At 48.3% G+C, this 131068-nt stretch overlaps 4 protein-coding genes across 8 annotated transcripts; 1 reads left to right on the top strand and 3 right to left on the bottom strand.

Annotated features, from left to right (window-relative positions):
* Positions 1-12511: 12511 nt before the first annotated feature.
* On the bottom strand, positions 12512-30778 carry NSFL1C (NSFL1 cofactor). Of its 2 annotated transcripts, none has more exons than XM_081196560.1 (9): positions 30620-30778; positions 27112-27209; positions 23310-23384; positions 20096-20261; positions 19183-19302; positions 17789-17898; positions 17476-17613; positions 14681-14845; positions 12512-14155 (listed from the first exon to the last, which is right to left on the bottom strand). In XM_081196560.1, exons 1-9 carry the CDS (start codon positions 30719-30721, stop codon positions 13993-13995), a joined length of 1137 nt encoding a protein of 378 aa, XP_081052686.1. In that variant the 5' UTR covers positions 30722-30778; the 3' UTR covers positions 12512-13992. The 2 variants fall into 2 exon arrangements, with proteins under 2 accessions (XP_081052686.1, XP_081052687.1); XM_081196561.1 differs by having other exon boundaries at positions 19183-19275.
* A 1385-nt stretch (positions 30779-32163) lies between these two features.
* Positions 32164-51398, top strand: TBC1D20 (TBC1 domain family member 20). Of its 2 annotated transcripts, none has more exons than XM_081196530.1 (8): positions 32164-32367; positions 36237-36422; positions 37024-37104; positions 39508-39694; positions 42597-42698; positions 43173-43314; positions 45869-45978; positions 47279-51398. In XM_081196530.1, exons 1-8 carry the CDS (start codon positions 32313-32315, stop codon positions 47535-47537), a joined length of 1122 nt encoding a protein of 373 aa, XP_081052656.1. In that variant the 5' UTR covers positions 32164-32312; the 3' UTR covers positions 47538-51398. The 2 variants fall into 2 exon arrangements, with proteins under 2 accessions (XP_081052656.1, XP_081052655.1); XM_081196529.1 differs by having other exon boundaries at positions 32169-32367; positions 45794-45978.
* A 1351-nt stretch (positions 51399-52749) lies between these two features.
* RBCK1 (RANBP2-type and C3HC4-type zinc finger containing 1) lies at positions 52750-84899 on the bottom strand. 3 transcript variants are annotated; one of them, XM_081196354.1, is made up of 13 exons: positions 84819-84899; positions 77234-77309; positions 75078-75222; positions 74185-74278; positions 71986-72184; positions 69478-69620; positions 69197-69370; positions 67990-68150; positions 66456-66567; positions 62729-62908; positions 59711-59809; positions 57460-57603; positions 52750-53396 (listed from the first exon to the last, which is right to left on the bottom strand). In XM_081196354.1, exons 2-13 carry the CDS (start codon positions 77253-77255, stop codon positions 53316-53318), a joined length of 1554 nt encoding a protein of 517 aa, XP_081052480.1. In that variant the 5' UTR covers positions 77256-77309; positions 84819-84899; the 3' UTR covers positions 52750-53315. The 3 variants fall into 3 exon arrangements, with proteins under 3 accessions (XP_081052480.1, XP_081052482.1, XP_081052481.1); XM_081196356.1 differs by lacking the exon at positions 84819-84899 and adding an exon at positions 84764-84797 and having other exon boundaries at positions 77234-77311; XM_081196355.1 differs by lacking the exon at positions 84819-84899 and adding an exon at positions 83595-83687.
* A 5389-nt stretch (positions 84900-90288) lies between these two features.
* Positions 90289-109199, bottom strand: TRIB3 (tribbles pseudokinase 3). Its single transcript, XM_081196598.1, has 5 exons — positions 109062-109199; positions 99064-99354; positions 96659-96951; positions 93264-94819; positions 90289-92881 (listed from the first exon to the last, which is right to left on the bottom strand). Exons 2-4 carry the CDS (start codon positions 99352-99354, stop codon positions 94324-94326), a joined length of 1080 nt encoding a protein of 359 aa, XP_081052724.1. The 5' UTR covers positions 109062-109199; the 3' UTR covers positions 90289-92881; positions 93264-94323.
* Positions 109200-131068: the final 21869 nt, after the last annotated feature.

The raw sequence follows: 131068 nt of genomic DNA, 5'->3' as shown, positions 1-131068 counted from the left end.
GGTGGATGAGGCCTTCATTGTTTTAGAAACCTTGATCTTCTTATAAACAGAGCACATGAAGGAACACGACAAGCGAGAGATATGAGATGTGCTTATTCCATTTCTATCCAACTCTGTTTCCAAGAAATTCAAGGAAGCATTCAGATCTCTGCCTGCAAACCAGTTTTGCCTCCCAATACCCTTGTGAAATAGTAAGAAAGCGATTGGCCAAACTCAGCCTTTCCCCCAAAGCAGGCTGTTTCCAGATGTTCCCATCTGCCCCTGCTGTAGCCAAGCACATCTGGAAACCACCCGCTTTGGGGAACGGCTGACCAAAAGTCACCCACTGTGCGCAGGGTGGCTGAAGCCCAAACTACATGTTATGTGGTTGAATGTTGGCACATTCCCTTTAAACTTTTCTCAATGAACTGTGGGGAATGACCTTGCCTAACTGGTTTTTATTGGCAGCCGGTTAGTCTCTCCAGCATCAACTGGACCTTCTGAGAGTTGATAAAGGATGCCAAGCAAATCTTTGCTTTGCAATGGTCTTTTGAAAACCACATCAGTGGCGCAGAGGGAGTTTCACGAAGCAGCCCAGATGGGCAGTTGCCCACGTCAGCTCTGAATCCTTCCTCCTGCCCCCTACCCTATTAAAAAAAGCATAATTTGCAAGACACACCACTGGCATCCATCTGTCTTAGGAGACAACGGAGGAGTGCACCTTTGGGAGTGAAGTTAAACTGTTGGAAGTTGCAGCACCTGCTGTGGCTGCAGAGACCGATAAAGGAGAGACATGTTTTGTTGCAGCTGGGGCAGATGAAGGCATCGATTGTGCTGCCGCAGATGCACCAGGGCGTTTCTTCTCTCTGCGCTCCTCCAAGCGGTCATTTCTCCTCTGGTCACTACTATGGATACACAACCAGACTGGCTCCAAGCACTGCAAGGGGTTCCCACACGGCAGAGTTGATGTTGCCAGCATCCATGGCACATTGGCAGACACCCTTGTTATTAAGAGTTGGGCATACCAGAAGAGAGCCTGCCGGATGAGGCCAACAGCCCATCTAGCCCAGCATCCTGTACTTACACTGGCTAGCCAGATATCCATTATGGGAAATGCACAAGCAGGATCTTAGCCCAAGAGCGACTTTCCCCTGCTGTGGTTTCTGTTAGAATTCCTGCTCCGTGATTGCAGTCATGGGATTTTTGTCTTTCACATGACGGTGTATGTTTTGACTCCACCGAGTGGGAAGTGACGGAGACAGGATGTTTGTGTTACTGTGTTCCATGAAGTGGGACTATTGTCCTTTGTTCTTTTTCTCTTTGCTGTCTGACGCTAGAGAGAGAGGGAGCTATGTTGCAGTGCTCCGTGTGTGTTTATATGTCAATAAAGTAGATTAGCCAAAATGCTGAGTTGCTGAGGTCTGTTATGCGAGTTGCACAAACTCTGCGGATCCCTGAGTGTGCCGGTGTTGGTTGGCATCAGTCGCTGATGTTCGGGCTGAAGAAAGCTTTTGAAGCTCCTGAACGAAAGACCAGGAGGGAGAGAACATGCCAGTGGGGCATGTGTCTCTGCCAGGGTCCTACTCGAGTGTAGGCTGATCTCCTGTGTGCTGGTCCCGGGGGGGGGGGGGTTACCATGCGGCGTGGTCTGAGTCCGGTCCTAGGTCAAGGGTATGGAGGCTATCCGTCAAGGGCGAAGCGGGTTCCAAGGCAAGGAGCCGGGCGTGGTCAGGAACTCTGGAAGAGCAGGACAGGGTGTTGGCAGGAACAGGTTACCAACGATGTTGCTCCCGCAACCTGGGACTGGGCTGACTGGCCTTTATCTCCTCTGAGGCATAGGGCGGCCCCGGTCCACAGGTGACTCGCCTCTCCTGGCCTTAAAGCGAGCACTCCTCCTGAGAGAACCCAGTTCCCTCCGCCTCTCTGCCCTGAGCCTCTGCAGCTCTGGAAAGGCTGGAGGGTTACTGGACCCAGAGGCAACCTCACCTTCCCCTGATAGGGCTGGGAGAGGAGCACCTGCAGGCAATGGGTCCTCCATCACCTCCGGAGCAAGAGCGGATTCAGCTGGTGTCTGCTCCTGAGGATCCGGTCAGCCAGTACTGGAGGTGGGGACTTCTGTGCAGGCTGGGATTCCTCAGGTTCAGCCTCTGAATCAGATTCCCAGGCCATCACATCCTGACAGTTTCCAGCAACTGGTATTCAGAAGCATACCAGAACCAGCCTGCCTAGTAGCCATTGAGAGTCCTCCTCTATGAATTTGTCTAATCCTCTTTTAAAGCCATCCAAGTTGGTAACCATCACTGCCTCTTCTGAGGGGGGGAGAGCTCCATAGTTTACGTTTTGCACGAAACCGCCAATTTGGGGACTGTGTCTCCCCCCCCCCCATTTTCCTGCCCTGACAGCCTCATTGCTTCAGAGATTCAGCCGCTACATTGGAGAAAAAGGCCTCCCTCCTTCCTCCACTCTATCAGGGGTTAATCCGATGATTGTTTTTCAAATCCCCATCTTGCAAGGTGAGTCATAACAGTTCCCTGATTATAGTGCCAGAGGCTGAGTCAGCAAGCCTTTGTCTTCCTGGCTCAGTTTTGTTCTGCATGACTAACAGGGACGCCCACCAGCTTCATCTCTGCATCCCAGATGACTCCCACCCATCCTGCAGAGAGAGGATGGTCTGGTCTGCCATGCCTTCTCCAACGTGGTGCCCAGCAGATGCTCTGGACTATGATTCCCAGGGGTCACAACCATTGTGGTTGAATCCTGACGAGAAAGAAGTGCTGTTCTTGGGGGACGGGGTGGGCAGGTGTGGAGGACTCCCTGATCCTGAATGGGGTAACTGTGCCCCTGAAGGACCAGGTGTGCAGCCTGGGAGTCATTTTGGACGCACAGCTGTCCATGGAGGCGCAGGTCAATTCTGTGTCCAGGGCAGCTGTCTACCAGCTCAGTCTGGTACACAGGATGAGACCCCTCCTGCCCGCAGACTGTCTTGCCAGAGTGGTGCATGCTCTGGTTATCTCTCGCTTGGACTACTGCAATGCACTCTATGTGGGGCTACCTTTGAAGGTGACTCAGAAACTACAACTAATCCAGAATGCAGCAGCTAGACTGGTGACTGGGAGCAGCTGTTGAGACCATATAGCTCCGGTCTTGAAAGACCTACATTGACTTCCAGTACATTTCTGAGCAGAATTCAAAGTGTTGGTGTTGACCTTGAAAGCCCTAAATGGCCTTGGCCCAGTAGACCTGAAGGAGTGTCTCCACCTCCATCGTTCTGCCCAGACACTGAGGTCCAGCGCCGAGAGCCTTCTGGTGGTTCCCTCACTGCAAGAAGCCAAGTTACAGGGAACCAAGCAGAGGGCCTTCTCGGTAGTGGCACCCACCCTGTGGAACGCCCTCCCACCAGATGTCAAAGAGATAAACAACTACCTGACATTTAGAAGGTATCTGAATGCAGCCCTGTTCAGGGAAGTTTTTAATGTGTGACATTTTGATGTATTTTTAATATTTGTTGGAAGCTGCCCAGAGTGGCTGGGGAAACCCATCCAGATGGGCAGGGTACAAATAATAAATTGTTGTTGCTGTTGTTGTTGTTATCTTAGGGGCTCTACTCTGGATTTGTGAAGGGTTTACTCCTTTTCCCTTTCTTCTCTGAAAGATGCCCCCACAAGTCAGTGGCAGTAGACTGGCAGCAGTGCTCCAGGGTTCCAGGACCATCAAGTGCCTGGGCATGCAGGAATGTTTTCCCATTCTGGAGGAGACAGACGCATCTCACCAGTGAAGGGAACCATCACTGAGAAGGCCCTGTCATGGGTCAGGACCAGCCGAGGAGCACCCAACAACAACAGGGCCTCCGTTGAGTAAGGTAGAGCCCAAGATTGTTCAGAGAACAGGAGCCACAAGCCCTGCTTCTTCAACTGCTTTGCCCCTTCACTCTGTCATGGGCGAAGGAAAATGCCTTTAAACATCCCGAGATATTTTGCCAACACCAGAGGATCAGCGGCAGGGGAATCATAAGTGACTTTGCAACTTATAAAGCAGCACGGTATGCGTTGGCAGCTAAGAAGATCAGGAGAAAAGAACTAGATAAAATAGCGGTCAATTGAAAAGGTGATTCGGACATTTAAGCTGGCACATTTTACCTGAGAACCCCCTGCTATTCTATGGTATGCAACAAATATGGGGCCTAGGACCCATGTACCTATGGGATCGCCTCTCCTGGTATGCCCCGTGGAGGACCTTAAGGTCCACAAATGACAACATTTGGGAGGTCCCAGGTCTTAACTAGGGCCAGGGCCTTTTCAGCACTGGCCCCGACTTGGTGGAACGCTCTGTCCCAAGAGACTAGGGCCCTGCAGAACTTGACATCTTTCCGCAGGGCCTGCAAGGCAGAGCTGTTCCACCTGGCCTTTGGTTTGGAATCAGTCAGACCCTTATGTTGCCCTCCCCTTATGGTTTTGATCTATGGGCTACTTTTAAAATGAAACTGCATTTTAAATTGCATTTTAACCTGTATTTAAAATTGGTGTGTCCCCCCCCCCCCGCTTATGTTTTCGCTGTACAGTGGTGCCTCGCAAGACGAAATTAATCCATTCCGAGAGTCTCTTCGTCTAGCGGTTTTTTCATATTGCGAAGCAACCCTATTAGCGTCTTAGCGGATTAGCGCTATTAGCGGATTAGCGGCTATTAAAGGCTTAGCGGCTTAGCGGCTATTAGCGGCTTAGCAGCTTAGAAAAAGGGGGGGAAGCGGGGGGAAATCGGAACACTCGCAAGACGTTTTCGTCTTGCAAAGCAAGCCCATAGGGAAAATCGTCTTGCGAAGCAGCTCAAAAACGGAAAACCCTTTCGTCTGGCGGGTTTTCTGTCTTGCGAGGCATTCGTCTTGCGGGGCACCACTGTAATTTTACTGGTGTTAGCCGCCTTGAGCCCGGCTCTGGCCGGGGAGGGCGGGGTATAAATAAAATTTATTATTATTAAATAATTTTTAGGAGACGTGATCGTGGTTTATTGTATCTGCAGTGCCTGGTGTTTTCGTGGTTATTGTTGCTTTTCTCTTTGTTCCCTTTGTGAATGATGCCATGGCCTTCGGCTGGTGCAATAAAGTTGATGATGATGATGATGAAGTGAGTTTTTGGGTTATGAGATCTGCAGAGGAGGGTCTTCTCTCTATCCCACCACCCACACATTCCCACTCGCTGGGGACACAAGAGAAGGCCTTCTCGGTGGTAGCTACTCCCAGACAACTTTGGTATTCCCTCCCTAGAGAAGACAGACTGGCTCCCTCCCTGTTGCCCTTTTAATGAAAAGGCCGGCGCCGTGCTGTTTTTAATTATACTTACGATACGATACGATATCTTTATTGTCATTGTCCCTTGCGGAACAATGAAATTGAAAACTACATAAAACTACATAAAACTACCACAAAACTACATAAAACTACAACAAAATGACATAAAACATTCAAAAACCCCTAAAAACTCTAAAACCCAATTTTAAAATACACTATACTACAGAGACCCCTTATGCTGCGTTTAGAACCAGAATTGCATTAACGTAGAAACTGTTTTTCAGGCGGCTAGTCCTGGCCTTTATAACCCTATACCTTCTTCTTACATGCGTATGTTATACTTATGTATATGTATATCTATATCTGTTTACTAATGTTTAATTGGTTTTTAATCATTGTTTTCTCCACCCCTATGTTTTTAGCCATTCTTATTTAATCTGTAAAGAGCTCTGAGTCCCTGTCATGGAAAAAGGAGGGGTATAAATGAATATATACATAATAACTCAGGCAGTTCCAGGGAAGCCGCAGGACCCAGAACTCGACAATTCTGTGAATAGGGTGGGCTATGAAAACACACATCTCAGGTGTCATGAAAAGCCTTCTTATACAGTTTTACTTGGAAGTGAATCCCACGAATGGGGCTTACTCCAAAGTAACTGCATGGGATCTTAACCGTTCACTATTCCATCTCTTGTGCATTTTAATAGGATGTACAGAAAAAGAAAAAGGAACAAGATGTTTCTCCCCGACCTAATTTCAATATTTATCAGAGTTGGAGCCAAGGATGGCTTGCAGTTAAGGGAGAAGAGATTTAAAACAAAAACAAAAAACACAGACTCCAAGGTAGATCACAGCTGAAGAATGCAGCAGTGGATTGCACCAGTGAAGGATTAATTAAACAGTTTCGCTGAGGCCATTGAGAGGCAGGGAAGCCGCCAGCTAGCTGAGGTTGTGATGCCAACCGAAACAGCCCAAGCCTGTGAGCTGCTGGCATTCTTGGCACTGAACTTTGAAAAAGCCGGTTAGTACCTGCCAGGCTGCACTCATCCAAAACAGTTCAAAAAACAAACAAACCTCACAGCTGTCCATTCGGCTACAAGCTACCCCAATCTCTGGGTCATGAGAGACTTCCAAGGGGTCGTGTGCTTTCCCAGGGTTCAGTTTCCTTGGACTGAAGGTCAGCGGAGACTGTGGTGTCTTTAGGCTATATGGCTTGATGTGCACATATACGCCACCTGCGCATAAGGTTGAGGGGCTTGTAGCATCAACAGCCCCATAGATCTTGCTTCCCCAATAGCTTCCCAGGGGAGCCCCGAAGTCTAGCACAGAGCAAGACATGTATCTGTAACCAACTGTAGCCAACAAATGACGCTAGTAGGACTACAAGAAGTTTTGTAAGGAGAAACATACAAAGTGTTACAAAGCAGAAAAAGTTACAGATAGGTAGCCGTGTTGGTCTGCCATAGTCAAAATAAAAAAATTCCTTCCAGTAGAACCTTAAAGACCAACTAAGTTAGTTCTTGGTATGAGCTTTCGTGTGCATGCACACTTCTTCATATACACACATGTGTATCTGAAGAAGTGTGCATGCACACGAAAGCTCATACCAAGAACTAACTTAGTTGGTCTTTAAGGTGCTACTGGAAGGAATTTTTTTATTTAAAGTAGAAAAAGATATTGGTTATGAGTTTGAAATGTAATAGGGGAAATAAGAAATGCGTACTAAGAGATTAGACTGGAAAATTTTCAGACAGGATTGATGGAAGTAAAAAAAAATTGAATAAGATGTAAAAATATGTTTAATTACTGTTGAAAATGATATGTTAAAACACACACACACACACACACACACACACACACACACAAGCTGCCTTATACTGAGCCTGACAGTAAGAGCTGTTCAACAGTGGAACGGACTCCCTTTGGGGGTTGGACTAGATGTCCTTTGGGGGTCCCAACTCTACAGTCCTATGATTCTGTGAGTCAGACTTGCAGGTCCATCCAGCTCAGTATTGTCAACCGCTGACTGACAACAACTCTCCAGGGTTTCAGACAGGGGATGTGCCCATCCCATCCCAGAGATGCCAGGATTCGAACTTGCATCCAGATCAGATAACGGAGCGCAGAGTGCCAGCTCTTCCCCGCCCTTCAGCGCTTTGGTTTCCTCAGAGGTTGGCAGCCCTGTTTTGCACACTTCCTCCCGGCAAACTCCAGCATCCGGTCCGGCTCCAGAGCTCCTGGAAGATACACTTCCTTGGGATTTCACCACCGAGGTCGAGGCCAGGAGAGCGAGGGCTCACTCTCGTAAACAGCGGGCAGCAAAACAGAGACCCGACTGTGTTCCACTTCAGACGGCCTCCAAACAGCCAATCTAGAAAACTAAAACATCAGGAAGATGGCTTGGCGAAAGTCCTTCTTCCCAGCAGGCTTATTCCAGGGGGTTATCGGCCAGTCCATGTGCAGAGGCATTTGAGGAGGGCGTCTGAAATATACTCAGAGTCGCAAAGTGATTTCATGCTCTTTATTCAGCTCATAGTGGTGAGGAGGAATGAATGAATGTCCCCTCACAGTACCTGCTTTATATACATTATTTACACAATGGGCTGCACATGATTGGCTAATTCCGGAATTCTACTGTAAGCCAATCAGGTTGTGGATTCACTTCTATCTGGAGCAGGATTGGGTGGTTCCTGCCAACCAATCATACTGCTGCATTGTTCTAGGACCAATCAGACTGCTGCAGTTTGGATCCTATTGTTCTAGGACCAATCAGACTGCTGCAGTTTGGATCCTATTGTTCTAGGACCAATCAGACTGCTGCAGTTTGGATCCTATTCAACTCAGTACATAACAGCGTCCCTCTCCATTAACCAGCAATCAGCTGAAGTGGTACAGTCCAGACACACATTCTGCACTTAGGCAGGAAGAACCAGATGTGCAAATATAAGATGAGGGACACCTGGCTTGCTAGCAGTACATGGGATCTAGGGGGCTTAGGAGACCACAAGCTGAACATGAGTCAACAGTGTGATGCAGCAGCAAAAAAAGAGAATGCTATTCTAGGCCTCATCAACAGAAGTCCAGATCAAGGGAAGCAATAGTACCACTGTATTCTGCCTTGGTCAGACCACACCTGGAATACTGTGTCCAGTTCTGGGTGCCACAATTTAGGAAGGCGGTTGACAAGCTGGAAGGTGTCCAGAGGAGGGCAACCAAGATGATCAAGGGTCTGGAAGTCAAGACTTATGAGGAATAGTTGAGGGGCTGCGTATGTTTAACTTGGAAAGAGAGCCATTGTGGTGTAGTGGTTAAGAGCGGTAGTCTCGTAATCTGGTGAACCGGGTTCGCGTCTCCGCTCCTCCACATGCAGCTGCTGGGTGACCTTGGGCCAGTCACACTTCTCTGAAGTCTCTCAGCCCCACTCACCTCACAGAGTGTTTGTTGTGGGGGAGGAAGGGAAAGGAGATTGTTAGCCACTTTGAGACTCCTGAAGGGGAGTGATAAAGTGGGATATCAAAGCCAAAACTCTTCTTCTCTTCTGGAAAATAGGAGACTGAGAGGAGGGAGTTATGAGAGCCATCTTCAAATATCTCACGGGCTGTCACATGGAGCAAGCTTGTTTTCTCCAGCTCCGTAGGGTAGGTCTCAAAACAACGTCTTCAAGTTACAAGAAAGGAGATTCTGACTAAACAGGAATTTTCTGAGGGTAACAGCTATTTCGGTGGAATGGTCTCCCTTCGGAGGTGACGGACTCTCCTTCCTTGGAGGTTTTTAAGTAGAGGTTGGATGACCATCTGTCATGGATGGTTTAGCTGAGATGCCTATATTGCTGGGGGCTGGACTAGATGACCCCTGGGGTCCCTTCCAACTCTACGATTCCCTGTTTACCACCTCACATGCTTCTTTGGGTAAACCAAACCACGGATTTTGTTTGGAAAATCCGAGGTTACTTCCAGGATGCTCACTTGCCGAGCATTCACCCTGATCCGTTTGCAGAGAGGTTACATGACGTTGCGTCAAACCAAGTGCCACCCCACACTTTCCCGTCAATTTTCTCATGGCAGAAAAGTCCAGGTTTGGCGATGAGCTTGTTTGAGGCTCATAACGCCTTTCGTTTGCTGCGAAAAAACGCTTTTGATTCCACAGCTTGAAGGCATGTGGCTGAAAATCACCCCAAAATAACATCAGCCTGGAAGTGCCTGAGACCCCTCTATCACTACCCAGGCTTTTAAAATACATACAAAGGTGCAAAAGAGGGATTTTCCAAGTTCCCCAGAAGACGGTGGCTAATCCAACTTAACGCATTACAAAGATCAAAAAAGGTTCTCAACCAGCCCCACTTATTTTAATGGACCGCAGGCAGGTCCAATGTTCTCCAGACTGCACTCCCTTCAACCAGACTTTGAAATCAATTAAATATAATTACAAAAATGGTAGCGCGTTGGAAGCCACTAAGCATTCAAAGGCCAAAATTATTATGTCCCTGACATTTCATTTTGGGAGGTCAGAACATTTTCAAGTGCTGCCCGAGGCTTACATTTTGGTATTGCTTTTAGATGCAACAATTTCGGATTAAGGACAGCGTAAAAACTGGGGTGTGTGTGTCGGGGGGTAGCAGGAGAGTTGCACCGAAATATCCCCCCCCCCCCCGTTTTGTTGGCATGAATCGTGAAAGTTCAAAACATGCTATAAATAAAACGAGGGTTTTGCACTTTCGGAAATCCAAATGCTGCTGCGCCCGTTTCCATAGTTGCACAAACAAGGCTGTTTCCAGGAGAATCTGGTGTGCTCAGAGCTTCTGTTGAGTGGGAGAGCATCAGCCCATTTCTGGAATAAATGCATTTAAGACCAGGCTGTCGCGAAACGGCCTAGGTTTCACTCCCTTCCTCCTCTCCTTCCTGCTTCTTAAATGTTCTTCTTATAGTGGCGTGCAGGACACAAGCACCAAAACACTCTTCCACTTCCAGCAACTGGTGAAGATTTGTGCACCTCCCACCCACCAGGGTTTCAATCCGTTTTGGGAATATTCTCCATAATCAGACATTGCTGGGGGAGGAAGGAGCCCCAAATGCGGAAAGAACAGCCCTCTTGAAACACAGAGGCGGCATCGAGATTTGTTTGCAAGGGAAGCAAAGAGCAGCATCTTCAAAAAAAACTACGCAAACCCTTCTTGCAATTCCACCTTTGCTCAAGTCCTGCCTCAGTGCGCCATCGCCACCCTTGGGCAGAAACCGGGAACTGCAATCCCTCATTCCCTGCTAGGGCCCATTGAAGCTGTTCCATCTGCCACATTGGTGAGAAACTGATCCCTCTTTGCACCCACACTTTGCAACTCCCTATCGCCATTAGGCAAGGATCTGCTGAAAACTCTCCAGGCACATAATTCAGACTTGTTTTGAAACCGTTAATTTGATCTGCCTTTTATTTAATGTAATATATTCATTGATTTGGTGCAGTTATATATCCTGCCTACCCCACCCCTGAGGAGCTCAAGGTGGCGTAGATGATTTTCCTTCTCCTCATCTTATCCCCACAAAAGGGGGTGAGGAGAGCCCATCGGCTCCTCGGAGGAAGTAAGGAATGCAGACAGCCAAGCAAAATACACCTGGCCACGGCCACCTGCCTAAAAACAGGCACAGGTGAACCATGCTGTAAATTATTGTAGTGGGAAGTGTATGTGGGGCACCTGTTAACTTGGTTTTGACATTTCCCCTCCTCCTCCTCCTCCTGACATTTTGACATCTCGGTTGAGAAAGAGACTTAAGTAACATTATTGAGTTAGGGCAACGGTGAACCGAGAACTTCTTTACAGTGGTGCCCCGCAAGACGAATGCCTCGGAAGACGAAAAACTCGCAAGACGAAAGAGCTTTTCGTTTTTTGAGTTGCTTTGCAAGACAAATTTCCCTATGGGCTTGCTTTGCAAGACGAAAACGTCTTGCGCTTTTTTTTTAAAGCCGCTTGAAGAGGCGCAGTTGCGACGGACCGTGCTTTGCAAGACGAAAAATTTGCAAGACGAAAAAACCCGCAGAACGAATTAATTTCGTCTTGCGAGGCACCACTGTATTCAAATTCCACAAGCACATTGCCCCAGTCCTCATCATCTGAGGCCGTTCTTTGTGTACCTCCTCTATGAGAGGTCCGGAGGGCAGCAACACAACAGGGCCTTTTCGGCAGTGGCTCCATTTGTGGGATGCTCTCCCCAGATACACTTGCCTGGTGCCTTCATTATACATCTTTATGCACCAGGCAAAAACGTTTCTCTTCAACCAGGCCTTGGGCTGATTAATATTCCACGGCCTTTTAAATGTGTTTGCGAGTGGGCTGGGGTCGTTGTTTTGTTTTGAGCTATTTATTTTGTGCTTTTATCCTGCACTTTCATCTTGTGAACCACCTCGAGATCTTTGGATGAAGGACGGTATATAAATTTAACAAATAATAAAAATAACCAGTGCGACAACCAAGGGCTGCCAAGCACTTTGCTGAGCTAGAGAACCAGCCAACAGACAACTCTCTTCTGAAGTCAGCCCCCATACGTACGAAACGTCCACTGCCACACTGCCCCACCCTGTACCCAGGGCAGTTGCAAGAGCCCTTCCCTGTTCCTTCCTCCACTGGAAGCAGCTCCCCCGCCCCCATGAAGTGAATGGGGACATTTGCCTGTGCAGGAGTCCCGTCCTGTAAGATTATTGCGCCTGCTATAACTCAGGCCTGGACCACCACTCTGGAAGCAGAAATGGGGTTTTTGAATGTTCCTGCATCTTGTAACGACTCCCTTGCAAAGACTGCAACCCATTCTACCTAGAGGGACTGCGATCCCACAACCGCAGCTGAGTAGCACAGCTCCAATTGTGGCGGGCAGGGGCTAGACCAGGGGTCGGCAACCTAAGGCGCATGGGCCACAAACGGCCCATGGGGCTCATTGTACTGGCCCACGAGCTGCCCCCAAACTGAGCGGCCCGTGCTGCGCTAAACCGGCGCAGTGCGGCAGGGGGACTTGTTTCTGCGGCAACAGAAATCACGTCTGCGCAGACACAGATGCCAGAAATCGCAGGTGTGCGCACTCATGCATCTGGCCCACGGAGAGAGCTCCGCGGCAGTGAACTGACCCAGGCATGCTTTGATGACCCCTGGGCTACACACTGCTAACCAAGCTGAGCTCCCTCCTGCCTGCGCCAACCCCCCTCCTCACAGATGCTGGCTGCAAAACCGGAGGCTCTTCCACACTGCAATAGAAAGGAGCAAACGTCGTCCCGGGTTCAGTTTGGATTTTTAATGCTCACACACTTGTCACAATAATTTACAGAATTCACTGTCAACATCCGGTGTGGATTCAATTAGCCATGAGGGGTGGCTGGTGGGGAATGCCCATGTCTGAACTTTCTGGTGCAGGATAAGCGATACCCAGGTGGCTGGCAGGACAGACCGGCCTGGATCCAAGCCTTCCTTTTTCTCAAGACCTGCTCCCGTGGAAAGGCTGCTCTCCGTCACCTGACAGAGGAGGGACCATGCAGAGGATGTGAGCTCAAGCACAAACCCGCAGCTGAGGAGCAGAGCTGAGAGCAGGCTCGCAGGCATGGAGACATTCGTCCTGCGCCAAACTTTCCCGCACGCGCCCCTTTCCATTGAGGAGAAATTGTGTGTTCCCTGGGGCACTCGGCGTCACAGCCTTTGGCCACCTGGGGCGAACCAGGTGTTTTGGATCAGCTGGAGGGACCCAGAAAGGCAAAGACTGCTGTGTTATCAAGGGAGAGACCTTCCTAAGAAAGACCTGAGAAAGAACAAAGGCAGAGGAGACAGAACGAGGAACAGTGGGAGGCAGCTGACGAATTATTTTCTTTAAAAAAACAGGAGGAGGTGAGGACGACAGCCCTGGATTCAAAACTGAGATGAGTGACAGATTGCAGCCGTGCTGATCGTCAGGAAGTATGAAGTCACACACTCCAAGCCAAACCGTTCCCCTACCTAAGAGGCTTCAAATCCTGATCAAAATGTGGGTCTCCTCTTTTTTACGAGCCCTTCCTTTTATTTAGCACGCCGGAAAGAGGGGGGGAAACCCAAGGGCCACCCATCCCAGGCTTTGCACTCGGAGACCCCTCACTTAAGAGTGGCTCGTTTTCAGGATATGGGCGGAAAGACACTGTGAAGGGACCTCTCTGCTCTTTGCGGTGCTATGAGAGAGCCTGGAAGAACAGAAGAGTAGATGGCAAGATTGTGCTAGAGATGGGACGCTAGATTATTTGAGGAGGGAAGATCTGGATTCCTCCTAATGCCCACAGTTTTTACCCAAATGCAAGACAGAAATACCCTACAGACTTGGTTGGCAACACAGAAGGGAGCCCCCCGGTTTGGGGGTCCACTTTATTTAATACACCGACGGATCCTGTAGCTGCTACCACCCCTGGAGCTGGAATGAAGGGAGGAAGCCTTTGAACCTTACCTCTCCTTTCTGCCCCATAAGTGATCCAGGGGGGAGTGTGTGGCAGGCACAACAGGTAGCTGCTGCTCCTTTGAAAAAGTTTGTGTTTGGTTTTAATTATTATTATTCTTATTATTTTTAAAGTCCATGGATCAGCACAAAGAAAACAAAACAGTGGGAAACGCAACTAAAGAGTCCAACGCAAGAGCTTCGAACCCAGCACTACGAGGCGGCCGTGAGGCTGCCCTTCCCGCCCGGAGAGTTGCCCCGTAGGAGGCTATAGGGCCTGGGCAGGCAGCCATCGGGCAGGTTCCCTTATATTAACCTCTGGACGATGACGGCATTCAGTAGGTTGGCTTCCTTCAGGGTCTGGTCCTCATCTGTCAGCTCTTTGTTGGGGAAAGTGGTCATGAGGACAAAGCTTGTGGCGGCCATGGCAGGCCTGGCGTCCGCTATGAAGAGTCGGACATCGCGGATCCTGCAAGAAAAGCGAGGTGCGTTTGTCATGGTATTGCCAGAGAATGCAGGGGAGGAGCAGGAACAGGCAGAGGGAGGGGGGCAGGAAGTGACGATTGAGGAAAGAGGAGAAAGCCAGGAGGTGGGACGGCTCTCAGATGTTGAACCAGAGCCTCAACACCGCTCAGGAAGTTCTGGCACAGACAGTGAGGCAATGCCTGTTCTGTCTGCCAGGGAAAGGAGAGGGTTAAAGGGGGGGGAGGAGAGTCATCATGTGAAACTTCTCCGCCTTTTCTGTTGGAGAAGGAGCCGGCATAAGCCACTCCCAGAATCTGAGCCGGAGGATTCAGATGCATGATGTGCTGCCTGTACATATGTAAAATAAAGACTGTATATATGTATCTCTGAGTGAGCAGAGGCATTTCTTGCGAAGAGCATTCACAAACCATCACAGCACTGGACCTCTTCCGGCTTCCCACCCACCCACCAATGCCAGCCAAGTTCCCATATTTGTAACGCCCTCTGGCAGCAAGCTCTGCCCCGGTACCTGTGACTGTGGTTGAATTTCTGGACCAGCCGCCCCCCGTCTGCCAGCCGGATCTGGATGCTGGTGGTGGGCTCTGACTCGTCGATGGTGATGGAGGAGCTGGCTTTGGCTTCGTTTTCCGCTTGCTGTGACGGGGAGCCAGCGCCCATCACCTGGGGGGCAGTGCTGAGGAAGGAGGAGGGAGGAGAGGTTTGCACTGTGGAGCAGGTGGCAGGTTTGGGCAAGACAGATGAAGGCCCCCGTGACAATAAACCTGGCAACTGTACACAGTTACTCGATGGACATAAAGGAGCAGCTTCAGAAGACTTATCAACCTTTGAAATTTGGGTTCGGAGACCCAAGCAAAACGAGACTGGTCAAAACCATTTATGAACCAGGTGAAACTAAAGAAAGGGTTATTTCCAGGTTTTGCCACTCACACATGCGCAGAAGCGCACAATGACGTCACATGCATGCACAGAAGCGACAAATCGCAACCGCGTGTGCGCAGACGTGCCACTGCGGGTTGCGTTCTTTTCATGTTGCGAACGGGTCTCCGGAACGGATCCCGCTCGCAACCAGAGGTACCACTGTACTCTAAGAGAGCCACCGGACTGGACCAAAATCTGGCGCTGGATTTCCTTTCCTTGTGCAAGAATCTTTGTAATGAAACAGAGGATACAGGATGAATTTAAAAAGAAACTGTGTCAATCAAACCTACCCACATGACGCTGACACAAACAACTTGCACATACACTATGGAAAAGAATGAAAGTTTACTACTCCTTTCTGCCCCATCTCCCCACCTCTTCCCCCCCAACCTTATACCATATACAACATTAATGTCTCACATCGAATATAACTGATCTGTATAAAGGACTTGGGAAAATGATCTGAAAATAGAGACGATGTATGTACTTTTGCTACCCAAGAAAATCTTTTAATAAAAACAATTTAAAAAGGGGGGGGGGGATTGTGTCCTTCAACATCAGCATCCGTAGACATACTATTTTATCCACAGTTTAAGAAAATGTGATCATTGGATGAAGGGCGAAATAGAAATTTAATTAAAAACAAAACCAAACAACAAGAAGGGCCGTGGGGGAAGAACAAGCCAAGAAGACAACTGGGCTGTTTGAAGGCAGAATTGTTGGGGTTTGCACACAGAAGATGAAGATTCAAATAATTGGCTTGCAAACTCTCCGCCTAATTCTACTCTGGAGAATAAATCCTGCACTCCAATGGCAAGTCGCAGCCGCAACACCTCCCACCCCAGGAAGCTAAGCTACAACTATGTTAACAACGTCCGCAAACATTCTAACCACTGAAAAGTGCAGCCACTAAAAGCTGGAAACAATTGCAGTTTGCTGTGGGAGAAGTGCCAAAATGCATTTACTTTCAAGTCAGCCAACTTGTTTCGGCGGGGCTTTACTCCATGTTAAATTTGGACTGCACGGCAACCTTAATCAGCGAAGTATTTCAAACGCTTCCTTGAGGACAGGTGGGCAAAATTCCAAAGTAAAAGAAATGCGCATTAGGCACCTGGTTCCGCATATAAATTTGCCAACTGCAACATTCACCCATGCAATTTTCAGGATCAGAAGTTGCTGGCCTGGCTAACAGCAGCATGCAGCAGACTGACCAGCAAAGAGGGATGAGGAAGCAATTTCTGCCAAGAAGACAGAAGCAACAGGAATCTAAAATGGGATTATCTCACTCCCTGCCTGAGCTGGTGTATTTCTGGCACAGGCCTTCACAGCTGATGCCCAGATTGCAACGCAGCGCTTAGGCCGCTCACTACTAAATTCAACATTCCAGATCGTATTACAAGTAGACTGAACAAGCAGAGAGAAACTAGGCAGTTTGGCCTTATCTGAATATTTATAGAATTTGAGATTTTACTATTAAAGCAAGGGCAGCAGAATTGCTGCAGGAGAAGGAAGGAGGAATGATGTACATGACTGGTGACTGGGAGCAGCTGCCGGGGCCATATAACACTGGTTCTAAAAGACCTACACTGGATCCCAGTACGTTTCCGAGCACAATTCAAAGTGTTGGTGCTGACCTTTTAAAGACCTAAATGGTCTCAGCCCAGTATATCTGAAGGAGCATCTCCACCCCCATCGTTCAGCCCGGACACTGAGGTCCAGCTCTGAGGGCCTTCTGGCGGTTCCCTCACTGTGAGAAATGAAGCTACAGGGAACCAGGCAGAGGGCAGATGTCAAGGAGATAAACAACTATCTGACTTTTAGAAGACACCTGAAGGCAGCCCTGTTTAGGGAAGTTTTTAATGTTTGATGAATTATTGTATTTTTACTATTCTGCTGGATGCTGCACAGAGTGGCTGGGGAAACCCAGCCAGATGGGCGGCGTATTAATAATATTAATACAGTGGAACCTTTGTTTTCGAGCGTCTTGGAAGCAGAACGTTTCAGAACCTGAATGCCGAAAACCCGGAAGTAATTGCTTCCGTTTTTGAACACACCTCGGAAGCCGAATGGCGTGTTTTTCAATTTTCACCATAGAAACTGCTGACAGCCCTTTGGTTGCTGAACGTTTTGGAAGTCGAACGGTCTTCTGGAACGGATTATGTTCGACAGCCAAGGTTCCACAGCACTTATTATACATAATAATTACTATTCTCATCATTACCTGAAGGCAGCCTTGCATGGGGAAGTTTTTAATGTCTTACTGTGCTTTAATTTCCTTTTGAACCTTTACTTGGGTCCTTCTCTCAATGAAGACTAGAGGCAGCTGGGCCTTTTTGCAAAAGAGAAAACGGGCAAGAAGTAAATGCTTAAATGCCGACTCCTCACCTGCCCAGTTTCTGTCCTTCCCCGGTGAAAGCCCTGAAGGCACCTCTGGGTTTTGTGAAATCCTCGTCGCGGTGGTCCTCCAAGTCCAAGTTGACCTGTCCGCCACGGGCCAACCGGCGAAGCTCCACAGGAACCTCCCTGACAAGGGAAAACAGAGGGAGGCAACTCAAGAAAAAGGACCAGCCAGCCTTACCTTTCTCTGTGGTAAGATGGAGCGAGGGAGCCTTCTGCAGAGTACAGCATCCCAGGGAATTAGATGTCTGGTGCAGCCAGTTACCAAACACTGGCCCACATCCCAGAGCACTGCCATTACCCTCTGCGGATGGATTCCAGGAACTGGGAGTTGGATGGGTCTTGGTAGCTCCTCAGCTCTCCGCTGTCCAGGCTGAACCCACTCTTCCACAGCTTCAGGACCACGTGCACCTGTAAAATCAAAAGTCTTTCCACCACCTGCAGGGTGCCTCTCCCAGGAAGCCACACTGCTGCACATCTGCACCCGTTCAAACCAGGGAGTGAGGTTGCCATGCCAGGCTGCAAAAATTGCAGCCCTCCTCATCCTTCTTGCCCTGCCAGAGCTGCTGCCCTGGAAGCCAGCCTTCTCTAACCTGGTGCCTTTGCAATGTTGCTGGAGGAGAGAGCTAGCAAGGGAGATGGATGTGGAACTTTCTCGGCCACGTGCAAATGGCTTCAACTCACCCCGCCTGTCTTGGGCTCAACACACATGGAGCCCTGCAGGGCGGAAAGCAGCTTGATGAAGCTATTCGGAGCAGCGTGAAGAGAAAGGGTCTCAGACACCCACCTTTCACAACCTCGCAGCTCCGATCCACCCTCTCTCCTCTGAAGCAGCCAGGGGTTTTATATGATGATGAATTTATTATTTCGGTCACAGACCAGTTCCAGCCCACATACAATATCAAGGAAGTCATAAAACACGATAGTGATACATTTGGATTTGCAGTTAGGTATAGCAGGGACAATACAAATATAGCAACTGTTTAAAAATATATAAATTAAAACTTAATCACTAACATATATCCTTGTATGCAATGTGTGGCTGGACATATGAAGTTGCCTTATATCTAGACAGATCATTGGTCTGTTTCAGCTCTGCCAATCTGGTTCCTGCCAGATGTTTTGGACTACAACTCCCATTAGCCCCATGCTGGCTGGGGTTGGTGGGAATTATAGTTTGATGCACCCAGAAGGAGCCTGGATGGCAAAAAAAAAAAGCTGGTTCCGCATCATATATGCTAGTGGTGTCCAAACTTTTTTCAAAGAGCCCAGATTTGATGAAGTGAAGGGCTGTGAGGGCCAACCAAATTATTGACCTTTTTTTAGGATTGAAGTTTGAAGTTGTTGAGCTTTTTTACGATTTTACCCCAAAGTTGAGGTTTTTTTAGGGTTGAAGTTTTTTTGAGTTTTACCCCAGGAAATAAACTGCCACAGGGGCCAGATTAAACCGACCAGCGGGCCGGATTAGGCCCCCGAAACGGACTTTGGACATGCCTGATCTATGCTGAGCAGCAGCAGCAGCAGCAGCTCTCTATGGACTCGGGGGCAGAGTGAGGCCTTTCCTAGATCTCTGATCCTAGAGATATCTATCCTGGAGGTGCCAGAGAAAGCAAGCCAGGAACTGAACCCTGGATGGGGGAAAGGGGGATCTGGCCAGATCTCACTACCTCTAGTCCTACTCCTAGCAATACTCACATCCTGGGCAGCGTTCTGCCTCATCTCTGGGGCAACATAAGCAGACTCCTCCTCGGGAGCAGCTCCCAGGCGGTACCCTCCACCTGCAAAGGGCTGCGAGAGAGAAAGGAACTGTGAGGCCTGGAAAAAGCAGGGGAAAAGCAGATGGGTCACCTCCGATCTCAACCTCCATTCGGCGGCCCTGGCAAATACTTCTCGCTTCCCCTCCGCTAAAAATTCCAAGGATGGGCAGGCCAGATAGTTTGAGGGCTGACACACACACAACCCATGTCAGTATCTAACTTAATCCATCGTCCTTTAATTAAACCCAATGCGCCATTATCATTTCCCCACTAAACAACGGTTTTGTGCAGGGAAAGGAGAAGCGTTCAGATCAGCAAGCGTCTGAATCAAGCATTTAGGCATGTGAGTGTGGAGTGGGATTTTGCCAGCCCTCCTTTTAGGGTGAGTTTTTTTGGGGAGGGAGGCAGTTCTGCATGAACAACATCCACAGGGAAGGGGCTACAGGAGACTGGCTGCAGCTGCCTTTAAGAGGGAAGATGCTGCTGACAGCGACTTTCAGTGCGATGAGAATGTCTCAGCTAAGTCCATCTTTCTCAAGCCCCGGAGATTGCTTTATCTCCCTTCCCTGAGAGTCCACACTGGCCCCTTCTTGCGCTCTCCATCTACTTGGAAGCTTCCAGCCCTCACTTTTTTCCACTTCTCCTCCAACACTCCTCCCTGCTTTATGCTCCACCTCCCTGACTATCGGTCCTTACTGCTCCTCGCCTCCCCATGCCTTCATCCATGCTGCTTTCTGGCCTCATTCAAGTCCCTCCCTCTGTCTCACTTCTGCGCCAAACACAGCCTTGCTTTACACGACCCCTTCTGCACATTTCGTCTCAACAGAATCCCCCCCCCCGGGTGTGCTCACTTTTGGCCTGCTGCCTTCCCCGGGGCTCTTGGCTCCTCTGTCGACAGCCACAGCTCCATGTTCTTTGGCCCCTCGGAACAAGTCCTCAACCAGCTCATTGGGGCTCTTCTTCCTCGGAGGTCCAACAATCTGCTGCCCGCTTCGCTCAGAGCCCCCAGCGTAAAATCTGAAGAGACAACAGGCCCCCAAGATTACACCTCTCCATTGAAGACCCACTGAAGGCTGGGGCATGTGCGCACATCTCTGCTCAAACATGTTTGCTAATTTAGTTACATATCTTTCGATGCCAGGCAAAAACATTCCTTTTATCCCAGGCCTTTGGCTAATTAAAACAATCTTTGACCCTTTAAATTGTGTGTGTGTATGTGTGTGTGTGTAGGGAAGTACAGTCACACCTCATGTTACGTTTCCTTCAGGTTAAGCGTTTTCAGGTTGCATCCTGTGGCGACCCGGAAGTAACCCATTCCGGGTTTCGCCGCTTGCGCATGCGCAAAATGATGTCACGCGCATGCGCAGAAGCGGGTTGCATTTTCAGGTTGTGAACGGGCCTCTGGAATGGATCCCGTTCGCAACCAGAGGTACCACTGTATTATTGCTTTTGTTTGCTATTATAGTGTGTATTTTTGTGTTTTTATATTGTAAATCACTCTGTGATCTTTGGATAAAGGGCAGTATGGAAATTTTAAATTTAACAATAATAATAATTTCAACTCTCTCCTGTAGCCAAAGCAAGTCCTGTTCTCAAACTGGGTTAAGCACACACACACACACACACACTCACCCCAAGCCTAAGAAACAGGTTGTAAGAAGGAAGTAAAAAAATACACATTTGCAATTCTTACTCTCTGGCTGACTTGCAGCATTGGGGCCAGAGTGGCACGGGCAGTAATGTTTGCGGACCAGCTGAACACTAGCAGGAGGACCTGACTGGATAGCACAGATGTGAGGCTGAGGAGGGGGAATTTGCGGCCCATGGGATGCTCGACTGCAACTCCTCTCAACCCTGACCGCTGGGCCATTCTGCTGGCAGTTGGGAGTCTTAACAACTTTTGGAAGGCTGCAGGTTCCCCATCCCTGAGTCAGGTCTCTGCGCCAGCCGGCCTTTCTTCACCGTTCTGCTGGCCTGGCTGAGTAGAGAACAGAGGCAAGGCCAAGAACCCTGCAGCTATGTGCCACATCCTGTTCCCACGCTGGCCAACCAGAAGCCCCAACGGGCAGCTGGCCAGAGGCAGGACCCCAGTGCAAAAGCAACTCTCCCCACCTGCGATTCTTAGCAACTGGCATTCAGAAGCATGTGGCCCCCAAAAGTGGAGGGAGAGCAGGCTGCAGATATAATGTAATGCCAGCTAGCACAGCACTTGTGGATTGGACTTCAGGCACACCTGCCCAATAGGCTGGCCAACACCATTTTATCCAATCTGCCCATGTGACCTTTCAGATTTACCAGGAGCCTCCTCTTGATTACCGTAGATTCCGGCGTATTAGGCGACTGGGCGTATTAGATGCCCCCCCAAATTGGCAGCTGCAATTTGGGGGTTCGTCTTATAAGCCCAGTCTTACATGCTGGGCAGCAGCGGGCGGCGGGCTCCGCTCTGTGCCGGAAGAAAGCTTTCTCCCGGCGCGGAGCCCGCCACCCATACCCGGCGTATAAGACGACCCCCGAGTTTTTAACCTTTTCCAGGGTTAAAAAGTCTTCTTATACACCAGAATCTACGGTATATAAATCATCGGCCACACACAGAAAGGCAGCTTTGGCAAAAGGAGAGAGGAGTTCCCTGGGCATGAGACAATTTAGGAGCTTTGGGTGGTTTCCAGTTTGCACATCCTGTAATTCCACTTGTGCAAGGGAACTCTCTCAGCTTCACACACCCCAACCTTATAGGACTAGGTATGTCAAGAGCTTTGAACACTCCCAGACTTGGGTCTCCAGCTCTTTTTGGACTACAACTCCCATCATCCCTAGCTAGCAGGACCAGTGGTCAAGGATGATGGGAATTGTAGTCCAAAAACAGCTGGAGACCCTGGGAAACCCTGCTCTAAACTTTCTGTAAATGCTTTCTTCATTCATTCATTCTGCTACAAGACAATCCTGAAAATTATGAATTGGCTTTATGTGCCCCAACGCCCACATTTCCCTTACTGACTATGCCTATGATGTGTAGCACAGTAGTTTAAATAACTCAGTGTGTCTGATCTGTGAGGGCTCTTGTAACGCCCTGGACTGTGCCTCCCTTTCATTGCTTTACTGTGGGAGCTGTACATTTCCTAACATACACATCACAGGTATTCTCAGATATGTCCATGGCTGAGAATGTGCTGTGACTGCAGAAAAGTCACATAACTTAGCACTCAGTTTAACTTCCTGGGAATGTGAGCTCTCTTTTCTTTTCAAGGTCAAGCTCCTAGACCTCACGTTATCAAGATAGTTGATGCAAGTTTTAATCTGCATATAAGTCTACTGTTGTTTTAATTTTCCGAAAGCCTTATTGTTGTTATTTTTCCTTCCTGATAATTTTGCCTTATAGTTTTTTGTAAACTGCTTTTATGTTGTTGTTTTGCACAATCAAGCAGCGTATGAATTTCATGACATAAATAAATAAGATATACTTGAAATTGTGTGGTCAATGCGCAGTGAGAAGTCAAAGAAGGGGAGCTGATCAAGAACCCCAGAGGCTGCAATGCCCCACAAAGCTGTCTCCGCTCTTCCTTATAACTAGCAATACAAGGATAAATTGCACAAATAGTAGAAGAACAAGCTATTCAATAAGAAAGAAAGAAAGAAAGAAAGAAAGAAAGAAAGAAAGAAAGAAAGAAAGAAAGAAAGAAAGAAAAAAAGGTGTGCAATTCATACAAGCCACAGACTTAGGCCTTGCTTGGTGGAGAGTTTCTATTTATCTATTGGCACAGAGCAAACACAGCCCTGTTCATGTCAGGGTAACAATACACTCGCCTGCTCCTCCCCCTAGGAAGAAAGACCACTTACTATGCAAGATTCTGGAATGAAAGTGCTTCGAACAATGGCAGGAGAGGTCATGCCCTCCAAGAGCAGGACTCCCAACAGCTGCCTCAACAGAGAGGCCCCCCCACCCAACGCAGACATTTCCATAGAAGCCTGGGCCTGCAAAAAAAACATTTCCAGAGGGACTTTTTCCACCCCAACTCCTCCCTTCCCGTTAAATCAGGGGGGAAGTCAGGCATTCAAACGGCAACAAACCTTTGTCCTTCCTCCTCCTCTTCCTCCTCCTCCTGAGCATGGACAAGGTCTCGGAATGACGTCACCCTGTGGTCACTGGCGAGACAAAAGGAGACACAATATGAGTCCGCCCCATGTTCCTCTGATGCAACTGCAGCACCAACACCACTGAGCATTAACGGGGAGCACAGAACGACAAGGAGTGGAAGGCAAACCAGGTGCCCAAAGGATACATTTTTTTAATACAGAGCAGCTTGCTAGAGATGTGATGGTCTAGTTCAGGGGTAGGCAACCTAAGGCCTGTGGGCCGGATGCGGCCCAATTGCTTTCTCAATCCGACCCGCGGATGATCCAGGAATCAGCGTGTTTTTACATGAGTAGAATGTGTCCTTTTATTTAAAATGCATCTCTGGCTAATTTGTGGAGCCTGCCTGGTGTATTTACATGAGTAGAATATATGCTTTTATTTAAAATGCATCTCTGGGTTATTAGTGGGGCATAGGAATTCGTTCATCCCCCCACCCAAAAAAATATAGTCCAGCCCACCACATGGTCTGAGGGATAGTGGACCGGCCCACGGCTGAAAAAGGTTGCTGACCGTAGTCTAGTTAGCGCAAAAATCTGGAAAAACTGGGATCCCCCGAATTTTCCCTGGTACCCCTCCCCCATTTTTCCCCGGGTGTTTCCTCCCAGGCCTTCGCATCTCCATGTTTATGACAACTGATTACTAAAATGCCAAACATTGTTAAGGACAGTGTGGTATAAGGGATGATCTCCCATCTTGCAAGGACTGATGCCCCACACCAAAGGAGTACAGCACGTTTTTGTGAACTCTGACAGACCTGATGGATTCCTGCCAGTAAAGGACAGGCCATCCCACCACCCCATCGACAGGAGGGCAGGTTTTGCTCTTATCCCTGTTGGAAAAACGCCTAGGAAGGCTACCACCTTCCCAAGACACTGGGGTGTCTCTCTGTGGTCGCTCTCTGGCTGTAAATCTTCCTCAGTTCAGAGAGACCGGCAATAAGCATCTCATAGCAGAAGAAAGAGTACTTTATTTACAGTCTATATACAAAGAACCCATCAGCATGTCTGTGCTCTCTCAGCAGCAGTACAGAAAAGCATCGCACACAGAAGTGAAACTAAACTCTGCAACAGTACTGAGACTTCCTATCTCACGCTCTCAGACACTCACATGATATAAACAATCTAGTGCTACTTGCTGAGCAGCACGGGTGGATAAAAACCCTAACAATCCCAAGTACCCTTGGGGCACTTTGCATCTTTGGGGGAAGTAAAGGGGGTACGTTGCACGAAAGTGGTTTTAATTTCAAATCGCAGGAGCGATTTCAGAATTTTGGGGGCAGGCAACGTATCGCACTCGCCCCCAGGCCGGAGCAAGCATCGCACACTTCCAAGTGCACGGGGTTGGACTAGATGACCGTTGGGTCCCTTCCAACTCTAAGATTATATGATTCTAAGCGCCCAACCAGGCAGCCCACTCTCTCCCTCCGCAGCACAACTGCCATGAGAGCCAGAGACGCCAGTAGGGCATCCTGCCTGCCAGGCAGCGCCTTCGCTTCTTTCTCTTCTCCCTCCCTCCCTCCTTGCACCCAGGCAAAATGGAGCCGCCTTGCATGGCACTCCAGAGGGTGGCTCCAAGTAGCAGGACACAACTGGCAGCTTCATGGAGGCTGGTGGCACCCTAGGGCTCCACATTTCCATGCATAGGACCATGTGGCGCCCTGGCATCCTCACACTGTGCTCCTTGGTCACAGTATAGTGTGGCAGAGGGCTGGGAACTGGTTTTAGGTGGACATAGAAGGAGCCACAATTTTGCTCACCAAGCAAAGGACCATCATCTTCTAGCAAGCATCATTTTCCTGAGTTTGTAGTTGGGGAGCCTGAACCCCACCACCCCAATTCGCACCACACTTTCAAGGCATTCTATGCACTCCTGAAAGTCAAAACGTCGGAAGACAGTCCGAAATCTGCAGGCAGATAGTAGGGCTGGGTGATATAACAATATAGTGCCTGGAACCAGTGTGAAGACCATATTGTGATAACGGTTTTGTCAGGGAACTGACATCGGAGCCAGAGGCGGAGGGAAGGCTCCCAAGTGATGCTGGAGAGGGACCCAGCAGGGAGAGAGGCAGCTCATCAGCTGGGGAAGGAAATCAGCGCAACACCAGGGATAAAGGGGGGCAGATGGGGGAATCGGCGAGAGGGCTCCAGGACTCCTCGCCGGACACCAGCGGGGAGAGCACGGGTCCTCCGCTACCCACACCCTCCCTGCGCAGAAGACTTCCGCGCAGGGAGAGTAGGAGGAGACTTGGCGTCAAACAGCTTTTATGCTGGAAAAGGTTTAAGAAACGCCCACTGACGGATTCTGCTAGCGACTGAGGCAGCCACGAAGTGAAGGGCTGTCCAGACAGAAAAGGTTTAACAAGGCAACATAGCCAGGAGTGGCGGCAACTTACGCACGAGCAACCCCTATATTCATTACAGGTTTCATAGTTTTTTAATCTGGCAATATATTGCAAATCATGACGTGTGTTAGTGCCGGGCGATGTAGCGCTCAAAACCGGTTTCAAGTCCGTATCATGATAATGGTTTCACAATTTCTGAACTGGTAATATATTACGAATCACGATGTGTGTGTGTGTGCTATGCAAAAATCACAAGGGAAAAACTGTGAAGCCAGCCAATGCCTCTACGTGGCTCCATCCTTATTTCAGACTTTGTGATATATCAGCATATCGTGATGTGTAGCTGGCGATATATCAAGAAGTTGAAAACCAGGTATCACCCAACTCTAGCAGATGGCCTGCTATGCTCCAAAGGCTCATGGTGGATACTAATGCAATCCTTTACCTCGTTCTTTCTTTCCTCAAGAATGTGAAATTCACAATACACCTAGGCTAGAGAGGGGGACAACTGAGCATGCTCAAACTCTCTCTCTCAGTGACTGCATGACTAAGCAGAAATGTGAAAGCAGGTCAGGCCGATAGCCCAAAATGTTGCTGTTTGGTCTGCTTTCTGCACCTGAGTCCACGCCAGATCTTTTTGTGAGAAGCACTGGAAAATCGGTTTCCACGATCCCATTCCTCCCTCCGCCCAGTTTAACACACAATAGTTGACACGATGAGGATGCAAATTGTAACAGCAGCCAACCAAATTATGTGGCAGTAACATTTTTTTTTTAAATCCCCACAATGCAATCCCTCCTAAGCAGGTCATGATTAGTCATCTCCAAGAGAAAAGTGTTGGCCCGTTGAGCACAGGCTTTTCCCAGACTCAGCAGATTAGATCCTGTTAACTGGGGGTGCATAGGACTAAATCTGGGGCCTTCTGCATGTCAGAATATGGGCCCCACATATTCCCCACATCCAACAGAGCAGCCTCGGCATCTAGTGGGCACCAAGTTGGGGAAGGCTGCAGCCATAGTGGGAAAGTAGAAAATATTCCACAAAACGCATGCACACAAGGAGAGAGCGCTGCTTCTTCTTCCTCGGCTCCAACACAAAAGGGAACTGTTTTTACAACCCTTTTTGCCGTGCTGAAACCTCCCCAAGAATAAAAAGGACTTGAGAGGCATGCCTAGATCACACATTGTGGGCTTACCCCCATTGCCCAACAGACCCAGAGTATGGTGCAGGTGAGAAGTGCAGTTCCATGAACGCTAGAGATCCCTAGCAGGGTGTTCTCATGGCCTCCCCAGCAAGTTACACTTCCCAGGGTTCCTGTGCGGGAAGGAAGTTCTGGCAGTTGCACACCAGCTCGCAATTTAGACATGCTCAAATATGAGCCCGTTTGACCTCACCTGGGTGCAGTGCCTCGGGTAACAGAGCTGGGAGCTGGCTGTGGGAGCGTGATGATGTCTTCGTCACCTCCATCTTCATAGAAACTGGCCAGGGCAATCTGAAAGGAGGGACACACAGCTGTTTCTGAGAGCGAGCACCATTGCTTAGTGCCACCCAAGGAGAAGACAACTGTCAATAACCTTGCGATGACTTCTGTACCATATACCACGCCAAGTAGGTGGGGAAGTACAGAAAACTCCCTTGGCCTGGGTAAGTTTGTGGTGCTCTCCAAACTTCTCACTGCTGCAATTCCCATCAGCCCCAGCCAGCAAGTATGGAATCTGATTAAAATATACCATATTTTTCGCTCTATAAGACGCACCAGACCATAAGACGCACCTAGTTTTTGGAGGAGGAAAACAAGGGAAAAAATATTCTGAATCCCATAAGCCAGAACAGCAAGAAGGATCTGGCCTCTGGGATAGCCTCTTGCTGTCCTGGCATATGGGATAGCCGCGCACAGTCTCTCCCGGGCGGCGGGATGAAGGCTCCCCCTGCCTGGAAGAGGCTGTGTGCGGCTAAGGCAGACGGCTCCCCAAAGAGCCGCGTTCCCTTTAAAGAGCGTGCGGAGTGTGTGTGTGGCTCTTGGGGGCTTTTCCCCAAGGAGGGAGAAGGGCAGCCCTTCTCCCTCCTCGGGAAAAAGCCCCCAAGAGCCACACACGCGCTCCACGTGGCTCTTTAAAGGGAGCACTGAGCAGAGCCTCCCGTCTGCATTCACTCCATAAGACGCACACACATTTCCCCTTACTTTTTAGGAGGGGAAAAGTGTATCTTATAGAGCGAAAAATACGGTAATGTTGTATTCCAAGACACCATGCAATACGGGAACATGGCACACAGAATTCCTACCTGGCAACATGTTCATGCAAGGGAAATTGTCGTTTACCTGCTGTAACATGTCAAGTAGCCCTAAAGCATTGGAAAGAGAGCTCCTCTCAGAGAGACACTTGGAACTGTTCTCCATTAAGTGCCAAATTATTACACTTTTGCTGAAAAACATCAGGTGCCTGTTCACCAGAGGCCATTCCTTCTGGGCAAATACCTTGCCAATCCCAGGGTTCAAACAGTGTAGTGGAACACAGATGCCGATGGGCAAACTGAAGTTTATGGGCTCATAAGCAAGACTGTTCTGCGCTATAAATGTCAAATTTATAATCTTGCTAAAATATATGGAAGCTCCAGAATGGGTGTTTGAAACAGTATGCCGGCAGTTAGCCTGTGACTTTCTCAGCCTGCGGCACCTTCATAATTGGAACAGTCTGGATCTTCTTGGAAGCCAAAGTGCTGTAGGTGGGAAACCAGTTCTACTTGAAGCACAAGTTGCCTAGCTGTAATTGTTGAGCTGATCAAAGTATTACATCTCCAGCTGTCCCTAACACCAGATTACTTGACTATTTAGTAGGAAAACTAAAAATCAGCCTCCCTTCCAACAGTTAAAGGAAGAGCTTTTCCACTAATACATTTTCTTTCTTCCACTGATTTAATATTTTTTCCTTGGGTCCCCCTGACCCACTATTTGGGAGCTACTGGTTAAGGTACCTGGATTCTGGAAGATGAACTTTTTTTAAAGAGGGATAGAAATTTACTTGCAACTTCCAGCCAGCATTCTAAAAAAGCAAAGAAAGAGCAATGACAGGCTACAAAGGGGCAGCAATGAGGTCTTCTCTCCATCCTACTGCATAGCAAGTCAAAAAACAGTGGCTTCTTTAGCAGAATGGAGCCCACTGGCAAGAGCTAAGCCAGCCTTCAACCATCTAGTGCCATCCAGAAGTTCTGAACTACAACTCCCATCAGCCACAGCAGCCTGCATGCTGATGGCAATCATAGCCCAAAACATATGGAGGGCACTAGGTTAGCAAAGGTGAAGCTAAGCCAAAAGAATAAGGTAATATCTTACACACTCAAAAGTCTTGACCCTTGAGTGTGCGGGAGGGAACGACTTTGCTACAAGAAGGAAGATATTGTACGGGAGAATAAAGTTTTATATGGGGGAAGAAGAAAGATGTGTCATGAAGAAGAGGATGAAGGAGAAAGAAGGAGGACTTAAGAGCCTGCTGGATCAGACCAAATAGAGCCCATCTAATCCAGCACCTCAGTAAAGAAAAATGGATTGTTGAATCACTCTGGGAATCGTAGCTCCGTGAGAGGAACGGGTGTCTCCGATCAGCTCTCAGCAGTACCCTTAACAAACCAAGAAGATAAGAAGACCCTGCTGGATTAGACCCAGTGGCCCAGGATCCTGTTCTCACAGAGGCCAAACAGATGCCCCCCCCCTTTTTTTGCAAAACCTGAAGGCGGGACTCTTATCACAAGAGCAACTCTCCCACACTTTCCAGTGACTGGCACCCACAAGCACTGCTGCCTCCATGGATTCAGTCCTCTTTCCCAAGCCATCCAGGGTGGTGGACACCTGCAGAGGCGAGTTCCGCAGAGGGAGGGAGGAAAGAAAGGCAGTCCTAGAGGCCAAGGAAGGTGGGGGGAGGGACCACAGGAGGGGGGCCACAGGGGGAGGGGAGCATTTCTGTACTAGGACCATTGTCCAGGGCAGAACAGCTGTGTGTGGAGGGATATGGGGCAAGTGGTGGAGGGAGAAGGGGGGAGAAAAGAGGGAGGAGGGGAGGGCAGGGGGAAAGAGAGAGGGCAGGAGAGGAAAAGGGGAGGGCAGTGGTGAGGGGGAGAGGAAACAGGGGGTGGGGCAGGAGAGAGGGGGAGGGGAAAGGAGGGAGGGGAGGAAAAGGGGGGGCAGGGGGGAGGAAAAGGGGGCGGGGGAAGATGTGGGGAGGGGAGCGAGGGAAAGGGGGAGGGGAAAAGGGGGCGGGGGAAGATGGTGGGGAGGGGGAGAGAGGGAGGGCAGGAGAGAGGAAAGGGGGAGGGCAGTAGTGAGAGGGAGAGGAAAAGGGGGAGGGGTGTGGGGCAGGAGGGAGGGGAAAAGGAGGGAGGGGAGAAAAAGGGAAGGAGGAGTAGGGGGAAAGAGGGAGGGCAGATGGGAGGGAAAGGGGGCGGGAGAGAGAGAGGGGGCAGGAGAGAGGAAAGGGGGAGGGCAGTAGTGAGAGGGAGAGGAAAAGGGGGAGGGGTGTGGGGCAGGAGGGAGGGGGAGGGGAAAAGGAGGGAGGGGAGGAAAAGAGGGAAGGAGGAGTAGGGGGAAAGAGGGAGGGCAGATGGGAGGGAAAGGGGGCGGGAGAGAGAGGGAGGGCAGTGGTGAGGAGGAGAGGAAATGGGGAGGGGTGGGGGCAGGAGGATAGAGGGGAGAGGAAAAGAGGGGGCAGGAGGGAGAGGCAGGGGAAAAGAAGGAGGGCAGTGGTGAGGGGGAGAGGAAATGGGGGAGGACAGGACAGGAGAGAAGGGAGAGAGTCCAGGCGGCCCATTCGGGTGTTAAGAGGAGAAAGGGGGAGAGGCGCTGCTGCTCTTTCCCCCCCTTCTTCTCCCCCCCCGGGAAGCGAGGGGCGCCCCCTCCCGGCCGAGGGTTACCTGCAGATCCCCGCCCGCCGACTCCAGGAAGAAGCGCGCTCGCTCCTCCTCGGCCCCGGTCACGGCCACGAACTCCCTCAGCGCCTCCTCCCGATCCGCCATCTTGCCCCGGTGCAACCGCCAAAGCGCTCCGGCCCGGCCGCCGCAGCCGCCTCCGAGCTCAGCTTCCGGCTTCCTGCCTCACTTCCGCCCTCGGGGCGAGGGAAGCCTTTCGTTCCGCCTCGCTCGTGGCAACGCTCAAACCGCTCCGGGTGGAAACGAACGAATGATTTTTTAAAAAAAGAAAATCTCGCAGAGCGCCCCCTGCCGGCGCGGCTGCGGAAATGGCGACGTTCGCTGTTTCGATAACGGGCGCTCATTGCAAGTCGAGGGCGCTTTACAGGGAATTTACCGGTCACTTTCTTTCTTGGAAAACTTCGGGTTCGTGGTGCAGATCGACACTGGTTGCGCAATCTGGTTTTGCCTGCATGCGATTGAATCCCACCCGCCAAAAACAGCAGCAGCCGGGAAGCGCTCAGAAACAGGTGCCGTGCGTTTTTTAAAGAGTACTGTTATTTATATTTATTTTACAGTTAAATACAATCAGAACAAAGCTCAAAAGCGGAGCAGCAGGCACCCTCTGGACACACACTCCCCAACTGCAATACAGGCATGCTTTGAGTTATTCACTTGAAAGTGAGTTGACACAACTTGGCCATGCATAGACATCAAACCCACCCATCCGCTCCAGCAAAGTGCAAATTCCTCCTCCAGCTCTTCCTCCAAACTGCATGCCCATCCAGTGCATACTTTACAGATGAATTATCTGATGCAGTCTCTACCGATCCTTTCCATTCATCCACTCCGAGCAAATGTTTCCTCAGGTTCTTGGCTGGGTTTAACAGCAGCATGCGTGTAAGATTAGGTAATCACAGGGTGCTCAGTCCTTAAGGCACGGTTTCTTAGGCAATTTAGATTTCACGTATATTTTTCTGATCATCCACGTGACGTCGTCCTCATCCACCGCCCCCCGATTTAATTCAGATTTTTCTGATCTGCGCAGAATGTGTCAAGTAAAAAATAAACACAAGATCACACGCTGTCCAGCTGTGGGCACAGCATTAGGCACTTTAGCCTAATGGTTGCCATCAATTTGAGTTGAATTAATTTTATAATGAAATGATTTTAGAATGTTGTACTGTTTTATTGTTGTTAGCCGCCCTGAGGCCGGCTTCGGCTGGGGAAGGCGGGATATAAATAAAATTTATTATTATTATTATTAGGTGGGCATTGTGGTTCTTTAAATGTGTGCCAGCACATTATAAAATGGGCAGTGCTAAAAGGCTCTTTGGTTGGCAGCTTACACATAAAAGACAGCGTTTGCTCCCCTACACTTTCTATCTCTATGTTCAACCTCCGAACCCTTTGCGTGCCGCTCTAGCCTTTCCCTGCGACATCTATGGTAAAAGCCGCTGCGCTATCGAGCACAGAAACAGAGCCGTGAAAGAGGAAGGCGGGTGCAACGCATGCGCGGCGTGCGCTCGAAGCGCGGCGGTTGGCGGCTGCGGTGACGTCTTTGGCAGGCGCCAGCCGAGGCGGGCAAGAAGCGAGAAGTGGGCGGAGCCTCGGGAGGGAGGAGTAAGGGAAGAGGGGAAAAAGAGACACGAAGCCGGAGAGGCCCGGCCGGGATGCTCCTCGGCGGCGCCCAGAGACCATGGCCCTCCGGAGGCCGCCGCCGCCGCCGCCGCACCAAGACAACGGGAGGCGAGGTACGCGGGCCGCTCGGCCGGCGGGGGTGCGAGGCCCTCGGCCGACTTGACCGCCGGGCGCCTGAGGGGGCAAAGGGAGGCCTTGGCTCCGCTGAGGGGCGACGCGGCCCTGAGGGAGAAGGGGCGGAGCGGAGAGGAGGCCACGCCCCGTCCCCCTCGCTCAGGAGGCAGGAGCCAATCGGAGGGGGCCTTTCCGGGGGTGGGCGGGGCGACTGGTGACGCTTCCTCCCCTCTCTTCTCAGAAGTGTCAGGCAGAAGTCGAACAGGTGAAGCAACTGCGACTCCCGCCATCTGGCTCCCTGTGCAGTTTATTTAATTATTTTTTGGGGGGGGAGGCAGATTTTTCCAAAGCACTACAGTGGGAGGCCACTTGAATGGGGCTGAGAGCATAGCTGTCAACTTTCGAATGTGAAAATAAGGGATCAGCAGCCTCACCTGTCCCGGAGACAGGCTACGGGGTATCTAACAATCCGGGAGAGCAGCAGGAAGCGGCGCTGAAATAAGGGAATTTCCCGCAAAAAAAGGGAAGGTTGACAGCTATATGGGTGGGAGGAAGCTGCTGCTCCTCCCCCCCCCCCCGGCAGTGCTGAGACAGGTGTGTGTTCATACCATTTCGCTTCCAGTGCAAAAGTGAAGTAGGTGGGCGGGCTTCTCTCAAGAGGGTTAGGACCCATCTGCAGGGATACTGCAGATAAGGTGTTTTCTCTCTTTCTGATATGCGCATACTTTCACTTAACAAAATTTTAAAAAGGTAAAGGGACCCCTGACCATTAGGTCCAGTCGTGGCCGACTCTGGGGTTGCAGCGCTCATCTTGCTTTATTGGCCAAGGGAGCCGGCATACAGCTTCCGGGTCATGTGGCCGGCATGACTAAGCCGCTTCTGGTGAACCAGAGCAGCGCACGGAAACGCCGTTTACCTTCCCGCCGGAGCGGTACCTATTTATCTACTTGCACTTTGACATGCTTTCGAACTGCTAGGTTGGCAGGAGCAGGGACCGAACAATGGGAGCTCACCCCATTGTGGGGATTCGAACCGCTGACGTTCTGATCGGCAAGTCCTAGGCTCTGTGGTTAACCCACAGCGCCACCCACGACCCTTTAACAAAATTTAGGTACCGTTTTATTGGAAAACCTGTAAGCAGTTTACAAGAAGTGTTGGAATAAAAGCAAATAAAACATTTACAAATGATTAAAATTAGCAGTAAAGGAAATTGAAACACAGCAGCTGCCTGGGTGAGGGCTGGAATGCTCTTGGTCTAAGAGCTAACGTAGAAGTGGGGAACCTTGAGCTCAGGAACCAGGTGCAGCCATTTCTACCTTTCTTTCATTCATTCATTTCATTTATTGGACTTATTAGACACTTGTCGCCCGAAGGTCTCCAAGCAACTTGCAGCAAAAAAAAAAAAAGATATACAATATATAATATCATAGGACTTTCCCCAGGATAAACACCCTTCGCCAGCCCTGCTTTGCAACCTCCTTTTTGTCTGGCTAGAATGTGCTGTTAAACTCTGATTGAGAGGGATATGCATGCAGCTTTCTGTACAAAAGCAAAATTAGTATTCTTTGCTGCACCTACATTTGCTTCTGGCCCCACCTACCACTGGTGTGCTGCCCTAGAAGCATTGTGGCCCTCATAATGAAACATTCCACACCTAACTGAATTATTCCTTTTAGACAGATAAGTTTTTAGCCACCCTCCTGCATGTATGCAATCCATTTCACTGTTGCCTGTGCCACTGCGGGGCTTCTTTTGGGGGAGAAACAGTCCTTTATTCCACTCATACTTCTTCACTAAAGTCATGTGTGTGCAAAACAGGGTTGTCTCGGCTACTGCCGTCCTTGGGAACCAGAGCACTGAGGACCTTCCATTCCACTGTCATGATACCTGAGCAAATTAGCAATAAGGAGGATAGAGTGAAAGAGAAAGAAACCAGGGTCAATTTTTATTTAGATTGTGAGTCAAGTAGAAAGAAATCCTTCTTCTGTTTGCTCGTCTTGCTTATTTTGGGATGATTTCTGACAAGTGGCATGTAGCTTTCCAAGTTCCAACATTGTGTTCTGTAGAAACTGAGCACTCATGAAATTTCCTGCCAAAACAACCCTCTGTATGTGGCTGGAAACGCAGAAGAGTTGTACACTGCATAGCAAAGTTTTTAAGGCACTGCTGTAAACTGCAGGGGGTGTGTGTGAGGGTTTTTGGTGCCCTCCTTTTGGGTCATTTGTTGTCTTTCAAAACTATCCAGAGTGACAAGTTGCCTTGCCAAGTTAGAGCCCTTCAAATCAGCTCCCATCTGAATTCTAAGAGTGGGTGTTAAGGATGCAAATTGCACAAACAGAGTCTTATGAAAGAGGCTTTTAAATGCAAACTGGTCATGCTTCCACATATTTGGCTCCCTGAGGTTGTTGCTGCTCCCCACCCCCCACTGTCCTTCTTGCACTGGAGAAGTATATGAACATAAAACAAAGCAGCTGGTTATCACCAGCTTTTTCTGGTGGCTCTGATCCAGATGTGTAGCAGTGTTCACAATGAAACTGCAAAAGGTTTAGATCTTTGGGAGCTTGTTGTATTGTGCTCAATGCATTCAGCCAGCTGCTATGCATAACAGTCAGATATCCTTAAAAGGTTATACTGGATCACGTGCTTGCTTTGTGCTTGCCTTATTACTGCTGGCAGGGACGCGGGTGGTGCTGTGGGTTAAACCACAGAGCCTAGGACTTGCCGATCAGAAGGTCGGCAGTTCGAATCCCCGTGCCGGGGTGAGCTCCCGTTGCTTGGTCCCTGCTCCTGCCAACCTAGCAGTTCGAAAGCACGGCAAAGTGCAAGTAGATAAATAGGTGGGAAGGTCAACGGCGTTTCTGTGTGCTGCTCTGGTTTGCCAGAAGTGGCTTGGTCATTCTGGCCACATGACCCGGAAGCTGTACGCCGGCTCCCTTGGCCAGTAAAGCGAGATGAGCGCCGCAACCCCAGAGTCGGCCACGACTGGACCTAATGGTCAGGGGTCCCTTTAGCCTTTACCTATTACTGCTGGCAGCCCAGCCAGATGGGTGGGGTATAAATAATAAAATTATTATTATTATTAACCTTTGCATTAAAAACAAATTGGTTGGTTTTTAGCAACAGTCAAGTACTAAGTGCTACTGATGCAGGTGTTGCTTAGTTTGTGATTCATTGGAATGAGGTTACGTGTCTGTGTTGGTGTGAAGAAAGCTTTCTGTGATGCAACACTTTCTGATGTGATTCTGTTGAGCTGGAGACTGACGGTCCAATCTTTTGAGTGTACAATACCAAATTGTGTACAATACTAAACTGAAAGGAAAAAAGTGTCCTATGTGGCAATTGAGCAGTTCTGTCTTTCAGAGCATTAAGCTAAAGATTCCATAAATGGGTTGGTGGATGGTGATGGGGAAAGGAACTATTTGTGGGATTGAGTGTAAGTATGTTTGAACATTTTTAAAGATTGTATGAAATGTATGTTTGTATGCTTGTATATGTGTATTAATGATGAATTAAAAAATAAAAATTAAATAAAAAAATTAAAAAGAAGATTCCATAAATGAAACAGCTGAGTGTCAGCAAAGAGGTCACAAAGTTAATAGCCTGCAAGATTTGCATTGGCCCATCTGATGTTTGTTGTGTCACCATTGCCTTTCAGTCAACTATTAGGTTTCATCTTAAACAAGTTTATTGACTACACTGCAGAAAACACCCTGCCCTTAAGGCTGTTTTGGTGGGTTGGCCAGTGTGATCTAGCGCCCCACTTTCCCCATCTTGTAAATAAATTACTGTCCCCTTTTGAGGCCACAATCATTAGCAGGCGAAACTGCTGTTAAGGCTGGTTTGAATTTGATTTTTGTTTCTCTCGCAGACTGTGATTCGAAGAAAAAAAGGAAAGAAGCAGAGATCTACCAGGCCCTGAGCAGCGAGCCTGTGGATGTTGCTGCACTCAGGCGCATGGCTATCAGCGAAGGGGGGCTTCTGATGGATGAGATCCGCTGCAGGGTGTGGCCAAAGCTGCTTAATGTGAACACAGAGGACCTGCCACCTCGGCCAGGTGAAGCCACATAACGCTTGCAATCTGGGGAAAGACTCTGGGAACCTTTGAGCTTGAGTGTGGGGTTAATTACTCAAACAAAGCACAGTTTGCATTTTGGTTTTATTTTTTATGTAATTGGAGAGCTCTCTTCCATTAACATGGCTTTTAGTATTCACACAGAGTTGTTCCGTGGCTTCACCCTCTTGCATATTTAATGCTATTAAAAAGCAGATCCAGGAATGGTTTAGAATATAAATAAATAAATCCAGGAGTCCAGTAAAACTCCTCTTAGCTGCAGCCCCCACAGATGGCAGCAAATCCATTTGGAAGTGCAGCTGGTGCTGTCTGGTGCAATTAGCAGGCGAAGAGAAGCGTGTTCAGATGGCATTGCAATATGTGCTACCCTTAAGACTGATGTTTCCCTGGTGCTCAGAACCTGTGTTGTTAGTGTCCCATTGCATAGATCAAACCATGTTTTGAACAGTGATGAGTACTTGTTAATAGGTATTCAGTTTCAGTTTTTATGGCTGTATTAAACACACTTCCCTCCTTAGTTCCCTGGGGCTGGTCCTCCTTTTGTGACTACTGTGGATTTGTGACACTCTTCTGTCCCTCCTAGGTGAGGAACTCCGAGAGGACAACAAAGATTACCAGCAAGTGTTGCTGGATGTGAGGCGATCTCTCCGACGCTTTCCTCCAGGTACAAGAAGCACTCTCTCTGCTTCCAGCTGTGGGGTCTCTGCAGAAATCCCTTGGGTTGAAAGTAGAGATGACAGAGAATTTCATTTGGCCTGCATTTCTAGTGAAATGACCTAATTTACACCTCCCACACTTACACGCAGATTAAAATACAATCATCCTTTGGGATTTCACACTTCTCTGATTTCTTGGCTCAGAAAAAAAAGTATTTATGAAATGTATGCAATGACATAGTGTTTTGCAGCAAAGTGTACATTGAAATATTAATTTAGTTATGAATTTCCACACATATTTTGCTTTAAGAAATTCTCAGATAAATGTGGAAATGGGACAGAACAGATTTAGGAATAAATACATGGAAAATTGGCATGAGCTGGGAATAGACTGAACCATCTACCCCTAGTAGAAAACCATGATGCCTGAACTAGTTTAAGTTGATAGCTTAGACTTGCTGCTTGCGATATTGTTGCCCTAGCAACACCCCAGTGGCCCAGAATAAGTGAGTCTTGAGGGAGGTCCTCTGTTTCTTTATCTGCGCTTGTGTTTTCACTCCCCACCAATGGGTGATGCTGCTGCATGCTTCATTTAGCTGCTGCTTGCCTCAGACCATGGTACTCTTCAGCCTGAAGTGAAAGAGCTGGTGACTCTTAATGTGCTAAGCTGAGTCACTTTGCCAGCAGATCTAGTTCAGAGAGAACTTCTCCGTGCAGAGAGAAGCTTCCTCTTCTGTTTGCCACTGGCAATCCTGCTGTATTTCATTGTGCAGGAAAGGGTCCTGTGTACTACCAGAGGGTCTCATGTTTGCAGAATATCAACCCTGCTGGAAGAAATATCAACAACCTCAGATATGCAGATGACACAACCTTGATGGCAGAAAGTGAGGAGGAATTAAAGAACCTTTTATTGAGGGTGAAAGAGGAGAGCGCAAAATATGGTCTGAAGCTCAACATCAAAAAAATGAAGATCATGGCCACTGGTCCCATCACCTCCTGGCAAATAGAAGGGGAAGAAATGGAGGCAGTGAGAGATTTTACTTTCTTGGGCTCCATGATCACTGCAGATGGTGACAGCAGCCACGAAATTAAAAGACGCCTGCTCCTTGGGAGAAAAGCAATGCCAAACCTAGACAGCATCTTAAAAAGTAGAGCCATCACCTTGCCAACAAAGGTCCGTATAGTAAAAGCTATGGTTTTCCCAGTAGTGATGTATGGAAGTGAGAGCTGGACCATAAAGAAGGCTGATCGCCGAAGAATTTATGCTTTTGAATTCTGGTGCTGGAGGAGACTCTTGAGAGTCCCATGGACTGCAAGAAGAACAAACCAATCCATTCTTAAGGAAATCAGCCCGGAGTGCTCACTGGAAGGACAGATCATGAAGCCGAGGCTCCAATACTTTGGCCACCTCATGAGAAGAGAAGACTCCCTGGAAAAGACCCTGATGTTGGGAAAGATGGAGGGCACAAGGAGAAGGGGACGAAAGAGGACGAGATGGTTGGACAGTGTTCTCGAAGCTACCAGCATGAGTTTGACCAAACTGCGGGAGGCAGTGGAAGACAGGAGTGCCTGGCGTGCTCTGGTCCATGGGGTCACGAAGAGTCGGACACGACTAAACGACTAAACAACAACAACAAATATTTGTAGCTGAAAAGTTTGGAGCCTGACTGCACAAGTGTAAACTACTCCCTTCTCTTGCACTGGAACAATTAGCCAATTGAAGGGTGTTGCGTTTTATACTGTCTCAAGCCAGCTAAACACATGAAAATATGACCTTGCCTTGTGCCAAGTAATGTCATAGGTCCATCTAGCCTACGCCCTGACTGTCTTTGGTGGCAGCTCTTCAAGATCACAGCAGGATCTTTCCCCCCCAAGTCCTGCTGCCGCCTAAGTTCCTGAAGATGCAGCTGAAGGAACCAAACACTGAGTCTCCCTCTGAGCACCAGCAATATTTTGATATTCAATGAAGCTGCGAGGCTTGTGATTAAAATAAGAGATAAATTGCCTGGGAAATTATCAGATTTATTGCTTGAACCAAGGGATGCCCACCTTCAGATAGAGATGCTGTAATCTGCTATTACCAGGTTTTCTTGCAGGGATACAGTGACTGGTTAACTGCTTTATGCTTGCAGTGCAGACTTACTGAGCTTCTGCTATTGAGTTTGGCCATGCGGGACTGCACACTGTATGCACAAGAAAGTAATGGGGCTGAGGAGGTAATTAACCCCCATCATTAAATCCAGGAATCCCTTAATGATTCTGCCTTTGGATCTATGTGTGTTGCCTTCAGCTGGCAGGAGACAAGAGAGACAGGCAGCTGAAGTAACTCGTGTCACTGGGATGCAGGATGTTGTCATGTGGATGTTCTCAGCTGCCAACTCTCTGAACCCTTCTTGTTGCTCTCCCTGCAGGGATGCCAGATGAGCAGAGGGAGGGGCTGCAGGAAGAGCTGATTGACAGCATCCTGCAGGTCTTGCAGCGCAACCCACAGCTTCACTACTACCAAGGCTACCACGACATCGTGGTCACGTTTCTGCTTGTGGTTGGAGAGAGACTGGCAACGGCCCTCGTGGAAAAGCTTTCAACCCATCACCTCAGGTACTCTTGTCTGCGTTAGAAAGCACCCCTGCCTGCGGAGCTGGAAAGGAGTCATGGAGCAGGCTCCCGGGTTGCTGCGCAGTGGCGAATTCACATGGCGACCCAACTGGGTTCCAGGAATAGGTTAGCGGTGGCTGTTAGGTCTCTGCTGCAGAATGGTGCCTTTGCCTTTAACAAGGAGCGAGCCAGAAAGAAAAGTCCACACAGTGAAAACAAGGATGCTCAAGTTGCTCCTTACCTTGGAACCCCCAGATCTCCAACTTTCTCTCTCTGAGCCAGGGGTCAGCAACCTTTTTCAGCCATGGGCCGGTCCACTCTCCTTCAGACCTTGGGGGGGGGCGGACTATATTTTTTTTTGGGGGGGGGGAGAAGAACTAATTCCAATGCCTCACAAATAACCCAGAGATGCATTTTAAATAAAAGCAGACATTCTACTCATGTAAAAACACGTTGATTCCCAGACCGTCTGCAGACCAGATTGAGAAGGTGATTGGGCCGGATGGGGCTGCATCCGGCCCATGGGCCTTAGTTTGCCTACCCCTGCTCTGAGCACATCCAATGGGATTTACATAGGAAGCTCCCTTATATTGAGTCAGACCATTGGTCTACCTAGCTTGGTGTTGCCTACATTGACTGGTAGCTGCTCTCTATGCTTTCAGGCAGGGGACATGCCCAGCCTTACCTGCAAACGCCAGGGATTGAACCTGGCACCTTTTTGCATGCAAAACATGTTCTCTAACACTAAGCTCTGGCCCTTCCCATTAAGTGTCTTTCCTGCCACAGTGGGTCTTAAAGCCTTTGTACTGTGCATCAGCCTCCCGCTAAGGGAGCTGGGGTTGGTTCTTGAGTGGAGCTGCCTAGTGCCTGTGTTCTTTCCACTTCCCGCTGTTTGGGTTTGCAGCCTCCCAACCTCCCAATGAGGGTTAAAAGGGACGCGGGTGGCACTGTGGTCTAAACCACAGAGCCTAGGGCTTGCCAATCAGAAGGTCAGCGGTTCGAATCCCCGTGACAGGGTGAGCTCCCATTTCTCGGTTCCTTCTCCTGCCCACCTAGCAGTTTGAAAGCATGTCAAAGTGCAAGTAGATAAATAGGTACTGCTCTGGTAGGAAGGTAAACGGCGTTTCCGTGCGCTGCTCTGGTTCGCCAGAAGCAGCTTAGTCATGCTGGACACATGACCCGGAAGCTGTCTGCAGATAAACGCCGGCTCCCTCGGCTTATGGAGTGAGATGAGCGGGCAACCCCAGAGTTGTCCATGACTGGACCTAATGGTCAGGGGTACCTTTACCTTTAATGACAGTTAAACGTCCCCTACCTCCTGACTGTTAGCTTGCTCAGTTGGAGGAGGGACAGGCAGGCCCTTCTGAAGGGAGAAGTCCAATTCCCCTCCTCTCTGAACCACATTCGCTGCAGGTCACCCAGGTTTATTAAAAAAATTAAAGGGTAGGTTTCAACATTGTGCTATTACAAACGTTCCATCTGTGCAAGCATATTAGGTTGCCAGATGGAATGACTCCCCCTTCCCCCCGTTCTGGGGTTTCTGCCACCCACTCCAGGGCCAAGGTAGGGTGGGCAAGGAGAAGGAAGCTCCACTGTGCAAGCAAAAGCCCTTACGGAGGGCTTCCACTGATAGGTTTGTTGGGTGAATCCCACCCAAAGATTCAACACCTCCTTCTTGCACTTCCATTGGGCTTCTGTAATAGAGATGGTTGAAACCTAGGTCCTTTGCTATAGACGTTGCACCCTTCCTCGTTGTTCTAGGACTGTGCTAACTAAAGTTCCCGGAACTATTCTGCCCAGGAATCAGCATTGTGTTGCTTTTGCTGTTGCTTCTTGATGTAGATTAGAAAACAGTTCTGCTGCACTTTGATAAGGCGGTGGTAGTTCTGCCCAACTCAGTGAAAAAGCGCAGTGGGGAAGGGACTGGAGAGCAGACTGGATGGATTAAAATCTTCTGGGTAGAAGTAAGAGGACATAATCTATTCTGATCTTATTGTAACTGCAATACAAACAGAGTTGCAATACGCACAATATGTCTTAAAAGAGGACAAAGAAAAAATGTATTTCACTGTACTGTGGGATGGCAGGTGCAGTTATAAGGGAGGCTGAGGAATGCCTGAGGCTTTGCTGCTGCTCTTTCCCAATTTCCATCCATTGTTATCTTGTTTGCAATGGGAGGGACTGGGCAGCTGTGAGAGTTAAGTATTCCAGTCCCAAACAAAAACCAGGCCAGCCTTCAGAGAAATCACTCTCACACCCTTTCTAAATACTAACTAGAAGTTGAGGCAAAGGTTGAAGGCGTGTGTTAAATCTACAGAGCCTGCTGGGAGAGAGGGTTGTTTTTCCCAGATTCTTCTCAGGACCAGCCCTTGCCAGACTTTCCTGAAGCTAGCTTTTGCAGAAACCTTAGTGGCTAGTGGCAATGGCCAGTTTCTGAACCCAGCATCTACTTTCAATCTGTGTCGAAGCAATTGTGGCATTCACAGTGCACCAAGCCCCTTGTGAACATAGTTTTCTCAAGAACATAAAGTGTGTTGTTGTTTTCCAAAAGCAAGCCATGACTTTGGACCCACGCCTTCTGGGTTTCTGCATGTTTTTCTGCTGGAGTCCTGGTGACTTTCCTTTTCTAAAATAAAAAAATTGGACCTGCACGGTCACTTGTCTTTCTCCATTGCAACAGCCTCTCTTGTGTTCACGTTTGTACACTTGCCGGCTGCTTACTGTGAGTGAGCCTCTGGTTGTTGGAACCAAAAAGTATCCCATCTCCTATTCCCACTTCCCTGGGCATTTGGGTATCTCTTGGCTTGTGGTCTGCTTTGCACCGTTTGCTGTCTGTGATAAACAAGAGAGCATTTGCTTCACACTGCCTCATGCCTTGGCTGACCAGACTTGCTTTGCCTGGTAGGGATTTTATGGACCCGACAATGGACAACACCAAGCACATCTTAAACTACCTGATGCCCATTATAGACCAGGTGAATCCAGAATTGCACGACTTCATGCAGAGGTAGGTAGAAGTGCTGCACTTTCCTTTTTTTAAAAAAATGCATGCAATTGAAGGTTAACTCTAGGAAGTCCTCCTTTACTGCTTCCTAGCATGACTGAGCAGTGCCTTTTTCAGCGCCCCTCTCGAGAAGCAAACCTTGGAGAATTTGGTGATGCAGTTAGTGGCTTCTAGGCCTTCTGTGTCCATATTCCTTTGTATTCTCTGAGAAATAGAATTGGAAGCGACCTTGAAGTGGGACATCCAAAAGCATTTCTGATAGGCAGACACCTGTTCAGTCTTGGCAACCTCCAAGGAGGAAGATGCCACAAAGCTCTTTTGATAGCTTGTCCCTTCCTGAATTGCTGCTGAATCCCATGCCATATCAGGAGGAGAACAGCCATCCCAGATGCAACTTGCAACCAGGGGGGAAATGGTTGCGCAAACGGGATGCTTTGCCTTGACCCTTTTGTTTCTTTCTTCCTCTTTTTTGCACAGAGCTGAAGTGGGGACCATTTTTGCTCTCAGCTGGCTGATCACCTGGTTTGGACACGTGCTGTCTGACTTCAGACACGTTGTGCGGTTGTACGACTTCTTCCTGGCATGCCATCCGCTAATGCCAATCTACTTTGCAGCAGTGGTAGGTGTGGCAGCAGTGGAACATGAACCAAACCAGGCTGTGCTTTTTGCTTCCCGCCCCACTCTTTAAAATGATTTAAGGTGCATAGAGCTGCAAGAGACAGCTTTGCTGCTTAGTGGCTTCTTTGCCTTCAGCACAGAGTTCCAGTTGCAAACCTTCCATCAAGAAAACAAGCTTGAGTCTGTAGCAAAGAGTATCTGCTTCTCCTCCTTGCGTTAAGCTATTATAATAATAATTTCTTATTTATACCTCACCCATCTGGCTGAGTTTCCCCAGCCACTCTGGGCGGCTCCCAATCGAGTGTTAAAAACAATACAGCATTAAATATTAAAAACTTCCCTAAACAGGGCTGCCTTCAGATGTCTTTTAAAGATAGGATAGCTGCTTATTCCCTTCACATCTGAAGGGAGGGTGTTCCACAGGGTGGGTGCCACTACCGAGAAGGCCCTCTGTCTGGTTCCCTGTAACCTCACTTCTTGCAACAATGGAACCGCCAGAAGGCCCTCGGAGCTGGACCTCAGTGTCCGGGCTGAACGATGGGGGTGGAGATGCTCCTTCAGGTATACAGGACCAAGGCCATTTAGGGCTTTAAAGGTCATCACCAACACTTTGAATTGTGCTCAGAAATGTACTGGGAGCCATTGTAGGTCTTTCAAGACCGGTGTTATGTGGTCTCGGCGGCTACTCCCAGTCACCAGTCTAGCTGCCGCATTCTGGATTAATTGCAGTTTCCGGATCACCTTCAAAGGTAGCCCCACGTAGAGCGCATTGCAGTAGTCCAAGTGGGAGATAACTAGAGCATATTATTATTGTTACCATCATCATCAGTTTTGCTGTGCTTGGGCAGAGAAGTGCAGAGGAGTTTCACAGAAACGTTGCCAGCAGTCCATACCATAGGGATGGGAAATATTCTGCATGTTGGAGAGCAAGGCTGCTGTTTGTCAGAGGACGATGGATCATTACTTGGGACCTATCCATAAAGTCAAGAGTGAGCTACTGCTGTGGAGCCATGCGTGCTTGTGCTCTCGTTCTCTTACTCCTGGCAGCTCTCACATGCAGCAGCAGCACAAGGGCTGCATCTGGTTGCCTGGAGGAAATTTTGACTTGCCACAGTTCATGGAATCATATAACTTTTAGAGTTGGAAGAGACCCCAAGGGGCATCTAGTCCAACTCTCTGCAATACAGCAAAATTATAAGGGAGACACATGGACTGCATATCACTTCCTATTTCCAAACTACAAACAGGAGCATACCCAAAGGGTTTAGAGTGGAACCCTCCTTGCAGCTGCTTTGGCAGGGACCTTTTCCTTTTTTTAAAAAAAAATGGAATTTTATTTACAACACAACATAACCCCCCCCCAATACAGAAATCCACCCTCATTAAATGTAACATACAATGAGCATAACATACAACAATAGAAACAACAAAATAAAAGACTTCCTTTATCCTGTATCTGGCTTCCTTATTTACTTCTTATAAGCTGTTTCCTTTATGAATAATTATTAATATTTTTCTAATTATAACTTAAATATCCACAAAGTCTCCTGCAGACATTAATCGAAACAAGTCTGGGTATGTATTTTAGGGCACTGTTTTGCGAAGTATTCTCTGCATTTCCCCCATGCTTTTTGAAACTCTTGTCACACGAGATCACAGGTGGCAGGGACCTTTTGAACCCTTGGCGACGGTAGCCCTGTGACAGGGAAGTGTTGGCGCCGTGCGCCACCTAAGCTGAGTAATAATAATAATAATAATAAATTTTTATTTATACCCCGCCCTCCCCAGCCAAGGCCGGGCTCAGGGCGGCTAACAAGCAATAATAAAAACAAGTTGAATGAATACAACTTAAAAACAAGATTAAAATAACAACATTAAATATTGAAACATTAAAATATTAAAATGCAGCCTCATCACAGGAGGAGAAAGGAAAAAGGAAAAAGAAAGGGGGAGGGAATCAAATTGACTCCAAGCCAAAGGCCAGGCGGAACAACTCTGTCTTACAGGCCCTGCGGAAAGAAATCAGATCCTGCAGGGCCCTGGTCTCATGAGACAGAGCGTTCCACCAGGTCGGGGCCAGAGTTGAAAAGGCCTTGGCTCTGGTTGAAGCTAATCTAACTTCCTTAGGGCCCGGGACCTCTAGGGTGTGGCTATTTATGGACCTTGAGGCTCTCCATGGGGCATACCGGGAGAGGCGGTCCCGTAGGTACGAGGGTCCTAGGCCGTGAAGGGCTTTAAAGGTGAAAACCAGCACCTTAAATCTGACCCTGTACTCCACCGGCAGCCAGTGCAGCTGGAAAAGCATTGGGTGAATATGCTCCCATGGCAGAGACCCCGTGAGGAGCCTCGCTTCAGCATTCTGCACCCGCTGGAGTTTCTGGGACAGCTTCAAGGGCAGCCCCACATAGAGCGAATTACAGTAGTCAAGCCTGGAGGTGACCGTGGCATGGATCACTGAGTTGCTGCTTGCTTCTCTGCAGATCGTGCTCCATCGCGCACCGGAGGTTCTCGCCTGTGAGTGTGACATGGCCTCCGTCCACCATCTTTTATCGCAGATCCCACAAGACCTTCCGTACGAGACCCTGATCAGTCGAGCTGGAGACCTCTTCGTTCAGTTTCCACCATCGGAACTTGCCCGGGAGGCTGCTCAGCAGCAAGCCGAAAGGTGGGTAATGACAGACTTTAGTTGGGGCGTTAGTGGAGACGTAGCGCAGCGTACTCCTCCTGGGGTCGTTTGTCCACCTTGGGTCCCCACCATGTCCTCTTCTCTCACACGAGGCTCCTAGAAGCTGTCAGCATGCGACAGCGGCCACACCCCGGGAACGGCTTTGACTGGCCAGCTAAACCAGGTGAGGGTAGCGGGTGGGTCTCAAACCCTCAGTGAGTTAGGGACTTCCCCTGCATGTGAAGACAGGCTCTGGTGGATTGGGCGAGACCAGTCGTGGGTCCAGCAATCAAAAAGGCAGTATCTGCACCTGCTGGCCACACTACCAGCAGTACTGAGGAATTCAGAAAGAAGCAGAGATTTCTCCTCCATGTGCCAAAAAGGCAACCCACTCTCTGCCTTTAAAACTTCAGTTTGAGAAAAGTAGCTTGCCCTTTCAGCAGTTGAGTTTTCACTCCGTAGCTGCTTATGTCGTCTGCTGCAGCAGAAAAAAAGGAGCAAGAAACCCAAACAGCGGCCCTGAAAGATAAAGAGCGCGTGAGAGCTCCACTATCCTCTTCTGAGCATCTCAAATATCCGTTGTCCCTTTTGCCTGTTGTGTAAGATAAGGTCACTCAAGGTTTCTACAAGTGCCGTCTCCTGGCTCTGATAACAGCTGCAGGCCGGTTTGATCGCCTGCTGGCTGTGGGTCTCAGATGTTGCCTGTGTAGACAGAATGGGGCTGGCTGCTTGTTTCTAGGTATCCATGTGAGTTCAGCAAGCAAGGTCATTTCAGGAGTTCAGGAAACTCTGATCTGCTCTTCCATTCCCTCGTCTGAGGTGGACTGATCCCTAGGAAGTGAGCTTCCTGCCCATATCCTTTGAAGAGAACCAAACCTGAGAATTTTAACTTGTGTTAAAGTTGCTAGTTTCCAAGATCCGGAAAACAAAACTTAACTTCGGGGGTGCTTTCCACATTTATTGTGATACCCTGAGCCAGCATGGTGTAGTGGTTAAGAACGGTAGACTCGTAATCCGGGGAACCGGGTTCGCGTCTCCGCTCCTCCACACGCAGCTGCTGGGCGACCTTGGGCTAGTCACACTTCTCTGAAGTCTCTCAGCCCCACTCACCTCACAGAGTGTTTTTGGTGGGGGAGGAAGGGGAAGGAGAATGTGAGCCGCTTTGAGACTCCTGAAGGGGAGTGAAAGGCGGGATATCGAGTCCAAACTCCTCCTCCTTCTTCTCCACAACAGGAGAACCATATCCTGCCTGGCTGTTTGGAATGACGTGCCCTGCCTCTGTTTCCTTCTTCCCCTACAGGACGGCTGCTTCCACCTTCAAAGACTTTGAGCTGGCTTCAGCCCAGCAGCGGCCCGACACGGTTCTCCGGCAGCGCTTCAGAGAGCGGCTCCGCGCGGAGGAGCGGGCAAAGATGCTCTTGGCAACGAAACCAAGGACCAACCGCTTTGTCAAGCTGGCAGTCATGGGGCTGACGGTGGCGCTGGGCGCGGCAGCTTTGGCTGTGGTGAAGAGCGCGCTCGAGTGGGCACCCAAATTCGAACTCCAGATATTCCCCTGAGAGTCGAGGAGGAAGTTCTCCGCTTACCGTGTCCTGTTTGGTACGCCAGGCATAGGCAGCCATGTCTGCAGAAGGCAAATTGGGTTTTTGAAGCCCCTGCTCTCTTTCCTGCCCCCCTCCTGCAACCTGCCTTACTAATTCAAGCCACCAGGCCTGGACCTGCAGTCATCCTGCTCTCACCTCCTCTTCGTCGTCCTCCCTGAGCATCCAGAGCCTCTGGGGAACCTCTTTCAGAACAAGGGAAGTGGCTGCCTTGGTTACTACAAGGCTAAAGAACCTCAATTTTTGCTGTGCTTCCTGCCCTGTTCATGGGCTTGTAGCCTGTGTAGCGCTTGAGAGAAGGTCCATTCTTCCCTCTGGGTGTTTGGCAAAATGGGAGAGAAAGAAACAGAAGAATATTTTCAGGGACGGTGCTGGTTCTGCAATATTAACTGAGATGGGGTGAGGGGAGATGAGTCTGGGCCCAACCGTTCAGAGGTGTTTTCCCCTCCTTTCCCTCTCACCTATTTAGTTGCCTGCATTCCTAGATGTGGAACTGAAGAGGCAGTTTCCGACAAGTCAAAACACTGGGAATCTGCTTGTTTTTGCTTTTGAGGTCTGCAGCAGATTGGCTCACGTTATCTCTCTCGACTGCGAAGCCTGCAGCAGGGGTTGCAAGCATATGAACATGTTTCATCTTGGAGACCATGTAGCTGTCACCCACCCACCCACAGCACAGCTATTTCTCTCAGCCAGGCCCGAGTAGGAAATTCTGCATCTGGCGCATGAGGAGTTACTCCTTGGAACATGGTCCATTATGGCTTTCAGGGTTATTTCTGTTGCTACCATCTTGCAAAATCAATAGCAGCAGTTTCCGTTAATGATCTTTCCGTTAAGGGAGAGATCTTCCTGTTGTGAAATTTCGCCCTGTTGCAGGACCAACGTAGTTGATGTGGAAAGAAAAGTGCTTTAAAAGATCTGAGCCACTAACAGAAATAGACGTATTGTCATGCACGAAGGGTTTTCCAGAAACTGTCCACTCAATCCAAAGTCCCAGGCACTCCATCGATAAGCCCCCATTCACCTCTACCTCCTTCCTCTGCTAATAAACCCTCACAAGTGTCCTTACCTAATTTACACAGCTGAGTCCCTTTTCCCTGATGGCAATTATGTATTCAGTCACCTGTAAAACTACCTTCTCAGTCGGCCAAGCATTACTGTGGAGGGCGAAGGAAAGTCCAAACCAAGGACCCAACTGCTTGGTCAAACTGGCAGCCCTGAGGCTGATGGTAATGCTGCGTTCGCCAACTTTGTCACGTTTGAGCAGACAGCAGAGCACTTGGGACCTGCGGCCTTTTGCTATCCGCTGCGATGAACTCATTCCAACAGCGACAGAAGCCCAGGTTGCTCCCTCTACCCTGGAAGATGAGCAGACTTGGCCATTCAAAAGGAGCAGCTCCCAGAAGACGCCACAGTGCCTGGAGCCCTTAACGACACGGTAGAAAGGCCTAGCGCTAACCAGTGCATGCGTTTGTTTTGCTTTTAAGAGTGCTGGAATCTGCTGTGCATTGGGATTTGCAGTCACCGGAAAGACAGGGAGCAGAAAAACAGAGAGACCTCCTTTTACCTGTTTTGCCTGCTGGGAATATCTTCTCACCAAGCCAAGAACTGACCCCGGAAGGACACATTGCTGCCTCTCTATTTGGATTGTGCTTCCTGCAACCAAATCATTCAGCTATTGGTGTCTTTTGGGGGGAGTTTTTCTTCTCCAGTGGGGCAGTGCCGTTCAGCTTGGGCGGGAGGCAGATCAACCTGCCACCCATTGGTTGTGGGCCTTGTGGTATCAGGAAGCCATGGGCATGGGGATACCAGCATGTCCCACGAGCAACAGTGAAAAGCAGGGAGGTGAAAGTGTCATCTTAGTCCCCGGTAGCCAATGCAGTTGCTCTCCAGATGTTAAACTACAGCTCCCATCATCCCTGAGGAAGGTGGGAGTGCAGTACCTGAAATATCCACATTGGCTACGCCTTTCTCAAGTGGCCACAGTGTGGATCGTAGCGTTCCTCTGGAAGAGCAGGGGCTTGAATGATTGACACCTGCCGCAAGGGCTGTGGCTTTTCGTTACCGGATGGTGTGGGATGGAAGAAACACGTGAAGCATTATTTTACTAAGCACTTTATGAAAATCAAGGCTAAAAGATGAAGACTTAGAAGGAGGCCTAACTATCCCTTGTGGGTTTTCTTCTTGCCTTAGCAGAAAATGGTTTCCTAGCAGGTTCAGACACTTTCCATTTGAGGTATATATGAGACCTATGGAAGCTGCATCTGCAGCCTGAACGAGGCTGGATGCAGCCTTGGCCTGAAGCTATTCCATGTTATTCAGGCAGCAGAATGCAGAAAAAGGTTTAAGACAAGCACCCTCTTCCCTCTGCTCCTTGTGGCAATGATGGGCTGACTTCTGGTTTATTAAAATGGAAGAGTCATTTCCTCCCTCACACGATCTACCACCAGATATAGATATGTATTAAAACCCCCAAATTTCAGCAGGTCTAGAATCTGCGGAAACGAAACTTCGTGCAGCGGTGGCAAAGGGAAGGTTTGTTTCATGATCAGCATTCACCAGCTTTTTAAGCTGAAAGCACACAAAACCAGCTGATTACAATTAGCGGAATCTGCTAGTAAAGTGAGACTGCAGCACTTCAGGTTTGAATGCTCTCATATGCGAGAGAATATTCTCTGTGTGTTGAAAACCAGCCTGTCAGGGGAAAGGGTTCAGCCTAGTTTTTCCCCACCCACCCCCACATGCTTTTTTCTGCCTGCGGGGAGGACATTGCCTGAAGCCTGGAGTGATAACTGTAAGGCAAGCTTTGCCACTTGATTTAGCTGAAAGTATAAACTGACCCTTGTTATCCCAGAGGGAAGACCAGTACAAGTGAGCGCAAACACTTTGCTCTCCGTTGACTGCAATGAAGGGAGGAACTCATGCATCAAGAATAAACCACATGGAAGACCATCATGTATGTGAAGCCACAGGAGGTGGGACTAACCTTTTATCTCCATCCTTTTAGCTGTGCAGAGACAAGAGTTAAGCCCCAGGCTGCCTCTTCCCTCTGATGTGCATTGCTGCAGGCTGGTGAATTCGACAGCCACATAACTCTGCCTTTGTGTCTCCTGCAAAGTCGCTCACTCTGCTTGCGGTAACTGTTGGAATTCGTGCCGAAGCAGGTGGCCACCATGAATGCATTTGGTGACACGCTACAGTTTCGCCAGGTTCCCTAAAGCAGAGTGTCCCTTGGACTTTGGGGACTGAACCATTACTGTAGCCTGCCTGCTAACACTAGGAAACCACTGAGCAGCCTGTTGAATTTTACAACTAGCCAGGCTTGTAGGGCGGCCTGCTGGTTTACGTAGTTGCAGACCGGTAGCAAAACCAGATGTGGTTTAAGTGACACCCAGCTGGGCCACTTGCATAGACTAGCAGGCTCCCTTTGTTGGTGCTCCTTCACGACTCGTGCAGGCCTCGCTGTTGCCAACCCGCAATAGATACGGCAACAGGTGTGTCAAAAAAAATGAGCACTTTCTGAAGGGGAGAGGCAGCTGGAAGAAGAAACAGCTGCTGCCGTTACAGGCTGCAACGCCAGACGTCCTGGATGCCAGACATCCTGGGTCAAAATCATGGCCAGGGAGATGCCGGCCAACTCTAAGCCACCTTCCGTGGGGAAATCGGTTGTTTCTTTCCTCGTGCATAAGCGTTCTCTGATGAAGTTGCTACTCTGTATAAAGATTATACATATGTATGTAAAATGCAGATTTGTACAAGGCTTGTAATTGTGTAAAAAAATACCCCAACAACCAAATAAACACTATACCCACTTACTAAACAGATGCGTTTGCAGCACTGCGTTTTCTCCTCTTCCCTGACCCACTTTGACTCGTTTTAGCTGCTCGCTAATCTCTGGTATATGGGATGCGGGTGACGCTGTGGGTTAAACCACAGAGCCTAGGGCTTGCCGATCAGAAGGTAGACGGTTGGAATCCCTGCGACGGGGTGCGCTCCCGTTGCTCGGTCCCTGCTCCTGCCAACCTAGCAGTTCGAAAGCACGTCAAAGTGCAAGTAGATAAATAGGTACCGCTCAGGCGGGAAGGTAAACAGCGTTTCTGTGCGCTGCTCTGGTTCACCAGAAGCGGCTTAGTCATGCTGGCCACATAACCCGGAAGCTGTATGCCGGCTCCCTCGGCCAGTAAAGCGAGATGAGCGCCGCAACCCCAGAGTCGTCCGCAACTGGACTTAACGGTCCCTTGACCTTTACCATCTGGTATGTAATACCAGTTCCTAGGGAGAGCCCTGTTGTCCCCTCTGAGCTTCCTTTATGCATCTGTTCAGCCACTGCGAGAATTAGGGGAGTCTCCTTTGGCCTGATCCCACAGGCGGCGTTCTCCCTGCATGTGACGGAACAAGTCATCTGCTTTTCATGGGGTTGACCCCGCTATGTATAATAAGGCTGCCCTAAGCAGCAGCTGCTTTGAACAATCTCTGCCTGGAGGCAGGCCTACGTGGATTAGCCCTCCCTGCTTTTTTAAAAGTCTGCTATCCCTTTTCTAGCAGCAGCCGGTCAGATGCCTTAAATACTCCACCTTCAGTCAGCGGGATCCACTGCTTGTCTGACTCACATGATGTTTCAGAATTATTTCAGACAAGCAAAAGATTCTTCAGAGCTGGGAAAGCCAGAGAGAAAGATCTGGAATGTGATCATCTGCCCACACAAAGGTGGTCTTTCAAAAATAGCTGTTTTCGTTTGCAGTCAAAGGTTTTTAAATTGCCCCAGACCAAACACTTACATAGCTGCGAGTCAGCAGATGCCAGACAAGGTTGTCTGGTGGGTGCATTTTAACACCTTATCTCCTAGCAGTTTCTTATTTTATGAAACAAACAAAAAAGAAAGGAAATACTCCAATTCCCCAAACCCGGAGCAAAAAGAAAACCTTTTGTGTTTGAAATCAATCCAGCCGCCTTCTTTTTTAATTTTGCACCTGTCTTAATTCTGCACCCCTAGGATGGATGATAAGAATCCATTTTACGCTTTTATCAAGTCTGTGAACTGAGTTAGGCTGAAGGAATCTGGGAACACGGGACTGCTAAACCCCAAATACAAAGCCTCACTAACCTGGCCCTGAGCAATACAAGTTAAGTTACTATTGCATCTCAACTACCTGCAGAAAAAAACACAGCAACGGGTTTATAAATAACTTTTATTAGAGCAAATCAAGTAAATATTGTACACAAAACCCAGTGTATTTTGTAGTGGAACTCAGTGCTGACACCGTAGGGCACCGCCCCATCTGTGATAGGGGTCAGAGCTTAGCTAAGCGCCTGCAGCTTGGCAAGAACAGCCTCTGCTCCTATAGCCTTGGGAGGATACAGAATGTAATGCTGCCATAGGGAAGGGAAGCAGGAAAAACTGGTTGTAGAGAAAGGAGCAAAAACAGCATCTCTCCACGGACATTGCAAGAAGCCTGTCTGCACGAGGACTACAAGAAGAAGTCCAGCCTGCCCTCAAACCCAGTAAGAGGCCAGCATTTCCACTCAATCCTTTTGCCCAGCTCGCACATGTATGGGAAGCAAGTCGTCTTCTCTATGGCGCATGAGCTGAGCCTGTGAGTCTTGAACTTTGCTGTGCCAGAGCCATTTCAAAAGCCCAGGCTGTCCCAGAGCTCAGCTTGACGTTCGCTCCTGACTTCGATTCCCCTGAAGCGAGACAGCCTCTTCTTCCAGAAGTTCAGAGTTCTCCTCCCCTCTTGTTTAATGGCAGTTCTGGCAGTTGGGGTGGCAGGGGGCTCCATTCAGCTTGCAGCGGCAGCCCCCGCTGGTATCGCCAGAACCCTGCGGGGGGGGGGGGAGGAGGAGGAGATAGAAAGCAATGAAACAGAGGGCAGACGGCGGGTACATAAGGAAGAGATTATCTCACAGGGTTGGAGACGGAGGAAGCCATGGGAGGGTCCTGATGAGAGTGCAAGGACAATGTAGGTCTTCCTGCACAGGAAAGGTCAGGGTCCAAAAACAAAGCGGGTCAGGAAATTGCCAGACAGGAAAACGGGGAGAGACGGGAGGAAACCTCCTGTAGGATTGCTACTTTCGAAATTGTCCTTCGCGTGATTATGTGGGAAATTGCTTCCTTCAAAGTTAAAAAAAACAACACCCTACTTATTTGTGCATTGTCACCCTGTAGTCAATATTCTAGTTTTCCTTTTCGGAGCTAGCCGACCTGACTGGAAGAGTCCGTGACCAGAAGGAGGAGGACTATCAGGAGGAACGTAGGAAATTTAAAGACTACTTAGCTAAATATGTTAAGATAATTTAAATTGGAAAGCTTGCAAATACCAGATGGGCTTAGGATTTAAATATGGAATGTGATGAATTCATATGTTTAAATGCAGAATTGGATAGAAAGAAAGAGGTTAAGTGATTAAGTTAATTTTAAGAGAATATTGGTTTTGGAAAATCGTTAAAAAAGATATATATTGAAATTCAACCAGGGGGGTATGAGGAAGTCACTTAACAATGATACTAAGATTGGTTTAAATAAGGTAATGATTTATGTTTGTTTTTTAAAAAATTGGAAAATCAATAAAAAAAATTGGGGGGGGCGGAATTCTAGTTTTCCATCTGGATTCTCTAGTTTGGGTCTGGAAAATAGGAAAGAAGGAATGAAGGGTCCTAGCGCAGTAGAGCACATTGGGATGCAGTGACTTCTGCTATTCCTGCACTGCAAGGGGCTTCCACATCTTGACATCTTGGATACGCTTCATGCAACAGTTTTGCACACCAGAGCAGTTCCAAAACTCTTTGGGTTCAAAGGTGAACACAGAAGGCCTCATCGTACGTAAGACCAGAAGCAGTTCCCAGCCACACAGGTCTCTCAAAAGACACCTGATTACATCCCTTGGGCTAGGGTGGCTGGACAGGATTCTTGGTCAGCAACATTAGGGCTGTGGAAGAGCCCTGGTCCCATCGCCTGCCATCTCCTCTCATTAACTGGAAGTTTCCCATCTCGCCTTTCTCACACCTGCACAATCAAGACACACACAGAAGCCCTGGACCCGAAAAGACGGAAGACTATGGAATTAGGGCATGCCATTTCAGGGGGAGAAACCTAAATGTTTGCAAATTGCTTCAGTGCAAAATATGTTTGAGGAATTCAAATTTGCTATTGGTTTTGAGACTGGGCAACAGTTTGTGTGGTAAACCCATTGTAATGGGTATGAGTTACTCGTGCGTAAACTGGTGCCTTTCTCGGTTAATTTGCCTTGTTAAAACTTTCTGACTGCGCAGCCCCTTCTCATGGTGGCTGCCTCAGTCACTGGCAGAATCCGTCAGTGGGCGTTTCTTGAACCTCTTCCAACATAAAAGTTGTTTGACACCCAGTCTCCTCCTCCTCTCACTGCGCGGGAGTCTTCTGCGCAGGGAAGGTGTGGGTAGCGGAGGACCTGGGCTCTCCTCACTGATGTCCAGTGAAGAGTCCTGGAGCCCTCTCTCCAATTCCCCCGTCTGCCCCCCTTTATCCCCGGTGTTGCGCTGATTGGCTTCCCCCTCTACTGAGCTGTTTCTCCCCCTGCTGCTGGGTCCTTCGCCAGCATCATCTGGGAGCCTCCCCTTCGCCTCTCGCTCCGATGTCAGTTCCCTGACACCCATGTATGATATAAAGCACATAAGCTGCTCTTGGAAAACCAAAGGATTTCAATTTTACCTTCTGAAAGTATGTCACCTAGCCCAACTCCCAGGCAAGGCAATAACTCCTTGCAATGCTTATTGAAGGTATCTGATAGGCCACTGTGGGTACTAGATGCTAGACTAGGCTGGACTTTTTGTCCGATCCAGTAGAATTTGTCTTACATTCTTACAAAGCTTGGATTGGAGCGGCCACCAAGACCACATAACACCAGCCTTGAAAGACCTACATTGGCTCCCAGTACGTTTCCAAGCACAATTCAAAGTGTTGGTGCTGATCTTTAAAGCCCTAAACGGCCTCGGTCCAGTATATCTGAAAGAGTGTCTCCACCCCCATCATTCTGCCCGGACACTGAGGTCCAGCTCCGAGGGCCTTCTGGCGGGTCCTCACTCTGAGAAGCCAAGTTACAGAGAACCAGGCAGAGGGCCTTCTCGGTGGTGGCGCCCACCCTGTGGAATGCCCTCCCATCAGTTGTCAAGGAGATAAACAACTATCAGACTTTTAGAAGACATCTGAAGGCAGCTCCGTTTAGGGAAGTTTTTAACGACTGATGTTTTAATGTATTTTTAACTTTCTGTTGGAAGCCACCCAGAGTGGCTGGGGAAACCTAGCCAGATGGGTGGGTTGAAATAATAATAATAATAATAATAATAATAATAATAATAATAATAATAATAATAATAATAATAATAATACAGTCATACCTTGGGTTACAGACGCTTCTGGCTGCGTTTTTTTCAGATTGCGGACTGCTGAAACCTGGAAGTACCGGAACAAGTTACTTCCGGGTTTTGGCGGTCGCGCATGCGCAGAAGTGCTAAATCGCGCTTTGCGTATAAGCGCCAAATCGCAACCCGCACGTGCACAGGCGTGGGTTGCGAACGCTGTGGGTTGCGAACGTGCATCCCGCACGGATCACGTTCGCAACCTGAGCATCCGCTGTAATATTTTTCTTATTCTTATTAAGCTTCAACAGCCAACCCATTTCTTGGGAAGGGTTTATCTGTTGCAACACCTTCAGCTCTGCTTTTGCATCCTGCAAGTCCTCACTACGGTCCTCAGCACCTAAACAACCAGATGGTGTAGTCCAGGTGTTTTGGACTACAATTCCCATCAGCCCCAACCGGCATGCGCAAAGGTTGACGACGGCTGCGGTTGAGGTTCCTGGTGTCGCACAGCCCATGCCCATCCAAGCGGATGGAATCTTTCAAAGCCAATCCGTGAATGTGTTGGGTGTCTTAAAGGACCCCAGAGCCCACTACACACCGTTTGAAGAGAATCTTGAAGGTCCCAGGCCACAGAGAAGTTAGGCTGGCCTCAACCAGAGCCAGGGCTTTTTCGGCCGTGGCTCCACTCTGCCACAGGAGACGAGGGCCCTGCGGGACTTGACATCTTTCTGCAGGGCCTGCAAGACGGAGCTGTTCCACCAGGCCTTTGGCCAGGGCGCAGCCTGACTCCCTCCCTCGGCAATCTTCGCGGAGCTCTGGCCCAATGGTTGCCATTGGCTTGAATTAATTAATTTTATAATGAATGATTTTAGAGTGTTGTTTGTGCTGTACTTTTGTACTGTTTTATTGTTGTTAGCCGCCCTGAGCCCGGCTTCGGCTGGGGAGGGCGGGATATAAATAAAATTTATTATTTGATGGGCTACATGGAACTGGCAGAAATGACTGGCAGAATCCGAGATCAGGGAGAAGAGGTGGTGGAAGAAGACTGGAAGAAATTTAAAGACTACTTGCAGAAATATTGTAAAATTAATGAATGTTAAAGGGATGTTGGATTGAAAATAAGCGGTATTGGTAAAAAGATTAACAAGAATATGTGAATACGGATTGACAATGGTTTAAAATATATAGTCATAATAGGTTAAGATATTGGAGTAAAGATAAAAGATAGAGGGTAAGAATTTGCTGAATTAACTATGTGAATTGGAATACAAAAAAGGGGTGTGTGAGGTCAGGAAACAAGTAAATGAAATATAAGACATGAAAATATTGATTTCTTTTTAACTTTTTAACTTTTTCTTACTTTTTATGTTTTGTTTTTGTATTTTTGTATATTTTTTCTTTTATTATGGTTATTCTTTTTTATTTCTTATTCTTAATCTTGTAACCTTTTATTGTCTGTAAAATTTCAATAAATATCATTAAAAAAAATTATCATTATTATTACTATTATTAGAATCCTCTCTCTGCCGCGCGCTTGACCAACACATACCGCAGGCCCCCACCGCGGCCCTTTAGTCACCCAGCAGATCTCCGTGTGGCAGACAGTGCATCGGATCCAGTCGCAGCCGTCTTTCTTCTGCACGATAATCTTGCATGTGGGGCAGTGCATAGCCTCCCCTTTCTGAACCATGTTCTGAAAGAGAAAGCATGTTGAGGTTTGCCTCTTCCAAACCCAAGGGGGCAGGGACAGGGGCAAGGGGGTGATGCCAGGTGATTGCATGGTGCAGACTGTGTCAGAACTAAACTATTCACTCCCCCAGGGTGGGTGGTTGTTGCATGGATGGGTCTAGAAATAATAATAATAATAATAATAATAATAATAATAATAATAATAATAATAATAATAATAATAATAATAATAATATGTTTATACCCTGCCCTCCCCAGCCAAAACCGGGCTCAGGGCAGCTAACACCGGTATAAAAACAATTGATTGGAATACAACTTAAAAACAAGATTGAAATACAACATTAAAATGCAGCCTCATTTCAGTAGGTACTCAAATCAAAACACTTTTTGGGGATGGAAACGTCAAGTCTTCACCAAGGCCAACTATCCAGACTGGTCCTACACGGGCCAGAAAAAAGCCAGGGAAGTCCCCAAATAGGAGTTCCATCACAGGAAGAGAAAGGAAAAAAGAAAGAAAGAGGGGGAGGGAATCAAGTTGATTCCAAGCCAAAGGCCAGGTGGAACAACTCTGTCTTACAGGCCCTGTGGAAAGAAATCAGATCCTGCAGGGCCCTGGTCTCATGAGGCAGAGCGTTCCACCAGGACGGGGCCAGTGTTGAAAAGGCCCTGGCTCTGGTTGAGGCTAACCTGACTTCCTTAGGGACCTCTAGGGTGTTGCTATTTATGGACCTTAAGGTGCTCCGTGGGGCATAGAAATCCCCAAACTCTTCCAAAACTATATGCGCATGCTGCAAATCAGCTGGGATCAGCATGCATGTGCAAACCAGATCACCAGGCCTTTCCATGCCCTGACGGGTGATGGAGTCGTGTTGATGTCCGGGCCCAATTCAAGGGGCTCATGTTTTTAAGGCCCTGAGCAAGCTTCAAATATCCAAAGGTGTCTCCATCACTACAGACTTCTCAGGTGTTAAGCTACGTGGGCAGTGAAGGGGCTCTCTTGGTCACCCGGCCCCTCTCAGAAGGGACAGGCTGGGACGCAGCCTTCTCTGCAGCAGCCCCTAAGTTGTGGAACTCCCTCCCCACGGAGGCGCCCTGAGCCCCTGCACAGCTTTTGCCATACAGTGAAGCCACACGCTCTTTACTTTGCCCTTTGACAACTGAGGGGGTTTGTGGGACCCACCTCTTTCGCTGATTTTATACTGCCCTGTTCCGTTTTGAACGGTTTTGAATGTTCGATAGCTGCAATGGTTTTATCTGGGGGGCTTTTTTGGAATTGTATATTCTACTGTCAGAACCCATCCTGGGTGGGTAGGAAATCTTATGAATAAATGAATGAATAAATACATTAAGCTGATCTACTGATTCGTGTTATATGTGTGTGTGTGTGTGTGTGTGTGTGTGTATAAAATAAATACATTTATGAGAAAACAGATGTACATACAAGTAAACAAACAAATAACGGAAAAATCAAACAAACCACCACACTATAAGATACAAGAAGATTAATATAATTATCATCATACAGTGGTACCTCGGGTTACATACGCTTCAGGTTACATATGCTTCATGTTACAGACTCCGCTAACCCAGAAATAGTGCTTCAGGTTAAGAACTTTGCTTCAGGATGAGAACAGAAATCGTTCTCTGGCGGCACGGCTGCAGGGGGAGGCCCCATTAGCTAAAGTGGTGCTTCAGGTTAAGAACAGTTTCAGGTTAAGTACGGACCTCCGGAACGAATTAAGTACTTAACCCGAGGTACCACTGTATATACTCCTGATACTGAACACAATTATAAAACTTATAGAGAAGAAATTTAAAACTGACTTCCAATTAATCTCACCGTACTTTAAGATTCACGATACATTTTTGCATGCGTTTCGTGAATTTTTCATTGCTGACTTTGTGCTGTTTACCACCCTGATGTTTTTTTCCCTTAAAGTTGGAGCTGCCAACATTTTTTGCAGGTAAAATGTACAAGCCAACTGCTCTCTTTCCCAGCTACTTCATGAACCAGGGGGTGGAGGACTGCTAATATACTGTGTGGGCCTGAACTTGGGGGGGGGTGACCCTCTGCCTCCCCCTTTCAGAGCCCCTCAGCCACCCCTTCTCACCAGCAACATCTGTGTGGTCTGCTGCGCAGCCTGGTCATTCCGAGCTCGGATCTGGAGATCATCCTGATACTCTTTGCAGTTCATGTTTTCGTGAATAGCCTGCAGACGAGACATGTGGTTTGGATCCTGACTTCCAGTCTCCTTCCCCCAAATGGTTAGCAAACACTAGTAGGGTGCCCCAGAAATGATGTCATGTACCCAATAGCCTCTTATCAAGCCGACTTAGGCATCCGCTGAAAATGGCAGATTCCGGATACCACCAATGGGCAGGAAATGGTCAATTGTTCTATTTTTGTTGTAAAGGTAAAGGTAAAGGGACCCCTGACCATTAGGTCCAGTCGCGAATGACTCTGGGGTTGCGGCGCTCATCTCGCTTTATTGGCCGAGGGAGCCGGCGTACGGCTTCCAGGTCATGTGGCCAGCATGACTAAGCCTCTTCTGGTGAACCAGAGCAGCGCACGGAAAGGCCGTTTACCTTCCCGCCGGAGTGGTACCTATTTATCTACTTGCACTTTGACATGCTTTTGAACTGCTAGGTTGGCAGGAGCAGGGACCGAGCAATGGGAGCTCACCCCATCGCGGGGATTCGAACCGCCGACCTTCTGATCGGCAAGTCCTAGGCTCTGTGGTTTAACCCACAGTGCCACCCACGTCCCAGTATTTTTTGTTCTATGAAGGGTCTTATCTGAATATTCTACCCCAAATACCAATATCCATCCGGGGCCCACCTGGCTCTTCAGCACTGAAGATTACTGGTAATTATTTTTCTTACACACTTCAAGCTGACATCTACATCCATTCCCATTCTGTCTTGCAGTCTACATCTTAAGAAATGTAGAGATGGAAGGGACCCAAGGGTCATCTAGTCCAACCCCCTGAAATGCAGGAATCTCAACTAAAGCATCTTCACCAGCATGCACAATCCCTACTTCACCCATAAACAAGCATTTAGAAGAGTTTGGACTACCTGTATCCAAAGATACAGGTAAGAGTGAGGAACCTCTTTGGCCCGATAGGCCTCCCCATTTGGCCTGCAAGGCTGTTGTTTTTACCTAAACCCTGCCCACCTGCCTTATACCTGGCAGCACATGACACCAGGTGTGGCACCAGAAATTTTTCCCCCCATAAAATATTTATTAAGGTTTTTTAAAATAATACAGTAAAAAAGAAAAAAGAAAAAAGAAAAATACAAAATAAAGACAGTTTAAAAAAAAAGACACATATTTTCTATCACTTATTTTCCTTTAACTTATTTCCCGGACCTTCTCATACCTCCCTTTTTTGTATTCCACTTCAAATTATTGGTTCAGCAAATCCTTAACATTAAGTTTTAACCCATTTATAACCCTTTTTTCATATTCTCTTAAAGCATTACAGCTGGAAACCCCTTAATTACTATCCAGCATCATTCTATCCTTGATTAATTTTACAATATTTCTGTAGATAGTCTTTAAATTTCTTCCAATCTTCTTCCACCGACACCAGAAAAAATTAAGGCACAGCCCTGTGGCTTTCAAGGTGCCAACAATCAGCTGATAGCTGGGACTTACCTGACTGTAGACATGCAAAGGAGCTCATTGTAACCACTGATCAGGCGGCGAGTGGCTGCACCAAGCTCTTCTGAACATGCTGTCTAGCAAATGTTTGCAGTGCCCAAAATCAGCTGACTGTTAGTGCTTGCAAAGGCGGCCAACAGATTGAGGTTGAATCCTGACAAGATAGAAGTTCTATTCTTGGGGGACAGGAGGCGGGCAGATGTGGAGGACTCCCTGGTCCTGAATGGGGTAACTGTGCCCCTGAAGGACCAGGTATGCAGCCTGGGAGATATTTTGGACTCACAGCTGTCCATGGAGGCACAGGTCAGTTCTGTGTCCAGGACAGCTGTTTACCAGCTCCATCTACTATGCAGGATGAGACCCTACCTGCCAGCGGACTGTCTCGCCAGAGTGGTGCATGCTCTGGTTATCTCCCGCTTGGACTACTGCAATGAGCTCCACGTGGGGTTATTTTTGAAGGTGACCCGGAAACTACAACTAATCCAGAATGTGGCAGCCAGACTGGTGACTGGGAGTGGCCGCCAAGACACTGGTCTTGAAAGACCTACACTGGCCCCCAGTACGTTTCCAAGCACAATTCAAAGTGTTGGTGCTGACCTTTAAAGCCCTAAACGGCTTCGGCCCAGTATACCTGAAGGAGCGTCTCCACCCCCATCGTTCTGCCCGGACACTGAGGTCCAGCTCTGAGGGGCTTCTGGCGGTTCCCTCCCTGCGAGAAGCCAGGTTACAGGGAACCAGGCAGAGGGCCTTCTCAGTAGTGGCACCTGCCCTGTGGAACGCCCTCCCATCAGATGTCAAAGAGAAAAACAACTAGCAGACTTTCAGAAGACATCTGAAGGCAGCCCTGTTTAGGGAAGCTTTTAATGTTTAATAGACTATTGTATTTTAATATTCTGTTGGAAGCCACCCAGATTGGCTGGGGATACCCAGCCAGATGGGCGGGGTATAAATAAATTATTACTATTACTATTATTATTATTATTATTATTATTATTATTATTATTATTATTATTATTATTATTATTGCTCCAAAGCTTGCAGGCCTGCTTTGAATAGGGGAAATGTCCTTTTGCAAGGGCTGGCATCCCTCTGCTTACAGGTGCAGCCTGAATACAAAGCGTGCCGGCAAATATATTTTAAAGGGATGCTTGAAATGGACGCAGTCAGTGCCAATCAGCTGACTGACATCAACAGCACTTTCAAAAGAGCTCGGCTGATTGGCGCTGCGAAAGAGCCCCTCTGAAGTTGCCACCTGATGTCATGATGACATCAGGTGACTAGCCTTGTACCACCAAGGGAAAGCCAAGGGAAGGATCCGGCCCACCAATCCTGAGCTCCAACCACGTTTGCCATCTCCCAGCTGTGGACTGGTCTTCCCTTCCCCGCCCGCAGGCTAAATTTCTAGCGTAACCGACACATCCATGCACAACGGCAGTTTCTAGATGAGCAGAGAGCATCTCACCTGGCAAAGCAGGCAGTTCACCTTCTCGCACACGGGACACGGGAACTCGTTCACGTCGTCCTCGTAGAAGCACCAGCCCCGGCAGTCCGTGGTTTTGCAGTGGTAGCTGGAGCGGCTGCGGTTTTCGGCAACGGAGACTCCCAGGTCCAAGAAGCGCTGGTACTCGTCTTTGCTCAGGAGCTGGAGATCAAATGAGGAAAACAACATCAGAGGAGACCCCCAGAGGAAGCAAATTGCCCCAGCTGCCTAATCATGCTGTTTTAAGTCAGGGAATCTGCCTCCGAAAGTATCGAGTGAGAATAATGTTACCTGTGGAACCCGGGATTTTGCAAGAACTGCTGGGCTTAGATAGCAGGGTTGCAAGCTCTAACTGGTGAATCAATCAATCTGATATGTAGCTCAATTGGTTAGAGCACGGTGCTGAGAAATGAGGTTACAGGGAGCCAGGCAGAAGGCCTTCTTGGTGGTGGCACCCACCCTATGGAACGCCCTCCCATCGGATGTCAAGGAAATAAATAACTCTCTGACTTTTAGAAGACATCTGAAGGCAGCCCTCTTTAGGGAAGCTTTTAATGTTTGATGCATTACTGTATTTTAATACTTTGTTGGAAGCCGCCCAGAGTGGCTGGGGAGGCCCAGCCAGATGGGCGGGGTATAAATAATAAATTATTATAATATTATGATGATGATGATTTGTGAGAGCACCCATGTGGCACACTGATTAGGAGTATTGAACCAAGGAATCCTAATTGCTGAAAACTGGGAAAATGAAATTGTGCCAACAAAAAAGGAATGGCAAGACAAACTGTTAGAGTATATTGAACTGGCTAGATTAACAGAGGCAGTTAGAGATCACACTAGACAAGAGTTTCAAAAAGCATGGGGGAAATACAGAGAATACTTCACAAAACAGTGCCCTAAAATACATACCCGGACATGTCTCAATTAATGTCTGCAGGAGAATTTGTGGATATTTAAGTTATAACTAGAAAAATCTTAATAATTATTCAGCTTATAAGAAGTACATAAGGAGGCCAGATGCAGAATAAAGGAAGTCTTTTATTTGGTTGTTTGTATTGTTGTATGTTATGCTTATTGTATTACTGTATTGGGGGAGTGGGGGGGTTAGGTTATGTTGTAAATAAAATTTTCAATTAAAAAGGAGCACTGAACCAAGGAGTTCAGTGCCCCTCCCTGTGAAGCTCATTGGGTGAACATCAGAGAGACCAGTCACTCTCTCACTCTCAACCTAGCCTACCACACAAGGTTATTGCAAGGATAAAATTGGGGAGAGGGACGGAAAGAAACACATACACTATCCTGAGCTCCTTGCAGGAAATCCGGTGTGTGTGTGTGTGTGTGTGTGTGTGTGTGTATGGTAAAGGGACCCCTGACCATTAGGTCCAGTCGTGACCGACTCTGGGGTTGCGGCGCTCATCTCACTTTATTGGCCGAGGGAGCTGGCATACAGCTTCCGGGTCATGTGGCCAGCAGGACTAAGCCACTTCTGGCGAACCAGAGCAGCGCATGGAAACACTGTTTACCTTCCCGCCGGAGCGGTACCTATTTATCTACAGTGGTGCCTCGCAAGACGAAATTAATTCGTTCCGCAAGTCTCTTCGTCTTGCGGTTTTTTCGTCTTGCGATGCACGGTTTCCCATAGGAATGCATTGAAAATCAATTAATGCGTTCCTAGGGAAACCGCCTTCAGACCAGGTCCGGGGACAGTCTGTCCCCGGACCTCTCCTGAAGGCTGGGGGGGGGGACAAGGGCTTTTCTTCCCACCCCCAGCATTTTAAAAAACCCTGGGACAGCGGAGGACTTCTCCGCTGTCCGGGGCGATCTTAAAATGCTGGCGGGCGGCATTTTAAAATCGCCCCGGACAGCGGAGGACTTCTCCGCTGTCCGGGGCGATTTAAAAGCCCCTGGGAAGGCAGGCAGGGGGGACAAAGACTTTCGCCCCCTGCCCGCCTTCAGAAGGTGTTCCCGCCCCCCGCCCCACTTCGGAACAGCTTTCCGAAGTGGGGCGGCTGGGGCAGGTGTCCCCGCCCCCCCTCCCCACTTCGGAACAGCTTTCCGAAGTGGGGTGGCTGGGGCAGGTGTCCCCGCCCCCCCTCCCCACTTCGGAACAGCTTTCCGAAGTGGGGCGGCTGGGGCAGGTGTCCCCGCCCCCCTCCCCACTTCGGAACAGCTTTCCGAAGTGGGGCGGCTGGGGCAGGTGTCCCCGCCCCCCCTCCCCACTTCGGAACAGCTTTCCGAAGTGGGGCGGCTGGGGCAGGTGTCCCCGCCCCCCCTCCCCACTTCGGAACAGCTTTCCGAAGTGGGGCGGCTGGGGCAGGTGTCCCCGCCCCGCCCGCCCCACTTCGGAACAGCTTTCCGAAGTGGGGCGGCTGGGGCAGGTGTCCCCGCCCCCCCGCCCCACTTCGGAACAGCTTTCCGAAGTGGGGCGGCTGGGGCAGGTGTCCCCGCCCCCCCGCCCCACTTCGGAACAGCTTTCCGAAGTGGGGCGGCTGGGGCAGGTGTCCCCGCCCCCCCTCCCCACTTCGGAACAGCTTTCCGAAGTGGGGCGGCTGGGGCAGGTGTCCCCGCCCCCCCGCCCCACTTCGGAACAGCTTTCCGAAGTGGGGCGGCTGGGGCAGGTGTCCCCGCCCCCCCTCCCCACTTCGGAACAGCTTTCCGAAGTGGGGCGGCTGGGGCAGGTGTCCCCGCCCCCCCTCCCCACTTCGGAACAGCTTTCCGAAGTGGGGCGGCTGGGGCAGGTGTCCCCGCCCCACTTCGGAACAGCTTTCCGAAGTGGGGCGGCTGGGGCAGGTGTCCCCGCCCCCTGCCCCACTTCGGAACAGCTTTCCGAAGTGGGGCGGCTGGGGCAGGTGTCCCCGCCCCCCCTCCCCACTTCGGAACAGCTTTCCGAAGTGGGGCGGCTGGGGCTGGTGTCCCCGCCCCCCCTTCGGAACAGCGTTTTAAAATGCTGGGGGTCGGGAGCGAAGCGCTGCCGACCCCCAGCATTTTAAAACCTCCCCGGGACACGGGGAGATTTTAAAATGCTGGGGGTCGGCAGCGCTTCGCTCCCGACCCCCAGCATTTTAAAACCTTCCCGGGACAGGGGGAGATTTTAAAATGCTGGGGGTCGGCAGCTAACGCTTCGCTCCCGACCCCCAGCATTTTAAAATCTCCCCGGGACAGAGACTTCTCTGCTGTCCCTTGGAGATTTTAAAATGCTGGGGGTCGGCAGCGAACGCTTCGCTCCCGCCCGCCAGCATTTTAAGATCGCCCGGGGCAGGCGGGGGGGGGGAAGGCAGGCGGGGGGAGCAAAGACTTTTGCCCCCCGCCGGCCTTCAGAAGAGGTCCTCTTCTGAAGGCCGGCTGTGGGCGAAAGTCTTTGCTCCCGACCGCCAGCATTTCCCTATGGGCTTTCGTCTTGCGATGCAAGCCCATAGGGAAATTCGTCTTGCGAAGCGCCTCCAAAACAGAAAACCCTTTCGTCTTGCGGGTTTTCCGTCTTGCGAGGCATTCGTCTTGCGGGGTACCACTGTACTTGCACTTTGACGTGCTTTCGGACTGCTAGGTTGGCAGGAGCTGGGCAACAGGAGCTCACCCCGTCTGCGCGGGGATTCAAACCGCCGACCTTCTGATCAGCAAGTCCTAGGCTCTGTGGTTTAACCCATAGCGCCACCCGCGTCCTGCGTGTGTGTATGTGTGTACAAAACAGGCATTTTAACAGGCCTACCGCTTTGACCTCCCGTTCCAGCAACTGCCCCGGGCAGGAGTATTTCTCGTCAATGTAGGGGCAGCGCACTTCGGGCTCCTGGCTGTTGAGGATGGTTCCTCTCAAACAGTCCCTGGGGGGAGAAATTATTGGGGGGGGGGGACACATACGTCACACGGAAATGGGAGGTTCGGAAACTTCGGCTGGTGCAGAATTCAGCAGCCAGGTTGCTCACTGGGACAAAGCGGTTTGTCCATATTGCAACCCTCCTGGCCCACTGGTTTCCAGTGAGTTTCCAGGCCCAATTCAAAGCGCTGGTTTTGAGCTACAAAGCCTTAAACGGCTCAGGACCGCAATATCTCAAGGGCCGCCTCTCGCCATATGACCCTAAGTTCATCATCCGAGGCTCTTATTCGTGTGCCTCCTCCACAAGAGGTCCCGAGGGTGGCAACACGGGAACAGGGCCTTCTCTGCAGTGGCTCCCCATCTGTGGAACGCTCTCCCCAGGGAGACTTGCCTGGCACCTTCACTATTTAGCTTTAGGTGCCAGGCAAAAACATTGACATTGTTATTATCAGCGCTCAACATAAAATCACAATAAAAAACACAAAATAAATAATAATAAATAAATAATAATTAATAATAATAATAAAGCAAGAATAATCCAATAACCCCCCCCCCCAAACACATTTTCAAAAGGGCATTGGATGCCAATCAGCCAAAAGCTTGCCTTTAGAAGCATGTTTTTGCCTGGCACCTAAAGGTGTATAATGAAGACACCAGCTGCACCTCCCGATGCCCTTTTAACTGTTTTGTGGGAGTTATTGTTTCGTTGCTTCTGTTTTCACTATTTATTTGTGGCTTTATCCCGTGTTTTTATCTTATGAACCACCCAGAGATCGTTTGACGAAGAGTCCAGGTCCGAAAAACAGATCCTTAGGGGACTCTACTCTTCACTTCTCTCCACCTGGGGAAAATTCCCATTTATACTCCTCTTCTTAAGGGAGCCGTTCCATCCCAGCTTTGAAGGTGACCTGGAAACTGCAACTAATCCAGAATGCAGCAGCTAGACTAGTGACTGGGGGCAGCTGCCGAGACCACATAACACCGGTCTTGAAAGACCTATATTGGCTCCCAGTATGTTTCTGAGCACAATTCAAAGTGTTGGTGCTGACCTTGAAAGCCCTAAACAGCCTCGGTCCAGCATACCTGAAGGAGCGTCTCCACCCCCATTGTTCTGCCCCGACACTGAGGTCTAACTCCGAGGGCCTTCTGGCGGTTCCCTCCCTGCGAGAAGCGAGGTTACATGGAACCAGGCACAGGGCCTTCTCGGTGGTGGCGCCCGCCCCTCATATGTCAAGGTAATAAACAACTATCTGACGTTTAGAAAACATCTGAAGGCAGCCCTGTTTAGGGAAGTTTTTAACGTTTGATGTTTTATCATGTTTTTAATATTCTGTCAGAAGCCGCCCAGTGTGGCTGGGGAAACCCAGCCTGATGGGCGGTGTATAAGCAATAAATTATGATGATTATTATTACTGGATCGTTTACTTACTTGCAGAAAGAATGCAAGCATTCCCGCAAGGTCACCCCCTCGCCCGGCTGCAGGGTCAAGAAGCAGATGGGGCATTCCAGGGCCTCATCCGATGGCACCAAGCTCTGCCCATCCAGCTGCAGGAGCCGCTGGTAGTTTTTCTGTTTCTTCTGCTCCTTAGCCTACATAAAAAGAGAGAGGCAGAGAAACATCGGAGAGATTGAAGCATTTGGCAAAATGTCCAGATTGACAATCCATAAAACTGAATCAGAATCTGAATGTGCCAACTGAATTGCAAGATCAGTTAAGAAATAAGACAGGATTTAAGATCTGCCCGCAATAGATTAAATATATTGGAAGAGATGTAACAGAAACCTGGGGGGAACTTTATAAAGCTAATTTTCTGCATGTTATAAACTTGTACATATCCTTACGTCATCTGTCTATCATATTATCAACCAATAAATTGGTGTATGTTTATTCATGCAGAAAATAATATATGCTGAGAAATCAGAGATTGGAACTGAGGGAGCGGGGAAATGAGGGGAAAATTAAGGATGATAAGTGTGCATGCACACAAAAGCTCATACCAAGAACTAACTTAGTTGGTCTTTAAGGTGCTACTGGAAGGAATGTTTTAAGATATCATTGATAATTGATGCTTTTGAATTCTGGTGCTGGAGGAGCTTCTTGAGAGTCCCATGGACTGCAAGAAGATCAAACCTCTCCATTCTGAAGGAAATCAGCCCTGAGTGCTCACGGGAAGGACAGATCCTGAAGCTGAGGCTCCAATACTTTGGCCACCTCATGAGAAGAGAAGACTCCCTGGAAAAGACCCTGATGTTGGGAAAGATGGAGGGCACAAGGAGAAGGGGACGGCAGAGGACGAGATGGGTGGACAGTGTCCTTGAAGCTGCCAGCATGAGTTTGACCAAACTGTGGGAGGCAGTGGAAGACAGGAGTGCCTGGCGTGCTCTGGTCCAGGGGGTCACGAAGAGACACGACTAAACAACAACATATTTTAAAATAATATGTTTTGTTGAATTACTTAATAGAAAAATTATTTTAAATAAAGAACCTTGAGGCACTCAAGATATGAAGGTGGGAGACGAAAGCAATAGGTAAATAAGTAAGTTAAAAGGTTCAAAGCGCGCGCGCGCACACACACACACACACCCTGATCTACATGGTCACTCCTGGCTGCCTCGCCCTCCCAACAGCCAGTCACCTGTTCATACTGCCGCGTGGCTTCCTCTTCCTTCTGCAACCGCTGCAGCTCCTCCACGTCCGGCTGGTACCCTTCCGGCAGGATGTATCCCTTGGGGCGCTCAGCGCAGCACATCTCGCAGCCGGGCCTGGTGGGCTTGTTGACGAAGGTGCAAGTAGGGCATTCCCAGCCGACCTAGGCAGCAGCCCGCGCAGGAGAGAAAAAGAAGGAGGAGGATGGGAGCATCAAGGAGGGGAAATAGCATCTCTACCTGCATCGCCCGCCCCCTCGCAATCCATTACCGGTGGGGGCACAGGGGGCAGAGGTGACGTGGTGCCCCTCTTCTCCTCTTGGAGGTTCGGGGTGCCCGAGGGGTCAGCTGGCGTCGAGGCTGCCGCTTCTGACGTCCCCCGTGGCACCAGCACACCCTCTCGAATGCCTAGCTCTAGACCAAAAGGAAAAGGAAATTATTTTATTTACTTTCTTTTTTCCAAAAAAAATTATTGGTATTCCAAATTTCTTACAAACATAAACAACAAAAAAGAAAAAAACATTACTATATAAAAAACAAACAAATATACAAAGATTTATCCTAACTATTATAATCATATTTTTATTACCAATGTTAAATGACTTCCTTGAATCCCTCTAGCTGTGTTTCCATATATCTCATTGTAGCAGTTTTCCAATACTAATTTCCAATCAATTTACTTTAATCAATTAACATCTTTCTTTCTTATCCTATTCACTTGTATCCATGGTATTATTAAATTTGAAACATTTAACTCCTAAGCCAATTTGGTACTCACAAATGATACTACTTATGTTATCTTATAATATTTTGCTAAATAATCCTTAAATTTCTTCCGTTCTTCTTAGTATTCCTCCTCCTTCTGTTCGCGGATGCTACCAGTCAGGTCGGCCAGCTCCAAAAAATCCATCATCTTCATTTGCCATTCCTCCGCTGTTGGTATTTCTTGTAATTTCCAATATTTAGCTAACAAGATTCTTGCTGCATTTGTGGCGTACAAAAACAGTCTAACATCTTTCTTGGGCAAAATAAAAAAATTCCTTCCAGTAGCACCTTAAAGACCAACTAAGTTAGTTCTTGGTATGAGCTTTCGTGTGCATGCACACTTCTTCAGATACATGCACACGAAAGCTCATACCAAGAACTAACTTAGTTGGTCTTTAAGGTGCTACTGGAAGGAATTTTTTTATTTTGACTATGGCAGACCAACACGGCTACCTATCTGTAACTGGAATCTTTCTTGGGCAATTCCAAACCTGTTATTCCAAGTAGAAAGGCTTCTGGTTTTTTAATAAAAGTATATTTCAACATCTTTTTCAACTCATTATAAAAATTTCCCCAGAAGTCTTTCACCTTAGGACACGCCCACCACATATGGAAAAAGGTACCATCCTTTTCTTTGCACTTCCAACATAAGTTATCACCCGTATGATAGATCTTTGCTAATTAAAATTAAGTAAAATTTAAAAAGGGGGGGAAAAGAAAATGATTTTCAAGGAGATCCTTCCTGGTGGGTCTGGGAGCTGAACAGTCTTCACCAGCCTAGCACACTTTGAATGTTTGGGGCTGCCTTCCTGGCAGGTGCGCTGGCTGGGCTGAGGGCAGGTAGTTCGGAGGGGGCCAGGTTGGCAGGTCTGAAAGAAACTAGAAGCAGCTGCCTTCCTGCCCTGGAAGAGGCATTCCTCCCCTTGGGAAGTCAGCTACACAAAGAAGAAAGTCGCGCATGGGTCTTGCTCAGCTGTGCGGAGCAGCACGTCGCCAGAAAATCTGGACCAAAACCAGTGTGGATCAGCTTTGACTGATTGAGTGATTTACTTATATGCCGCTTCTGAGCTGCACCCAAAACCGGCTTAAAGCAATACAGTGGTACCTCGGGTTATATACGCTTCAGGTTACAGACTCTGCTAACCCAGAAATAGTACCTCAGGTTAAGAACTTTGCTTCAGGATGAGAACAGAAATCGTGCTCCGGCGGCGCAGCGGCAGCAGGAGGCCCCATTAGCTAAAGTGGTGCTTCAGGTTAAGAATAGTTTCAGGTTACGTACGGACCTCTGGAACGAATTAAGTACTTAACCCAAGGTACCACTGTAATAGGGACACGGGTGGCGCTGTGGGTTAAACCACAGAGCCTAGGATTTGCCAATCAGATGGTTGGCGGTTCGAATCCCTGCAACGGGGTGAGCTTCTGTTGCTCGGTCCCTGTTCCTGCCAACCTAGCATTTCGAAAGCACATCAAAGTGCAAGTAGATAAATAGGTACCGCTCCGGCGGGAAGGGAAACGGCGTTTCCGTGCGCTGCTCTGGTTCACCAGAAGCGGCTTAGTCATGCTGGCTACATGACCCGGAAGCTGTACGCCGGCTCCCTCAGCCAGTAAAGCGAGATGAGCGCCGCAACCCCAGAGTCGGCCACGACTGGACCTAATGGTCAGGGGTCCCTTTACCTTACCACTGTAATTCAAAACATCACAATACAAAGCTTTACAAAATACCGAATGGGAAGGGCAATGATGGCATTCTCTTTGCCACCCTGCTGGCAGGACCAAGTACTGGCACAGATCCCTTTGCTGTCAGAAGTCTTCATTCAGACTCTCTTGATATTTGACTCCACTGGTTTGGGTCATACTCTCTGGAGGAGCAGAAAACAAGCTGGCTCCATCTTCCACATGAACCTGTGCCATATCTGGCACCTTCTGGGGTGCCACCTCCTCCTAGCAGGAACCACAGCCCAGCATCACCCGTCATGCTTGCAGAAGGGTGATGCTCTCTGCACTGATCACTCACCTTCCAGCTGCCTGCGCTCGTGGTCCCGCTGCAAGGCGTCTTTGCTCAGCTTGGCTGCCCTGGCAGAGAGAAGGTACAGGTAAACTGCGTCGCCGTCCTTTTGGATGCCGTGGTAGTGAAGAGTCTCGTGGTCTCGCGGAAGCCTCTGTCCCATCACCCACTTCTGGATGCTGGGGGGAAAGCCGTAGTGGAGGAACACCTGGGCCAGGTAAGAGAGGAAGAAGAGACAACTTCAGAGCCCAAAAGCCTTGCAAATCAAGGAAGTCACAAACTGTTTGTCTGCAGCAGCTAGGTGGGCTAAACAAAATGGAAAAAGTATACCCGGCAAGAGTATTGTTAGCCCAGAAATGGAAGCAAGAAGAAATTCCGACGAAAGAAGAATGGCAGATGAAATTAATGGACTAGCAGAATTAGATAAAATGACAGGAAGGATTCGAAACCTGCGGGACCAGAGATTCACAGAAGACTGGAAGAAATATACGAACTATTTGAAAAGCAACAAATTACGCTAGTAGGACTACAAGAAGTTTTGTAAGGGAAAATATATGAAACATTGCAAAGTAGAGAAAGAGTAGAGATATTAGTTATGAGACTTAAATGTAATAGTGGAAGTAAGAAATGTATATTAAGTGATAGATTGGAAAAATTTTAGATGTGATTGATGGAAGTAAAAAAAAACTATAAGATGTAAAAGTATGTTTAATTACTGTTGAAAATGATATTTTTTTAAAAAAAACTAATACAAATTATTACTTTAAAAAAAGGAAAAAGTATATCCGATGAGGACTTCTGTGCTACTCAAAAGCTCGCTTTGAATTACTTGAAAGTGATTTACAGATGGTATTTAACTCTGAGTGGGCTTGCTAAGATGTACAAGACAGAATCAGAGAAGTCCTGGAGATGCAAAGAGGCAAAGGGAACCCATCCTTTTACAGGTGGTGGACTTGTAAAAGAGTACAGTCATACCTCTTGTTATGTTCGGTTGAGGTTACGTCTTTTCAGGCTGCGTCCTGCGGCAACCCGGAAGTACCAGAAAGGGTTAATTCTGGGTTTCGTTGCTCGTGCATGCGCAGGTGCTCAAAATGACGTCGCGCACATGCGCAGAAGCGGTGAATCACGACCTCCGCAGACGCGGATTGCGTTCTACTCATGTTGCGAACGGGGCTCCGGAATGGATCCCATTCGCAACCAGAGGTACCACTGTATTGGGAAATGATCAATAATGAATTGAAAAAAATGTTCAAAAGTACTTTCCCCCCAAAAAACCAGAGTCTTTTCTGTTGGGGATAATTCAGACTGAAATTCCCAGGTGTCAAAAAAGGTTATATATGTGTGCCACTACTGCGACCCATGTTTTGTTAGCCCCAAAATGGAAAACAAATGAGGTTCTAGCCAAAGAAGAATGGCAACTTAAGTTGACAGAATATGTGCAGCTTGCAGACTTAACATACAGAATAAGAGAAGAAGAAGAACATGCGTTCAGAGAAGATTGGAAAACGTTTATTGACTACAGAGGTACCTCCGGTTATGAACTTAATTCGTTCCGGAGGTCCGTTTGTAACCTGAAACCGTTTTTAACATGAGGTGCGCTTTCTCTAATGGTGCCTCCCGCTGGTGCCGCGTCGCTGGCACACAACTTTCGCTCGCATCCCAGGGCAAAGTTCGCAACCAGGAGCATCTACTTCTGAGTTAGCAGAGCTCATAACCTGAAGCATGAGTAAGGACGGTACGTAACCCGAGGTTCCACTCTATATGGGAAATAACTATAGCTGAAAATGCTGGCAACATTTAGATCAATTCAACAGTGTAAATAAGTTTTGATGGATGTAATAATGGAATACTGAATGGGATAGTTTCTTTAAAATATGCAGGGATTTATGATATGTAAAATGAACCATGGAAAGAGATTAAGGGAAGACACTGATATCTTAGGGATGTAAAAATGAGTATTTTAAACTGTAAAACAAAAATTAATAAAAATTATAAATAAATTTAAAAAGCTCGCTTTGTTGCTCAACAAAAACAGTGCTGTTGTTTTCCATGCTTCTGACTAGTCCAAAAGTTGAAGCAGCTCCTTCAATTAAGCCAATATTTTAATATACAGGTGATATCCAATGCTTGTCATAGTCGTCACATAAACATTGCAGGGTGTCCCATAAGGGATTCGAACCTGCAACCTTGGCCTTATCAGCCCATTACCATGTCTTTGAGGGATGCCAACGTCATGCAAGGCTGGACTTTCAGGTAAATGGGGACGGTGCTCATCTGGACATCTTCCACGCCCACCCACAGCCTGGGAGAATAAAGGAAACGCTCCATTAAGACCCTGTCCCCGAAATGTGTCTGCCCACCCCTCCGTGCAGAGACCTTTATACCCCAGAGACAACCATGCTGCTTTTTGCTATGGCAGGAGTGTGGAAGCTCTGGCCCTCCAGCCCTCTTTATCAGGCCCTCAATACCTTTCCAAGGCCACACCCCCTTCCCAGATGGATAGAGAAAGAAGGGTTTGCGAGGGTGTGTAGAAACTAGAGGAGTGTAAAAAGGTAAAGGTAAAGGGACCCCTGACCATTAGGTCCAGTCGTGACCGACTCTGGGGTTGCGGCGCTCATCTCACTTTATTGGCCAAGGGAGCCGGCGTACAGCTTCCGGGTCATGTGGCCAGCATGACTAAGCCGCTTCTGGCGAACCAGAGCAGCGCACGGAAACGCCGTTCACCTTCCCGTCAGAACGGTACCTATTTACTTGCACTTTGACGTGCTTTCGAACTGCTAGGTTGGCAGGAGCAGGGACCAAGCAACGGGAGCTCACCCCGTCGCGGGGATTCGAACCACCGACCTTCCGATCGGCAAGTCCTAGGCTCTGTGGTTTAACCTGCAGCGCCACCTGTGTCCCTAAGAGGAGTATACAAAGGTGAAAATCTACATCTGCTGCTCTGCCCACTTTCGCTGCCATCCCTGCCTACCATGTGGCCCCTGGAAGGCTGCCCGGAAGTGAATCTGGCCCCCGAAAAGCATCCCCCTGCCCCTGCTCTATGGAACTGCCCTCTCTACCTCTCAGCTATTTGCCGGCCCTTTTGTGGCGTAATCCGTCACCTGATGTCTTGCGTGGGGTAGGCGTCCTGCTGTAGCTGCACCACGACGGGGGCATGGCGCTGGGCCAGCCAGGCAGCACACTCCTGGGCCGCCCCCTCGTCCCCTCTGCTGATGGCTTCCGCCAGCTTCAGGGCCTGCTGTTCCACTGAGAACGAGAAACGGGTTGGGTAGGCTCAAGTCGTGGCGGCAAACTCGCCCGCGGCAGCCAGGGGGTGTTGCAAATTGCAATGGAGACTTAATGAATTGGTGAGTTCGTGGCTTCTCCGCTAGTCAGGTGTCAAGGACAATTTGCAAAATGACAGGAAGGGACTCTCCAGATGGGGCGCAGCTGCTGCTTTGGCAGGGGTTAGTGCGCATTTATGCGCGCGCATGCACAAAATGATTTATCCAATTTATATGCTGCCCTTTATCCAAAGATCTCAGGCCGCGGACAACACAGAGAACATACAGTGATACCTTGGTTCTCAAACGTAATCTGTTCCAGGAGTCCGTTTGACTTCCGAAACGTTCAAAAACCAAGGCGCGGCTTCCAATTGGTGCAGGCGCCCTGGAAACGATAGCTGACAACTGCATCGGACAGTCAGCTTCCGAAAAATATTCAGAAACCGGAACACTTACTTCTGGGTTTTCAGCATTTGGGAGCCGAAATGTTCAAGTACCAAAGCGTTCGAGAACCAAGGTTCCACTGTAATTTATTCAGCATAGTTATAAAAACAGAATACACAGCATAATAATAAAATAATCATAATATCACGTATATTTTGCAATATGTCACTTAACCTGTTTACAACCTATTGCTATAAATTTTTCTTGATTCTTTTATCTTTTTGTAAGCTGCTTTGAGGAGGGGTTTTTCTACAACCGAGCGGCACGTAAGTTTTATGAAACAAACAAATTGTTGCAAAAACAATGTGTTAGCGGTGGATGTAAACTGGACTTCATTCCTCTTTTGCATGTTGTTCTGCAATACTTCCATGTATCTCACACTGGCTGGCAGCAGCTCTCCAGGGTTTCAGGCAGCGCATTCGCAACTTTACTAGAGATGCTGGAGGTTGCCCTTTCCTAGTCTCCTGGTGGGCCCCTGCATTTGCAAAGATTTGCTTGGGATTCTTGCCCTGCGCTGGGGTTGAGCCAGATGACCTTTGGGTTCCCCTCCAGCTCTACAATTCTATGACTCTAAGCCTAGTTGGGTCAAGCCAGGCAGGGCTGCAGTTCCCATTCCTTGCAGTAGGATTGCAGGCTGTGCCCTAACATGGAAAAAGGGCTGAGGGTGCAAGGAGTATTCTGGTGTAAAAGAAGGCAATTGTGGGATGTAATCCACTGGGAGCAGTCAAGTACAACTTTCCTTGTTTTCCTAGAGTGGACATGCAGGGGAATGTTTGGTCCAGCCAGTCGAAAACTTCCTGTTTCCTCCTGGCTGGAGCATCCTTCCTTTTTGCATGTGACTAGCAGGTGGGTATGACCTTACCTGTCCAGGTAACAAAAGGACAAGGCACACTCTCTTTTTCACTTCCTTCGTCGTTTGACCAGCTTCTTAGCTGGGAATGGTCCAGCTAGCTTCTCAGCTGGCAGAAGAACTGGGATTGTTCCCCCAGATGGGGTAGTCAGCGGTTCTCAACCTGTGGGTCCCCAGATGTTGTTGGACTACAACTCCCATCATCCCTAGCTAGCAAGGCCAGAGCTCAGGGATGATGGGAGTTGTAGTCCAACAACATCTGGGGACCCACAGGTTGAGAACCACTGGGGTAGATCCACATGTAGATATTTGTAACTAAGTCTGCCTTCAGGGATCCAACCGTGAACTGATGTGAGTAAACTTCTTTTATTGACTTTGAGTAAGATTGCCATGTCTTTATATTCTTTTAAGAGGGATTAAAGGGAATTTACCGGGAATGTGTAGTGAGAGGCTTACACAAGCCTGCAACGAGCTATCTGCTGTGCATGTAAAAGGGGAATGTAAACTCTGCTATATAAAGAAACTTGCTAGCACACGTTAGGAAGGATGTTAATAAACAATATATCTTCTTTTGCCACCCTGAACATTCCCACAGCAACAAGGTCCTTTTGAAAGCAGCCCCAAAGAGACATCTCCAGTTCTTTAGTATGCACATTGCAGACCAAAGTTAGCCATCTCTCTCTCACACACAGAATCCCACCTTTTCTCGTTGCCTCATCCATAAAGGCTGCTCTCACCAATCGCCTCCAGAGCCACAAAATTCATATGTGGTGGACCTGTAAAAGGGTAAAAGAGTATTGGGAAATAATTTATAATGAATTGAAAAAATATATATTTAAAAGTACTTTTTTAAAAAAAAAGCCAAAGCCCTTTTTGATGGGGATAATTCAGATGGAAATTCCCAGGTGTCAAAAAAAGGTTATATATGTATGCCACTACTGCGGCCCATTTTTTGTTAGCCCCAAAATGGAAAACGAGCAAAGTCCCAACCAAAGAAGAGTGGCAACTTAAACTGATGGAATATGCCCAGCTTGTAGATCTAATTCTATAAGAGAACAAGAAGGAGATACGTTTAAAGAAGATTGGGAAATGTTTGCTGAATGTATGGGGGGAAACTGTACACTTGAAAACGCTGGCAGCATTAAGATAAATTAATCAGATGTCTTCAGATGTCTTCTAAAAGTCTGGCAGTTGTTGTTCTCTTTGACATCTGGTGGGAGGGCGTTCCACAGGGCGGGTGCCACTACCGAGAAGGCCCTCTGCCTGGTTCCCTGTAGCTTGGCTTCTCGCAGTGAGGGAACCGCCAGAAGGCCCTCGGAGCTGGACCTCAGTGTCCGGGTAGAACGATGGAGGTGGAGACGCTCCTTCAGATATACTGGACCAAGGCCGTTTAGGGCTTTAAAGGTCAGCACCAACACTTTGAATTGTGCTTGGAAACGTACTGGGAGCCAATGCAGGTCTTTCAAGGCCGGTGTTATGTGGTCTTGGCGGCCGCTCCCAGTCACCAGTCTGGCTGCCGCATTCTGGATTAGTTGTAGTTTCTGAGTCACCTTCAAAGGTAGCCCCACATAGAGCGCATTGCAGTAGTCCAAGCAGGAGATAACCAGAGCATGCACCACTCTGGCAAGACAGTCCGCGGACAGGTAGGGTCTCATCCTGCGTACCAGATGGAGCTGGTAAACAGCTGCCCTGGACACAGAATTGACCTGTGCCTCCATAGATAGCTGTGAGTCCAAAATGACTCCTAGGCTGCGCACCTGGTCCTTCAGGGGCACAGTTGCCCCATTCAGGACCAGGGAGTCCCCCACACATTTATGCCACGCAAAATAAACCATGGAAAGAGAAGAAGGGAAGTCATTGATATTTTAAGGTTGTTGAATGAACATTTTGAATCGTAAAATAGAAAACTTAATAAAAATTATACACACAGAGCCACAAAGTTCAGAGGCTGTTGAAAAAGAGAGAGGAAATAATGAAACGTTTGAGGCTTCGCCGGTATTGCCAGACAGAACCTGTGCATTTGTTCACAACAAGAAGCGATTACCTAGAATCATAAAGTTGGAGGGGACCCTGAGGTCATCTAGTCCAACCCCCTGCCGTGCAAGAAGGGAATTGAACCTGCAACCTTGGCATTATAAGCACCTCACTCTATCCAGCTGAGGATTTGGACATGATGTCTGGCTGCATATATGTAAAGGACCACTCAGGCAGAGAAACCAGAGGACCACTGTGGTGGTAGTGTGTCAGGCGAGGACTTGGGAGGCACTGGGTTCGAATCCCTCTCAGCCATGAAGTTCACCAGGTGACCCTGGGCCAGTCACTCAGCCTAACCTACCTCACAGGGTTGTTGTGGGGGCGAGGATAACCCTGAACCCCACCTTGAGCTCCTTGGAGAAAAGGGTGCAATATCAACGCAGTAAATAAACTGGGAGCTTGTGGGACTCTCTGCTTCCTTACTTCTTGGGAGCATCCTAGATCTTCAGGAACAGATGCCTGAGACTGTTCCCTTTGCCATGAGCCTTTCTACGTACGCAGAATTGCACACTTGTGGATGACTTGGGCATTTGGAAAACCCTCTTTGGGTTGCCAACTTATTCACTGGGCCCTGATTGGGCAAGAGATGTAGGACATAATGTTTGAGGATTGGGAAAGATTGTGGAAGAAAGGGGTCAAGTTTACTGCATGTACAATGTTAAAGGAAAATATAATGAAAATGATGTATAGATGATACTTGACTCCTGTTAAACTAGCAAAGATCTATCATAACTGTGATAACCTATGTTGGAAATGTAAAGAAAAAGAAGGTACCTTTTATCACATGTGGTGGACCTGCCCCAAGGTGAAAGACTTCTGGGAAAAGACTTAGAATGAATTGAAAAAAATGTTGAAATAGACATTTATAAAGAAACCAGAGGCCTTTCTTCTTGGAATAACAGGTATGGAATTGCCCAAGAAAGATGTTAAATTATTTTTGTATGCCACAACCACTGTGCAAATCTTACTAGCTAAGAAGTGGAAATTGCAAGAAGTCCCACCGGGGAAGAATGGCAGATGAAGATGATAGATTACTTGGAGCTAGCCGACCTGACTGGAAGAGTCCGTGACCAGAAGGAGGAGGAGTATCAGGAAGAATGGACGAAATTCAACGACTATTTAGTTAAATATGTTAAGTTAAATTAATTGGAAAAAGCTTACATTTGCCAGATAGGCTTAGGATTTAAATATGTAATATGATGAATTAATATGTTTAATGCTGAATGAATATGAAAAAAAGGTTAAGCGATCAAGTTAATTATATAAGAATTTGGATTTGGAAAACCGTTAAAATGACATATACTGAAATTCAACTAGGAGGAAACGAGGAAGTCACTTAACAATGTTAATAAGATTAGTTTTAATAAGATTATGATTTATGTATGTATGTATGTTTGTTTGTTTATAAATTTGTGAAAATCACGGCCTAGGACCCTCGTACTTATGGGACCGCCTCTCCCGGTATGCCCCACGGAGAGCTTCAAGGTCCATAAATAGCAACACCCTACTGGTCCCGGACCCTAAGGAAGTTAGATTAGCCTCAACCAGAGTCAGGGCCTTTTCAACACTGGCCCCAGCCTGGTGGAACGCTCTGCCTCATGAGACCAGGGCCCTGCAGGATCTGATTTCTTTCCACAGGGCCTGTAAGACAGAGTTGTTCTACCTGGCCTTTGGCTTGGAGCCAATTTGATTCCCTCCCCCTCTTTCTTTTTTCTTTTTCCTTTCTCCTCCTGTGATGAGGCTGCATTTTAATATTTTAATGTTTCAATATTTTAATGTTGTATTTTAATCTTGTTTTTAAGTTTTATTCATTCAACTTGTTTTTATTATTGCTTGTTAGCCGCCCTGAGCCCGGCCTTGGATGGGGAGGGCGGGGTATAAATAAAAATTATTATTATTATTATTGTTGTTATTATTATAAAATTGGGGAGGGACGTATTCACTGGACCCTGCTCCTGCGCTTTCTTAGTAGCAACCGGATATGTAACCACTAGCAGGTGAATGCGATTGTGTTCATAACAGGTGAAGCTTAGCCTGCTAATCTTTCCAATTAAGCTGCTGCTGCTGTTATAAGAGCAGATGAACATGCCAGCTGCTCTTTTCCTGGTCCCTTGGCAACTCCAAGCCATAAGTCATATGATCCACAAATCCTCAAGAAGCAGAGGAGAAAAAGAGTTGCAGAAACTATTCCTTGGTTATGAAAGAGTCCCAAAACAACACATACACACACACAAAATTTCCCCCAAGTAACAGGACACACTGAACATCTACTGATAAACTGCAGCCTGAGTGCTACACAGGTCACCACTGCTCTGGGAAGAGTTTTGTGCAACCCTCAGGCTGACACAGCACTCCTTGGCCAAGAGAACCCAAACAGATACAAGAAAATGTCACTTGGTAAGTTTTGTATCACTTTCTTTCCTTTCTTTTTTCAACAAAAGGAAGCCCATCTTTTCGCTCTTCCTGTTTTGCTCATTTTCACAGATAAAAAAATCAAGAGCAGATTCAACCAAAATTTGTATACCTGCCAGTTTTACAGCCCACTTCCACCCATTCTGCTTTGCCTTAAATTACTTGTTTGGGCTCTTTTGTAGATTTGTTTTTTTAATATACATATGCTTGGGAAATCAAATGTTTATCTTCACATACACACACCCAAATTACCTAACACCCTTCGCCAGCCAACCCAGAAGCTTTTATAAACTTTGAACTTTGGCAGAAAGAAATATACACCATGAAGTTCCTGGTATTTATTGATTGAGCAATAAGAGGCACTCTGAAGTCTGACTGCTCTCACACATGCAATCACTTATTTATTGTTTGGGAAAGGTGCATGCCTCTTGCGCGGAGGGAAATATATCCAAGCAGCGTACAACTCCAGTTATAAACGCTGCTTCATGGTCGCTCCATCACCTTCGTTGCCTGGGTCTGAAGCTTTTCCAACTCTACAATATCCTTTTTGAGTCGAGGTGACCAGAACCATTCATAGGATTCCAAATGCGGTCGCACCATTGATTTGCATAACGTAGGGCACAGATATTGCAACTTTTACTTTCAGATCCTTTTCCAATGACCCCCTTTGCAGTGCCACACATAAGAAGCTGGCTTTTGATTCATGGTGTGTGTGTGTGTGTGTGTGTCGCGGGGGGGGGGTCAGAGAACACACTTTCTGCAAGGTGCACCTTGAGTACAGCTTTTTGTTTAAAATGAAAGGATTGGGTGCTGCTCCCATCGGAGCAGGACTCCAGGGCACAAGTCCAGGGACGCCCTTCAGGAGAAGGAGTAGTAGGGTGGGGCGGGGGGCGGCAGGCAAACACCTGCAATACACTGGCGATATTTTTATTATCTGGACACATGGTCAACAGACCCTGGACACCTTCCACCAGACATTCAATGACTTTCACCCCACCATCAACCTAACAATGAACCAATCTATGCAAGAAATACATTTTTTGGACACTACTATAAAAATACGCGGGACGTGGGTGGCACTGTGGGTTAAACCACAGAGCCTAGGACTTGCCAATCAGAAGGTCAGTGGTTCGAACCCCTACGATGGGGTGAGCTCCTGTTGCTTGGTCCCAGCTCCTGCCAACCTAGCAGTTCAAAAGCACGTCAAAGTGCAAGTAGATAAATAGGTACCGCTCCAGTGGGAAGGTAAACGGCGTTTCCGTGCGCTGCTCTGGTTCGCCAGAAGTGGCTTAGTCATGCTGGCCACATGACCCGTAAGCTGTACGCCGGCTCCCTTGGCCAATAAAGCAAGATAAGCGGCGCAACCCTAGAGTCGTCTGCGACTGGACCTAATGGTCAGGGGTCCCTTTACCTTTACTATAAAAATACAGGATGGGCGTATAGACACCACCTTATACTGTAAACCAACTGACCAACAAACGTATCTACATGCTTCTAGCTACCATCTCAAACATACCAAACAATCCATTGTATATAGCCAGGCCCTACGTTACAGCCGCATCTGTTCCAACTCTAAAGACAGAGACTCTCACCTAAGAAATCTACAGCAAACCTTTTCAGAACTAAAATATCCGCCTGATGAAGTTAAACAACAGAGCCAGACTGATACCCAGAGAGAACTTGCTGGAAGACAGACCCAAAAGAGAAAATAACAGAACACCACTAGTCATCACATACAGCTCCCAAGTTAAAACAGTTCAACGCATCATCAGAGATCTACAACCTCTCCTAGACAATGACAGTTCTCTTTCTCAAGCTCTGGAAGGAAGACCTTTCATCACCTACAGACCCAGTCTTAAACAACTCCTCACCCACAATAATACAACAAACAGACTTAACAAGGACACTGGTATCAGAGCCTGCAATAAACCCAGATGCCAACTTTGCTGCCACATACACCCAGATAACACCATTACTGGCCCGAACAACATCAAAAATACCATCTCAGGACTATTTAATTGCTCATCTTCTAACATTGTGTATGGCATCAGTGCCCTTCAGCTCTCTAAATTGGACAAACAGGCCAAACCCTACGCCAAAGGATAAATGGACATAAATCTGATGACCCGGAAGCTGTATGCTGGCTCCCTCGGCCAGTAAAGCGAGATGAGCGCCGCAACCCCAGAGTCGGTCACAACTGGACCTAATGGTCAGGGGTCCCTTTACCTTTACCTACCAAAATTAAAACCATGGAGAGACCTAGTCTGAATAGAGACATTGGATTCATATCTCATTATACATGGTATAGCTATTTTTAGCCATCTCACCCCTTGCTTTCTCCTGTAAGACCAATTGCAGTTGTTAACAGTCATCAACAGGTTTACCACACCTATCAGCCAATCACCCATTTCCACCACCCTTCTGAGTAATACCCGTCCCCACCCTCTCACTATATATAAGGGTCTGCTGACTTCTGTGTCAGTGTATCTGAAGAAGTGTGCATGCACATGAAAGCTCATACCAATAACCAACTTAGTTGGTCTCTAAGGTGCTACTGGAAGGATATTTTATATTTTATTTTGTTTCGACTACAGCAGACCAACACGGCTACCTACCTGTAACTAGAACAGGGGATCGGTTTTAGCACATCTGGAAGTCAGTGGCCAATATAGGACCCGATTCTAACCAGAGTCTCAAATTTCTTAACTGCACCACAAAAGGGGTGAAAAACAGGAAATAAAAACACAAATTCTGCTCCGCTAGGCTGATGCCATTTCATCAAAGCCTCGGTTTTTTAAAGTGGGTCTTTTTAAGTGGCAAATATTATTTCCGGAGCTAGAATGGCATGTTTGGTAAACTGGCTGGCTGGGGGCCAAGGGTGAGAGTCCAAGGCAGCTCCAAACTATGACCTTGACTCCTACACGGCCCCATTCCTCGCCAGGCGATTTCCTCTCCAAATAGCCTCTGAGCATGGACAAAGTGAAGGACAGAAATAAGCAAGCCCTTGCCTGAGACGCAGCCTGGCAGCCTCTCTGCCCCCCACTCTTGCAGAGGACCCCTGGGCAAAGGGTACCCGCAAATCTGAAATTCAGACACCCCCCAAAATTATGGTCTCTCAAACCCCCAGGCGCTCCAAAAGAACAGACTGCAGCGCAATCCTACTCTTAAGCAGTTTACTCGGAAGTAAGTCCCGTTGTGCTCAACGAGGCTTTTGCTCCCGAGTAAGCGCGTTCCGCGTTGCAAACCTCGCCGAAAGGGGCTTTGGCGGTGGGTTTGCTCACAACCGCCCTGTAAGGTAGGCCAGGGGTGTTGGTACTTGGTGGAAAGTAAGGAACCAGGGGCAAAGGCGGGTCCGCGGCGGGGATCGGGGCCGAGAAGACCTGCCCCGAAAGGAGAAGCTTCAGGGGGAGCGTGGAAGGAGGCGAAAAACTTTGGAAAGGGGAGCTTAAAAATAATAACAGAAAGATCCAGCTAAAGTGAAGACCCTTTTAATGGGATTTTAATGGGAGCTGAGAAAGCAACTTTGCACGGAAGTCCCGCCGCAGAGTTCCCGGGAGAAGCGCAGCTTCCCGGCCCGAAGGAGCTGCACGCACGCGGCTCCTTCCTTCCTTGCGCGCGCAAAATGCGCATCCCGTCCGGGAGGATCGCGCGCAACCGCACCCCGCGCGCCCCGCGCTTGACAGAAAGAGCACCCTCGAAGCTTCCCTCCCCCACCCCCTGCTGCGGACCCTCTCCCCTACCTCCCTCCTCGCCCCCTTGGGGGGTAAAGGGGGGGTTCCCCCCTCTGTGCCCCCTGGAAGGGGATCTGGGTGCGCGCCCCGGCCGCGCGCGACACTGACCTCCCCGGCGAGGCGGCAGCCGCTGCTGCGGGCGGATCCGCGGGAGCAGCCGGCGGCAAAGCGAAAGCGAAGGCGGGCGCGGGGGAGGCGGAGCGAGGGGGCACGTGGCCCGCCCCCTCTTTCCTCCGCCTCTTCCTCCCACGCCCCCTCCGCCCAGGGGCGCCCCCGCGCGCGGACCGAGGGAACCCCCGTGACGTCACTGGCCCAGGCCAATGCTGCCACGCCGGGGATCCCCAGGGAAGAAAGGACCGGGAAATTCCACGGCATGGATCCCTCGGAAATGATACTTTATTTGGCGCCTTTGGTTTTGCTATTGATTTTGCGTTTTTGTTTTTGAGGCATTTTCGGTTCATTTGTTCTTGTGACTGTGTGGAACCCAGTTCAGCTGATTGATTGATTGATTGATTGATTGTGTGACTGCGGAAATGGATAAAAGTACCCCATCCAAACAATGACCCTCATCAGAGCCAGTAAAAATCTTTTTTAAAAAATTTTCAGCCTCTACAATACTGTCTTATTTATTTTACAGTACAGTATATTGATTATTGCTTTCATTTTATGGATCAGTGGTATCATTAGATAGCAAAATTCTTGTTAAATTGCTGTTTTAGGGGTTGTTTTTAAAAGTCTGGAATGGATTGATCCGCTTTGCATGACTTTCTATGGGAAAGCACGCCTTGGTTTTGGAACGCTTTGGTTTTGGAACGGACTTCCTGGACGGATTAAGCTTGAGAACCAAGGCACCGCTGTATTCTGGAGTTGGAAATTGGTCGCCAAAATGATGGAGGGTGTGGAGCGACTCCCGTGCGAAGAAAGGACTTTTTCGTTTGGAGAAAAGCTAAGAGGCGACATGATATCAAATTATATGCCGCATAGAGAAAGCGGATAACGTTTCTCTCCCTCTGTCAATGCACTAGAATTCAGTGCGGTTGAATGTTGGAGTATTCGGGGCTGGTAAAAAGGAAGTGCTGCTTCTTTGAGCCGGGCGGAAGTTAAACTATGGAACTCACTGCCACAGGAGGGAGCAGGTGGGGAATGTATGGCCTAAACAGCTGCGTCATCAAGAGCCGACAGAAGGCCAACAATACTTATAGAAACAAGGATAATAATAATAATAATAATAATAATAATAATAATAATAATTTATTTGTACCCAGCCCACCTGGCTGGGTTTCCCCAGCCACTCTGCGTGGCTTCCAACAAAGATGAAAAATACATTAAAATGTCACACATTAAAAACTTCCCTGAACAGGGCTGCCTTCAGATGTCTTCTAAATGTTAGATAGTTGTTTATCTCTTTTACATCTGGTGGGAGGGCGTTCCACAGGGCGGGTGCCACTACCGAGAAGGCCCTCTGCCTGGTTCCCTGTAACTTGGCTTCTCGCAGCGAGGGAACCGCCAGAAGGCCCTCAGCACTGGACCTCAGTGTCTGGGCAGAATGGTGGGGGTGGAGACGCTCCTTCAGGTATACTGGATCGAGGCCGTTTAGGGCTTTAAAGGTCAGCACCAACACTTTGAATTGTGCTCAGAAACGTCCTGGGAGCCAGTGTAGGTCTTTCAAGACCGGTGTTATGTGGTCTCGGCGGCCACTCACAGTCACCAGTCTAGCTGCCACATTGTGGATTAGTTGCAGTTTCCAGGTCACCTTCGAAGGTAGCCCCACATAGAGCACATTGCAGTAGTCCAAGCGGGAGATAACCAGAGCATGCACCACTCTGGCGAGACAGTCTGCGGGCAGGTAGGGTTTCAGCCTGCGTACGAGATGGAGCTGGTAGACAGCCGCTCTGGACACAGAATGGACCTGCGCCTCCATGGACAGCTGTGAGTCCAAAATGACTCCCAGGCTGTGCACCTGGTCCTTCAGGGGCACAGTTATCCCATTCAGGACCAAGGAGTCCTCCACACCTGCCCACCGCCTGTTCTCCCAGAACAGAACTTCTGTCTTGTCAGGATTCAACCTCAATCTGTTAGCTTACATCCATCCTCCAACTGCCTCCAGGTTAAGAAAGAGATAATTAATTAAATGCTCATTAGGTTAATATTTGATAGAATCATGGAGTTGGGAGGGACCCTCAAGGGTCATCCAGTCCAGCCCCCTGCCATGCAGAAATCACAGCTAAATAACCCCTGGCAGATGCCCATCCAACCTCTGCTTAAAAAGCTCCAAGGAAGGGGGTTCTTTCCGAAGCGCTGCAAAAAAAATTCTGTTCTTATCAAACCTGCTTGGCGATACGTGGCCACTGTGATTATTTCACATACATTGAAGCTTTAATTCAATTGTCCCCACCCTTTTCCTTTCTGTATTTCATTTCCCTCCAACCTCACTGCTTACATGTCTGCACCTGCCAACCTTGGCTCACATTTTATTTACGCCTCTGGTAAAGGAGACGTGAGCTCATGAAAGCTTCACATATGCTGCCGTAGATCTCGGTTGTTGTTGTGGCTTTGCTCCAAAAGGACCTCTCTAGAAATGTAAATATCTTTTTTGATACACTTGATGGGTGTTTGGTGGAGGGCAAGGGGAACCATGGGGCAGGGTCCAGGATGCTCAGATTACTGCCACCAGACCTCCCCTTTCATGATGTAACCGTGATGTATGAGTGATGTAGTTTGGGGGGTGTAACATGGGGATTAGCAGCTAATAAAAGTTGGGGTTCTCTTTTGTTTGGGGCTTCCATCTTGTTCCACCTTGTGGCAGGTGGGAGTCGTGTCGTGACAGTCCTCAACAAAGACCAAGCCTACTGGCTGCTGTTTTGCTCTGGTATTCCTGGCTGGTGTCCTTGTTTTTTGTCCAAGGGAGCCCTCGGATTTCTCTGTTAACACACGGGAGACTCATGCACCAGCAAGTCCCCGTCGGAAGGGTGGTAAGCCCAAGCTTGTTTTGCTGATCTCCTGGCTGTGGCACTCACCATAGCCAAATAAACCCAGAAGGGTAGGTAAGTGGCGTCACTCTGTCAAGGCAACAAACTGCAATGGACAAGCAGCTATAGATCTTGTTTTCAGACTTGTGCACGCTCTAGAACAGCACTTCTGCAAGAGCAGCTTTCAAGATCCCAAACTCCGCAGTTTACTTGCTAGCATTCTGTCATTTGCTCCTGTAGCTCTTCCAGGAAAGCAGGAACTGTACAATTGTGCATTGGTGAATGGTTTGCAGAATCCTGCTTTCCCTCCTCCCAAATTCAGAACTGCGTACGCCCAGGTCAGAAGGTTGGTGGTTCAAATCCCTGCAACAGAGTGAGCTCCCGTTGCTCTGTCCCAGCTCCTGCCAACCTAGCAGTTCAAAAGCACACCAGTGCAAGTAGATAAATAGGTACAGCTCCGGTGGGAAGGTAAATGGCGTTTCCATGCGCTGCTCTGGTTTTGGTGTTCGGTTGCGCCAGAAGCGGCTTAGTCATGCTGGCCACATGACTGGAAAAACTGTCTGCGGACAAACGCCGGTTCCCTCGGCCTGTAAAGTGAGATGAGCGCCACAACCCCAGAGTCATCTGAGACCGGACTTAACTGTCAGGGGCCCTTTACCTTTACTTTTAAGCCCAGGTTGCATCAGACTGGGCTTCCTCCTTACCCAGAATAGAAGCAAATGAAAATTCTGCTACATGTATTTTCCAGTCCTGGAACAGAAAATAGGTTCCAGGGCCCAGCCCTGGTTCAGATTTAGATTTGTGAATTGCTCCTTCACACCACCCTTCTATATTCTAAGCCTGTGGGTGGGAGAGAGAGAGAGAGAGAGAGAGAGAGAGAGAGAGAGAGAGAGAGAGAGGAAGTTCTGACAGGCTATTCTGTATTTGTAGGGTGTGAGACATAACAAGAACACGTCAGCTTAGCACAGCCTTTGCCAACCTGGTGCTCTCTGGATGTTTCGGGCTACAATTCTCACCATTCAATGGAGTTTCCTGTTGTCTTTGTCCATGGAGTTTTCTTGGCAGGGATACTGGAGTGGCTTGCTGGTGACTGTTTGCTTAATGATCTGCTCCAGAATCTTCCCTGGTATTGATGTCAGACTGACTGGGCGGTAATTATTTGGGTCCTCTCTTTTCCCCTTTTTGAAAATAGGGACAACATTTGCCCTCCTCCAGTCTGCCGGGACTTCGCCTGTTCTCCAGGAATTCTCAAAGATGACTGCCAGTGGTTCTGAGATCACATCTGCCAGTTCTTTTAATACTCTTGGATGCAGTTCATCTGGCCCTGGAGACTTGAATACATCTAAACTAGCCAAGTATTCTTGTACTATCTCCTTAGTTATTCTGGGCTGAGTTTCTTTTGCTGAATCATTTGCTTCAAATTCTTCAGGTCGGGCATTGTTTTCTTTATCGGAGAAGACTGAGGCAAAGAAGGCATTGAGGAGTTCAGCCCTTTCTGTGTCCCCGTTTACATTTCACCATCTTCTCCTCTGAGTGACCCCACTGTTTCTTTGTTCTTCCTTTTGCTACGGACATACCCATAGAAGCCTTTTTTGTTGCTTTTAACCTCTCTAGCAAGCCTGAGTTCATTCTGTGCTTTAGCTTTTCTGACTTTGTGTCTACACGTGCTGGCTATTTGTTTGAATTCCTCTTTGGTGGTTTCCCCCCTTTTCCATTTTTTTTGTACACATCCTTTTTTAATCTTAACTCAGTTAAAAGTTATTTAGATAGCCACCCAGGCTTCTTTAGGCACCTTCCATGTTTCCGTCTCATTGGTATTGCCTGAAGTTGTGCTTTTACTATCTCCCTCTTAACAAACTCCCAGCCATCATGAACTCCCTTTATATTACTCCAATAATAATGCACTGCAAAAACAAAATATGGTGCCTAGACATTCCATTGTGGCAACTGCAACCTAGGTTTAAGGTGCCATTTGGCAATTAGAGTACAGTGGTACCTCAGGTTAAGTACTTAATTCGTTCCGGAGGTCTGTTCTTAACCTGAAACTGTTCTTAACCTGAAGCACCACTTTAGCTAATGGGGCCTCTTGCTGCTGCCACCGCCGTGCAATTTCTGTTCTCATCCTGAGGCAAAGTTCTTAACCCGAGGTAATATTTCTAGGTTAGCGGAGTCTGTAACCCGAAGTGTCTGTAACCTGAGGTACCACTGTATATATTTGGGTTTCTAACACTTGCCCAGGCCACAATCAGCTCCACTTCACATCCTCCTTGTTTCTGTTCGAGTCAAATGTATCCTTAAACTCTGATCATGTTTTGCTTGTCTTTATAGAAAGGGGAGGGTGTATATCGAAATTAGGCTACATTCATTCCTTGTCCTACTTTGGCCTCCGGCCTGGCGAACCATTGGAACGCATCCCTCTGGAAAAGGTCATGTTCAATTCCTGGCAGGTGCAGGGAAAGGTCTGGGGACGGAGAATCGCTCAAGAAACCAGCAGGTGCCAAGATGGGCCAATTGCCTGGCCTGGGAGAGCGGCACCAGAGTCCAGCAACATCCGTCCTTGCAGGGGAATCAAACTGCAACAGAGGTCCGCTGCAATGATACTCTCGACAGCAAATCAATACATCTTTTAATTTCCAAGAGACAGAAAAATAGGCGAATTCACTCTGTTAAAAAAACAACACAGAAGGCCTCTCCCAATGGTAGTGTCATTATTTGGTCAGGTATGAAAGCTACATTTGCACCAAGGCAGGATGAGTGGGCGGCTGGGGGGGGGGGAGGCAGAGGCAGAGGCAGGAAGGACTAAACCAGAACTGGAGCATCTTTGGCTGCATGTGAACCAGAGAGAATTATTTCCAAAGGAGACAAATCACTGACCCTTTTCGCTCTCCCCTGAAAGCACCAGCAGGGTTCCAGCTCCCCCAGTTTCACCCTTATATCCAAGGTTTGCTGATCAGAAGCTGGGCGTTTTTCGCCCGAGGCATCTGCCCGCGCCGGTTCCAACACGCCCTCCCTGAATAAACAAAAAGTCACCCCGAGGGCAGAACCGTGCGCCCGTTTTTGCAGCAGCTCAACCGTCAAAGCTCCCTCCCAAAGGATGCTGGGAGGTTGCTGTTGCGATCAGCTCCCGCTTGCAGGTTTCCCAAGACCTCTCCATTCTGAAGGAAATCAGGCCTGAGTGCTCACTGGAAGGACAGATCCTGAAGCTGAGGCTCCAAGACTTTGGCCACCTCATGAGAAGAGAAGACTCCCTGGACAAGACCCTGATGTTGGGAAAGATGGAGGGCACAAGGAGAAGGGGATGACAGAGGACGAGATGGTTGGACAGTGTTCTCAAAGCTACCAGCATGAGTTTGACCAAACTGCGGGAGGCAGTGGAAGACAGGAGTGCCTGGCGTGCTCTGGTCCAGGGGGTCACAAAGAGTCGGACACGACTAAATGACTAAACAACAAATTCGCTTGGCCACTTGAAGGTGCGGGTTTAGGATGGGTCACTGGCCCAGTTTGCATGCAGAAAGTCCCAGATTCGCTCCCCGTGGGGTTATGAGAGACTGCTGCCTGAAACCTTTCAGAGCTGCTGCCAGCCAGTGTACACAGTATGGAGCTGGATGGACCAATGGTCTCACTCAATGTAAGACGGCTTCCTGTGTTCCTATCCAGCAAGCTCTTCTGATGTGCTGAGAGCCTTGTGAGAGGTGCCCAGCCCCCTTCCAGGAGGGACAATTCCCAGAGGAGAAGGAATGTCTCTTAAAACCAGTTCTGCAACCCTCTCTTAAGGGACACCTGACCTTTCAGGTCCCAGGGAGACAGAGAGATTAAAAGCTGGCTTTCCATCATGGGGGGTGGGAATGCGGCACCCTGTTTTCCCACTGCAAACTTGGGGGGGCAGAGCTGGCATGGGGCAGAGGAGAGAGACCCTGAAGTATGTGTCAGGATCCTGCTCAACAGCCCTTCTGACTCCAGGCGAAACAGCCCACCACATTTGTGCCCACCTCGGTGAGCGTGCCAGGGCCCTCTGGCATGTGGGGCTAACTCCAGCCCTTTCTCACCTCGCACCTTCCCAATGTTTGGGTTCCAGTTCCCATCAGCCACAGCCAGTGCCGATGGGAGCCCAAAATGTTGAGAGGGTGCCAGGTTTTTGGAGAAGGCTGTGCTAAGGCTGTTCGGAACACCACAAGAGAAGGGTGGAGACAGTCTCCTGCCCATGTGCAGAGATCCCTGCCACCCTCCCTAGCTCCAAGGCTGCGGGGTTTCTGTTTGGAAACTGCACTTGCTAAGGCAGCAGAATCTCTTTAGCTCTGACCACCCCCCACCCCACCAAATCCTGCTCCGGAACAGGGTAGGCTGGCGGCAGTGGCTTTTCAATGGGGACGTGTGGGTCGGCAAGGGGTGAAGTTTGCCCACTATCAATCCCCACCACCACCTTTCCCAGCATCCAAAGCATACTCTTGTCCCACACTGGCATGGCAATTCCTCAATAGTCCTGAGAACTGCAGCTCTGCAAAGAGAATCTGCTGTTTCCAGGGTTCTTTGGGCAAAGCTGTGACTGTTAAAAGAAAGCCGTCAACAGATTGGGTCGGTGTGTCTTGAGAATTTGTAGAACCTGAGATATAGAGTCATACCTCGGGTTACAGATGCTTCAGGTTGTGTTTTTTCGGGTTATGGACTGCCAAAACCCGGAAGTACCGGAACGGGTTACTTCTGGGTTTCGGCGAGCGCGCATGCACTAAATCACACTTTGCGCATGTGCAGAAGCGCCGAGTCGCAACCCACGCGTGCATAGATGCGCCTCTGTGGGTTGCGAACGTGCATTCCACACGGATCACGTTCGCGACCCGAGCGTCCACCGTATGCCTATACATTTTGCCTGTTTTTGTCAGAAACACTTCCTCTTGCAGTGTTGCCTCACCAACCAACCCCCAAGAAAAAAAATAGAGAAAAATCTATGCAGGCCCCCAAGTATGGGGGCCCTGCAGAAGGCCAAAAACAATAGGGGTGTGCTGAGGTCCCAGCCCCCACAAATGTTGGCAAGAGAAGCCTGTAGACCCCTGCAAAGGGACCGCACTTTGAGCGTTGGCAACCCTCCTCCTGCTCCCTGTGGTTCAAACAACCAGCAATGGACCGTTTCGTGGAATATTGTGGTGGGAATGAAGTTCTGATTTTTCAAAAATGGAGGTTAGAGATGTGGTGCAATATTCAGGGCACCTCAGAAGGGGTAGTAAAGGTACCCCTGCCCGTATGGGCCAGTCGTGTCCGACTCTAGGGTTGTGCGCTCATCTCACTCTAGAGGCCGGGAGCCAGCGCTGTCCGCAGACACTTCCGGGTCACGTGGCCAGCGTGACAAGCTGCATCTGGCGAGCCAGCGCAGCACACGGAACACCGTTTACCTTCCCGCTGGTAAGCGGTCCCTATTTATCTACTTGCGCCTGGAGGTGCTTTCGAATTGCTAGGTTGGCAGGCGCTGGGACCGAACGATGGGAGCGCACCCCGCCGCGGGGATTCGAACTGCCGACCATGCGATCGGCAAGTCCTAGGCGCTGAGGTTTTACCCACAGGGCCACCCGCGTCCCACCAGAAGGGGTAGCACCCCACAAAGAAAGCGAGACGGAGGCATGTATTTGATTTTAAAAGGCTTTTAAGATCCAACCCACCTAGCGTGGCCAAGTTTCTCCTTCAGCCCTGGGGAGGCAAGTAGGAAAGGCACCATGGGGAAGGTCTCAGGCTGGGGGCTGAGGCACCCTCAGCACCCCCGAAACCCAGGCACCCTGGAAACTGTCAAGTACTGAGATAAATTCAAGTAGAGAAAAAGTTAAGGCCCACGAGGCCCACTGGAAACCTCATTTAAAGGGCAGAAATTGGAGGCACTGTGGTGAAAACTGGGCGGGGTGTGTGTGTAGTTGTTTAAGGCCACAGGTTTTCTAGGAGTTGTCAAGGGGGGGGGAGAGGAGACCGCACACAGCTGCTGACCCCAGCCCCTTCCCTCCAAGGCTGGCACTCTGCCCTCCTCCCTCACAAGGCATCTGGGGCCCCCAGGCAAAGCAGACTTTCATTCGGCACTGCAGAACGGGGAACGACTTCTCCCGAATATGGCAGCCGGACTGCGGCAAGAGAGAGTCTTTACAGCCGCTTTCTGTTTCAAACAAAAAACCAGTCCAGTGCTTTGACCGAGGCAGCCGGTCAGTCACAAATTCCCAGTCCTTGATCTTGCAATCCATCCATCCTTTTGCAACCTGAACCTCTTTCGCCAACAAGTCGTTCTGCGAGAACAGCGGCTCGGAGCTCCAGGCCTTAGTTTCGGAGTCCTGCAGGGCTGCTGAGAAGCACCCCTTTCTCAACGCAGGAGAGTTTTGCTGGTGGGGATCAAGAGTTCCGGAATGGTCCTTTGGCACATGCGAATGAGGAGCGCGCCACGAAGCGTACGCCGTGACGCGAGGGAGGCGCTGACGCTCCGCCATCGTCCCTGACCTAGATGTCAAAGCACCCATCCTCCCAGTTTGCTGGCAAATGAAGACACTTCTTTCTGGGGCATGATCCTAGCGAGGGAACTGAAGGGTGAGAGGGTGTCTCCCTCCCATGGTTCATGACTAGTCAGGTCAAGACAAGAGTCACCCTGTTGCTTTTTTGTCCATCTCGTTCTCCTTGGCGGCTCAGCTGTACAGGCCTCCCTCCTCTTCCTCCTTGGCCTTGACCTCCCTCAAGCCCCCCACGTCTGGGACCACCTGCTCCAGCCCCTGATCTCTGGAGGGGCCGCTCCACGAGCCCTCGGAGGTGCTGCCAGGAGCCAGCCATGGGTGCAAGAGGATCCCGCTGGCCGTCAGCCTCTCAGATGGGTCCTTTCGCAGGAGGCAGCGGATGAGACAGCGGGCTTTGGATGAGAGGTCTTCGGGGACGGCAAAGCGCCCGCGGCGGATCTTGCCGAAAAGAGACAGGGGCTTGGTGTCTTGGAAGGGGTAGCACCCCACGAGGAGGGTATAGAGCACCACGCCCAGGCTCCAGATGTCAGCAGCCTTGCCAGAGTAGGACGCCTTAGAGCTGAGGATCTCGGGACCCACGTAGGCCGGGCAGCCGTGCTTGTCCTCCAAGGAGTCGTCGGGACCTTTCAGCAAACACGAGTCCTCCAGATTCTCCAGCAGCAGTTTGGATCTGAGCAGAAATCCATGGGGAGAGTTAGCCAGGAGCCAGAGATCACTCAAAGGCAGAATACAATGGAATACAGTGGTACCTCGGGATGCGAACAGGATCCGTTCCAGAGCCCCGTTCGCATCCTGAAGCAAACGTAAGACGTGACTGCACCGCTTCTGCGCATGCACTGAAGTCATTTTGAGCATCTGCGCATGCACAAGTGGCAAAACCCAGAAGTAACACACTCCCTTACTTCCGGGTCACCGCGGAGCGCAACCTGAAAATATTCATCCCGAAGCTACTTCAACCTAAGGTATGACTGTACAATGGAAAAGAACCCCTAATTTTGCAACTGGGAAAGCTGAATTCTGCAATAGGGATGGATCAGTCAAGCTTGGGAGCAGATTCACAGTTTGGTTGTATAACTGATGGATCCCCCCTTTTCTTGGTTTTACAGAATTTGGGTTCTCCTCCCCACCCCCTGAATTATTTGAATGATTCTGTTGGGGAAGAAGCACAAGACATTTTAGGAGGAATATAGGCAGGTATGGCACAAACATTTTAAAAAACAACTCTGGACACTTAATTTGGATCAGACAGTCTGCGATAAGCCATGAACCTGAGTACTGAACAGTACGATTGCATCTTACTTATGCACGAGTTCAGTTCCAAGGGTCCTACATGTACACGGTAATTTCTTGTATCCAAATCCTTGGAACCACCCTGCAGCTAATGGGTTGGAGAAAGAAAAGGAAGGAAGGAAAGAAGGAAGGAAGGGCATTCTGAGCACTCTCAGAGCCTACAGAGGGCTTAAAAGCTCTTTACACACCGGGTAACCCTAAGCAGACCTGTTGCAAAAAGAGCTTTTAAGCTCTCCACCTAGCTTGGAGTTAACTTGCTGTCCTGGACTGGGTGGATGCAGAGAAATGGTGGAAGGAACTGCCTGGAAAACCCTCACGGGAGGAAGGCTCAGAGCCCGGGAGGGGTGATGGGGCGACAATGAGTGGTCAGAGGGAGAAGACAGGGAAAAGGGAAATGTCGAAAGTTGAAGAGGCAACAGGACTTAGTGAGCGGGGAGAGTCTGTGGCAGAGAGCAGTCCAGAATCAGAGGCAGAAGTGGAAGCAGGAGGGTGGGATGAGGGAAACAAGAGGCAGAGAGGAGTCTGGCTGGTGAAGAGGCACAGATTTCTCCCCTTTCTGCTGCAACAAGCTCTCTTCCTGCCTGGTGTCCCAGAACCAGGAGAGGCAGCAAGTGAGAGGAGCAAAGGAGCGGAAGGATATACAGGCACAGTCTCTGATTGCTTGGAAAACACCCTGGAGAGGAGGAGATATAATCTTTAGGGAGGTGGGGACCTTTAGCCTTGGCAACCGGTACATGGGGGCAAGACCTGAGTTGCTGCGCTTATTAGGCCTGACACTCCTGGGCAGATCCTGTTTTGCTAATAAAGCGTTAACTCCAGAAATATCCTGATTCTGTGCATTAGCAATTGGAGGGTGGGCCACAAGTGAATATTCTGAACAACACAATCCTAGCCATGTCTATTCAGAAGTAGGTTCCATCGTGTTCAAGGGGCACAGCTCCCAGGTAGATGTGAATTATGGCTTTACTTTCAACTAGACATGGATGGGATTACCGTGCAATTGGTTTTACTTTGTAATCACCGCCTTTATTAAACAAGAAACAGCTTTCTCGGTGTGATTTCATACTGGCTGGCTCACGGCAGTTTCCACCAGCCAGCCTATGGTTGAAATTGCCCAAGTTAAATGCGCCTCTGATGTGCTCGTGCCGCGCATAATGTCCAGTGGAGCTGATCAAGTGAGCAGGAAAGTGTCAACAGATGCCCCTTCTCACCCCCTCACCTTTCTCGGTCAGCAAACACGAATTTCCGCAGTTTGAGGTCTCGGAGGACCACGCCGTGCTGGTGGCAGTGGGCGACCGCTTCGGTCATCTGACGGAAGAGGACAGCAGCTTCGGGCTCGGGAAGGCGCTTGCACCGCCGCACATAGTTATGCATGTCGTCCCTCCCGGGCTGGAAGAAGACATAAATGTTCTGGTCCCCGACAATCACATCCGCCACACGGGCGATGTTGGGATGCGCTGGAAGGGCGCCGTAAGGGGCCAGCGCCTCTGGGTAGCTCTTGGCTAGATAGACCTAAAAACAAGGAGCAAATTGTTACAAGGAAGCAAATGAGGAGAACAAGTGCAAATGCAGTGCGCAGTTAACCTGTGGAACTCGCTGCCACAGTAGGCAGTGGTGGCTTTAAAAGACAAACCCATGGGCACTCTGAACAGTGCAATTCTATCCATGTCTGCTTGGAAGTAAAGCTATCGTTCACTTCTACCTAGGAGTAGGGCCCCTTGAACACAATGGGACTTACTTCGGAGTAGACATGGACAGCCTTGTTAAGTGTGTTTTTCTGTTTTTCTCTCCACCAAAAAAATGCTAATGCATAAAATCCGTTCCCCTCTTTCAGATGTCACTATTGTTTAGACACTCCTTTCCATTGTTAATTTTCACTTTTTAACTTATCAGTATTTCTTGGCTTTTTGAGGTTTTTAAATGGATACTTTCTGTTGCTTCTACTCTTATATATTGCATACTGCCTACATGAAAGGGTGAATTATGGCTTTACTTTCAATTAGACATGGATGGCATTGCCCTGCGATTGGTATTATGCCTTTATTAAATAAGAAACAGCTATTTTATTGTCCAACAACAGAAAACCTTGCATTTTTTTTATCTGTATACCTTGCTGATCCGTAACTGGAGAAAAAAAATAACAATTCTCCGTTTAATAGAAACACTTTAGAGAAAAGGGTGTGTGTGTGTCCTTTCTTTATTTGACTCCCCTTTCATTCTGCACCAATAGAGTTGTGGCCATTTTTGTCCATGGTTCACTAATTCCCAAAAAAAGTGCCCAGAGAAAACGTGCCACAGAAAATAAAATCGACGTTGAAAAATTAAAGTCTTTGGTGAGCTTAAGGCAGAGGAGCTTCTAGGGGAGGTGGGCTTCCCTCCTTCCAAACAGAACACCCCCTCCAAAAGCACGTAATCCTCAACTCTTTTCATACTAAAAAAGTAAACTTGGTGGGTTGGGAGTTGGAGGAAAGGGAGTATTTCAGAAACAATGGCCAACTCAAAGCAAGCATGACATTCCATGTTCAGCCAGCAGGTGTCAGCGTTGCTCAGCCGCTAGCAGCTCTGCCAAAAATGGCATAGTTGGGAAAAATAATATTGTGGCACTTCACAAAAGACACACAAATTTACCATGGCATAAGGCTGCTTCGCCAAGCCAGTGCCCTATTAGCTGCAGTCAGTGTGCATCCAAAATATATAGAGGGCACTTGCCGGGCAAAGGTTGGCATAATCATTCATAGACTCTAGTCCACAAATGACTATTATGCACCGTTATAAAGTTGTTTGCCTTTAAAGCGCTACAGGACTCTTCCTTTTTCAACAAAAGGTTAACAAAAATCCCCCTGCCCAACACACACAGTCTAGTTCAAAGAGGCAATTTTGAAAATGGCAGGATGTGTCCAGGTAGAACGATGGGGATGGGGACGCTCATTCGGGTATACTGGACCGAGGCCGTTTAGGGCTTTAAAGGTCAGCACCAACACTTTGAACTGTGCTCGGAAATGTATGGATACAACAGGTCCCTATTTACACTTTCTGGAAACAATCACAGACCTTTTTCCCCCAATAGTTCTCCCTGTGGGATAGATAAGTGTTTTTTCCATGAGTGGCCATTGCATATCGTTTTTCATCTTGTTTTAAATGCACCTGCTGATTTTATTGCATGTTGCCTTGAGGTGATTGCGTGAGGTGAATAATAATAATAATAATAATAATAATAATAATAATAATAATAAGGAGCGTCTCCACCCCCATCGTTCTGCCCGGACACTGAGGTCCAGCTGTGAGGGCTTTCTGGTGGTTCCCTCACTGCGAGAAGCCAAGTTACAGGGAACCAGGCAGAGGGCCTTCTCGGTGGTGGCACCCTCCCTGTGGAATGCCCTCCCACCAGATGTCAAGGAGAATAACAACTGCCAGAGTTTTAGAAGACATCTGAAGGCCGCCCTGTTTAGGGAAGCTTTTAATGTTTGATCTATTACGGTATTTTAATATTTTGTTGGAAGCTGCCCAGAGTGACTGGGGAAGCCCAGCCAGATGGGCGGGGTATAAACAATAAATTAATTATTAATTATTATTATTATTAACAGGTCAGGAAAAAAAGACTATTTTCTCCAGCAGGTTTCCTACCTTGCAGGTGTATTCTGCCTCCGTGTGTCTGTCCACAGCCCTGTAGCAGCGGCCGCCTTCGGTGGCCTCCAGAAGGATATATGGGCCAATCTGGGATATTCTCGACTCCTGGTGTGTGGCAGGAAGGGGGCTGGAGGCAAGGGGTTGGAGGCAAGGGCTCGGGCTTGGCAGCAGGCTGAGACGCGGGCGCTTGGCTTCTGGGATGCTGGTCTCAGGTGCATCATCAAAGTCCAGCCGCTGCTTCTTCTGCGATGCAACAACCAGAGGGCACTCCTGCGCAAGCAGACTCATCTGGAGGGGGAAAGTTAGGAGCGCAAGGGGTTAAATCAAAAGGGTCAAGGGGGCACGGCTAGGTGACCAAGGGAGCTAAGACCCCCTTAATGTATAATACCCATTTTGCACTTGATCATTTATTGTGGCAGCACCAGAACTTTGGAACTCCCTCCCTGTAATCTTTTCGGCACATTTTTGTTCAGGCAAGCCCACCCAGATATTTAGAAAGCTGCTGCGAGTTTTTAATCTGTTTTTAGTCTACTGTTTTTAGTCTAATTTTTGGAAAATCTTAAACTGATGTTAATTTTTCCTATCCATAAAATTTTATTATTTTATCTTTTTTGTAACCCACTTTCCCCCTCTGTTAACTTATTTACGGACACTTATTCTTAGATATACAAAGATACATACCCATTACAAAGTATCTTTTTATAATATACTAAGGAAAGCAGCTACTTAAGTCTAAAAAAGTACAAAGAAGAAATGTCGAGAAAATGAGAGACCTAAAAAAAGAGAAAAGGGAAAGAAAGGGAAAACTACAATACAGTGTTTTTTTGTAAACCACTTTGAGGGTCTTTTCAGGTTTCTTTTTCAATCAGGCAGTATATAAATTTCATGAAATAAACAGATATCCATTCCTAGCCCTGTTACTAGTCCTCAGTGTCTGGTATTAAGAAACAGCCCATCTTTAGAAACTGAGATTGTAGACATGAGAACTGGCGGATGTCTGCCTTTTGAGTCAATCTGTGGTTCTTAACAGCACCCCTTCTCATTTAACATTGACTGAACGACCCAGGGCTTTCCCCCCCAGGGGTATTCATACCCACCCCTTTGTGGCTTAGGGCCCTCGTATGTACGGGACTGCCTCTCCTGGTCTGCCCCTCAGAGGACCTTAAGGTCCATGAATAACCATAGTTTAGAGGTCCCTAAGGAAGTCAGACTATCCTCCACCAGGGCCAGGGCCTTTTCAGTGGTGGCTCCGACCTGGTGGAATGCTCTGTCCCATGAGACCAGGGCCCTGCAGGATTTAACCTCCTTCCGTCAGGCCTGTAAGATAGAGCTATTCCACCTGGCCTTTAATTTGAATTCAGCCCAATCTTTTATTTCCCTTCTCTTCCCTCCCCCTCCCCTTTTTATGAAGATCACCCGCTCTGAGACCCCACAGCTAATTCTCCCCTGACCCCCTCGCTGGCCCAGGTAGGACCAATTCAGCCAGCTAGCCCTGGGGATTATCTAATGCTTATTAGATGGATTTCCCCCAAATTGATTTTTGAATTTTATTGTTATGCATGTTTTTTATACTGTATTTTATGCTGCTTTTACAATTAAGTGTTTTAAATTTGTTGTTAGTCGTCCTGAGCCCGGTTTTCTGAACCGGGAAGGGCGGGGTATAAATAAAAAATTATTTATTTATTATTTATAAACATTTGTGAATCTAACGGGAGAAGAAACTGAAAATAAATAAATAGTTTCTTCTCTAGCACGGTGAATCGTCATTTCCGTTGCTACCTCCAATGGCGGCCTCATTTCCTGCCACCGCGTTTCCTGAGTCTCAGACGGAATGAGAATACCCCTAAACTTTTTTGGGGGGGGTAAAGCACTGGAACTAACCAAAGGGCATTGAAGAAGACAGCAGTATACATTAAAGCAGGGGTCAGCAAACTTTTTCAGCAGGGGGCCGGTCCACTGTCCCTTAGACCTTGTGGGGGGCCGGACTATATTTTTTTTGGGGGGGGGGGAAATGGAAGAATTCCTATGCGCCACAAATAACCCAGAGATGCATTTTAAATAAAAGGATACATTCTACTCATATAAAAACACCAGGCAGGCCCCACAAATAACCCAGAGATGCATTTTAAATAAAAGCACACATTCTACTCATGTAAAAACAAGGTGATTGGGCCAGACCCGAACCCTGGGGCTTAGTTTGCCTACCCATGCATTAAAGGCTATATTGTTGTTGTTTTTTAAAACAACAACAAACACCCACCCAGATAACAGTTCTGTGTAATAAAAAAGGGCATCATTATGAAACCTTTAAAGGTAAAGGTAAAGGGACCCCTGACCATTAGGTCCAGTCGTGGCCGACTCTGGGGTTGCGGCGCTCATCTCGCTTTATTGGCCGAGGGAGCCGGCGTACAGCTTCCGGGTCATGTGGCCAGCAGGACTAAGCCGCTTCTGGTGAACCAGAGCAGCACACGGAAACGCCGTTTATCTTCCCGCCAGAGCGGTACCTATTGATCTACTTGCACTTTTGACGTGCTTTCGAACTGCTAGGTTGGCAGGAGCAGGGACCAAACAACGGGAGCTCACCCCATCGCAGGGATTCGAACCGCCAACCTTCTGATCGGCAAGCCCTAGGCTCTGTGGTTTAACCCACAGCGCCACCCGCATCCCGGTTATGAAACCTTTACATCCATTCAAAACAACATCAGTGATTTAACAGCACCAAAAGTGAGAAACATTTTTACCCATCTCCTCCTCAACCGGACAGAGATGCTGCAAAATAAGACTTCTCTGGGGAAGGCTAGTTCCACACACACCACTGCCGCAGAAAACTGCCTGCTCTGCAGTGTCCACCAAATGTAATTTAAATTTTTTAAAAATCAAAAAGATTCGGAAGAAGAGAGTCTCCCAGCAATAGTCTCTCCCCCAGAGGTTCTGGACCCTGGGAGCTTCAGTTCTTGCCAAACACTTCATCATCTCGTGCGCCTGAACATTCAGGGCAGTTGCTTTCGAGGGATGGTAGCGCAGGGTTGAAGCTCACAGCTGGTGCTAGCAGAAAGCGCATTGCTCCACACGAGTCAATGTGGAAAGTCTTACTTCAGTCTCCACCCCATGCCCGGCTTCCGAATTTTTCAAAATCAGTCTCGTCCCTACCATTCTCACCTTATCTTCCCAATAAGAGCAGACTGACTCTCGGGATGCTACAAACACCAATTTTCACTTGGTTGTAGAAGTCGTGACTAAGCAGCACTGTAGAGCATGCCAGTGCCAGATTTATGTACAGCGGTACCTCGGATTAAGTACTTAATTCATTCCAGAGGTCCGTTCTTAACCTGAAACTGTTCTTAACCTGAAGCACCACTTTAGCTAATGGGGCCTCCTGCTGCTGCCGCGCAGCCGGAGCACGATTTCTGTTCTCATCCTGAAGCAAAGTTCTGAAGCACTATTTCTGGGTTAGCGGAGTCTGTAACCTGAAGCGGATGTAACCTGAAGCGGATGTAACCCAAGGTACCACTGTATAACCTAAACCATGGGTAGGCAAACTATGGCCTGGGGGCCGGATCTGGTCCAATCGCCTTCTCAATCCAGCCCATAGACGGTCCGGGAATCAGCGTGTTTTTAACACAAGTAGAATGTGTGCTTTTATTTAAAATGCATCTCTGGGTTATTTGTGGGGCCTGCCTGGTGTTTTTACATGAACAGAAAGTGTGCTTTTATTTAAAATGCATCTCTGGGTTATTTGTGGCGCATAGGAATTCGTTCATATTTTCTTTTCAAAATACAGTCCGGACCCCCACAAGGTCTGAGGGACAGTGGACCGGCCCCCTGCTGAAAAAGTTTGCTGACCCCTGAGCTGAACAAGCCATAGCTCAGGGCCCCAGTCTCTTGGCGGCCCCAAAAAATTTAAAGGAAAACAACAACTGGTCGTACATTTCCAAAATATAAGCTAAAAAATGAATAAAATAAAACCTACATACAGCAACAGTGTTTTGTGTTGTGTAGGCTCCTATTTGTTATGTGCAAATGGCTTTAGATACCTATTAGGTCCATAAATTACCATAGAGAATATATTCAACACAAACAAAACAGTGGCAATTTGTTGTTGACAAAGGACAGCTGGACATATAAAGGGCCCCATTACCTTCAGTAGCTGAGGGCCGCATCAAACCCTAATCTGGCCCTGGGGCACGCACGCCCACCCACCCACACAGCCCTCCCTGTGTGACTGACCGTCACAATAACCAGTGGCAATGAGTTCTGCAATGTGTGGGGAGAAAACCACGTGCCCAGGCATGCAAAGGTAAGAACAGCCCTGCCTGGTGCAGTCCACCCACAATACATAGAGGGAAATTTGCCAGCCTGCCAAGGTAGCCATGCCAACCTAGTTTGCTCCCAGGAGTCATCAGAGGGCAGAGTTTATGAGCTGTCATTGCTGCCTCTCGTGCCAGAAGCTGATGGCTTGGGAGAACAATGGGGCGAGCAATGTTTTGCATGTACAATGAGGCATGAGGGTGTTTGCCTCAGGGATGGGTGGGTATTGAATCATCACACACAGCAAGGTGGTCAGAGAGTTGGCAGCTAGACTGGGGACTGGGAGCGGCCGCCAAGACCATATAACACCGGTCCTGAAAGACCTTCATTGGCTCCCAGTATGTTTCCAGGCACAATTCAAAGTGTTGGTGCTGACCTTCAAAGCCCTAAACGGCCTCGGTCCAGTATACCTGAAGGAGCGTCTCCACCTCCATCATTCTACCCAGACACTAGGGTCCAGTGACAAGGGCCTTCTGGCGGTTCCCTCCCTGTGAGAAGTGAGGTTACAGGGAACCAGGCACAGGGCCTTCTGGGTGGTGGCGCCCACCCTGTGGAACGCCCTCCCACCAGATGTCAAAGAGAAGAACAACTACCAGACTTTTAGAAGACATCTGAAGGCAGCCCTGTTTAGGGAAGCTTTGAATGTTTAATAGACTATTGTATTTTAATATTCTGTTGGAAGCCGCCCAGAGTGGCTAGGGAAGCCCGCCCAGATAGGCAGGATATAAGTGATTATTAATTATTAATTATTAATTATTATTACTCCTTAAACCAGGGTTACAGTCACAAGGATTTGCAAAAGACATCATTTGCACAACCTGTGCAAGGATTTGCAAAAGGACATCATTTGCACAAACATAATTGATTGCAGACACAACCTTGAGGGCAGAAAGTGAGGAGGAATTAAAGAACCTTTTAATGAGGGGGAAAAGAGGAGAGCGCAAAATATGGTCCGAAGCTCAACATCAAAAAAGCTAAGATCATGGCCACTTGGCCCATCACCTTCTGGCAAACAGAAGAGGAAGAAATGGAGGCAGTGAGAGATTTTACTTTCTTGGGCTCCATGATCACTGCAGATGGTGACAGCAGCCACGAAATTAAAAGACGCCTGCTTCTTGGGAGAAAAGCAAAGACAAACCTAGACAGCATCTTAAAAAGCAGAGACATCACCTTGCCGACAAAGGGCCGTATAGTTAAAGCCATGGTTTTCCCAGTAGTGATGTATGGAAGTGAGAGCTGGACCATAACGAAGGCTGATCGCCGAAGAATGGATGCTTTTGAATTCTGGTGCTGGAGGAGACTCTTAAGAGTCCCATGGACTGCAAGAAGATCAAACCTCTCCATTCTGAAGGAAATCAGCCCTGAGCGCTCACTGGAAGGACAGATCGTGAAGCTGAGGCTCCAATACTTTGGCCACCTCATGAGAAGAGAAGACTCCCTGGAAAAGACCCTGATGTTGGGAAAGATGGAGGGCACAAGGAGAAGGGGCCGACAGAGGACGAGATGGTTGGACAGTGTTCTTGAACCTACCAGCATGAGTTTGACCAAAGTGTGGGAGGCAGTGGAAGACAGGAGTGCCTGGCGTGCTCTGGTCCAGGGGGTCACGAAGAGTTGGACACGACTAAACAACTAAACAACAACAACGTGCAAGGATTTGCCAAAGGACATCATCTGCATCAACATAACTGAATGCAGGAGGCCTTTTCGTCACTACAGGCTGCCTGCAGGCACTGCCTTCTAAACAGGGAGCAGAGGTTTCCAGAGCTGTATGCAAGCGGAAGAGCATGTCAGCCTCAGGGCTCCAAATGCCTCCAGAGAGACTGCAGGGAGGAGCTTTCAGCTATCTCTCTTTCACTTGCTCTCATCAGCAAGGAAAATAAGTGGATGATGCAAACAGAGCGCAAGTCCCCCAGCCTCCACCCACCCCCTGCTGACCCAGGAACAAGGTTGCCTTGAGGTCACACCTTTCCTCTTGGCAACATGATCTCTGGATTTCCTGAGAAAAGGCTGTGAGCTCTCCAGGACAAAGCAAGGAAAGAAATACTCTGTCTATGCTCAAAGCTCTGATCCCTTAGTTTCTTTCTTTTTTTAAAAAAAAGATATTTATTTGGGGTTTATAAGTTACAGAAAAAAGAAAAGAACAATAGAAAATTAAGCTAAACAAAACAAAACCTTACAATACATCAAAAAAAAGAAAAAGAAAAAAGAAAAAACAATACAACAACAAAAAGAAAAAGAACAAAAACATTTAAAAACACATCCAACCTTCCCATATCTTTACCTTTCATATACTTGTTTCATCGACCTCCTCACGCCTCCCCTCTTTGTATTCTAGTTCAATTAGCTATTCCAGCAAGTCCTTTCCATCTTTCTCAATTTCCGTTCTAAAATTTAACTTAAGACAGTCTAACCTTAAATTTTCCACTTTGGTCCATTAACAATCTATTTTTACTTAATTTTTTATAACATTTCTGCTAAAGCCATATAACTTCGTTCCAGCATCCTTCTAACATTCATTAATTTTGCAATATTTCTGTAAATATACTTTAATTTTCCTCCAATCTTCTTCCACCAACTCTTCTCCCTAGTCTCGGATTCTGCCAGTCATTTCCGCTAATTCCATGTAGCCTATCATTCTTCCTGGGTGGGTAGATCTTGTGTCTTCCAATGCTTTGCGATGAGTATTCTTGCTGCTGTTGTAGCATACATAAAAAAGGTTCTATCCTTCTTTGGCACCAATTGGCTGACCATACCCAGGAGAAAGGCCTCTGGTTTCTTCAGGAAGGTATATTTAAATACCTTTTTCATTTCATTGTAAATCATCTCCCAGAATGTCTTAATCCTTGGGCATGTCCACCAAAGGTGAAAGAATGTACCTTCAGTCTCATTACATTTCCAACATTTATTATCGGGCAAATGATAGATTTTTGCAAGCTTGACTGGTGTTATGTACCACCTGTAAATCATTTTCATTAAATTCTCTTTTAAGGCATTACATGCCATAAACCTCATACCGGTGGTCCATAACTCTTCCCAGTCAGCCATCATAATGTTATGTCCAACATCTTGTGCCCATTTTATCATAGCAGATTTCACCGTTTCATCCTGAGTATTCCATTTCAACAGCAAGTTATACATTCTTGACAGATTCTTAACTTTGGTCTGATCCCTTAGTTTCTGTTTCACATGTATTACTAACTCAGCGCAGTTCCAGAAGTGTGCTTTAGTATATACACAGACACCCTTAAAAGTACAGTTATATAGGTTTGCTTATATTTACTCACTTGCAAAAAATAAATTAAAAATGCCACCCCTCTTTAAAAATTATCGTGGCAATTAAACAGCATAAAGATGAACAGTAAGATTACAAGCACAACATATAACAGAAGAAATAAAATTTCCATTCCAAATCAGTAGCTGAAATCACTAAGTCAGTCAGTAGTGCGTGAGACTCTAATCATGGGTTCAAGGTTTCTGCATTGCCGGGGGTTGGACTAGATGACCCATAGGGTCCCTTCCAAGGCTGCAATTCTATGAAATCCAGACATCCACCTAGAAGAATTGCCCCACTGGGAAAGCCTGGAACCAGGAGCTCAGCCCACCATCAGCCTTTCCTAAGTGCTCAGAGTGCGTTGCATGCATTATATCAGTAACTTTTACAACAGTCTTGTAGGGTAGACCAATGTCACCACCTCCATGCTACAAGTAGGGGCCCAGGCTGTTAAGAAAATGGTTTGCTGAAGGCCTCCTAGTTTGTGGCTCCTGAGATTTGGCTCAGTGACTTCCCAACCCACACTCAATCTCCAGGGGGCAAACGTCACCTTATGGGAAAATATCATTGTTTAAAACCAGCCCTCAATTTCCCCCTCCCTAGGAAAACAGGAGTTTCTGCAAAGGGCAATTTTGAGTGGCAAAGCAGCAGAAGAGGGGCATTTAACCCCTTCCCGGTCAGCTGCTGCTTTCAACCTAAGCTCCCAAGTGCGGTTTTGCAGTGGTAAATACATCTGCAATCCTGGTGCAGCTGGTGGGGAAAATTTGGAGCAAGAGAACAGCTAGCAGGAAGCTCTAAGCCCGCCTTCCCCAACCTGATGCCCTCCAGATGTTTTGCACTACAAATCCCATCAGCGCAAGCCAGCACAGCCATACACATCTTCACATACAATGTGCCCTTTGGCTTTTGCAGCTGCTACACTGATTATCGCTACACCATCTTTTACTTCTGTCCTTTGTTGCTGGTGTCCATGCTGTTCCTGGATTATTGATCCAGACCGACATGCAGTTGTATCCTATGGGCTCCATCATAATATCTGTCATGGCAACAATATTTTGGGGAGGGAGTAGGGTGGGCATTGCAGTTCCTCAGCTGTTTTCCCCACTCACAACTATGTTCGTTACAAAGGCACCCTACCCCGCTCCAATTTCATTTTTTTTAAAAAAGAAACTCTGTACATGCACAGATAAAAAGTATTGGTCTGACCCAAATCAGATACTGCGGACTCCACATGGAAGCCTTTGGAAAAAGTGGTCTGGGTCAGGCCTCTGAGCACTGGGCACCCTCCTTTGAAAGAGGCTGCCACTCACTTGGTCACCTGTGACTAGTTTAGAATCGCCCCAGGCGACCAGAGAGGGGAAAGCTAATGCCATTTAGTTGTGCAACAGCTGGTTATGACTAAGGCAGGTATGTTAGTAAGAAAGGTTTTATTGGCTAATCATTTTTGTGGACCTAATTTGCACGGCTTTTTTAAAGGCTCTTACTCGCCTGTTGCATCAAACATTTTCTGAATTGCCTCGCCTCACCCGAGGCAACCGCAATTGTTTGCTGTGGAGGAAGTCTGAAGATTCATTGAGAGTCACTCCATGATGTGATACTGACTGACGGATATGTCTATATTTAATCAGCCGCAGGAAAGCTGCTGCTTCTCAGCCGTAGGATCCAAAAGGCTGTTCTCCAGGAAAAGACTTAGCTGAGCCCAGGGGCCACGTGTCAGGCCCCCAAATTCACTTTCTGCAGTTGCGACCCATAAGGAACAGAAAGCAACAGCCCTGCTGGAATCCTATGCCTGTTAATTAAATGGCTGCAATTTGGACTCATTTTTCAAACCGAGTTACAAATATGCAAAGATGCCTTATTCCCAGCCAGTCACACAATCAGAACCGTAGAGCTGGAAGGGCTCTCCAAGGGCCATCTAGTCCAACCCTCTGCAAAGCTAAAGAACCCAACTCCCTTAGCACCACCCACACTGGCTCCCGGGTTTCAGGTAGAGTAGACCTATCTGGAGGTGCTTGGCAAGGAACCCGGGTCCTTCTGAAAGCAAAGCAGCTCCTCTACCCCCGGATTATGCCCGGATGCCCCGTCTGCTGGGTCCGCAGTCCTTTTGCCTAGAATGCTTCCTTCCTAGACACACTTTGGCCCCTTGGCGCTGAAGGAAAGCCGCTTTGGATGCCAAGGCTGCCTCTGAGCATGGCCAGAGTGGAGCCCCCTTTTTAGCCTGTTGCAGCAAAGACTGTAGTGGCTCGCCAGAGAGACCCCCACCCTGTGGGTCCTTCCTAGCCCCTTCCAGGGGCTGAAATCAGGTCCGGGGGCTAAGCGATTCTCGCCCTCCCTCCCCCCGAGATCCAGGTGGGGTCAACAGCCGGTGACCACCTGAGCCCCCACCCCACACGTCCATCTTAGCCCCCTTCTGTACCTTTGGCGCCGGCGGCGGCCTCGACGGCGTTCCCTATATGCGGGTCCTTTTTTTGGAGAGGGGTCTTTCTCTTGCTTTCTCGCCCCCCAACTCCGGCGTGCTTTTCCTCCCTTCCTTGCCCGACGAATCCTGCAGGGTAGGCGGAATCCAAGGGCAGGGGGTGCACCCAATCCAGAGGACCCCCACCTCGGGGCGGCGGGTAGGGTGGGATCCTGCGTCCCTCTCCCCGCCTAAAGGCGACAGCAGCAGCGACGCTCCATGGTGCAAGCGGCGAGGGCGAATGCGCCGTCCCCGAGCGGCGAGCGCCTTTGTCTGCGCGGCCGCTGCGGCTCCTGGCCGCGCCGTCGGGGATGATGTAACTCCCGCAGCCGCGGCTCCGCCTCGGTCCGGCTGATGCGGCAGGCGGCGCGGATTGCACCAGGCAGCCGGGCAAGCCGGGCTCCGCCCCGGCTCGGGTGACACGCGCCGCCCCGAGCCTGCAATCGCGCGCAGCAGCCCCGCCGGGCGGGCGCCCCCTCGGGGTCGCCTTGCAACCGGGTTGCCCCACGCGAGGCGCCCCCAAAGGCGTGGGACTAGTCTGGAAAGAGAGGGGCGACAGCTGCAACCCCGGGTCCGGATGCTAGCATTTGATTGACGTTGGAGTGAGACTGAGTTGAGAAATAAGACTTAAGAGCGCATATTGATATAGGAATGTATTGGATAATATGTAAAGAAATATACAATAATAAGAGTACATTCATTTCTAAAAAAAAGGAAGATATAACGGGAAAGACAGGAAGTCTAGTGGTATGTGTATGATTTTTTGGGGGGGAATTGTTTTTGTTTTTTCTCTTTGTTCTTTCTGTTTTGTTTCATTTTCTTTCTAGGTATATAAAATTTGTATATACTTTTTTGTCTACATGTAGGAAATGATAGTAAGTCCTGTAATGTTATATGACAACGTTTACCGATGTAATAAAAGAATGTTAACAAATAAATAAAATGCAAATTCAAAAAAAGAAAAAAGAAAGAAACGGAAACACCGTTTACCTTCCCGCCGGAGTGGTACCGATTTATCTACTTGCACTTTGACGTGCTTTCGAACTGCTAGGTTGGCAGGAGCAGGGACCGAGCAACGGGAGCTCACCCCGTCGTGGGGATTCGAACCGCCAACCTTCTGATCGGCAAGTCCTAGGCTCTGTGGTTTAACCCACAGCCACCCGCGTCTCTTTTAACAGGTAAAGGAAGGTAAACGGCATTTCCATGCACTGCTCTGGTTCGCCAGAAGCAGCTTGGTCATGCTGGCCACATGACCCAGAAGCTGTACGCCGGCTCCCTTGGCCAGTAAAGCAAGATGAGCGCCGCAACCCCAGAGTCGGTCACGACTGGACCTAATGGTCAGGGATCCCTTTACCTTTAAAGGATTAAATAAGGATTTAATGAAAGTTTGATATATGTAATTATATGCGGTTAAAATTAAAAAATGTATCTGTGGAAACCAGAAGGGTGAGGAGGGAAGTCCTGGGGTTCAGGGAACCACACAATTGTAATAATAATAATAATAATAATAATAATAATAATAATAATAATAATAATAATAATAATAATTTATTTATACCCTGCCCAAATGGCTGGTGGTGGCTTCTAGCAAAATATTAAAATACAACAATTCATCAAATATTAAAAGCTTTCCTAAACAGGGCTGCCTTCAGATGTCTTCTAAAAGTCTGGTAGTTGTTCTCCTCTTTGACATCTGGTGGGAGGGCGTTCCACAGGGCAGGTGCCACCACCGAGAAGGCCCTCTGCCTGGCTCCCTGTAACTTCGCTTCTTGCAGGGAGGGAACCGCCGGAAGGCCCTCAATTCAATATTGAAGTTTGAATGATGTCAATGATGAAAAACTGAAAATAAAATAGTAATGATAAAGATTTGTAATTGGCAATAAACATTAAAAGAATCCCATAAAAAGCAAAAACTAAAAAAAAAAGACAATGGCACTCGTCATTTCACTCCTCCCATCCTGTCCCCTTCTCTCCCAGGGTCACCAATCTCATGTGCCACTTTCTCATTTCCTCATTTCTGCCCTGGCAAACTGGCCAGGATCCACGGTCTCTCCTCACCTTGGAGACAAGGACAACAACACGCTTCCCACTGAGTCAGCAGCAGCAGAGGCGCTCTGGGTCTTGCACAGGGTTTCGTAATGTCATGACGAGTTGCAGGGCCGTTGCTGCAGGTAACCTGACCCCGCCTGCGTTAGGAAATCACATCCGCTGCCAGGAGAAAGAAAAACATATTCCGCCTTCGCCTCTGGGACTCCCAGATTGGGACTCGCAGCAGGAGGGCCAAGTGAGCAGTGGGGCTTGGAACACCTGTTAGGGCGATTAGAGCATTGACCTGACCAAATAAAAGGGGAATTGTTGGGAGGGTCTTGGGTGCTGGATCAATTAAAGTTACAACCTTTTATCTCTTCTTCCCTTTTGGCGATCCCTCTTAGCCGAGTAAGATTGTCTTCCATAAACACGGTTTTAACAATGAGTCCATAAGTGACTGTTGAGGCCAATTCTGGATCCACACGTCCTTCCACAGTGGGAACATAGGTTTCCAGGCAGGAGTTGATCACAGTGTGGATTTGCCAATTGTGCCTTCCTCTTAGCACGCTTCTCCCTTGTGTCCTGAGTTCGAGTGTCTTCAAGGTCCACAACACCTTTGGTCAAGGCTGTTCTCCAACTGGAGCGCTCGCAGGCAAGTGTTTCCCAATTGTTGGTGTTTATACTACATTTTTTTAAAAAAATGCCTTGAGACAGTCTTTAAACCTCTTTTGTTGACCACCAGCATCACACGTTCCATTTTTTAAGTTCGGAATAGAGTAGTTGCTTTGGAAGACGATAATCAGGCATCCGAACATGACCAGTCCAACAAAGTTCACGTTAAAGAACCATTTCTTCAACTCTGGTGATCTTTGCTTCTTCCAGTACACTGGTATTTTATCTAACCTGTACTTCGATCTCTTTCCTGATTCTGGATGTGAAGGGCCTCAACTGCCCCACAAGAAAGGAGAAATGCCCCTGGCAATAGGGAAACGTCTCTCTTTTATTGGAGAAATGTTGGAGGGCATGGTAGGATGTCCCTATTTTCATTGGAGATATGTTGGAGGGTATGGAGTTATGTGACCCGCCTCCTCCAGCCAAGGAGATGGGATAACTATACAACTTTAGAAGACATCTGAAAGCAGCCCTGTTTGGTTTTAGTGTGTTTTTATATATGTGGAAGCCGCCCAGAGGATCTGGGGCAACCCAGTCAAATGGGCGGAGTATAAATAATAAAAGTATTACTACTACTACTACTACTACTATTATTGAGTAGATGTTCCTATTTTTGTTGGAGGGCATGCCGTGGGGCCTGAAACACCTGCTTGAGTGGTCTGGCCACTTACCTGACCAAATAAAAGTTGGGGGATTCATTATGAGGGTCTTGGGCCATGGATGGTTAAGACTGCAACCTTTTATCTGCTGTACTTTGATCTCATTCCTGATTCTGGTTGTGAAGTGCTGCCAAATGCCCCTGGCACCTACAGGCAGCTATTCAAAAGGGAGAGAACGGTCGCTTGCATCTCGTTTGCTAGTGTACCCTGAGCTCAGGAAAGTCTGGGCTCAGGCAAACACCCGTCTCAATGAAAGGGGCTGGGGAATCGTGCCATGAAGATTGTGCCCAGAGCCGGAGCAAGAAAACTGGGAGCAAAACCAGGTTTATTTCAGGTTGGGCTAAGTGACATACCCTCCTTTCCCTCCTGCCCATTATGTCCACCCCGAGAATGATGGGACTTGTAGTCCAAAGCGTGACAAAGCCCAAAGTGAGGACCAAATGGAAGGCAGTGAGGTGGAGAAGGTTGCCGGCCAATCCTTGCCCTGCTCCAGCCTGATGTCTGGGACAAAGCTCTGCTGCTGTCTGCAAAATGTGCACACTCGGGCAGGGAGGAAATTCTCCTTCCCATTTAGCTGCCTGTTTCCGGAAACAGATGATTCTTCCATCTGAACAGGAAAAGGCAAAAGCATGGCATGGCCTCCGGGTCAATCATGGCCAGAGTTCAACCGGATGATTTCAGTCTGTGCGCTGAGGAGTGAATGCACCTCCACACCCACCCAAATTCCTTGCACACAGAAAACAAGCATGTCAGGGTCTTAGCCTCGCCTTCTCTCTGGCATGGTAGTTTTCTGCATGCAGGGATGGAAACCCCTCGTGGAATTTCGGAAGCCGGACCTTCAGGCCAGAGCTGCTAGATTCAGGAAGGACTCTTGCGCAACGTCTGCTGTTTGGCAGATTAATGAAGATAAACACAAGTGGCATTGTTAGTATTAGCTTTGTTTTGGAAAAATCCTTGATATTTGCGGATTTTCCCACACTTTAAAATTATATCCCTGCGGTGTGGGGATGACAGAAGTAGTTCCTGTGAGCTTCTGTGGTTGCAAAAAGACTTAAACTTCAAAGCGTGGCTGCCCTTGAAGCTGACCCAGAAACTCCAGCGGGTGCAGAATGCTGCGGCAAGGCTCCTTACGGGGTCCTTGCCGTGGGATCACATTCATCCAGTGCTTTACCAACTGCACTGGCTCCCGGTGGAGTACAGGGTCAGGTTTAAGGTGCTGGTTTGGACCTTTAAAGCCCTATGCGGCCTAGGACCCTCGTACCTACGGGACCACCTCTCCCGGTATGCTCCGTAAAAGACCTTAAGGTGCATAAATAGCAACACCCTAGAGGTCCCGGGCCCCAAGGAAGTCAGATTAGCCTCAACCAGGGCCAGGGCCTTTTCAACACTGGCCCCAGCCTAGTGGAACGCTCTGTCTGATGAGATCAGGGCCCTGCGGGATCTGATTTCTTTCTGCAGGGCCTGCAAGACAGAACTGTTCCACCTGGCCTTTGGTTTGGACTCAGTCTGACCCTCATGTTTCCTTCCCTTTATGTGATCTATGGACTACTTTTAAAATGAGGCTGCATTTTAAATTGCATTTAAACCTGTATTTTAAATTGGGATTTTGTCCCGTCCCCCCACCGTTATGTTTTTACTGTAATTTTTACTGGTGTTAGCTGCCCTGAGCTAGGGAGCTGGCTCTGGCCAGGGAGGGTGGGGTATAAATCAAAAATTATTATTATTATTATTATTATTATTATTATTATTATTATTATTATTATTATTATTATTATCCACTCCTCAGAAGATCCAGCTGCCCTGTCTGTGTTTGAACATATAACTCATAACCATCAATTTTGTTTGGTTATCTCTTTGGCAGGGACGCGGACTTAGAAAAAATATTGGGGGGGGCCGGGAAAGCTCATGAATAATAAATAAGCTCATGAATATGCAAATAAAGTGGCTCCGGCCCTAAATAGGGCAAGCCACGCCCCCCAGCCAGCCGATTGGCTGGCTGGGAGGTGTGGCCAGTCGGGATTCCCCTGTTCTCGCGGGATTTCCGGCAGTGCCTCCGATTAGGGCGCGCGGCTGGCTGGCTGGCGAAGGAGCAGGTGAGGAGGAGGCGGCGGGGGACGGCGGCGGCGCTCTGCTGAAAGGGCGCCCGCCCGAGATTATTGGGGGGGCTGAGCCCCCCCAAAAATTTTTTTGAGGGGGCTCGAGCCCCCTCAAGCCCCATGGAGTCGGCGCCTATGCTCTTTGGATATTTATATATACGTTTATGTTGTTGTTGTTTAGTCATTTAGTCGTGTCCACCTCTTCGTGACCCCCTGGACCAGAGCACGCCAGGCACTCCTGTCTTCCACTGCCTCCCGCAGTTTGGTCAAACTCATGCTGGTAGCTTCGAGAACAGTGTCCCACCATCTCGTCCTCTGTCGTCCCCTTTTCCTTGTGTCTTTCCCAACATCAGGGTCTTTTCCAGGGAGTCTTCTCTTCTCATGAAGGGGCCAAAGTCTTGGAGCCTCAGCTTCACGATCTGTCCTTCCAGTGAACACTCAGGGCTAATTTCCTTCCGAATGGATAGGTTTGATCTTCTTGCAGTCCATGGGACTCTCAAGAGTCTCCTCCAGCACCAGAATTCAAAAGGTTGTATCATCTGCATATCTGAGGTTGTTGATATTTCTTCCGGCAATCTTAATTCCGGCTTGGGATTCATCCAGCCCAACCTTTCGCATGATGAATTCTGCATATAAGTTAAATAAGCAGGGAGGCAATATACAACCTTGTCGTACTCCTTTCCCAATTTTGAACCAATCAGTTGTTCCATATCCGGTTCTAACTGTAGATTCTTGTCCCACATAGAGATTTCTCAGGAGACAGATGAGGTGATCAGGCACTCCCATTTCTTTAAGAACTTGCCATAGTTTGCTGTGGTCGACACAGTCAAAGGCTTTTGCATAGTCAATGAAACAGAAGTAGATGTCTTTCTGGAACTCTCTAGCTTTCTCCATAATCTAGTGCACGTTTGCAATTTGGCCACCTGTGCCATTAGTACAGATTAATTTGTAACTGTGGGTTGCTATTGATTAATGAACACGATATTGAGCAGAGATGTTTGAGGCCAAGATCAGAGGACAGAAAATGCACAACAAGCAGGCGACAGCTGGCACAGAAAACGACAACCCCCTGTGATTTTTTCCTAGTTGTTGTTTTCTTAAATCAGGTTTCTAGTCCCTATGGTGGTGGTGGGGAAATGATGCTTCAAAGCATATGAATAGCCATTCGTTTATATAGCAATTAAAGAGGTTCCTTCAGAACTCCACAGCACACCAGTAGGATGCGAGCAAAACTCACCTGCCATCAACGCATCCCAATAATTTGGGTGCCTGGTGCAAAACCAAAGAATCTAAACAACAACAACAAAGTCACAGGCGGTAATCTCTCTCCAACTCCAAGCCTCGGCTTGATTTGGAATAATTAGCAAGCGGCAGAGTTTCCTCCTTGCTGGGCTTGGGGCGTGCAGTTTCCTGATTGCTGGATTCTTCGTTGCTTATCAAAACCCAATCCTTGTATAATTGAAATGTTCTCTTTCCCAGAAGTGCTGATGGAAAATAATCCTTTCCGTAATTAGTCCTCCAGCTGTTGCACCGTCACGTGTCAAGAATTTATGTATCCTGAGAAGCTAAATGACCAAGAATAGTTGGACCCCACACCCTTAATCTTCACTTTGGCTTCATATCTCCTCCGAAGCTAGCGGCCGGCATTCATCAGGTGCAGCTCACTGTCTGTTGCATGTCAGGGAACAAATATTAGGGGGTCTGTGTTGTGGAGATATACACAGAAGAGATGCATCCTGGGAGTGACATCATGCATTTTAATAGGTCAGTCCAGGTCGACAAGCCGGTCCACAGCTGAATTAGGTCAAAATCTTATTTTTTTCTCGGCACAAGATGTAGGTCACAACATTATGATGGAAGATTGGGAAAAGTTATGGAAAACTGATTCAAAATTTACAGACTGTTCCCTGTTGAAGGAGAATTATATGAAGATGATGTATAGATGGTTTTTGACACCAGTGCAGTTAGGGAAAACGTACAAAGCTAGTTCAATTATATGCTGGAAGTGTAAGGAAAAGGAGGGGACATTTTATCATATGTGGTGGGATTGTAATGTAATCAACAATTTGGGAAATGATATACAATGAATTGAAGAAAATGTTCCATCTAACATTTGTAAAAAAAACCTGAAGCATTTTTGTTAGGGATTGTAGGAAAAGACCTGCCAAAAAAGCTGAGAAATATCTTCATGTATGCGACAATGGCCACAAGAGTTTTAATAGCACAAGGATGGAAGAATGAAGAAATCCTAACTAAAGAATCATGGCAAGAGAAATTGATGGATTATGCAGAACTGGCAAAATTGACACATAAGCTACGGGACAAGGACAACTGTGACTTCAAAGATGAATGGGAACCCTTTACAAAGTACTTGCTGACACAACAAAGTGAATTGGACTCCTTGGCAGGTTTTGAATAAACACTCACAAAGTCTTTATTGACGATAATCAGTTAGACAATTTAAGGATTTATACAATTTTGTAACATGCAGAGAACAGTATTCACAGAGAAACCAAAGATTGGAACTGAGGGGAGTCGGGGGGGGGTCGTTTATGGGAGGGTGGGAGGAGGGAGGAAAATGGGGGAAATTAAGGATGTGATATTTTTGGATAATATGTTTTGTTTAAATTTCTAATAAAATTATTTAAAAGAATCTTATCTTCTCCAGCATCCTTTATTGCATGCTGGCCAACAATATGCCTCTGGGAAGTTCACAAACATGAGGGCATCACCCTTCTCCTCCTCTGAATCCCCAGGATCTGGTCTTCAGAGGGAAGCTGCTGATGATCTGGAAACCAGGATCAACCGTCTGGAAAGCAAGCCTTATGAGGAACGGTTGAAGGAGCTGGGGATGTTGAGCTTGGAAAAGAGGAGACTGAGAGGAAATAGGACAGCCTGTAAGACAGAGCTATTCCGCCTGGCTTTCAATTTGAACTTAGCCTGATTTTTTATTCCCCTTCCTTCCCCTTTTTATGAAGATTACCCGCTCTGGGATCCCGCAGCTAATTCTCCCCTGGTCTCCTTGCTGGCTGAAATAGGACTAATTTAGCCAGCTAGCCCTGGTGACCATCTAATGTTTATCGGATGGATTTCCCCCCTAAATTGGTTTTTGAATTCTGAATTTATTCACGTTTTATACTGTATTTTATGCTGTTTTTTGTTGCATCAATTAAGTGCTTTAAATTTGTTGTTAGCCGCCCTGAGCCCAGTTCTCTGAACCAGGAAGGACGAGGTATAAATAAAAAATTATTATTATTATTATTATTATTATTATTATTATTATTATTATTATTATTATCTCCCAATATCTCAAGGGCTGTCGCAGGGAAGACGGAGCAAGCTTGTTTTCTCTTGCTCTGGAATCTGGGAACCAAACCAACGGATTGAGTTGCAGTCAAGGGGATTCCAATGTGGCCGAGGCAAGGAAGAATAGAGATTTCTGAAAATCAGTAGCTGGGAATCTCAGGAGTAGAGAGGTGCTGCTGTGCTCAGGTCTTGAAGGTTTCTCATTTGGCACAAGCTGGCTGCTGTGAGAACAGGATGCTGGCTTGGTGAGCCCTTGGCCTCAGTGGCGTAGCGTGGGTTGTCAGCACCCGGGGCAAGGCAAGTAATTTGCGCCCCCTAACCCGTGGATTTGCGCCCCCTAACCCTAACCCCCAGATGTTGCGCTTGGTACGGCCGGCCCCCCCTGCACCCCCACGCTACGCCACTGCTTGGCCTGATCCTGCACGCTCTTCTTATGTTCTGATGATTCACACAGAGGCGCAGACATCGGGCTCCTCTCTGAACAAGCAGGGTGGCTTCCCAGGAGCTTTCAAGTTTCAGGAAAGGACCCGAGGATGATCAAATCTCCTTCCTGCCTCTGGCTCCCGCTTTGTGGCTTCTGTTTGGGACATCCTGGCCAAGAACGGAAAGGGAAGGGCGGTGGTGAGGCTGATGACAGGGGCTGCTGCCAGCACACACTGCCCTTATCTTGCTGCTGGAAGCAAGGAAAAGAGAGGGGTCCGACAGCGTATTTTGTGAAATGGGTGGAGCCCCGGGACATAGGTGAGGAACCCTCAAACAGAGGCTGCCTCGGAGCAGAGCACTGAACAGAGCTGGGCAGATGTGTGTTCCTGTTTTCAAAAAAGCAAGAACCATAGAATTGTAGAGTGGGAAGGGGCCTTAGGGTCATCTAGTCCAACCCCGCTGCAAGGCAGGAATCTCAGCTAAAGCATCCCTGACAGATGGCCATCCAACCTCTGCTTAAAAACCTCCAAGGAAGGAGAGTTCACCACCTTCCAAGGGAGACCGTTACATTGTCAAATAGCTCTTGCCATCAGAAAATTCTTTCTGATGTTTAGTCAGACTCATTGGGAGGCAAACTAAGGCCCGGGGGCCAGATCCTTCTAAATCCGGCCTGCGGACGGTCCGGGAATCAGTGTGTTTTTACATGAGGAGAATGTGTCCTTTTATTTAATATGCATCTCTGGGTTATTTGTGGGGCATAGGAATTGGTTCTTCTTCTCTCCCCCCCCCAAATATAGTCCGGCCCCCCACAAGGTCTGAGGGACAGTGCACTGGCCCACTGCTGAAAATGTTTGCTGACCCCTGGTCAGAATCCTCTTTGCTGTAACTCCAGGGTAGGAGATAACAAGCTTGTTCCATCTTCCATGTGAAAACCCTTTAGACCAGTGGTTTTCAACCAGCGTGCCGTGGCATCCTGGGGTGCCTTGAATGATGGTTGGGGTGCCACGGGCAACACTGGCCTCTGTCCCTCTCTGCTTCCCTCCTTTATCTGATGCCCTCTCATGTCTCTACCTCCCAAAGGCTGGCACAGTTGTTGGTTTCAGCAGCCCTGGCTGCAAGCTCCGCAGGTGAATGGTGCCTCTGGCGCTAGCCAAGGCGTGCTTCCTAGACTCCTGTGGGGCACTGTGAGGAGGCACCTCTCTTTGGGGCAGGGGAGGGAAGCTCAGAGACCAGGGGCAGCAGTAGCGGCTGCCCAGAGGACCCCCAAGTAGAGGGCAGAAGAGAGGAGGCCGAGGGAACGCTCCAAAAAAGGGGTGAGAGGCTGCCAGCTCTGCAGGCAAGGGGTGAAATAACTAGGCTCTTGAGCCCCACAGGAATGCAGCAGAAAGAATGTAGTTGGTCAAGGGAGGCGGGGACCCAAAAAGGTTGAAAACCTCTGCTTTAGCTATTTGAAGTTGGCTCTCATATCTCCTCTCCGTCTCCTCTTTCCCAGGCTAAACATACCCAGCTCCTTCAACCATTCCTCATAAGGCTTGGTTTCCAGGCTGTTGATCTTTGGTATGGCCTTGGCCCAGTATAACTGAAGGAGCGTCTCCATCCCCATCATTCTGCCCGGATGCTGAGGTCCAGCTCCGAGGGCCTTCTGGCGGTTCCCTCGCTGCGAGAAGCAAAGCTACAGGGAATCAGGCAGAGGGCCTTCTCGGTAGTGGCGCCCGCCCTGTGGAATGCCCTCCCAGCAGATGTCAAAGAGATAAACAACTACCTGACATTTAGAAGACCCCTGAAGGCAGTCCTGTTTAGGGAAGCTTTTAATGTGTGACATTTTAATGTATTTTTAATCTTTGTTGGAAGCCTCCCAGAGTGGCTGGGGAGACCCAGCCAGATGGGCAGGGTGCAAATAATAAATTATTATTATATTATTATTATTATTATCTTCGTTTCCAGATCAGCAGTGCCTTGCATCTGAACACCAGATCCTGAGCAACAGAAGGCGAATGCCCTCAGGCCCTGTTTTTTGTGGACTTTGCAGGGGCGTCTTGTTGGCCAGGATTCTGGAGTGAAAAGCTGAGCTCTTCCCTGGCAGACGCAGGGACCATTTAGCGCAGTCTTGCTTGCACTGAGTGGGAGCAGATACCCAGGATCTCAGTTAGGGCTGATCTCCTAGGCAAGACAGATCCAGCTTTTCTCTGGCAGCTGTCTCTGCACCAACCTCCGCCCGCCTCCGGCTACTGAATTGCTGCTACTGCCCTTTTAAAGTCTGGGCACTGGGTTCTCGCTCCACCTTTTCTGGGAACAGCAGTAACCGTAGTAGTCCGTGCCAGAGGTATGCGCTGTTGCATCAGTGGCAGCGATTATGCAAGGAGCAAAGATCGCTGTCCAAAACATCCCTGGGAGGGCGGGATGTTACAAGCCAGGAAAATATGCCCTTCCTTTCTCTCCAGCTTGTGGACAGAAGCGCCAGGCAGTTGGGGTGCCGCTTGGGCCAGGAAAAGGGGGAACAGGCCCCCTCAAAATTCTGCAGCTTCCATGGAGGAGAGCTGGGCTTCTGAATGTGGGTCGTTATAACCCACTTGTGCGTGGCAGCAGAAATTGCAAGGAGAGGAACTGGGGGTGAGAATAAATCTAACCTGGGGTTCCCACACTTTTGGGGGGTTCCATAGACTCATCCCCAGTGCTAAAAAGCACTATTCAGAGTAGCGGTTCACATGTGGGGAAGACAATAACACAATAAAATTCAGAAGAGGAACGATTAATTGAACATTTATTCAAGACCCAGTTAACTTGATCCAGTGATGCTTTTCAAAGCCCGGTCATCATTTGCACCTCCACTGCCCCATAGCCAAACCCTTGCATCTTAGTGCCTCCAGGACAGGGGTGGGCAACCTAAGGCCCATGGGCTGGATGTGGCCCAATCGCCTTCTAAATCCAGCCCATGGGCAGTCTGGGAATCAGTGTGTTTTTACATGAGTATTTTAATGTATTTTTAATCTTTTAAATGTATTTTTAATCTTTGTTGGAAGCTGCCCAGAGTGGCTGGGGAAACCCAGTCAGATGGGCGGGGTATAAATAATAAATAATCTCTGGTTACAGATAGGTAGCCGTGTTGGTCTGCCATAGTCAAAAAAAAATAAAAAAAATTCCTTCCAGTAGCACCTTAAAGACCAACTAAGTTAGTTCTTGGTATGAGCTTTCGTGTGCATGCACACTTCTTCAGATATACTGAAACAGAAGTTGCCAGATCCTTCTATATAGTGAGAAGGTGGGGAGGGGTATTACTCAGAAGGGTGGTGGGAATGGGAGATTGGCAGATAGCTGAGATGAGCCTGTTGACGACTCTTAACGACTGTAATAGGTCTTACAGGAAAAGGCAAGGGGTGAGAAGGTGAGAAATGGCTTAGTCATGTATAATGAGATAAGAATCCAATGTCTCTCCATGGTTTTAAGTTTAGTAATGAGTTGCAATTCAGCAGCTTCTCTTTCCAGTCTATTTCTGAAATTCCTTTGTAGTAAAACAGCTACTTTGAGATCTTGTATAGAATGTCCTGGGAGATTGAAGTGTTCTCCTACTGGTTTCTCTGTTTTGTGATTCTTGATGTCAGATTTATGTCCGTTTATTCCTGTAAGACCTATTACAGTCGTTAAGAGTCGTCAACAGGCTCATCTCAGCTATCTGCCAAACTCCAATTCCCACCACCCTTCTGAGTAATACCCCTCCCCACCTTCTCACTATATAGAAGGATCTGGCAACTTCTGTTTCAGTGTATCTGAAGAAGTGTGCATGCACACGAAAGCTTATACCAAGAACTAACTTAGTTGGTCTTTAAGGTGCTACAGGAAGGAATTTTTTATTTTATTTTAAATAATCTCTGGGTTATTTGTGGGGCATAGGAATTTGTTCATTCCCCCCCCCCAAAAAAAATATAGTCTGGCCCATCACATGGTCTTAGGGAAGGTGGACCGGCTTACGGCTGACAAAGGTTGCTGACCCCTGCTCCAAGTAATCCCACTGCCCCCCCCCAGGGGCACTGCCACCCACTTTGGCAACCATTGATCTAGCAGTTGCCCTAGCCCCCCCCCAACTTTCACCAAGGATGTGCTCTATGGGGAGCTGGCCTCAGGCACCAGACCCAATGGCAGGCCAAATCTGTGTTGCAAAGATGTCTGCAAACGAGACATGACGACTAGCAACATCAACCCAGCCATGTGGGAATGCCTTGCAGATGACCGCAGTGCCTGGAAACGGGACAGTCAGGTTGTATGTCCATAGCAAGGACTAGAGGAGGAATGACCGCTGGGACGAGCACAGAGAGACGAAAGGCCATCGTGCACCTGAACCAGTAAAGGTAAAGGACCCCCGGACGGTAAAGTCCAGTCAAAGGTGACTCTGGGGTTACGGTGCTTATCTCGCTTTCAGGCCAGGGAGCCAGTGTTTGTCCACAGACAGCTTTCCGGGTCATGTGGCCAGAAGGACATAACTGCTTCTGGCACAATGGGACACTGTGATAGAAACCAGAGCACACGGAAATGACATCTGAAGGCAGCCCTGTTTAGGGAAGCTTTGAATGTTTAATAGGTTATTGTATTGTTTAATAGGTCATTGTATTTTAGTGTTCTGTTGGAAGCTACCCAGAGTGGTTGGGGAAACCCAGCCAGATGGGTGGGGTATAAATAATAAATTATTATTATTATTATTATTATTATTATTATTATTATTATTATTTATTACCTTCCCACCAGAGTGGTACCTATTTATCTACTTGCACTGGCCTGCTTTCGAACTGCTAGGTTGGCAGGAGCTGGGACAGATCTATGGCAGCTCACTCTGTCGTGGGGATTCGAACCGCCAGCCTTCTGATCGGCAAGCCCAAGAGGCTCAGTGGTTGAGACCACAGCGCCACACCTTCATCTGCCCCAGCTACAACAAAACATGGTTCTGCAACCTTGCAATTGTTTGACTTCACCCCCAAATGCACCTTCCTCCATTATCTACCAGGACAGACAGAGGCCCGCCAACTCTCAGGGCTGACCCTCTCATTGGCGGGGTAAGGTGGGCCAAACCCCCTGCAATGCAAGAAGCTCAACTAAAGCAACCATGACAGGCGACCCTCTGACCTCTGCTTAAAAACCTCCAAGGAAGGAGGGCTATTCGGCCATTAGAGACGCATATAGCTGGGTTTGCAGCAAGTGTGTTATTCTCTGCCTCAGGGCCGTCTTAAGCATATGCGGTGCCAGGCAGCAAAGCTCCGTCCAGCACCCCTCCCCAGGTTGCCCAGAGTTGTCCACTTTTTTTAGGGAGGGAACCCTAAAGTAGTTGACTTTTTTTAGGGCGGGCTGGCGAGGTACGCAGGGCAGAGCTGGCCTAACCAGCCGCCTCAGCAGCAACAGAGGAGCCTGAGGCGGCAGTGGCGGCAGCAGGCACAGCAAAGCTGGGGCCAGTGTGGTGTAGTGGTTAAGAGCGGTGGACTCGTAATCTGGGGAACTGGGTTCACTTCCCCGCTCCTCCACCTGCAGCTGCTGGGTGACCCTGGGCTAGTCACACTTCTGTGAAGTCTCTCAGCCCCACTCACCTCACAGAGTGTTTGTTGTGGGGGAGGAAGGGAAAAGGAGATTGTTAGCCGCTTTGAGACTCCTTCGGGTAGTGATAAAGCAGGATATCAAATCCAAACTCCTCTTCTTCTTCTTCTTCTTCACCTGGGGCTTGGGGGACAAGCAGAACCCAGTGCAACAACAACAGTCAAGCCCGAGGCGGTGGTGGCGACTGAACGAAACCGGGCACCTCGTGTGAGCAGCGTGCGCTGGGCAGGCCTCTCGACAGCCTGCCGATCCCAGGCGCGCAGGAGGGCGGAGCCGGCCCGCCGCCTCAGCGGCTTGCTTACCCGCAGCAGAAGAGCTGCGGCGCTCCAATGAGAAGAGAGCTGTTGTCCCAATCCCCGGACTCCAAATCATGGCCCCGGACTCTTGGCCTGGCGCCCCTGAGAGCCCAGCGCCCAGGTGTCCTGCACCCCTAGCGCCAATGGGTCGGCCCTGCTCTGCCTGGTGCAAAGGCTGCAGATGTCACCCAACATAGGGTTACCAGACGTCCCCGGTTCCTGGGGACAGTCCCTGGATTTGCAAATCTGTCCCCAAATTCCGTCGCCGGAATGTCCCCAGATTTGCAATTTTTCCTCGCCGGAAGTCCCCATGTGATGTGTTGCACACAAGACATATTATATGGAGACTCCGGTGAGGAAAAATGGCAGGCACCACGGCAGTGAGCAGCTCCTGAAGCCAGCCAGAGTCAACTGCGCTACCAGGCTGGCTCCGGGCTGCTGACTTGCCACTGCCACCGCCACTGCCGAAGGGGAACAAGGGATGTCCAGCGGTATAGATCTCCTGCCCCCTGCCCCCTTTGTTTTGACTGATCAGGGGAGGCTCGGGAGTTGCGGCCGGCCGGCCATTGCCCAGTTTTTTTTAATAAACTCTGCGTATTTATGTTTCATAGGGTGCGAAAGAAGGGCTTTGCACCTTGCCTGGCAGAGAAACTGAGCGCCTGCCGCCCCTCCTGGGCAACAGCTGTCCACCCGCGACTCCCGAGTCTTCCCTGATCCATCAAAACAAAGGTGGAAGGGGGCAGGAGATCAGGCGAGGCTCAGGAGTCACAGATGGGCGGCACACCATTGCCCAGTTTAAAAAAACTCTGCCAACTTTGCTGCCACATACACCCGGACAACACCATTACTGGCCCCAACAACATCACACATACCATCTCGGGACTATTTAATTGCTCATCGTCTAACATTGTGTATGCCATCAAATGCCAACAGTGTCCTTCAGCTCTCTATATTGGACAAACAGGCCAAACCTTACGCCAAAGAATAAACAGACATAAATCTGACATCAAGAATCACAAAACAGAGAAACCAGTAGGAGAACACTTAAATCTCCCAGGAGATTCTTCCAGCTGTTTTACTACAAAGGAATTTCAGAAATAGACTGGAAAGAGAAGCTGCTGAATTGCAACTCATTACCAAACTTAAAACCATGGAGAGACCTGGTCTGAACAGAGACATTGGATTCTTATCTCATTATACATGACTAAGCCATTTCTCACCTTCTCACCCCTTGCCTTTTCCTGTAAGACCTATTACAGTCGTTAAGAGTTGTCAACAGGCTCATCTCAGCTATCTGCCAATCTCCCATTCCCACCACCCTTCTGAGTAATACCCCTCCCCACCTTCTCACTATATAGAAGGATCTGGCAACTTCTGTTTCAGTGTATCTGAAGAAGTGTGCATGCACACGAAAGCTCATACCAAGAACTAACTTAGTTGGTCTTTAAGGTGCTACTGGAAGGAATTTTTTTATTTTCCCTGTTGCTACTCAGCTTAAAAAAATTCATTGAAAAAAATCTGGTAACCATAACCCAACATCTAGGTAGCCTGGCAAAAGGCGCAAGGATGACGGCAGTGTCTGGAGTCCATGTCAGCTTCAGTGATTTCACATGCAGACGGTGTCCTGGGAGCCCAATTTAGGCGGCTAGATAGGAGTTTGCAAAGCCGGGACCTTCATGCTCGCTTTTCCTGAGATGTTCATGGAGGAGGAGGCTGCCAATGGTTCCTTGCAGAGCACATTCCTGGGGAGTCTTGGCTGTGTCTGGAAGAAGCACCCCCCCTGCTGTCATCGGGGAAAAGGCCCCCCCCCTCCTCCCACACAGGCTGACATCCGCTTCCCGGGAAAGCCCTGCGAGGCCTCCTCGCTTTCCCACAAGCCTGGGGTCAGCAAGCTCAGCCCAGGACGTGACCTTTGTGCATTTCTTGGAGGAGAAGCGTTGTTCCCCCCCCTTCCCCAGCCCTCCCTTCTCAGAGCAGCGGGTGGCTTTTCCTGTTCAGCTCCTGGGCTTTCTGCCAGCAGAACTCCTGGGTCCTGGGAACAGAGCCGGGAAGCCGCCGGAGGCAATGGCTTCTGTACCTTTAGCGAGGCTGCCCAGCTGGAAATAAGCCCTGTTAAAAAAGAAAAGACAAGGGTCTGGTTCTCCTGGGCATTCATGGGAAGTCTGTGCCTTGACACTGACAACTTCAGCAGGGAGAGAGTCTATTTGCGGCCATTAGCCTTGTTAGCTAAATTGAACGTCCATGAGCAGGTGTCGTCTACCTTAGCAGGCAGATACAAACAAACCACATTGTTGTTGTTGTTTAGTCATCTAGTTGTGTCCAACTCTTCGTGACCCCCTGGACCAGAGCACGCCAGGCACTCCTGTCTTCCACTGCCTCCCGCAGTTTGGTCAAACTCATGTTGGTAGCTTTGAGAACACTGTCCCACCATCTCGTCCTCTGTCGTCCCCTTCTCCTTGTGCCCTCCATCTTTCCCAACATCAGGGTCTTTTCCAGGGAGTCTTCTCTTCTCATGAGGTGGCCAAAGTCTTGGAGTCTCAGCTTCAGGATCTGTCCTTCCAGTGAGCACTCAGGGCTGATTTCCTTCAGAATGGAGAGGTTTGATCTTCTTGCAGTCCATGGGACTCTCCAGAGTCTCCTCCAGCACCACAATTCAAAAGCATCCATTCTGCAGTGATCCACATTACAGAACGCTAAATGAGGTGGCTCCTTCGTCTGGCTCGAGAAAGCTGTTCTCATGTTCTCACTTGGCACGAGAGACTTCGGAGCTTTTGCCTCTCTAATTGTAGCACTCTCTGAATCTAGATGATGAGGGAGACTTAGCTGTGATTCCTGCTTTGCAGGGGGTTGGACTAGATGGCCGTTGGGGTCCCTTCCAACTCTACAATTCTGTGATTCTCTTAATGTCTCTGTTACAAAACCCAGCAGCCTGCCCCCACCCCACTTGGCAGGTTTGCCAGTGGAGCAGGAAAATAGCAAGAGCGGAACAACCTGCCCTGTTCTGGCTTTGTGCAAGGAGAAATCAGGGCCCACATCAATCAGCAGTGGGCATTTTCATGGCAGGGAGATAAACCCCGTGGCTTGCCATTGCCTGCAGATCAAACTACAGTGGTACCTTGGGTTAAGTACTTAATTCGTTCCGGAGGTCTGTTCTTAACCTGAAACTGTTCTTAACCTGAAGCACCACTTTAGCTAATGGGGCCTCCTGCTGCCGCTGCACAATTTCTGTTCTTTTTGTTTGTTTTGTTTTGTTTTTTTAAAATATATTTATTAAATTTTCAAAAATTATACAAAGACAAAAAACAAAAAATACAAAAATTAACAACACGTATAATTTCATTCACTTATTTTTTTTAACTTATTTCTCGGACCTCCTCATACCTCCCCTTTTTGTATTCCAGTTCAAATTATTCAGTCAGCAAATCCTCACCCTTAATTTTCACTTAATTTTATACCTTTCTTTCTTTCTTTCCCCCCCCAATTATCTTAATCATTACAGCTGATAACCACTTAAATTCTATCCAACATCAATTTAACATTCACCAATTTTGTAGTATTTCCCGAGATAGTCCTTAAATTTCTGCCAATCTTCTTCTGCCGTCTCTCTTCCCTGGTTTCGGATTCTGCCGGTCATTTCTGCCAGTCCCATGTAGTTTATCACCTTCATCTGCCATTCTTCCAAGGTGGGTAGATCTTGTGTCTTCCAGTACTTTGCAATAAGTATTCTTGCTGCCGTTGTTGCATACATAAAAAATGTTCTGTCTTTCTTTGGCACCAATTGGCTGACCATGCCCAGGAGAAAGGCCTCTGGTTTCTTCAAGAAGGTATATTTAAATACCTTTTTCAATTCATTATATATCATTTCCCAGAAAGCCTTAATCTTTGGGCACGTCCACCAAAGGTGGAAGAATGTACCTTCAGTTTCTTTACATTTCCAACATTTGTTATCGGGCAAATGATAGATTTTTGCAAGCTTGACTGGGGTCATGTACCACCTATAGATGCACAATTTCTGTTCTTATCCTGAAGCAAAGTTCTTAACCTGAAGCACTATTTCTGGGTTAGCGGAGTCTGTAACCTGAAGCGTATGTAACCTGAAGTGTATGTAACCTGAGGTACCACTGTACTGTTTGAGGCAGAAGAGCAGAAGGCGAGGAAGAAGTTGGCAGCCTGAGCTTCCCTTCTGGGAAACCTGTTTGTCATAAGTTCTAGCAAGTTTCACAAGAGCCACCTAAGGTTCATTCCACATTTATAAGGAATAGATATTTTGGCATGGCAGCATCTCATCTGTGGAACTCCCTGCCCTTTGACATCAGGCACACACCTTCCCTGTCTTCTTTCTGCCACCTGCTAAAAGCCTTTTCACTAAGCCTATCCGGATATGGAAATAGGACATGTATGTAAATACGTCATTTTATTTTATAATGTATATTTTAAAATTGCTGGTTTCATTTTTATTTTCAACTTGATTTTAGATCAACTTGGTTGTTTTTTTTAACTTTAACTGCTATAAATCATTTTTATGTATCCTGTATATTTTATTTATGCCAACCACTTAGGTTAAGCAGCATATAAATAAATTCTATAAATAAACTAAAGCAGCCAGATTGAAAAGCAAACAGAGCTGTGTCCTGCATCTAACCACCCGAGTCGTATTATTATTATTATTATTATTATTATTATTATTATTATTATTACCCCAGCCACTCTGGGTGGCTTCCATTACTTACCTCTTATTAAGACCTAATATTCTGCTGTTTCTAATCAAAAGCTCATGTCCTATTTAACCTCTTTTGAGTCCCGCATTTGCGGGTTGGGCTAGATGACTCGTGGGGTCTCTTCCAACTTGACAATTCCATGGATGTTGATTCTGCTAGGCCTCTTCCTGTTTCTTTTTGCTGATTCAAAGCACCAAGTGGCTTTTTCTTCTTTCCTTTCCAGCTTTCAGTGCAGAGAACTTCCTTCTTCTGGAGGTGTTTCAACCCTGCAATTACGCCCGTGACTCACAGCTCTCCCCCCTCTTGTCGTGGGGCGATGGGCAGAATGTCACCGCCGCCATGGGCAGGCAGGATTGGCGGTGGCCGTCAACCCCATTCATAATAAGGGATGTGGAAATGAAACACTCAGCTGGTGAGTTCAATGTCTATATTTGCCTGCCAAGAGTCAGATGAGGGGCAGGGAGCAGAGTCTCTGAATTAAAGAGACAGTTATTGTCGGCTTGCAGACACATGACGCTGAGCCTTTGGGAACAAGCTAGGATCTGCTGAAAACAGCCTTAGCAGTTTCCTGTTTTGTGCCCCCCATCCCACCCACTTTAGGAGCCCCGACCACATTTCCTTTTATATATATATGTGTGTGTGTGTGTGTGTGTGTGTGTGTGTGTGTGTGTGTGTGTTTTTCAACATATCATTTTCAACAATAATTAAACGTACTTTTACATCTTGGGATGCGGGTGGCACTGTGGGTTAAACCACAGAGCCTAGGACTTGCCGATCAGAAGGTCAGTGGTTCGAATTCCCACAACGGAGTGAGCTCCCGTTGCTCGGTCCCTGCTCCTTCCCACCTAACAGTTCGAAAGCACACCAAAAAGTGCAAGTAGATAAATAGGTACCACTCCGACGGGAAGGTAAACAGCGTTTCCGTGCGCTGCTCTGGTTCATCAGAAGCGGCTTAGTCATGCTGGCCACATGACCCGGAAGCTGTATGCCGGCTCCCTTGGCCAATAAAGCGAGATGAGCGGCACAACCCCAGAGTCGGCCACGACTGGACCTAATGGTCAGGGGTCCCTTTACCTTTACCTTTACTTTTACATCTTACTAGCGTAATTTGTTGATTACAGTTGCTCTTCAAATAATTCGTATATTTCTTCCAATCTTCTGTAAATCTGTGTAGTCCATTAATTTTGTCTGTCATACTTCTTTCGTCGGTACTTCTCCCTACCACATTTCCTATTCCGCTCCCTTTAACCCGGTCATTCCATACAGCAAAGCCTAAAGACAGGGCTCTGATTTGTTTCCTTGAACCGCCATGTTGCTGAGTTTCCTTTCCAGTTGCATTGTTAAACTGCGGAACTCACTGCCACAACAGGCAGTGATGGCCACCAACTTAAAAGTAAAGGTAGAGGGACCCCTGACCCGATGACCTTCTGATTGGCAAGACCTAGGCTCTGTGGTTTAACCCACAGCGCCACCCGCGTCCCTTAAAGGGACCTTAAAGATAAAGGGACCCCTGACCATTAGGTCCAGTCGTGGCCGACTCTGGGGTTGCGGCGCTCATCTCGCTTTACTGGCCGAGGGAGCCGGCGTACAGCTTCCGGGTCATGTGGCCAGCATGACTAAGCCGCTTCTGGCGAACCAGAGCAGCACACGGAAACACCGTTTACCTTCCTGCCAGAGTGGTACCTATTTATCTACTTGCACTTTGACGTGCTTTCGAACTGCTAGGTTGGCAGGAGGAGGGACCGAGCAACGGGAGCTCACCCCGTAGCGGGGATTCGAACCGCCGACCTTCTGATAGGCAAGTCCTAGGCCAGGGGTCAGCAAACTTTTTCAGCAGGAGGCCAGTCCACCCACTGTCCCTCAGACCTTGTGGAGGGCCAGACTATATTTTTTGGGGGGGGGGGGGGATGAACGAATTCCTATGCTCCACAAATAACCCAGAGATGCATTTTAAATAAAGCACACATTCTACTCATGTAAAAACACGATGATTCCCGGACCGTCCACGGGCCGGATTGAGAAGGCGATTGGGCCGGATCCAGCCCCTGGGTCTTAGTTTGCTTACCCATGCTCTAGGCTCTGTGGTTTAGACCATAGCACCACCCGCGTCCCTTTAAAACCTAGATGGCTTTAAATAGGTGTTTTTTTTCTGGGGAGACGCATACCCCTAAACATTTTGTGAATCTAAGTTTGGTC

The sequence above is a fragment of the Podarcis bocagei genome (assembly GCF_964188305.1).
Source record: "Podarcis bocagei genome assembly, chromosome: 5".
In the NCBI taxonomy this organism is placed as follows: Eukaryota; Metazoa; Chordata; class Lepidosauria; order Squamata; family Lacertidae; genus Podarcis; species Podarcis bocagei.
Note: the sequence above shows the minus strand (reverse complement) of the source record. Positions and strands in the feature narration are given on the sequence as shown.

What these genes read in the sequence shown, in the direction of transcription:
- RBCK1 (XM_081196354.1), bottom strand. Translation starts at nt 77,255, where the DNA reads ATGGATGAGGCAACGAGAAAAG. An exon ending in TGGAACGGGAGGTCAAAGCG is followed by an intron (nt 62,909 to 66,455) that starts GTAGGCCTGTTA and finishes TTTGATCTCCAG; the next exon opens with CTCCTGAGCAAAGACGAGTA. An exon ending in GGCCGCGGTGGGGGCCTGCG is followed by an intron (nt 53,397 to 57,459) that starts GTATGTGTTGGT and finishes CCCCCCCCGCAG; the next exon opens with GGTTCTGGCGATACCAGCGG.
- NSFL1C (XM_081196560.1), bottom strand. Translation starts at nt 30,721, where the DNA reads ATGGCGGATCGGGAGGAGGCGCTGAGGGAGTTCGTGGCCGTGACCGGG. An exon ending in GAAGGACAGAAACTGGGCAG is followed by an intron (nt 14,846 to 17,475) that starts GTGAGGAGTCGG and finishes CTCCTTCCTCAG; the next exon opens with CACTGCCCCCCAGGTGATGG. An exon ending in AAATTCAACCACAGTCACAG is followed by an intron (nt 14,156 to 14,680) that starts GTACCGGGGCAG and finishes CTTTTCTTGCAG; the next exon opens with GATCCGCGATGTCCGACTCT.
- TRIB3 (XM_081196598.1), bottom strand. Translation starts at nt 99,354, where the DNA reads ATGAGTCTGCTTGCGCAGGAGTGCCCTCTGGTTGTTGCATCGCAGAAG. An exon ending in AGGCAGAATACACCTGCAAG is followed by an intron (nt 96,952 to 99,063) that starts GTAGGAAACCTG and finishes CCTTGTTTTTAG; the next exon opens with GTCTATCTAGCCAAGAGCTA. An exon ending in GTGTTTGCTGACCGAGAAAG is followed by an intron (nt 94,820 to 96,658) that starts GTGAGGGGGTGA and finishes ATTTCTGCTCAG; the next exon opens with ATCCAAACTGCTGCTGGAGA.
- TBC1D20 (XM_081196529.1), top strand. Translation starts at nt 32,313, where the DNA reads ATGGCCCTCCGGAGGCCGCCGCCGCCGCCGCCGCACCAAGACAACGGG. An exon ending in CCAAGACAACGGGAGGCGAG is followed by an intron (nt 32,368 to 36,236) that starts GTACGCGGGCCG and finishes TTTCTCTCGCAG; the next exon opens with ACTGTGATTCGAAGAAAAAA. An exon ending in TTGCACGACTTCATGCAGAG is followed by an intron (nt 42,699 to 43,172) that starts GTAGGTAGAAGT and finishes TTTTTTGCACAG; the next exon opens with AGCTGAAGTGGGGACCATTT.